The 142603-nt window shown below is 40.9% G+C and overlaps 17 protein-coding genes across 26 annotated transcripts; 7 read left to right on the top strand and 10 right to left on the bottom strand.

Annotated features, from left to right (window-relative positions):
- Window positions 1–29662: 29662 nt before the first annotated feature.
- RB195_015471 (uncharacterized protein) lies at window positions 29663–50168 on the bottom strand (the record flags this gene model as incomplete). 3 transcript variants are annotated; one of them, XM_064206202.1, is made up of 13 exons in its annotated part: window positions 33179–33223; window positions 33416–33511; window positions 35242–35381; window positions 35438–35576; window positions 38337–38486; window positions 38549–38710; window positions 38875–38988; window positions 41569–41718; window positions 43545–43655; window positions 43902–43958; window positions 45599–45776; window positions 46822–46834; window positions 50081–50168. In XM_064206202.1, the coding sequence occupies 13 exons, from the start codon at window positions 50166–50168 to the stop codon at window positions 33179–33181; spliced, it is 1443 nt and encodes a 480-aa protein (XP_064062083.1). The 3 variants fall into 3 exon arrangements, with proteins under 3 accessions (XP_064062084.1, XP_013308893.1, XP_064062083.1); XM_064206203.1 differs by lacking the exons at window positions 33179–33223; window positions 46822–46834; window positions 50081–50168 and adding exons at window positions 29663–29737; window positions 45945–46049 and having other exon boundaries at window positions 45599–45757; XM_013453439.2 differs by lacking the exons at window positions 33179–33223; window positions 45599–45776; window positions 46822–46834; window positions 50081–50168 and adding an exon at window positions 29663–29737 and having other exon boundaries at window positions 43902–43949.
- On the top strand, window positions 47213–58230 carry RB195_015470 (uncharacterized protein; the record flags this gene model as incomplete). 2 transcript variants are annotated; one of them, XM_064206200.1, is made up of 12 exons in its annotated part: window positions 47213–47276; window positions 48449–48516; window positions 49335–49514; window positions 49571–49633; window positions 50507–50602; window positions 50660–51142; window positions 52497–53681; window positions 55388–55537; window positions 55864–55972; window positions 57616–57731; window positions 57859–57974; window positions 58053–58230. In XM_064206200.1, 12 exons carry the CDS (start codon window positions 47213–47215, stop codon window positions 58228–58230), a joined length of 2808 nt encoding a protein of 935 aa, XP_064062081.1. The 2 variants fall into 2 exon arrangements, with proteins under 2 accessions (XP_064062081.1, XP_064062082.1); XM_064206201.1 differs by lacking the exons at window positions 47213–47276; window positions 48449–48516 and adding an exon at window positions 48825–48911.
- A 4324-nt stretch (window positions 58231–62554) lies between these two features.
- Window positions 62555–65227, bottom strand: RB195_015469 (uncharacterized protein; the record flags this gene model as incomplete). The annotated part of the gene is made up of 1 exon (XM_013453443.2): window positions 62555–65227. One exon carries the CDS (start codon window positions 65225–65227, stop codon window positions 62555–62557), a length of 2673 nt encoding a protein of 890 aa, XP_013308897.2.
- A 2697-nt stretch (window positions 65228–67924) lies between these two features.
- Window positions 67925–78682, bottom strand: RB195_015468 (uncharacterized protein; the record flags this gene model as incomplete). Of its 2 annotated transcripts, XM_064206199.1 has the most annotated exons (16): window positions 68037–68092; window positions 68159–68175; window positions 68241–68275; window positions 68447–68551; window positions 68611–68672; window positions 68724–68778; window positions 68831–68958; window positions 69018–69129; window positions 71942–72095; window positions 72197–72318; window positions 72391–72488; window positions 72853–72982; window positions 73115–73229; window positions 75430–75591; window positions 77161–77206; window positions 78508–78682. In XM_064206199.1, the coding sequence occupies 16 exons, from the start codon at window positions 78680–78682 to the stop codon at window positions 68037–68039; spliced, it is 1572 nt and encodes a 523-aa protein (XP_064062079.1). The 2 variants fall into 2 exon arrangements, with proteins under 2 accessions (XP_064062080.1, XP_064062079.1); XM_064206198.1 differs by lacking the exons at window positions 77161–77206; window positions 78508–78682 and adding exons at window positions 67925–67932; window positions 75654–75706 and having other exon boundaries at window positions 68020–68092; window positions 68165–68275.
- A 566-nt stretch (window positions 78683–79248) lies between these two features.
- RB195_015467 (uncharacterized protein) lies at window positions 79249–80517 on the top strand (the record flags this gene model as incomplete). The annotated part of the gene is made up of 1 exon (XM_064206197.1): window positions 79249–80517. The coding sequence occupies one exon, from the start codon at window positions 79249–79251 to the stop codon at window positions 80515–80517; it is 1269 nt and encodes a 422-aa protein (XP_064062078.1).
- Window positions 80518–80573: 56 nt separating this feature from the next.
- On the top strand, window positions 80574–82091 carry RB195_015466 (uncharacterized protein; the record flags this gene model as incomplete). The annotated part of the gene is made up of 1 exon (XM_064206196.1): window positions 80574–82091. One exon carries the CDS (start codon window positions 80574–80576, stop codon window positions 82089–82091), a length of 1518 nt encoding a protein of 505 aa, XP_064062077.1.
- Window positions 82092–82100: 9 nt separating this feature from the next.
- On the bottom strand, window positions 82101–84249 carry RB195_015465 (uncharacterized protein; the record flags this gene model as incomplete). 2 transcript variants are annotated; one of them, XM_064206195.1, is made up of 5 exons in its annotated part: window positions 82101–82190; window positions 82250–83167; window positions 83328–83548; window positions 83697–83886; window positions 84007–84249. In XM_064206195.1, the coding sequence occupies 5 exons, from the start codon at window positions 84247–84249 to the stop codon at window positions 82101–82103; spliced, it is 1662 nt and encodes a 553-aa protein (XP_064062075.1). The 2 variants fall into 2 exon arrangements, with proteins under 2 accessions (XP_064062075.1, XP_064062076.1); XM_064206194.1 differs by lacking the exons at window positions 83697–83886; window positions 84007–84249 and having other exon boundaries at window positions 82101–82152; window positions 82218–83167; window positions 83328–83531.
- A 5838-nt stretch (window positions 84250–90087) lies between these two features.
- On the bottom strand, window positions 90088–90624 carry RB195_015464 (uncharacterized protein; the record flags this gene model as incomplete). The annotated part of the gene is made up of 1 exon (XM_064206193.1): window positions 90088–90624. One exon carries the CDS (start codon window positions 90622–90624, stop codon window positions 90088–90090), a length of 537 nt encoding a protein of 178 aa, XP_064062074.1.
- Window positions 90625–90864: 240 nt separating this feature from the next.
- Window positions 90865–93121, bottom strand: RB195_015463 (uncharacterized protein; the record flags this gene model as incomplete). Of its 2 annotated transcripts, none has more annotated exons than XM_064206192.1 (3): window positions 90865–92251; window positions 92327–92963; window positions 93019–93121. In XM_064206192.1, the coding sequence occupies 3 exons, from the start codon at window positions 93119–93121 to the stop codon at window positions 90865–90867; spliced, it is 2127 nt and encodes a 708-aa protein (XP_064062072.1). The 2 variants fall into 2 exon arrangements, with proteins under 2 accessions (XP_064062072.1, XP_064062073.1); XM_064206191.1 differs by lacking the exon at window positions 93019–93121 and having other exon boundaries at window positions 92327–92848; window positions 92923–92933.
- Window positions 93122–94215: 1094 nt separating this feature from the next.
- On the top strand, window positions 94216–94536 carry RB195_015462 (uncharacterized protein; the record flags this gene model as incomplete). Its single annotated transcript, XM_064206190.1, has 1 exon — window positions 94216–94536. The coding sequence occupies one exon, from the start codon at window positions 94216–94218 to the stop codon at window positions 94534–94536; it is 321 nt and encodes a 106-aa protein (XP_064062071.1).
- Window positions 94537–95214: 678 nt separating this feature from the next.
- Window positions 95215–95448, bottom strand: RB195_015461 (uncharacterized protein; the record flags this gene model as incomplete). The annotated part of the gene is made up of 1 exon (XM_064206189.1): window positions 95215–95448. The coding sequence occupies one exon, from the start codon at window positions 95446–95448 to the stop codon at window positions 95215–95217; it is 234 nt and encodes a 77-aa protein (XP_064062070.1).
- Window positions 95449–96359: 911 nt separating this feature from the next.
- On the top strand, window positions 96360–96878 carry RB195_015460 (uncharacterized protein; the record flags this gene model as incomplete). Its single annotated transcript, XM_013436531.1, has 1 exon — window positions 96360–96878. One exon carries the CDS (start codon window positions 96360–96362, stop codon window positions 96876–96878), a length of 519 nt encoding a protein of 172 aa, XP_013291985.1.
- A 1428-nt stretch (window positions 96879–98306) lies between these two features.
- RB195_015459 (uncharacterized protein) lies at window positions 98307–98654 on the top strand (the record flags this gene model as incomplete). 2 transcript variants are annotated; one of them, XM_064206187.1, is made up of 1 exon in its annotated part: window positions 98307–98654. In XM_064206187.1, one exon carries the CDS (start codon window positions 98307–98309, stop codon window positions 98652–98654), a length of 348 nt encoding a protein of 115 aa, XP_064062068.1. The 2 variants fall into 2 exon arrangements, with proteins under 2 accessions (XP_064062068.1, XP_064062069.1); XM_064206188.1 differs by having other exon boundaries at window positions 98331–98654.
- Window positions 98655–99644: 990 nt separating this feature from the next.
- RB195_015458 (uncharacterized protein) lies at window positions 99645–99932 on the bottom strand (the record flags this gene model as incomplete). Its single annotated transcript, XM_064206186.1, has 1 exon — window positions 99645–99932. The coding sequence occupies one exon, from the start codon at window positions 99930–99932 to the stop codon at window positions 99645–99647; it is 288 nt and encodes a 95-aa protein (XP_064062067.1).
- Window positions 99933–102817: 2885 nt separating this feature from the next.
- On the bottom strand, window positions 102818–103784 carry RB195_015457 (uncharacterized protein; the record flags this gene model as incomplete). The annotated part of the gene is made up of 2 exons (XM_064206185.1): window positions 102818–102962; window positions 103651–103784. 2 exons carry the CDS (start codon window positions 103782–103784, stop codon window positions 102818–102820), a joined length of 279 nt encoding a protein of 92 aa, XP_064062066.1.
- A 1832-nt stretch (window positions 103785–105616) lies between these two features.
- RB195_015456 (uncharacterized protein) lies at window positions 105617–115211 on the top strand (the record flags this gene model as incomplete). The annotated part of the gene is made up of 20 exons (XM_064206184.1): window positions 105617–105806; window positions 106020–106142; window positions 106297–106375; window positions 106442–106520; window positions 106601–106718; window positions 107885–107969; window positions 108248–108382; window positions 108735–108836; window positions 108889–108960; window positions 109177–109294; window positions 110398–110473; window positions 110886–110968; window positions 111055–111181; window positions 112884–113006; window positions 113080–113202; window positions 113316–113410; window positions 113469–113542; window positions 113631–113750; window positions 114932–115057; window positions 115148–115211. 20 exons carry the CDS (start codon window positions 105617–105619, stop codon window positions 115209–115211), a joined length of 2112 nt encoding a protein of 703 aa, XP_064062065.1.
- Window positions 115212–118120: 2909 nt separating this feature from the next.
- Window positions 118121–132824, bottom strand: RB195_015455 (uncharacterized protein; the record flags this gene model as incomplete). 3 transcript variants are annotated; one of them, XM_064206183.1, is made up of 15 exons in its annotated part: window positions 118121–118703; window positions 118879–118921; window positions 121146–121260; window positions 122489–122542; window positions 122920–123030; window positions 124286–124375; window positions 124447–124495; window positions 124630–124713; window positions 125087–125220; window positions 125328–125405; window positions 125479–125589; window positions 125670–125747; window positions 125857–125992; window positions 126053–126241; window positions 126310–126419. In XM_064206183.1, the coding sequence occupies 15 exons, from the start codon at window positions 126417–126419 to the stop codon at window positions 118121–118123; spliced, it is 1965 nt and encodes a 654-aa protein (XP_064062063.1). The 3 variants fall into 3 exon arrangements, with proteins under 3 accessions (XP_064062063.1, XP_064062064.1, XP_064062062.1); XM_064206181.1 differs by lacking the exons at window positions 118121–118703; window positions 118879–118921 and adding exons at window positions 128019–128146; window positions 132699–132824 and having other exon boundaries at window positions 121102–121260; window positions 125857–126009; window positions 126109–126241; window positions 126310–126420; XM_064206182.1 differs by lacking the exons at window positions 118879–118921; window positions 121146–121260; window positions 122489–122542; ... (9 more) ...; window positions 126053–126241; window positions 126310–126419 and adding an exon at window positions 120585–120664.
- Window positions 132825–142603: the final 9779 nt, after the last annotated feature.

Here is a 142603-nt window from a genome sequence, read left to right as displayed (position 1 = left end):
GTCAGATAGGCGAGAAGAAAATCGGTGTCGAGCAGCACATTTTCCGCATGATTTTCTATCGAAACCATAGATATTCCGTACCATGGAGGCCATCCTGAGAGCCTTCACCTACAAATTTACGAAATTTCTGATGCAGCTCACACAATGTCAAACGTATCCGTCAACAGTGACGGAATTCTGATGTTCAGCAACTCTTGACTCTAAGGATAAAAATCTCAAAAAATTGCTTCAACGACTACAACGAAAAGAGTGATTAATGGTTATTTGAGAGCCCTCTCATGTCGCAAACTAGTTCGACCTTGGACAGGCCCAGTTGTGCTGATTTATAGCCTTTAGAGGAGCACTTGAAAAAGGGAAATGTGAAATTTCATCGAGTGAATACAAAACATCGAAAGTACGTCGAAAATAGAAACGATAAGAGTGGAAATTTGTCTAGAAAAATAATAAAATTTCAAAGAAAAAGGTCTTCAGAAGATGTTCTCGGTTGAAGTACTCCTGTTGCCACATTGCGGCAGTAGTCTGTCACGCCGTCTTACTAACCATAGTGTAGCTGATAGAACGAAAACGAAACTGACGAAAACTGGGCTTTCCGTGGCCGAACACTCAAGAATTCTGAAATATCGTGTGAAAAAAGGCATTTGTTCCTACGAGGTACGTCGGAACACCACCCTTGTGCACGCGCCGCATCCACAAGCGAGCGGTCGAGAATCAATGAAGTCTCATCAGCGACCCATCCAAGTAAAACCAACGAATAACCTGCTAAATGAACCGGATCGTGTACAGGGATGCCACGTTCTAAGGTGCCTCGTACGGACTAAAGCGGTTACCACGCCTTTTTTTTGGACGATTGGGAGAACGTGAGGCTAAGCATACTCCAACTCGTAATTTTCATTCCCAAGCCTCTGTAATCCAAAATAAGGAAATAAGTTAGGAGAAAATCATATTTATTTATTTCAAACACCTACAACTGTGCCATAAAACAAAAAACAAGAGTTTAGTGGAATTTCGCCTAAGTTTTACACAGCAAAGCTGGCCCTTCACAGCGTAATGTTTGGATGTCATTCAGATGACGAGGATGAACTCTTAGATTGCAACAAGCCAGGCCCGTTAATTTAATTGATCAAAAGAATTTAACATAGAACATCATATGACCATCATTTTATATAGCGTAGTCATCAGAACAAAGATATAGTGGGGTGACCATCATTCGTCTGTCATCCAGAAACGTAATAATTCGATAAATATGGTACGCGAAGTACTGTAGAGAGCTAAATTTCACGAGTTCGACTTCTTCCTGCCTCTAATTTCACGCAATATGAGTGGAGAAGTTCATGTGCTCGAAAATGTACTCTCCAGGATTGTGTGAGAGTTAAGGATATACCGCGTACAGCTCGTAAACCGCGTTGGTTCATAGTCGAATCTACGATCGCACTTTCTCAACTCCCAGTTGCTCCGTATGTCCATCCAGTAGGAGCCGAGATCGCATGACCTAATGCGTAATTTACCTTATCATTCGTCTTGGGAGCACTACTTCGGAGAAACCCTTGTGTATTCGGGAAAGGGCATTCATACGGCATGGCAAAATTTGGATGTTTTTCAAGAAACCCTATTTTCAAGAATTCGCGAGGAAAAGGTGGTTGGGGGTGCGGAGCAACTATTCATGGACGCTCTATCCTACTTTTTTCTCTTAATAACCTTGGCATACATGTCATAGATCCTCTAACACTAATGCTTCGGTCTTAGGGGACCGATTGATTTAGTTATTCACTTCCAGAAATAAGGACGCCGTTGAGTGAGCTCTGCATGGCTGTCTCGATTTCGTCGCGCGAAGCCGAAATCGTGGCTCGCGGAATGTTAGGAAACTTTTGGATAACTCCCAAAACCCTTAACATGAATAAAAAGCAAGACTGGTTCTCCAATATACTGACTCTCACATGCCTCTGGCAGGATCTGATCCACACGGGGTTTGATGTGAGTCAGATGCGGACATCACAATACTTTCCGCTAGCGGTACAATTCCATAGCGTTGCGGTCATTGCTTTACGACAAATGAGGCAACGTTTCGTTTTTCCCTAGTTCGGTTTTTAGCTTACTGCCTTTTTGAAAATGGTACAACAATTTATGTTCGATTGAAGTGTCTGGGACACATGTACCGTATACCAACATATACTGATATACATACAGCTGAGACCGTGCTCCGACCGCCATCGCAGTTATACACACATATACACATATGTGTGCATAGGTCGTCTTCGGCTTCCCATAGTCATATAGCCATACAGTCGCCTCAAAACGTCATGAAGCGCGGGTGCAGTTGCGTAAGCGGCTGCGCTCGAAGCCGTGTAGCGGAGAAGGGTTGGGATCGAGGTGGTTCGGATCGAGATCCCGAGATAGAGCGAAGAATAGTGCCTGCATCACGATCCACCACGATCCTAACGGCTACGCTTCACCGCGTCGCCTCGTCGCCCTAGTTGCTTATGTATGGTAGGCTCAAAACGACAGAAATACGATGCAGTTCTGGCTGCGCTCGAAGCGGTACGGCGGAGTTAAAATCTGAGGAGGACACTTATTGACACCATTCCTCGTTGTTGTCCGCAATGATCCCACCTCAATCCTAACCGCTACGCTCCTCCGCTCCGCTTCGAGCGCAACCGCTTACGTAACTGCACCGTGCTTCACGTCATTTTAACCCTACTACGAAGCATCGTTAACAGTCTTAATGTTATCCTCAACTTGACTCTGAAGTAGATCTGAAGGTTCAGATTTCTACGAGTGAAGAGCCAGAAGAGATCCACGAAACCATTGGTGGTAGAAATTATTATTTCCTCCCAAGCAAAAAGAACAAATAGGGGATATCAGTTCTGAAAGTGGGCGTGATGCCCTCATCTCAGGCTTGAAGTTAGGATGAGAATTAAAATCTATCGAGAAAGACTGAAGAATAATTATTCAAGCTATTCATCTTCACGAACGTAGCACCGATACTCAATGGAAAATAAAATGACGGTCGACGTCCTTGTGCGAAGCGAGGTGGCGACACTACAACACATTCGCTCTCAAAAACATCGTAGCTCCAGCAAGAACATAAATTTTTGATTTTAGTAAAGTAGAGATTAGGTCATTAAGAGACGCAGAGATTAAAAAGCGCTGTTTTATAAATGAGTCAAGGGAAGTGTAACGGACGAAAAACGAGAAAAAAACACCGTTAATAGTATCGTTGCAGTGAAACGGTGAAACAGTTCCCGAACTATCGTGCATTTGCACAACTTCACGGAAAAATAACGCTTTACGCCAAGTAATAATTCATGTACGATTTTCGTCCAGGTACCTGTTACAGGTCGTTCGTTGAAAGGCAAATGAAGATTGATTTGAGAACGTACAACATGTAGGCATCCATCCAATCGCGGCTGCTAAACAACGCAAATTTGCACTATCGTACAACCTTACGAAGTTTTTAAAGATTAGCGTGACAGTGAGTGGAACAGACACAAGTTTTTCCTTGTGTTTTGAAGTGAAGTGTTCCATGACAACGACATTTGCACACACCAGCAGAAAACCGATTGTACGAGAACAAGATAAACGGTCGGGGAAGATCAATCACTAGAGATGCCCATTCTGCGATTGGTCGACCGAGCAGAGGCTCCGCCCCACCCATTCTTGTTGCCATTTGTCAATTTTTGGTCTGCTTTTTTGCTTACACTGTCGGCAAATTTCAAAACTTTTTGGTTAACCATTGCTAATTTTTCTGCCTTTGCCATCTGCAAAAAAGCGAAACCTATCAAAATTTTACTAATACGATTATTACGCAAAGATGTGTAATTTCACAATTTTTTTTAAATCTTGACGTCTTTTTCAAACGAAAATGGAATAATAATCTAATATAATAGATTGAAAAAAGTTCAAAATATTTTCACGAACTTTAAAAGCAACTAAGTCCTCTAGTTAACTACGGGTTTCTTGTGCTACTGTCACCCTTTCTTCTTTTTTCTAAAGAAATTTTCTCAAACCTGATATCTCATTCAAAAAAAAAAAACAACGGCACCTTTATTTCGTATGCATAAAGTCTGCGAAATCTTGATTCCTCTGATTCTCTCTCTTTCTCTCTGTTTCTACTTCTTTTCTTTACTTCTCCCACCCCTTTCTATTTTTTTTTTCTGTTTTTCTTTTTATCACTCCTTATTGTTCCTCTAAATCTCCTTTCCTCCTTGATAGCTATGTCGATTTCTTCAAAACATCTTACCGCCTCAAATAGCACATTATTTCCTTCGTCTTACTCGTTTTCCATTCGTTCATTTCCTCCCTTTCCTCTTCCTCCCCTTTTTTTTTAATCATTCCTCTTTTTTCTCCCACATGCGCAGCAGCTGCAATTTCTTCATCTGTTAACATACCGATAATTTTCTACTTCCGCGTTCGTCAGTTCGGTTACATATGCGCTTATTTTCTCTTACTTGTAATTAATTATCCACCTCCTTTATCCACAGTATCTTAGGAACCTTAGTCTTTTGTGATCTTAGGGATCTCGAGGAGAAGGGAGAAGGCTACAACTGTTGTCCAATTGGCATGGCATGGCTTATTGTTAAGTTATTTAGAAGTAAATATATGACAAAAAAGTAGATTTACAATCGAGCCAGGGAAGATTTTTTGAAGAATTTGCAGAAAATTTTGGATTTTTTCCAGATATTTTTTCGATGGAGAAAAAATTTCGTCACAGTACCGGTTTTCTATCCAACAGTCTCCGAGTTCTCTCTTCCTCGAACTTCGGCATTACAAACAAGATTTATGCCTCTTTTGTTTTTTTTTCTTTGATTTCCAAGATTTTGGTGAAACTTTATGCATGGGCAGGAACAGGGCCAGTCTTACCGACTAGCGGGGCTCCTCGGATCGGTATTCGATAGTCGGTAAGAATACGGTAGTTCAGCAGCTCCGCTGGTCGGTGAGGCTCGATTTTAGTAAAGACGAAGTTTTACAACCGTCAGGATAATCCTTCACCAAAACCTCATTGCCAAAAATAAAAAAAAGATCCTGGATAATCCTTCACCAAAACCTCATTACCAAAAATAAAAAAATATATATATTAATTTAGCACCGGTACTTTCTTGAAGCCTCTACGCCTTTTCCGGCATTTCTGCAGCAATTAACATGCAATCCTGAATCAAATAACTTGGAACTACACAAAAACATTCAGATCACTACTCTACTTGTGCTTGTGTTTACTAGGCTAAATTAGGAAAATGGGACCCAGTGAAATCTGATTAACAATTGGTGAAAACGATTTTCCGCTCACCCAATTATGAACCGAGCAGACATTTTCTTGTACATGTGCATTTCGCCTGAGGAAAGAAAACATTTTTGTAATCGTTTGGAACATTTGTCGTTTTTCGTTCGTCATTTTGTGTCTCACTCACGTCAGTAATTTCTTATTGCTAAACGAACCAAAAAGGGAAACTCTGCTAACTACCAACCTACAAAAATTTTCCTTAGCTTGGAAAAATGAAGTTGTTTACAGCTCAATGACCACCATCGTTCGTTTCGTTAAGGAAAATCTGATAAAATCTTATCTGTGCAGCACTTTTTGTCGCTTCTTTCACTTACATCTCGAGAACGGATTTGCAAGTTCCTCGAAAATTTACATTATTTTCCGTGAACAAACTGCGAAAGCACAGTGACAGATTTCCAGTCCGTGCTTCTATATTTTTTCTCTTTTTTTTTTCTTTCTAGTCAGCTGCTATATTTAAATTTATTTCTCGTGCTGTTTATCCTCACACCACGCGCGACACCTTTTCTTTGATGACCCTGCTCTTTTTCCCCATAAAGAATACCACTGGCAAGAATTTCTGTGCCACCAACTTCATACGCGTAACCGTTTTAACCGTTGCGTCTTCCATAAAAGGCAGCGTATCACGAACTTCGCATAGCATGGAAACCTGTGGGAAAATATAGAGTTCGGAGTGAAGATTACAACTATGAGCGTGGCCCTGCTCAGTTCCCCCTTATCATCCTGAAATACGGCGTGGGAAACTGCATTTGTTTCTACAAGGTACGCCAAAACACACCACTTTCGTGCACGCGCCGCATCCATGAGCGAGCAGCCGAGAATCAATGAGGTTTCCTCGGCGGGCTATCCAAGTAGAACCATTGAATAGGCTGAAGGAGCGTGTACAAGGGTGGGCGTTCTAACGTAATTCGTTGGAACTGAAGCGGTTCCCCCGCCGTTTTTCAGGACGATCAGAGAAAATTGAACGTGGCAACGCTCATATTCGAAATCTCCACACTGTACTCTATATTTTCCCAAAGCTTTCCCAAATGCGTCATGTTACGCTGCCTCCAGGAGGATAAAGGAAAAAGTGGTTACTGTTAATCAATCCGTTTAGGACCCTCCAAAGCGTTTGATTTCAATTCAATTCAGATTCAGAATTGTTTGAGGTTTACGAACGTATATGCGTCCTAATGAATCCTAAATCTCACGAAGAGATGATACATTTGGGTGGCTTAGAGTGGTTTCGAACCGTCAGCAGCGGAACTTCTTACCGGTGCTCCACATCCGGCCACGTGAACCCAATTATATAAAGTTGATAAGAACGCCTTGTCAGTTTTGTAACTTTTTCTTCTTAATTTCTTTTCGCATACAACGGGTATCAAACAACAATATAATCGCCGTTGTGTCTCAATAACCACTACAACGCTCCACTTAGCAGGCAGGTCAGCGGTTCAATACTTCATTCAAAAGTGGGAAAGCTCGGAGTCGAAAAAATCGCAAACGCCTGTCTGATGTCAGCGGACGTGATGAAAGTTTTCTTAACCAAGAAAGTCTTAATAGGATGGAATAATCACAGGGGTCTACGTCAGAAAAACTGAGAGATGAGTTACTGTGTCTCAGCCTAGCTCTTCGATCTTAAGATGTTCTCTTTAGCTACATGGGATTTCGCGTTACTATGAAGGAGATACACCCAAGCCTGTCTCGACCGCTTTTCTCGGGTAGCTTACGCGAGTTTCTGGAGCTGAGCGACGTGAATGCGGCGGTGACCGTATGACATTGCTGGCACAGCTCGTAGGACAACGTTGGAGCGTTCCGATCGAGGCTTGGTGTCGAAGATCGCGCCTCCATTTGCAAAGCGAGCGAAGCAGCGCTGGATAATCCTGATGGCGGAGGCTCAGTCCTCCAATGTGCTGTTGATGTTGCGGACTGTTTTTATTGTTTTGGTGTTTTTATTCTTCCAGACGACTCTGTTACCAATTTATCGGCGCCGGAAGGGAGAAGTGCTTGGCTCCACTACCGTTCTGCCATTCATAGAAGATGATGACTCCAAGAGCTGCTCTGCTATCTACTCAAAGTTGAAGAAAGGTCTCTATATATACCTTTTTCGCGGAGAAGCGTCGCAAATGATAAACAAGTACCAGGTAAAACATTATGGGTATTGATCAAAAAGTTCTGGATTCTTCAAAGAACAATGACAGGAGTTTTTTTTTTATCAACCTAATAAAGGCTGAAGGAGAAAGTGTCTGGCTTTAATCAATCCGCTTGGGATCTCATGCGTCACCACGTTCACTTCAATTCAGAATCGTTTGAAGCTGACGAACGCATAACAACACTGTGCAATGAATTGTAAGGACTACCCAATGCATCAAGTCGGTGTTTTTATTCTTCCAGACAACTCTGTTACCAACTTATCGGCGCCGGAGGGAAGATGTGCTTGGTTGGCACTACGGCGGAATCGAACCTCCCATAGATCGTGTAGACACAGCGGAACCTCTTAGCGACTGCGCTGCACCGCCCAGTTAACTTAATAATTTTTATACTATCGCAGTTTTTTCTAGGTCTTAATTTCTTGAATCTAGTTCTATGTATGTAGCCATCTTTCTACGCAAACCGTGTAGCCAAAGTGGACGATGCTGTCTGGATTGTAAAGGAAATGTTATCCCTTTAGGCACCACCATGTCTGCCCCCACCTTCCCTCTAAGAGAACACCACGAAAATAGAGACATTGACAGGTGTGTGTGTGGGTGACAATCAAAGTCGTTACAACGGATGGCGAATAAAATGCATAGAATTCCAGAAATTTTTCGAGAAGCGATAACACTATAAGTGTGGCGACGGAAAAAAAGAAACGAAAAACAGTAGTAATTGACTTTGGTACGCATGTGAACAATTTTCGTGAATAAAACACGGCAATGGCACGCGTGGCACGTCGTGATAAAAATGATCGGAAAAAAAGAAAAGAAAAACCAATGAAAGCCGATTAGAAGCAGAATTCGATGCCGATGGTGATGATTCACACCTAAATGTGAGAAAATCAAATAAGCCTTCGATAAGAATGCGTTCAAATTGTTAGCTTTGATAGAAAATTCCCAGAAAAGCCGTCAAAAGTGTTTTTAAGAATTTAATTCTTCAAGAAACAACAAATCGATTCTTCTTCTTTTTCGAGAAAGGCAGAGGAATATTTGAGCGGATAATCTCGAACTGAAAAAATTATCTTCGCAAATTTCAAGGATTGTTCTCGTATTTGGAAAAAAATTTCAGCTTTGTCAATGTTGTTCCTTACTTAAGTGTCGTGGTTTTTCGACACTATCAATGAAAATTTTCTTAGAAATAGACGAAACTATTCACTCGTGCCCCAACTAGCGTAGGTGGATAATTTCTTTTTTTTTTTGGAAATATAAAAACCGATCAGTAGAAAACAAAAGTACTAGAGCGTAAGAAGTGAGCCACAAGACAGACTCTTCTCTATCAGTGCTTAAGAAGAAAACAACAAGATAAACAAAGACTACGGAGTAAACAAAGTACCGCTTGGAACCGAAACAATGATGCTTCGTAATAAAATACCTACAAAACTATTCCTCTAGCTCAATTTGAAATTTTAGTGAAGTAATTTTTGAGTAGAATCTAATGGTTATCTGTATGGAAGTTCTTAGAATTTGTCTAGTTTGTAATTTTTCATCTATTTTTTTTATTTTAGTGAAATTTTCTTATTAAAAACATTTTGTTCAACATTTGTTCTGAAATGAAGACGCATAGGTCAAGAAAATTCTCTTTTTTTTAGAAGCGAAATTTTCTCCTTTTTAAGAATTTGGAAGAAAACTGGCTTGTAAAAGAGAAACAATGAACTTCCACAATAAAACACCATTTCCAGAAAAGCGTCCGCAAGAAAAGAGAAAATGTGTGCAGAAAATGTGTGAAGGAATATTATGGAAAGTTCGGGAAAAACTTAGCTTCCGACTCAAAAATATGGTTCAGTACGTGTGAAGGAACCAAAACATCAAAAAAGTCAAAATAAAAAAAAATTCGTACCACTCATCTCTGTAGAAAAAAAAATGACTTAAGGAATGTTATCTATTACTAGAGAAATCAGTACAAAATTACCACGTACTGTAGCAAAATGATCACGAAGTTCGAACCTTACGGCTGAGTGTCAAATTCAAAACCGTTCCATCAGCTGATACGTCATCTGTGCGGTGCTTATTACATGCTGAGCAGGAGAAAAAAAAAGAGGAATCAATGAGGCCGACGATCGATCCTCAACAAAACTCATGAAATTGAACGCTGTGAAAAATAAATAACATTCGAAAAAAAATTTGGGATGAAAATTGCAAAATTGAACGAGTGTATGAATAATGGAATGGACAAAATGGAATCAGATCGCTAAGCAACCGCCTTTTATAGGAACACAGAAAAAACTATGCGGTTATTAGAATGTTTAGTGCCGTATATTTCGCTTTTCAATGGTGGTTGGTTGAAAGGGGTCGTGAACAGAAAATCCCGATCTAGAGGAGCAGTTAAATCGAGCAGGGAAAACTCAATCAACTTTTTCTCCGGGCTGTGTCGCCGTGTGCAGCAGCGGCAGCAGTCGCAGTCATTAACACTTATGACCAGCATCGTCGGCGATGCCAATTCCATCTTCAGGAGGTGTTCGCTGAACGCCGGAGCAACCGCTCGACAAAAATCAATACGCATCGGAAATATGTCGCCTTCACCCTAGCGGAGTATAGCTACAGGGCTGGATCCCAAACTACCTGAACGGTTCTCCAGCAATAAAGAACGGAAGAAAAAGCAGGAAGAGTTAAAACTGCGATAAATGGTGAAAAGAAAGAGAACAAGATATCGTCGAGAAAATATGTGAAAGCTACCAATGAAATTTCAAAAAAAAAAGTTTTTAGTGAACAACCATCCCGGAGACAAAGACATTCGGTGAAAAAAATCAAAAAATCAGAAATGTACAATGTGATTTAATTTTGTGCCTTTTTTTTCGTTCGGTACTGCGGCAGCAAAACGTGTCCAGGTTCTTCCCTCGAGCGCATCTGAATCTCCTGAATTGCTGTAGGTTTACGAGATTCAGATGTGCATAACACAGCGCTATAAGAGACCCCTTAGATTTCCTCCTTCAGCTTTATTCACTTCCTAAATCATACAGCAAGAAAGACGGAAAAATCCTAGTGTGCCCCTCCATTCCCCACCCTCGCTCCCTCTGCCGATTACTCTTCTGAATTAGAGCTCCTTGAATATAAGCTTTATTAATTGCAAAATTAATTAGAAATTAATTTTTCGCTAACTGTTGCGTGCTGCGGTCGCCTGTGTTCGGTACGGTACGTCGAACCATCATATGTACATCCGATTGAGGTACGCTAACTGCGTAGAACGAGTTGCGCCACCCGCGTCAACACAAGCACAGCCTGCGAATCGCGTTGGACGCGTCGCGATCCCGGGGACAACATAGGTGCAAACATCTATGCACTGAGATTCGCACGACTCGCACGACGTTTCGATAACAAAATAAATGAAATAAAATAAATAAGAAGCAAACTGACTAGAGTTTGTTCAGTTAGAGCTGAATAAATGCCTTTTCAGCTGATAGCTAAATTCAATGGAATATGAAGTTATACCCCGAAAGTGAGACTACACTCGCGACTTTTCTGATGGCGTTTATATTCGTGAAGGGTTAGGCAAGTACGGGTCTACAAAAACTCGCGGGAATTCAACATTACTTTGGTTTTCTACGCTCTAACTCCCAAATATTTAAAAGCGCCCCACTTCTTATTTATGTTTTTTTTTTTTGAAATGTAGAAGTGCAAGTAAAATGGAAAACAAACACTCGGAACTGATAGGTAGAGAGTCAGAGAACGAGAGTTGATCAATTCCACTTCGTCTCTACACCATTTCAAAGAAAAATAAGTTCATCGAGCTAGAAAATTTTGAATTTTTGGCTCAGTCTGCCAATGTGAAGAAATAACGCAGAAATAGTCGTTGGCTCGAGATGAGTACAGGCGATAATGCAAACTCGACGAGGATTTACACAATTAAAGGCATCAACCCACGAATCTGTGGTGGTACGGATTTCAGGTGGAGTATTCGTATACGGGATAGTAGATTATGGAGAGGGGGGTGATCCCGCCCATTTCTTCCAAATTGCCGTAAAAAACGGTCCAGAAGATGCGGCGCCGCACATGGCTGGCGTGCTCCAGTCGAACTCCCTGTAGAAAATAGTGCGCCAGAACGCCTGAAGAAGAACGCCTATCTTCCGCGCAGTTTTTTTACGGCAGTTAGAAAGAAATGAACGGAATTACCCTTCTCTCCATAGCCTTCTGTCCCGTATACGAATACTCCACCTGAAATCCGTACCCCCTCAGATTCGTGGATTGATGCCTTTAAAGAAAGCCATTTTTCTGTGTCATATACTGAATTTTTGAGAGGGATGTCATGTATGTCGAGTGTCTCCACTTCGGTACCCATTGGATATTGGAAGCTTACGAGCCAGATCTGCACAGTGTTGTTGTTTAAGTTTACGTATCGTTTGAATGATTGCTGTAGGGAGATGAGGCGCTTAGAGCATAAATCACGGATTGCTTTCATTTTTCCAGGCTCTCACGAAGATGAAATCGCCGAAACGTTAGCTGTTAATAAGGATCAATACTAATCTTAGTTGCAAGTCAAACAAATGAATAAAAGCTAAATATGTATCCAAAATCCCAAGATTCTAAGACAGCCGCTGGAAGCCGCGTCTTCCGGATCGTTTTCTACGACATTTAGGAAGAAATGGACGGAATCACCTTCCTCTCCTTAATCTTAATCTCTTAATCTTAATCCTTAATCTACGACCCGTATACGAATGCTCCACCTGAAATCCGTACCATCATTTGTAAGGTGATGCCTTTAGACGACGATGACCGCATATTTGAACATCTTTGACCTGATTGATCTGATATGCATACCGTAGCGCCTGCTGCGACACAGAATCTCATGAAATTTCCATCTTGAATGGTTCTAACCTTCCTATGACTCTCAAACGTATGGGCGTTTCCATCCAAGGTATGCAAATCACGTCACTATTTGCAGTGGGTGGTCGACATACACAATACGAAGTGAAATCCAACGTTGATGGTCAATGGGGCGGCACGAGAGAAGCGTAGACATACACATAAAAAAGTATCTTGACGGCTCAGAAAACTCGGGGAAAGAATTCTGGAGCTGCGAGCTAACCGGATCTGGGAAGGAAATGTTAGAAAATTTCTACCGTAGCTCGAAAAAATTCGCCTAGAACATGCCTGTTCACATTCCAAAAAAAGTACTCTTTTAGCAGAATTTAATCGCTCGTTTTTCAATTCTTTAGTCTGTTTACGAGCTTTTTTTTTTAAAAATGGAAATTTATTTACCTGACGTTTCGGTTATTCGCTGCCTTAAAATAAACAGATATATGCAGAGATTTCAGGATACAAAAAAGTTTGAAGTTTAATCGTTCGATTTGTTCTGATAGACGCTAAAAGAGGTCTTCAGATTTCAAGAACCGGTAAAATTACGGGTTTTGCATGAAAGCTGTAGCGATTAACTTCATCATTACTCCCTTTTCAACGTCTTCTTTCAATTTATGGAAATGACGCCTTGGTCAAGCCTGGAAACTCACATTTACTGGTTAAAATTGCTGGAAATTAAATGTAATTATCCGTAATAGGAATCCTAAAAAACCTGTTCGATTTCTGCAATTACAGGAAACAGGTGAAGCTAATGGATGATGGACTGATGACAGATGTGCCAGTTACCGAGATCTGCTCAGTATTACCGTGAATCTCCTAATAAATGTACATTAAGTAAGAAAAATCACGATAAATATCTATTGTGACATGACAATGCCTAAACCCGAATTCGGTCTAGAAAAGAAGGTGACCATGCCGCAGAAAGCGGGCGGAGCATGTGCAAAGCTGCGGCGCGGTTTGTACACAGCGCAAATCGTTGCCGAAAACAGCTCCGTAGATTGTTGCGACAGGAAAAAATCAGAAGGATGTGAGATGTAGATGAATGATATGAAGAGAGGCGAGCAGTTTTAATCGGTTTTGAAAACTTTCAGAGTTTTAGATGCACTGCGGCACTTATCAACAGCTTTTTGAGGCACAGAATTGGAAGGTGCGAAGCGTCAAAGAACACTCGAACAAAAACCACATATATAACCGGATTTGTGGACGATTCCGATCGAATTGCGATTGAAAACCGTGAAAACGATAACAAAGCATAATTAAGTGAAAATGCTCCAGATACCACACGTATTCGTGCTTTGCTCTACGACGAATCCAATTTCAAATTGTAATCGCAACTTTTATTCTTTGAATCCTTTCATAGAAGAAAAGAGAACTATAAAAATGACATAAAATCGCACAACTCGATTGAATACCTGCTCTCATTTTCTCATTGAGAAAAAGATGGAACAGAAGTTTTCAGTACAGAAGTGAAAGGAACTCTCCTAAAAAGTGTATGCTAGCCGGAGTTACTTCTTTTTCTCGACAATCTCCAGGAATAATTATGAGAAATCCCAAAAAAAAATCCACACCGCCCCCAAATATTCAAGCTAATATGCTAAGGGCATTCTAAAATCCGAAAAATACGGTATGCTGCCAGAATGAAAACCACAGGACCACGATTAAAAATCAATTTCAATCAACAACAATTAAAAATCCGAAAGGGACATCGTCTGTTGGAAAAAGAGCGTTTGGAAGTATTTTGAAGAGAAAATAACTACGAATAAAAAAAATAAACAACAACAAGAAATCGAGTGACTTCGTGAGCTTTCCTACTCTCTAACTATCTATTTTACTTGATATGAAAAAATTCCAAGGATGACTCCGGAATATCAAAGTATTTTCATTGTTTTTTTATAAATCAATTCTAAATAGGCATATCTAAATAAATAAGTTTTAACAATAACATAAACATCTAATCAATACTATGGAGATCACTAAACCATTTTTTTATGGATAGTGATCGTGTCCGGATTTTTAATGCAGCTCTTAATGAGAATTCAGTTCGTTGAATTTCTAAAGTTTCTCGAATCGTTAGAGTTAAGAAATAAAAATTTGTGTATCCTCTTTTTTAGTTTTTGCAAAAATCGCGAAAGAAAACACTTCCTCATTAGTCTGCGGATCATGACGAGGCTTCAGATAAATTCAGCGGAGCCAGAAATTACAGTATGCATTTGAAATAGCCAAACTGGCTACTGTAGCTTCTAGAAGAGGAGCAGGTACGATTGAATGCTACGGTTCGTGAGTATTCGCCGCCGGTACAGATGTACCTGGTCGTGATCTAGTAACAGAGATCGTTACTCATAAAATCACGCCACGCTAAAAGATGAAGAAGTGGGAAACCAGTTGGCTAATTGGAGAATCCGATAGGTTATGGGCTGTTTTAGAGCACGGTTCGTAGGCGTTTATACTTTTGTGTAGGTCGTAAAAACAGCGAACCACGCTGCTTGCAATTACGAGCTCGGGTTGCACGAAATCTCATAAGAGAATCTTTGTGAAAGTAAAAACGGTCATAAAATGCTGGTCGAAATACACTTTGAGACGTTTCGAGAAGACAAGGAAACGCACGGGGAATAATTTTTGGGAATTTCCCGTAAATGAACTCCGAAAAGAAGGTGGGGCGACGGATTCCAGCGCGCGAAAGGCAAGGAAACACGATCAACAGTTTGTGGAGCGCCCGTGCCGGTCGTATCATTGACTGGGAGGGGTTGTAACGACGATGAAAATGATATTTGGCCTTGCTTAGGAGCGAGATCGGAGCGAATCGCTGACGACTGTTTCGCTATGCAGCGTACGCATCTTTCCACACCCTATTCGTACTTCATCTGACGATTAGACGATTTACGATCGCTCAATCAGCTTCGTTAGCGGAGGATCAAAAGGTCTCAGAGGGTCGCAGTCGGATGAAGTCACAAAAAAATTGGTTACTGTAAGAAGGATAAAAAGGAAAAAAGGATAAGATCATTGGCGTTTCAATCCACTTGGGATGCACCAACGGGTTTTCGTGCAATTTATAGTCGTTGAGGTTTTGAAACGCGTGTTGTCCCATACCAAAAACTTAGTTTTTGAGTTACAGTAACCCGTAGAAAAACAACTCCAAGTAATTTACCTTAATAAAATTAATTACTTTTGAAAAAATAACGACTTATTAGGAATCGAGTAGCAGGATTGAAACATTGCAAAAGTATGTAATTACGCTAACAGTGCAAAAAGACAACATTACAGAACCACAGCAACAGTAATGTGAACGCCAGCTACCACAAGTATAATGCGTTCTTTTTTAATAATTTCTCCCAACACTTTTACCGTATCCTCTACGAACTACTAGAAACTTCCCTGGTTTATAGTGGTTTGTATTAAAATTATGACTTTAAAAATTGTATTTTCGGTGCCGAATACATAGAGCTAAGATGTGGGAAATGCATGGAGAGGTTATGCCCTTATAACTCTTAATCCTTGCCACACATCCCAAGAACACTATTAAATCTATTGAAAATACCTATAACGAAGTAACTACAGTAATTGTAGAGAGAAATTCTGAAATTTCAAAATAGGAAAGGAAAGAATTGATGAGAAATCGGAAAACAAATTGAATTTCATGTCTAACGATTACGAAGTTCAAGTGTAAACTTGCAGGAATAAAGAAAACGAAGTTGGTTTTATTTACATTTATTTTATTTATTATTTATTATATTATTATTCATTATATATTTTAGTTTATTGATTATTTATTCTATTGGAGATAACTTTTCCGTCAAATTTTTATTTGACGGATTTCTTGTTGAAAATAGTGACAAATTTTTTTAACGGTAAAAATTTCTGCTCCACCTTCTATCACTTTTTCCAAGAAATTTATGGTTTTCCCAAACTATTTAAAGGTTGACTCAAAAGTTTGTGTATTTTCGTCGCTTATAAATTTTACTACAAAGTCTTCTAATAGTTTCTAGTCATATGAAAAAAGATGAGAATTTCCTTTGAAAATTTTTTTTACTTACACAATGAAATAATGCTACAGTAAGTGGATAGAAAGAGAGAAATCAGCGAAAGGAAGTCTCTTACCGTAACTTCATCAAAAGATTTTTCTCGAAATTATTTGTACATGAAATTATGTACAGTGATTGCCAAAATGTTCTTATAGTTGCTAGTTCCTGAGCACTGGAATGTAGAGTAAATAAATTACTTTTCAAATTTTTCTAAACAATTTTATAAATACATTAAAGTACACTTTAGTGTTCGTTTTTTATAAATTATCTCTGAAGATCGATCTTAGTAGAATATAATGTTACATTATTATATTATTGGTGCAGTTACTATCCCTCATCCCTTATTATGTGTTTATTTTTATTTTGTCATTGTATTTTGTATATTTCACAAGTGATTTCAGTGAAAGTCTCGAACTAGTGACTCATAAAACAAATCAGGGCAATAAACCGCTCCAATATCGGTGGTCTCTCGTTTTTTTTTCCGCCGCCCTATGACAGCCGGAAACAAATCGCTCGCGACATCTTTGCATCTTCCTCGTCGGGAACAAAAAAAAAACACACACACCGACACTTTCCCGGAGATAAGCGGTACGAATTTCTTGCCGGAGAATTGGAGGCGTGTATAGTATAGGTTCCCCGGATCACAAAAAAAACTAGATAAAAATAAATGGAAAGAGAGAAGAAAATAAATAAGATGAAATACTCTCAGAACTTGGTTACCATACTATATCACATACATACAATTATTTACTTTTATTTTATAATTTTTGTTTACTGTAACTTCTAAACTGTTTATTTAGGAACGTGTAATTAGAACCGATACGCACAATTCTCACATTCTCAATAAGCGGTACAATTCAATTCAGACCTTTAGTTTTTCATTCACCTAATTTATCTCTTATTCTTACTTTTTATTTATATTATATTTTCTTTATTTTGTGATAGAGCCTTACTGGAATTCAAAATTAACACGTCTCATCCATCAATTTCAAAACCTAAATCTGCATTGGCGAGAATCTTTCATCTCTTTAGTGTACCTTCTTCGCTAGCAAGATAGTAAAAATAGTATAATATAGTATAAATAAAATGAATGAATGAATGAATGGATGAATGCTTCTCTCAATGCACCAACATAAATTAGTGCAAATTATAGCTTCTATTAACAAAGTACAAGTTGTTGACTAACATTTACCTCAAAGGCATCACCCCACGAATGGGATGGCACGGATTTTAGGAGGGTTATACTTGTGACGGGTCGTAGTTTGTGGAGAAGAGGGTGATTCTGCCTATCTCCCTGAGCATCACTGTGAACAGACAGCTTCGGAATGCGGTTCCTTACGATGTCTTCTATTTCAAAGGGTCACCTTTGCGTCCCGCCCCCGCCTGCGATTCGTCGAAAATCCGTTGTAACACCCGGATAGGTAATTAATTTCATTCGATGAACGGGACGCAAGGGTTGCGCGTCGCAATAGAAAAAGTCGTAAGAAACAGGGTTGCGGTGTCGTTCGTTTACACTGATACAGAGAGAAATACGACCCCGTATAAGTATAACTTGAAATCCGAACCACATCGATTTGGAGGTGGTGCTTTTAAGACGGAGGTAGTTATTTCTTGCCCTTGTCTTGAAATCACATCGAAAATTACAATATTTTAGAATTTTTCACTTTCTGTAGGAGAAGAATGACCTGTCAAACCATCACACCATGTGCAATGACGCGCCAACGTTTCTGTACAGAACTAGAACTTTGGCGAAATTCTGGCGAGCTCTGGAGTTTCTCGTTTCTGTTTTCTGTTTTGTGTCACACCTATGGGTGTTTTCAAATAAATAAATAAACAATATTACAGCCGCGCCATTTTTCCTAGTCACTAAGGTGCGCGTCCAAATTGGGTGCAACTGGTTTCCTACGATGGATTATAACCAGCAATACACGTTCAAGTGGGTTCGAATTGAATTCTAATTTTTTTTTTGCGAATTTAGGTTCTAAGTGGTGCGATTGCACGCTCCATTATCCTTTTTTGCAAAATTAAAAAAATGCAGATGAAAAATAGATTTAAAAAAAGATAGATAGATAATATAGATTAAAAAATAGTTTTAAAAAATAAAAAAGATAGATAACATAGATAGAAAAATTTCAAAAATATAGATAAAAAATATAGATGCAAAATAGTAAAACCCTCTTCTGTTTTAGGTTGTCACATTTCTCTTCGTAAAAAAAACGGAATCGTCATAGTATCACCGTAGGTTTTTGCGTGTGAGACGGTGAAATTGCTTAAAATCAAGTGCTTTTTTGTAGATCACAATAAGCAATTACCCATTTCTTGTGATTCACATCACTTGCATTATGATTTTTTAAAAATTACTTTCCATCGGATTTTTTCTTTGCCCCAATAGAAAACCCCTAGACGTTTTCGAATCTCAACGCACCTACATAAATGATAGGAAAGTGCACAAATTTCGATAGAATTCCAATGAAAAACTCGTTCATTCCCATCAATGAAACAATAACATCTCCATCGATTTCAGTAAAAATCAGTTGAACAGAAATTATTTTCTCTCCCTCTCTCTTTATGATGCGAAGAAATGTGAATGGAGTGATAGTTTCTTCATTGATCCAGACAATTCCAGGCAAGTGATTTCGATCGAAATCGGTCAAAAACAAAAAAAGATTTGTTTGTACGAGAAAGAAGTAAGTTTTCATTCAAGAAATGCGCTAGAATTTTCTAAAATTTGATCTCGTAAATTTCCTCAATTATTGATCGATGAAAAAGCTATGAAATTCTTCTTTTTCGTTAAAGAGGAACTCAAATCGAGGTACGTTTGTAAAAATAGATCTCTAACCATTAGACCTAAAAGTGATCGCAAGAGGAGTAAATTTTCACATTTCTCCGCGTCGAATATTTGGAATCCAGAAAATTTAAATTCACTTCTATTAGTAAAGAAGAAAACACTTTTGAACACATAACACAACTACAATTCCCATTTAAACATTGAGACATTTTAATACAGGAGTGGAGACGATCGATCGATAATCGATCAAAAAGTGTCGAGTGGTCGGGACCACCACTTTTGCGATTTATTCAGAATAAATCATCTCCGTACCAGCTTCTATTTGACATTTTGTCATTTGTCGGAGTAAATATGACATCACTTCTAATCTGTACATAAGCTGAAGCAACAAAGACTTCAGTTAAAAGATAGATGGGTGGGTCCTAGGAAGAAAAGGTATAACGCTCTGAGTTTCTCAGTCTCTTTTCCCTCTCAATCCGGCAGTTTCAATTAGTTGCTAAACTTACACTTACAGAAGTGTTTTAGATCATCTATGTACCTGCGTTGGCCTTATACACTTGGAAATTCAAAAAAAAAAGTTAAAAAGTCATATAAGTCCACGACAAAAATTTCTGCTAATCACTCAATGGTTAGAGAACCCAGAGGCAGAGAGAGGTTGACAGAAACGATGAGGAACTGAGGATTCATTACGCTGGCTATGTGTCTACGACAGAACATCAAAGAAAAGTAAAATATCGCGCAAAAATATCCACATGTCTTTTGTTCACTAATTTTAAATGTTTGTATTATATTGATCTAACAATTAACGCCAATTAAATTTTAAAAAGCAAAAAAGACACTGTCTTGTATAAAATGATAAAGACACTATCTTTTCCAAATAATATATATATATATTATATATTATATAGCGGTTCTTTCAGCTATGGGACCCACCCTATGGAGACAGAACAAGTGCGGCGAGCAGCTTTTGCGGCCTTCAAAGCTTGATCAAAAGCAAGAAGAAAGTGGTGTCGAATTTGACATTCCATTTTAGTGATCTGAGGGTTATTACAAATTAGCTCAAATAAAAAACAAAACATAGACTACGGTAGGTCAAAACATACTCTTTCGGATGATTTAAAACACTCTCCTTGAAAGTTTAATGGCATAAGGGAGGTGCAAATTTTAAAGAAATGGCGGGAAATTAGTTGCCAATCATACATAACGGTAAACTGTTTCTTTGTGGGGGAGTATAATTTAAAATTCTTCATCGCTTATGCATCAGCCTAATACTTCCGCCAACACGAATTCATCATGATGTTAGGAAATAGAACGGTTAGGAAACACAGCGGTTAGGAAAGAGAACTGATCACAAGCACGAATAGACATCTCAACAAAGCATTCCATGCACATTGTAGCCGATTTGAGAGAACGCCACTATCGGTCGTTGTCAAATTTAATAGCTCCACTTCACCGCTGTGCCCCGTTACGTTAAAGTGTGACTCTGCATATTTGCGTGCGTGTGTCTCTGGGTCTGTTTTGTGCAAGTCCATAAAAGATGCCGTCCGATCCAGACTATTTCGAAAAAGCGGCGAAAGATAAAAAGATTTATGGTTATTTTCGGCTTTTTTCTCGCGCATTTCATGTGCATTTCTTCGTATTCGCCGAATATCTGTCGTTGCATTCTTTTTCCTGCCTTTTTACCATCTATTTAATGTATTTATTATATTATATTATATTTATACACTATTACATTATAAATTATATATTATTACATACTTCTTATTTTTATTTTGTCCTTTTCACATTCTTTTTGGCAGTCCATAGAACCTAATAAATAAGTAAACAAATATATAAAATAAATGACAATATATAAAACAATAGTAAAGCAGTAGTAAATAATAATATAATAATATTTGATAAATAACAAATTCTTCAACATTTCGAAGCATTTCATACACCGTTTGCATAAACAGCCACATTAGAGACGCAGAGCAGAGAATTTTCGGGAATTTAAGAGCTTCTTCGATACTTAAGGCCGGTTTTTTCCGGTTTCAAGCACCTAGTGTTCCGTGTTTCCTAGCATATTTTCGTTGAATCCTCTGTTTGCAGAGTTTTTTCACTGCTAGAAGATCAGCAGGGACTTTTTCGTTGAGAAAAAAACTCGCCACCTAGGTAAGGATACCTGGATTTGAGCTTTCACCAGGAAGCAGGTCAGACCGGAGACGGCGAGAGTGGAACTAGGTTCAAAATAAATATTGAAAATTAGATTTAAATTAATTGTTTGAAGTTAATTATTATTGGTGATTATATATTATTATATTATTACATTTTTACTATTATATTGTTATATACTATTAATTATTATTAACTACTAAAGGTAATTACTGCAAAATCTATTTTTAAAAGTTTCAAATAAAATTAACCGGGGTAATATTTGTCCTGGAAAGATTCAAGGGGTTTCATCTCAGCAAATGATATTTTTGGAGATTTTTGGATATCCAACATCATTTATCCAACTGGATCACCGCGCTCTCTGGCGGATAAACCTTGGTCAGATGAAACCCCTGAACTTCTCCACGACAAATTTAACTGCGATTGAGGTATCGATGAGAGGCCCGTCTCTGAGGTCTCTCTGAAGTTTTTTTTTATTCAGGAGTCCAAGGAACACCCGGATCAAATACGTACCACACACTTTTTATTCACATTTACATTCCCAAAGATCTTCGGGAAGCTTTTCTGTACGATTCTGACTATTTATTTTTGTAGGGATCGCGGAGCAACATTGGAAATCATAGTAAGTATCACTTTGATCATCTTGACTCCCGTCATGTCGCAGTGACCCTGTAGTTTCTCGTTTCGCGTGTGGGACACAAAGAGCATCATATTTCTCTTTAGAGGACTAAGTAATAGGAGGTCTGGGACCCCGTAATTCTAGCTACATATTCCTCTGTGCAAACTTTTTAATGAAAGTCGATGACTCTTGGAAAGTGGTATTTTACGCGAGTAGTCGTAAATTACCTCTGTTGAGGCTTTCAACCAAGAAGTGGACGAGAATACTCGCTTTGGCGTCTGATTTCACCAACGACCGGCTTTCAGCTAACTTATCTACCAATAATTGCAACTGACAGTAAAATAACAATAAATACAAAAATAACAAATTAGGGCGGGTATGGTGCAGTCGGTTAGAGGTCCAGCCACACGGTCAATGGATCGAAACCGCCCTAGTGCCAGCTAAGCCTTTCATTGGAACGACAGTGACTTTGTCCTTTTATCCTTTCGACTACAAACTCAAGACTCGTCGAATGAAGTTATTACGGATGGGTTCCTAGAAAATATACATGCAACAGTGGATGGGCTAAGTCCTAGGTCTGCACTATGTACAAATAAAAGAACAGAAGAGGTAGGTACTCAGTTCAAATCATTTCCATCCTATTTATTCTCGCAAGGATAAATATTTTGGCTCCAAGCCCTGATTGGACTCAAATGGTAGGAATGGAACTGTACTCGCGTAGTATTGTCGAGTTTCTTATCACTCAAGGAAAACCACTGAGCCATGAGGGATTCCCGATACCCTTCGACCATATCCAGACTGTCCAAATAGAAATTCCCAGAATGCTTGATGAAAACAATGCTGCGAGGAAAGCAATCCAAAGAGATCACCAGGGAATTATAGGTGCAATGGAGATAGAAATTCCCAGTGTCAGCTGATCATTGATTCCTACGAACAGCTAAAATTACGAACGAACGCTTGCAAGTTCCTTCGAATTCCGAGGGCGGCGAAAGTGTACTTGCATATTTCCGGATGAAAATCCATCAAAGTGTACAGATCACACATAAGTTGAGAGCTCATCTGGTTATGTCTGCCTGCAGTGCATCACTGGTGAAAAAATCGAAAACATTACCCCATGGACATGGATTTCAGGAATGGCTGAGTGCAAGCAGTTGGCAACGAACAGCAGGACGTGTGTAGTATCGCAAGAAGAATGACTTAATTTTAACGATGTTCATGCATTGTAAAATTCAAAAAATGTTTAAAAAAACATAATAAATGCAGTAAATAGAATTGAATGACAAGTAAAAGGAGACATAAATCTTCTCGCCGCTTTCTCTACTGCTACTGCTTTTAATTACTCCCTGCTCTTCTCAGCAAGGCCCATGTAGCTGGTGACGGTCCTCGAACAGGTCAACTATGAGGTGAACGGCAGCACCACAAATTTCACTTTATTTTCAATTACTATTATTTATTTTTTCCACTAGTTTATTCCCACTAATTTAGAATTTAATTCTTGATTTAATTTAATTTATTTCCACTAATTTAGAATATCTTCACCTCATTTATTATATTATTATGCATGCTTATATATATATATATATATATATATATTTTATATGCATATATATTATTACGTTTATATATAAAAGTCACTGGCGTATCAATCCACTCAGGATGCGCCAACGCGTTTTTCTGGAATTCGTAATCGTTGAGGTTTTGGAACGCGTATTGGCCTTTACAATGACTTGCGGGGGCCAGCCGATGGTCAAGTCAGTGTTTTTATCCTCCCAGACAAGTCTGGTACCAATTTATCGACCCCGGAGGAATGAAAGGTTTGGTGAGCACTAAGCCGGATTCGAACCTCCGATCGATAGTGCAGGCAGCGGAACCTCTAACCGCTACACTACACTCGCCCCTATTTATTATTATATATTTATATTATGTAACAATTATATAACGTTTATTTCTTCCTTTTATCTACAGTAAAACCAGTATTCATTTTTGAGGAAAAATATGCGAGTAAATATGCAGAAAAGTAAAAAATACATCAACGCTGTCGAAAGGGCGTAACGATGGAGAAAATAGAAGGTATTTGAAAAAAAAAACTGAACTATATTTGAAATCCACAGAGTACGACAATTGAAAAAAATGAAAAATTGAGCAGGGAACAGTTCTCGTACAAGCACTGAACACAGAAATTAAATGTAAAAAAGAGCTGACATCGTAACTAGCATTTTCATCACTACAACAATATGCATTATTTCTCCAGAATAAAAGCGTCAAATAGCAAATAGCATCGTTCGTCGGAGATGAGCATCGTCGGTTAATATTCACAACAAAAGCCGTACATCAACAAAATGAAAGTGCAAGCGTCGAGAAAACTCAGCAATTTTTATTTAAGTGTTATTTGATAGCAATAGCTTGTTCAGCACGTTATTGACGCAGAACGTCGGGGGAAAAAAGCGGCGAAGGTAGTAAACTCAGTCGTGAATACGTTCGCCACTTTTAGAAGAAGAAAACGAAACACAAATGATTGGAGAAATCCATTAAAAATAAAATAAAGCTGTGTTCATTGCATCGTATCCGTTTAATAATAATAATAATAATAATAATAATAATAATAATAATAATAATAATAATAATAATAATAATAATAATAATAATAAGAAGAAGAAGAAGAAGAAGAAGAAGAAGAAGAAAAAGAAAAAGAAGAACCACAGTGATGAGTGTAGAAAAAATTAGAGAATTAGAAAAATACAAAAGTCAAAATTCTTCTCAACCTGTCTACGACTTATAGATCATAAATTTTGTCAAAAAAAAAAAACCTCAGAGCAACACGATGAGATCTTCTGGCAGAAAAAAAACAACTGAATATTCTCTCGTCAATACTTTAGAAACGCTTTCAAAGAACTAGTAAAAATGGAAATTTCCCGAAAAAAAAACTACTATATCCCTCAGCAAAGAGATTTAGTCCTCTTTGACTGAAAGAGGCCATTTTAGGAGATGAAAAAAATTCGTCCAAGACGCAGAAACGAAAAGCAATAATGTCGGAAAGCAGATCTTTATAAGATTGCCACGACACGTAGTCGTTGAATTAAAAGTTGGAGCGTAGATAATTCTAATCGTTTAAATATTGTCAGAAGTTTGGAAAAATCCTCAAAAAAAACCACAAGCGACAATCTGTGCAGAGAACTAGGCATAGGTACAGTAACGAGTAACACTTTCGCCTTGATTAGCGAACGTGCGAATAAAGTGACCATCGGCGATTGAGATGCGAACTAATTTAACGAGACACAACCCGGAACGGAATTTCAAGTTTTGCAGTGAACGATAGAGAGAATGTGGAAAAACAGAGTAAAGGAGCGGTATGCTATCTTCCGAAACGACGATTCCATTACTCTAAGATAGACAGGGAACAGGAAAGGGCATTTCTCGATGCACACCATCGCAAAAAAAACGGACGTCGAGTGAAATGAGGATTGGCACTATCGGACCTCCTCACCTCCCTCTCACGTCGTCGCCTTTAAGGTCGCTTCCAGAGAAAAAAAGCGGAGAGAAACGGAAAATTCTAGGAATAAGCAGCACATAGTTGCCAAATCCAGGAAAGTTTTGATATTAGCTGGTCGGTTAGGATTTTTTGAGCTTTTTTGAAAGTTTTCAAGCGCTTCAAATGATTTCAAAAACAAAAACAGATGTTTTATAAATAAACAGATAAAAATTCGTTGAACCCTATTTTCACTTATTTATCCATTCATCACTTTTATTTGATTTTATTTTTTTATGGTCCGAAAATGGCGAAAATAACATCCACGATGTCGGCTTCAAAAAAAATCTGATTTCTGACCTTGTCTACTTTACTGCGTCTTTGTTGTACAACCGTAATTTACGAACTAAGGATTTATGCTTCACACTAGGGATGAAGGTAACCATCTCTACAAAACAAATCCAGTGCAGCGCGGAAAAATCTGAAAAGTCATATTTTTTTTCCTCAAAAACAAAGTTTCTCATTTGTGTTGCGATCTGAGCGCATAACAACGCTTTTGGTTGCCTACATTCTTATTTTTGGATGCTGAAGCGAAATTTTGTGGACCTTTGCACAATCCAAGAAAAACACAGGGCATAACGAAATCTCGCAAATCTCGTGAAGGAAATTGTAGGAAATCAGATCCAGAAGTTTTTAGTACTCTCTCATCCTTTTTTGCCCTGAATTGATTTCCTTTGTTTATTTTTCCTCCACCAAGACCTCGAATTTTATCCAACCCCTCCTTCTCCAGCGACCAAACTGGGCCCAACTTCGTCTTCACCCGCCTCTCTTCCGCCACCGTCATCCCGGTGGTTCTCAGTTTCCCTAAGTGACACTGACGAGGTGTCCAGATCTTTGGGGTATCTTTGGGATGAATTCAGCTGAACTCGAAACTTACCCTTACAGCTTGCGAACAAATTATGTCAGCTCGTTGCCGTATTTTGAAATAATCCATGAAACTGAACGGCAAAACAGTAAAAATACAATAAATAATACGAAATAGTAATAAAATAATAATAATAAAATACAAGAGTATTCAGAACTGAGTACAATACTACTGTCACTTGGCGCAGCGATTTCAAGTTTGAAACAAATCCTGTAATGAAAGTAAACAAAAATTTCTCTAGGTATTATAGTTGTTAAAAGTTGTAACCACCAAAAGTAACGCGGTAGAGTTTGGGCCTTGGGACCTAGAACATTAAAAATCGTCCACCTCTTAGCATAAGCACAGTCGTGAACGTACGTTCCACTCAATTCTAACTTCTTTCGCTTACTCCTACTGTTATTGTAATCCTAATGTTTTCACTAATTTATGGATTATATATACATATATATCTTATCTCAAAATACCTTATTTTTCTCTCTTTCCGCACAATAAATTAATAATCCAAACTTCGCCGCCATTTTTCAAGTGCAGCATGAGTTGTTCTCTTTTTCGTGTGCAGAAAAAACAAGGTCCGCTGATTTTTTCTTCACTGCGTCCCATGCTCGACCTAATGGCAATGCCACACTCTTCGATGATTTGGAGGATCAAATCGAACTCGACCTCAAGGACGCGACAGGCTACGTTGTGAATTCACGTCAAGTAGGTGGGCGTGGTCGTCCCTTCTCATGGGATGGTGTCCTTTTCTCATTTATTGTGTTAGCATCCTGTTTCTTTCACAAATACACTAAATGAGAATAGAACAACATCATACGAGGGAAATGGCACTTCAGTCGTAAGTAATTAACTCATCCCCCTCCACATCTCCTTGAGGACGAGTTCTAGAAGGTCGCACTACCAGAATGACTCCCGGAACCGAATGTGAAACTGTATGAGCAAAATAAAATTTTTAGTAAACCCAAACAAACTGTTCCATACCAAAAAAGTACGATTTAGTTACTTATAGCGCAAACATCATTAAATTATTCCGCTATAATTTTTATTTTTTTAATTTGAAATAGCAGATTGAAACACAACCATCGAAACACATTTCTCTTTCCTCCTAACCGACTCAAGCACATAGTTAGCGTTGTTTCACACCATCTTTTCCTCTTAGGACCCACCCATCTATCCTTTTAAAGGCATCACCCCACGAATCTGAGGTGGTGCAGATTTCAGGTGGAGTATTCGTATACGAGATGGGAGACTATGGAGAGGGGGTGGGGTTGTTCCGTCCATTTCTTCCTAATTCCCGTAAAAAACGGCCCGGAAGATGCGCGTGCACAAGCCTGGCGCGCTCCAGTCGAACTCGTTGTGGAAAATAGTGCGCCGGAACGCTCAGAGCCGTATCTTCCGGGCCGTTTTCTGCGGCAATTAGGAAGAAATGGACGGAATCACCCTTCTCCCTATAATCTACGACCCCGTAAACGAATACTCCACCTGAAATCCGTACCACCTCAGATTCGTGGAGTGATGCCTTTAAGGTGAAGAGGCGGTTGAGAGCTTCATAAATCACTGATGGCATTTAATTTTTCCAGGCTCCGGCGAAGGCGTAACGCCGAAACGTAACCTGTCAATGAAGATCAGCACCATTTTTGGCTACAGCTCGAGCGAACAAACATAAAGGATCGTGTTACGATTTGCGATCATTTCGAAAAATTACGTCTACATCTTCGTCTCACCGAATCACCATTGAAATTCATAAGTTCCAGGTATTAGACTGTAATAATCACTCAATGTGGAAATGCGATCATCGTAAAAATGACCTATTACTTAAATAAATCGTCTTCATAATTCATGCAGGAAGAGAAAAAGCTGGAGCTTATTTCCCAGACTGTAATGTCCTATGGGTGGATAGAATTTTTTTGATTTATAAATCTCACGAAAACCATAAATTAGCGAATCCTATGACAACAAGAAATAGTAATTCAATTTAATTTAATTTATTATTATTTTAAATTTCAATTAGTTGTTGGAGAGGTTCTCAAGCCTCATGCGACACATTACATAAATATGCAACAGTAGAACTTGGGATCATTAAGAATCAGTGCAGAAATTACCGAAAAAAAAAGAAACTTTCGATCCAAGCATAAAACAAAGGAAGAAAAAGTACTGCGTTGAAGTGAATAATCCAAATTCATCAGATTAATCAAAGAAAACCGTGGATCAGAGGCAAGTGAAATCATGACAGTGGTCACGATCGTTCTTGAAACATTCCACTTTACCAGAGAAATCCCTCATTGAACAATTTTTTTAATCGAAGAGAAGAATTTCCTGTACTTCATCGTCGAATAAGCAATACTGCGTAAATCCACAACATGCTTCGTAAAGTTAGGATGGAAGGCGACCTTAAAACGCACCAGCAATAAATCCAGGGTTTTAAATTAATGGCGCCATTCCCGAAAATGAGAGGGGAATTTGCCTGCCTATGCTTTATTCAGCTGAATAGGTGCCATAGCAGTATATCGCCTTGGATACCTCTTATTCTTATGGTAACCATTATTCAAAGAGAATTCAAGTAAGACGATCAAGCGATTGATTTTACAAGGATCGTAGCCATTTCTAAACTTTCCTTCAAGACTCGAACTCAGCTCTGACCCCAAAAAATAAAAGCAGAAATCTCCCAAGGTTTGAGTTTTTTTTTTTCTTTGCAAACAAAGAGCAAGTCCAGATTGAGAGAGGACATTTATAGAAATGGGCCATGAAAAGAGTCGAACGGTGGATAGAAGTGGGCGTGGCTTCCCGGCACGTTCTCAACGGCACGCGTGGGAACGAACTCGTAAGGTTCTCCGGCGTGTGCCTGACTGACATATTCAGAATTTCCGGTTCATTGCACAACTCTACACTTTACTATTCGAAAAAAAAAACTTTTTCCATTCTCACATACATAGAAAAATGAACTAATAAAGAACTTACTAAAGGGGAACAGTATAAAAATAAATATGTATGTATATCAAACATAAAAGCAAATTCTACTTTACCTTTAACACGCAATACACACGAAAATGGTGGACAAGTGCAGACAGACAGACAGACATACTGTCTGACTGAATAACTGACTGACAGACAAACAAACAGGCAGACAGACAGATAGAGACATTAAAAAATGTACACGCGAGTGTCGACCGAGTTCATCGTAAGAGCTTCGGAGTGAGCAGTAGAGCATATACATATATAGGAAAAAAAGTGACCGATAACAACACACATACGGCGCATATTAACAAGACGAGCATTATTAGCCTTATAATAACTATCACATTTGGGACAAAAAAAATCAATAATTTAAATATTAGAAAACCGTCCTACAAAAGTCAAACAAAACACCTTCAATATATAACTGAACATGCAGCACTGGAACGAGAAAATGAGTTGAGTTTCAGAACAACCTCCTTGACTGACGAATTATCGTACAACGAACTTATTTAATGCCCAATTTCACTAAGCATCGCTGCAGACCACCTTCCTCGTACTCACGTTTCGAGATCCAAAAGTCCTAGAAAGATTTATAATTAATTTTTCTACAAAATGTTGAAAATAAGAAAAATAAGAAATAGAAATAATAAATAAATAAATAAATAAATAAATAAATAAATAAATAAATAAATAGAAATAAGTATATGAGTCATCACTCGAATTCTGCAACTTCTCAAGCGGTCTCGTGAGAACCTGTCGGAGATGAATACGTGTAAAAATTACGAAGCAGATGCCCTTACTACGGTCATGGGAAAGAGAGCGAATAATGGAAATCAGGAAGAAACCCATGTTCCTGCTATCGTAGGAATTTTTCTCTTTCTTTTTTCAAGCGGTTTTTAAAAGTACGGTCAATTCGTAGTTGCTCAAACTGTTATCGGTTATCGTTAGACGATGGAAGCGAGAAAAAAAATTATTTTCCATATTATTGACATGATAATGAAATTAGTGCAAAAATATGCAGAACAAGACAAATACAAAAGAAAAAAAACAGTTCTTACACTGGTGGAAAAATGCGAAATGATTGCTAAAAAATTTTTAACATGTCTATGTGAAGACCAACGTGATAGTGACCACATTAGGCGCGCTCCATGAGTTCTTCTACGTAAATTCAAATAGAAACGTCTCGGCGAACACTTTTTGTACATATTTATCCATGAATAATTCTAGGTACGTTTTTACAACCACTGCAGAATATTTGTACGCTTGCAATTCGAAAAAAAGGAATGAAGATATTCAGCCTTTGTCCGAATTACAAAAGCTTATTATTTAGAGTTGTCAACACCTATTCAAAAGATGTAAAACACGAATAGAAAACGGTTGAAGATCACATAATTAGTTGATTGATAATTTATTTTAATTAATAATTAGTGCTGAATCATTAACCACAAGTGGATGCGATTTCTCCAGCTTTCTGCTATGCGTGGATGCTGGTTTTACATTTACCACCAAAATTTGATTGTTTTTGAAGCCCTGAAATCTATCCATAAGCTATTCCTCCATCCTAACAATTTTAGAAGAGGCATACTAAAGAACTTGAAGTGGTAATAAAATAAAATCGTTCCCAAAGATTTTTCGATTAAAAAAAATGAAAAATTCATTTGTTCTTTAAACGTAGTGTTCTAGAACTTTGCTGCACATGCATTTTGTTGGTACTAGAAATCAAAAATTCTTGAAATCACTCAGAAATCGAAAAAATTAGATGGACCTATACATCTTCAACAACCCGATATTGGACCCCGATAAGTTAAAAATTAAGAATTTAATATGGGAAGAACAGAGGATTTCAAAGATGAAATAGAGATATCTTAGCATATAATCTTACTGAAACCCAAAATTTGATAAAACATCCAACGTGACCAGAAATGCTTAAAATTACACATTTTCAATGTTATATATTCCCTTTTCCTATTTCCTGTGCGTTCAGCTCTCTCGCCAGGCAATATTCTGAATAAAAACTTTGCACCGATCTATATAAACTAGTTTCATACAGGATATTCCAGACTGTGCTCCCAAAAGTGGGCAACATTTTTGTGAATACTGCAAATCGAAAAGTAAAATTACTTTTTGATCATCTGCATCAAATTTTATGGGGACAATGCAGAATCGTACACCTATTACATAGATAAAGATTTTTCGCCAAACAAAATTCTTTGATCTGAGAGCTTGATTCAATTTTCTCCCGCCAAAAGAAAAACTATACTTTCCTCCTCACACCACAGAGGATTAAAAAGTCTTCATGTCTGACGGCTGAGGGAAAAGAAGAGTCATCACAATTATTATGAGTAGTCGTGAAGGTAAGCTATTTTATCTTATTATCTATCTTATTCTATGGTTAAATATTGAAAATCATGTATATGACCAAAAGAGCAACGGAAATACAAGTTCAATTATGAAATTTCTCTTTTGCTCCCCAAAAAGTGTTCTGTCAAAGAATTATGCTTTAGTCGTGACTTTGCCCTCAAGCAAGTATGAAGATTTTTTTAATCTAAAACATTTCTGGCAAAAAATAGTGCAGGGGTATGAACATGGTGATAGATCGATGAAAAAAAAAAGAATTTCGATAGTTTTCATGGGTTCAAGTTCACAAAGTACGGATTAAATCACACGGTCAAATGCTAACTGGCATGGCATCTGATCCTGACCGCACTAACAACAAACACACCCGGAAAAGAACGATCTTAACCCAGTCGAAAAAAGAAGAGCACCGTAAAAAAGGATTATTCTATAGGATTTGGAAGTTCCACAAACTTCTAAACTAGGAACTCTTATCCAGAGCTATGATAGTGAATGTTAGGGTAAACATTTGCCTTATCCCACCAAACCAGTGCTGTTGTCAAGAAAAAGCAATCAGACCTCAAAGAAAAGAAATTCAGGTGGCATAAATTTTCTTTGTAAAGGACGCGTCCATCGTGCTCGTTATAGATTGGTCTCTGTGCCACCGTCTGACCAAAAGACCTACATGGGTAGCATTTTGCAAACATTGGTAAGGACGAATCAAAGGCGAACCAATTCTTTAAATCACAAATGTTCTGAAAAAGAAAATACAACTTTTGCTTGACGGTTAACAAAAACTTAGACGTCTAAGGGAGTAAACAACCCTCCATTTCTGTAATTTCCCAATAATTTATGACTGAAGAAGCACCAAAGAAGGAATAAGTTTTCCAAATGATTCCCCAATTGTACTGGGATCTAGCTTAGCAAAAACTTCTTTATAGTGCAATGGTAATGATTACTGATCCAGCTGAAAAACTATCCCAAGAATCCCAATAATGTTAAGAAAATAGGCTGTTGCACGTGTATCTACACAAAGAATCCGCAATGAAGCGTAGAAACGCAATGTTCCATGTTAACACAGCAGACAAAATACAGAAAGGGCCTTTCTTATAACCTTGATAACTGAAATCACCTGTTTCAAAAAATTTCAACAGTGTTGATTTAAGAAAGCTCTCAGACATATGCAAAAAGAACATTTAGCTCTTTTAGATAGACCTAAGGCGGACTTTCGTCAGCTGCTTCCAGCAATTTTGTTTATCAACCAAAAATCAAGTTTCCATGCACTTTTCTATGAGGCTACAACACTTTTTGACCACACCTGACAATAAGGGAATAAGGGAACTACTATCCTTTCAGAGGAAAAACTTCTTTTTGGAGGAATCATTATTTCATTTGAGCCCCATCCAATGTAAATCTAGCAATGTTGCAAAGAAACTCAACAAATCTTTGGCATTTCTGAAGTTTGCTGCAAACAAATAGCAAGAACATAACAAAATTAGCCACTTGACCAGCACGTCACTCTTCAAACATCAGCAAAAACATCACGCAAAAAAAAAAAACTCGTCGGCGAGTACTAAAGCTATTCATCGCGCACTTCCCGGTCAGTAAAAGAAATAATACATTTTTGGGACTAGGTCGTTTCTTGCTTTGAAAAGAAACAAAATGGAATTTCAAGGAAAACGACATTCTACATAAGTACACAAAGAGACAACCGCCTCCGCGGAAGAACAAACTAAAAAGACAAGAGGAAAAAAACGCTAGAAAAACGTTCAAGTACATAGAATGACTGCAGCTCTACAATAAGACATAAATGGAAGGGGTAAAATACACTATGACAATGTAATAACCGTAGTCCTTCCATAAAAATCATCTTGCATAAATAGGTACGAATATCAAATACAAAAGTATGAGGAAAATTACTTACTTGGTCCCTATCCCTCATAATATTCGCTAACACAGCGCCACCAAGAAAAACCATATGTTTTCGGAAAGGTGTCGCCTCGATACGTACTTTAAACTTCTGTAAAGAGAATAAATTTGTAACTACAGCTGTAACTGTAAAAATAGCAGAATTTTAGCACAATACTTGCGGCTATAGAGAAAAAGATTGGTATTCAATGATGGCACAGCAAAAAAAAATAACCAGAACAGCAGAATATTGTATCCCAATATAATATACTAACTGCGAATGAAGAAACACTAAAACTGCATCCCAATAAACAGGTTGACAGTTTTCCTTGATGGATTTCTACCCAACATCATTCAATTACACGGACACTCATTAGAGATAGGATCTCCTCTGTTCAAATATGCCCATCACACTTTTAAACTGAAGTTCCACACTAACAACTTGCGGCATTTATTGGATTGGAGTTGAACCAAGAACACAAGTGTTATTTCATTCCATACCAAAGGTCTCATAGTTAAAGAATACCAAGGGTTCATCGAAAAACTTTTAAAGAAAAACAAAACAATACAACACTAATGAAAAACAATACTTGAAATTCCTCAATCCCGGAAAATTTACCCATGGCTGCACTAGAACTGTGCAAGAACTGTGTCATGAATTGTGAATTTCATCTTAAGGTACTCAAATTTTATTCAAATTTTATCTAGAATGTCCATTACAAAATAAAACAGTAACATACGTGAGTATTTTGCTGAAAGCTCGTAAACTAAATACTTATGAACTGCATTTCTCATGTCGAAATTGACAAATTGGAGAACTTTCATACGACTTGCGTACACCTGGGTCAAACCCAATCCATCAAAAGCGTGAAATCATCTACTAGAGTTACAGTGAACAATACCCTTGAAATAAACAAACTCTACAACTGCTATACTCTTTATCAGTGCTAATTTTCAATCAAACTGAGTCCCCTGTGCTACGGAAAACACTTTTTTTTTTCAGAGGAGATCCATATAAGGGCCGCTTCTGTCTTACTCAAAGATGTCATTATTAACTAAATGTTTATATACTGACTTCTCTTGAAAATTTCAAATGAAAATTCTCACAAGACACTTCATACTTTATCTTCATCGTAAATGTGTGTACATGACCCATCAACAAGTCCCTCAGTTGTGTACGGCAAATGTCTATTTGAATATGTTAAGCCGGAACATGCGGCCACAGTCGATCTGCTCGTAGAACAAGCAGAATACATGCGAAAACATTACCATAATATGCACTGCAAAAAGACGACGCGGACAAAACTCGTTCAAATCGTGATGAGCGTTTCAAGCGAAAAACTGCTCGGACCACATGAGGGTTTGATTAGATTCCCATGACTTGAAGAAAAGCCACGAGTGACGTCTTTAACTTTCCAGCAAACATGCACGGGGACATGCGTGACCAATTTGTCGTTTGTCATACACCAACAGCAGTGAGGGATCGGAGATCAAAAACTAATCAAAAGAATGAAGAAGCGACTTTTGATTTCTCTCGTTTGAGAGCTTCAACGAATTTGCTTAAATCTAAGCTACAAAAAGTACCGCAGAAAGACAATTGATCCACTCATCAGTAGATTTCAATAGCCATCGATCGATTTCATCACCCACAACTCCTGGGAATAAGATTCAATTAATCGATATTCGATTATTAAATCACCAAGATTGGGCCTAATCGGCAACCCCGCTACCACCTCATTCACACTAATACAAATACTTATTTGAAAAGGAGAATATGGAAAAAAAGATTCCAATGCTAGTGAATGAGACAAACGTAGGAAAAATCAGAGTAAAAAACCCAACCTGAAAGAGATCTGTATTTCCCTTTAAAACACGATCTAGATATAACTGCTTCATTTCTTTCTCCAGTCTACTTGGAAGACCAGGATACATCGTTGATCCACCGGACAGCACAATATGTTTGTAGAAATCGAGCCGAGTATCTGCACATCTCATTCAAGTGCTTATTTTCCACGAAATGTGTTCGTATTTAGCTCACCAATATCGCTAGATTGAATGCATCCGAACAATGTCTCTGATAGTCCCGGTTTTTCCACATTTATGAGATGAGGTTGGAAAAGCACTTCTGGGGCTTCGAACCTCTCTCCTCCAAGTCGAATCGTACGGCCATCTGGCAACTGGAATAGAATTAATAGAGGAAAAGGTATAAAGATAGCATGTGAAATGATTTGCAGAACCCTCAAAAAGTACTAACTCAGAGTAAATATCTATGAAATTTCAACCTCAACATGTGTCCTCTAAAACCCTATCGCGTAACTCCATGATCTCAGCTAAAAACGAAAAAAAAAAACTCAGAAGTACCCGTCAAGAAAAAAATAAGCATACAATGACCATTTTAAACTAAAATATAAAATTTTGGTTATAAGTTGATAGTATCTTCAAAAAAAGAATTAAGAAAACTGCAAATCGATTAAAAAAATTGACTTAACGACCACCTAGATGATGTGACTTAGCCTTCAACTAAGAAAAATTGAACATAAATGGCTGGGGCGGATATAAATAATCAAGAATGTAGGAATGAGATCAGTGAACCATATAGATCAAAACTTGGCAATTTCTGTGACAGGCCCCAAGCGAGTTTTCAAAAAATTAAAGTGTCGGCTCCACCAGAATATTTTTGATTTTCATGCAAATACAACGATATATCAATATCAATGCCGTCCCTCTTTAATATCCATAATCTGACCTTAGTTTTTGTTTTATATCGTAAGTGCTCGAAAACCACACGCTTCGTTTGAAGGATCACGCCCACCTCTGGACTGAACCACATTCAATTACAACCGTTCAAAGAGATCGCCTCTCCCTCTACACCATAACTATTCTATAATCGGGTAAAACGACATGAATTACGGTATAGTTGCGGTGCATTTGCGTACGCGACGCGGTAGAGGCAGCAGTTGGGACCGAGTAGGGACCGTCGCAAACTGCAGCGATGGTGCCAGCAAGGGTTTCACCGCTCTCCTAGCCGCTACGCTCCACCGAGGCGCCTCGAGAGAACCCGCGCAAGCAGCTCCGTACGTGCTTCATGCCGTTTTGACCCTACTCTTCTCTTATTAGTCCTCTGCAATCTATAAGAAGGAACTACAATGATGTATAAGCTTCGGAGCGTTACACGGAACAAAAAAAAAATAACATCGCTACTGCATCGACAATTACCTTTAGACAAATGAGTACATGCGTATAGCTTGATATTCTTGTCATTAATTTAGCGGCCATGCCAGCTCATAGAAAGAAAAGAACCGAACAAAAGGAAAAAGATAGCTTCAAAAGGCAAATTCAACATATACATACTATACACTTCAGGTGCAAGCTCAATATGAAAAAAAAAACTCAGCTGCAGAACGATAGAGATACTTTCAGCTCTGAGAAAACGACATTTAAAATTTCTAAAGAAATAGTGAAAAAATTGTCTCTAAAAATAAAGTCAGTTAGACGAAGAGCTCTGGTTTTTCCGCTAACCAAAAATTGAGAGCAAATCCCATGGTTCCAACACTACAAAAAGTATAGATTCTTAAGTTCTATTGTGATAAAATGAAAAAAAAAACTTTTAAAAAAGATTAGAGTAAGGAAAAAAGGAGAAAGAAAAAGCTAAGAAAAGGTTAGACTCCTAAATGACATCCCACTCCAGCAATCCGCAACTAATAAGTTCTTCTTGCTTTCAAATGTTTATTTCCTCAATATTTTGAACTATTACCTGCAGTACATGAAAATTTGTAGTCCTGGTCATATCCGAACGAAATGATATACCTCAAAAGCAATGAAGTTATGCCTATGTAAGTCCGGATAATAATACTATTATTCGTTCGTGTGAATTCGAACCAATTGAAGCAATGCACCCGACTATAATACTGGCGCCAGTTCGGCAAAAAATACATGCGCAGAACTTCCAACACATAAACGAGGTTCCAGCAATTAGCACAGTGCGACACATTATTATGACATTCCAAAGTCGAACTTACAAAAAGTTCGGGTTTACTCGACTAGAGGGATCTTTTTTTCCATAAGTTTGCGACCGGAAGTACCAAACTATTTGCATAATATTTCACGAATTTTTGAGTTTTAAAACAGGCAGAAAGGCACAGAACTAGAACATTTCAACAAAATAGTAGAATAAAAATAAGATAAGACCGAAGATCAGAGATTTTAAAAAAATGTGCAACAGTCGAAATACTGCTTGTGAATAGATATTTTCAAAGATCAAATGGCTCAGTGAAAAATAGCAGCGGCGGGCACAAAACGACAAAAAGGAGGAAAAAATGTTGTCTCTTGGTGGCAATTATTCGTTACAAAAATTTGAAAGATTCATCAGATTTAATTCGAGAAACTACCCTCCTACGAAAAATGAAGAGAATAATCTTGGAGATACCATATAACGACTTTGTTACCTCATAGAAACCCTAGACCACTATTTTTGCTTGGGACAGGTGCATCAGAGATTTCTTGAAATAGTAAATAAGACAACGAAAACAAAAATTCTACTTCTTTTGGCACTATTTTCAGGAAATTGAGCACAGTGCAATAAAAATGATTCTACTAGGTGTAACATGAAATAGGAACAAACTGAGCAGTTATTTCGATGAAATAGCTGCAGGGAAGTAACAACCTGTGCAATTGAAGTTGCTTCTAGAAAAGACAAGCAAAAACACTTCTTCAGAAGCTTCGTTATGTTTTCAGAGAAACAGGAGAGAGATCCTAGTCAACAATCGGATCAGTATGATAAAATCGATTGGATAATGCTAAAAAAATTCTCATGTCAATACATACTTTGGAAAATAATTGTGACATGGAAGCGAAAGCAAAAACGGCAAATCCGCTGCTACAAAAGAGAAAAAACTAAATTGAAAGCAATGAAAAATAAAACGGTAGGAAAAGTTTACCGTATACGTCTGAGACAATACTGTGGTCTCCAACGCCAACTTCTGTTCCTGCTCCACATCATAGGCCACGTAGCACAGCTTCTCTTTCATTAACCGTACTGTTTCGAAATCAGCTGAGTGATTGAAGTTGTATCCACGAAGCAGAAGCAGCTAGATCGATCAGTATATAGACATCATAAAGACCAGGAAAGGTCTAGCAAGAATTTTCCAACCTTGATCAAATAACGGGTGATGTCGCGTCCAGCGATATCTAGTCGTCGTGTCAGATGATGCAAAGCATAGCCTTGGTATACTGGGCAAATATGTGTAACTCCATCGCCCGAATCCACCACCACACCAGTCAGCAACCCTTGGGCATATAGAGTCAAAACTGCCTAAAAAAATCATTTTCCAATTAGAGAAAAAAAAACTAGAAGATTGCAATTAAGCGAAAACTGAAAAGCTTTTTGAGACTACTCCCGCTATACGGTGTTGGTATATGCAGAAGTGTCTACTTGTTTATTGATTGCTGGACTAAGCTTTGAAAAAAAAATCCTACCTGGACGGCCACATGTATCGAATGGAAACCATACTGCTCAAACATCACTTGGAAGAGACGCTCACGATTACTGCTTGGATTCAGCGGAGGTTCCGTCAACAGCAATTTGCATTCCTTTAAAAATTTATACACTCAACACTGAACTATAAAGGCACGAACAGTCGCTACGATCTTAAAGTCTCGCAGGTAAATGATAGGACCTCTTTGGAAGGCTCATTTAGATAATGGTGCTAGGCTAAGATTTACTAAAGCTGGGGGTTTGAAAAAATCTGAAACACTGCTACCAGATTTCTGCAACGGTTGATGAAGGATCTACCTTTATTGTGCAAGTTCGCGAACAAAAAAAAAAAACGCTAGTTTTGCCAAAAGACGCGGAATACGGAAGCCCACTGTATCTCTTTGGCGGCCGACATTCAATACATTTAGATGTACGCTGTTCTCGAGTGTACTGCTGAAGATGCCAATTAAATCTGGCGAGAAAACAACGTCGATTTGGATCCAAGCCTATCAAGGGTTTTCACTTTCCGTGAGGAGGATATATATTATTATGAATCATAGTTCCTATTCTTGCGTTAAGTGTTTTCCCGCACGAATTCTGAGAAAATCAGATCAGAAAATAGCATATTTGTTATCGCATACGAAGTAATTCTACTGGACAAAGTCCCATAAGATTCCGAAAAAGGAAAAAGATCCTACAGTACACCTATAACATAACTTCAAAACTTCGCTGTAACGAGTTCTGGGTAAAAAAAAAATGCACGTCACGACTATGATCAGCATATCACATATATGAGGAATAAAACTAAAAACCAAGAAAGTAACCAAAAAAATTATTCTGACCTCACATGAAGTGGGGAAATGTAAACAAGGCCAATGAAAAAAGTGATTTGTCACCGTCCGGGACAACTTATCTTAGAAACAGTTACCCTCACTACTACCCATCCTGGTTTACTACACAAAAGCGCTCTTCACCTGCCTGTATCATTCTGGTGACGAATGCGTGCTGACTAATGTTCCAAGCGCGAACTACCCGATTTTACAAATTGCACGTTTCAGTTATTATTTTAAAGGATCAGTAACGTGTAGAAATCCAAACTCATAAACAGAAAGACGAAAAAAACTTGAAATAAGACAAAACGTTTACACACAGAATATTTTTGGAAAATTTTGGGTAATGGGTAAATTTTGGGTTTATCTCGCCACGTTCTAACCATTTTGCTGAAAGAAATCAACTTGAGGGTCAATCGTCTCCTTATTACACTTCTTCCCTTATTGAGCGGACCAGATCCAATAACGTCTTCTTCAAATTCATAGCGCATGACTAACCTACCCGTTAGACCATAACTGAGTCACTCAGATTAACCATGCGCCTGCACAAATACTGATTCAAATCATAATTGTCTGCCCGAGTCATCGGCTTGAATCACCCCAATTTGTGTGTTTTGGGAACAAACTCCATGCTCAAGCAGATGCAAATAATTCTTAGGGACATTTCCAAAACAAAAAAATAATAATATCTAATAAAGCGAAAGGTTGGTTATGTGTATGAGTTCATTTTATTTCGAAAAGGCAAAGTACGTATTCGTATTTTGCAGCCTTTCCACGTTCAAGGAAGCCTTATAAATTGTTATCCTTTACCATATGAGAGTTGACTAATATTTGACAACACCTCTTTTTAAGGATGAAAATCTTGATGGAACAAATTTCTTACGTTCTTACGCAGCATACCTTTCTCTTAGCATGAAGAAGAAAGAAACGAAAAAGATCATAAAACAAAAAGCCTTACTTAAGAACCTAAAAACCCAATTCAACATTCAAGGCATATTGTTACGAAGCAGCTTTCTATTTGTACTCAATTGACAATACATTTAAGAACTTGAAATTAAAAAAAAAGTCTGTTTACACTCCGTAATGATTCAAATTTTGGAAGACACCAAAAAGTTGGAAATTCCTCTCGAAAAATGATTAGCATCGTTTTCATAAGAGCTTTCAGTGCTCTTATTCTAAAGACTCCCATGATTTAACTAGTTTGCTTAGATTTACGCGGCTACCTTATTGATAAAATCTCTCTTGTGCTGATCTTTCAACTCTTGAAACACTGCTACGAGCAAAGGGAATGACGTTCGAGTTGTTCATGATTATGATCGTCGCGATGAGGGTTTCTTGTTGTTTTTCGCGAAATGTGACCAAATGCTGACGTCTAAGTTGTTGTGCAAAGTCATGTATAACAGCCATACACTGCGAGATCTACGAGGAAACTCTCGGATAGCAGAATTGAAAGAATTCCACAAAAATGGTGATCATTTTGTACAAATTCGAACTTGGTCTCGGTCTCCGGTACAGATGTGTCAACAAGTAACCATAAGAGGCAAGAATCCTTTCTTCATCTATAAGGAATCCCAACGAATTTCCATCGACACAAATTTCTGCACAAATACAACGAATTCGCGCCGTAGCCACCATCATCACCCCTTTTGAGAACTCTCAAGATTCGCACTCAGCCAAAACGAGGCCACACAAAGAAGACTGCGATGCACTAATACCATAATAGCTGCAGCGATTTCATCACAAAAGGCGCAGGCAATGGGAAACAACAACAACTTTTCTACGTTTTCAAAGCAGAAGGTTGAATAAGAAATAAAATAAAGTCCAAAAGAATCTTGATCAAAAAACTTCGGGACGAGAGCTACTCACTTTCGGATCGATATCCAATTTATCCGGCCCGAATGTATGATCCCATACGTGAGCCATGTCCTCCCAATTACGTACAATGCCATTGTCCATTGGGTACGATATATCAAGCATTTGTCGAAGTTGTGAGCATTCCTCGCCCACCATAAGGTCCTAAATAATATTGCGCGATGAAATGATAACCATTAATATCCGGTGCACTACAACACAAGTTTCCTCATAAAAATTTCAAAATCAAGAGTAAAATCCAGAATTAAAACACCAATTTTGCTATTCTAGTTTTCACAACTAGAATTGCAAAGCACAACAAACCTATAACATCTTGATGTTAACTTCGTACTTCCCTCTAAGATACCATTAAAACTGGGAAATTCTAGTTATCAAAATGAAAAAGAATAATAATGGAAATACCGCCGAATACATCGAATATGAAGACATCGCTAGCGGACGCAAAGAAGAAAAACTACTGAAGATCAGTTAAAAATTCATCGGCAAAGCCTTCACACACAATACAGTTAACCGATAAACTGAGGACAAGAGAACGCTTAGCTCTATCCTTAGTGCTCTGAAATGTTGGAACTACACTCATAAATATAGGGAAAGTAACCAGCTCAAAAAAATCGATATGATCAGTTTTGAAGATTTTGAAGATACGATAAGCACGAGAATACGCCTATTCAAGCAACGGAAAGAATAACCTTTCAAAAACTGGACTAAGATAAATGGGTCAGATAAGCCTGATTTGAAGAAAATACGCAATTTCCGTAATATCGAAAGAAACGTCAAATAATTCGAAGAAATGTCAATGCGACTAATTTAAGCGCCTTTTCAATCAATTGTTCGATTTAGGCTTGATCTGTTAATCATAATTTATTAGTAATTTTAATGATTGGTTTAATTTTAATAATTTAATAGTTTAAATATAACGACACTTAAACCTCGGAGACTCTTTGCACAACTAAGGTGAAGAAATTTATTCCGTTTCCATCAACAAAATATAAAATCACTAAGGCTGCTTGAAATGCTTAAAATCTTTATGATGTTCACGTCATTCTCTTATCAGTGAGAGTCCAAGGCAGGCACAGCATTTTCAAGCTTATTGGGAAGGGATAAAATCAGAAGTTGTGGACTTACTGCCAAACTACTCAAAACAATACGAAACTGATTAAAATATTTTCTATCGAATAGACAGTTGACAGAATTGTACTAGTTAATCTCAGGCTTCCTCATAATTTAATATTCCTCATAACTTCAGCAAATAATTTGATTTGCCGTTGTTGTGAGAAGAGTAGGAATTCAGCAAAGAAAACTACCATCACCTTTTTCGCACTGCTGAATGAAGTTAACACGATTTTTGCATGGAGCAAAAGAAAAACCATGGCTTTACAAATAATTCCAAGCAACGCTAAGCCAGTCACAACACTAAGTACTAGAAAAATTAAACATAAAAAACAATTAGAATGATGAAATGTTTGGGTACTCCCTACAATATCATTTATAATGTAGTAATAGCATTACAAAGTACACCACTTAGTATATCTTTGTGGGCATTTCGAAATAAGCCGGTATGAACATGAAACAGGAAAAATTGGATCTCGAGTGGACGGAACCTCACATGTGTTTAGCAAAAACCATAACTTCGACAGCTTCCAACAAATTACTGAGAATAAAGTACCTCTGCTGAGAATAGTTTTATAGAAAATTGGGGTTACTCTTCGTTTAAAACAGGCGGAAAGGAAAAAATATCCATCAAACTTGACTTTTAAACAGAGAAGTCGGAATAAAAATGGTCTAATAAGCAGAACACTAACAAGTTCCCTTATCATAGAAAAGTGAAATCAAGAAACAAGGAACCCTTCAATGCTGCGAATGTGATGGAAAAAATAGAACCAGTTATGAGCGGCAGAGTGGATAAGGCAAACAACTTCATGATGTCCAGCAAAAGAAAAGTATAAAAAAATGGATAGGCAAAAACGAACCTTGATTTCTATATTTCCGACTTTCTGAGACGATCGCACTAGCGGTCGACCAACAAGCGATGGAAAAATATGGGTTGGAAAATTTGTGCCCGCATAGCCACATTTTACAAACTGAAAGAGAAGTAAACAATGCAGAAGATTAGAAGAAGCAATACTGAGAACGCAAAATGCTACGTCATTTATTTTGCAAAAAAATAGACAGAGATTGTTGCAAAACAAGTTTTCATATGGAAAAACTATGTCAGAAACGTTGTGAAATTTAAATTAACTTTAGAAGGAAAGCGAGACCGAATGAGATTGAACTAAAAGACATTTTTCTTTCCATAAGTAACAAAGAAAGTATTAAGAAAGACTCACCCCAGACCCGTTGTCGACAACAATAATCTTCCTTCCTTGTGAATCCATTCTTGTTGCCTAAAATAACGTCTAAAAGCATGGAGAAATCCAGAAAAGAGGAACAGCTGTGCGCATCGAAATATTGAAGTCAATCAGACTTTTTCCTATAGAAAAACGATAATCACAAAACAATTAAACTACTCAGATAAACCCTAAATACATAAAAATACACAAAACAGCCAAAAAGTTACGGGAACATGTCCATCAGCAATCACTCAGATAGAAAAAGCAGACTCCAAAATCATTACAACGAAGAATCCCAACCATCAGAAGCGGTGACGCACAATGGGTCGCACCCAGCATGTCGTATGATGTGTTGTTTTGTGTGCCTAAGAAATGCATACTTTTGATGGTACAGTAAGCAGAAAACGTCTGGACTGGGGAACTTTCCATTTCGAGAAGTGGATCGTTAGTATATTCGTGCGAAATGTCGTTTAATAGAGCGTTAACTGTTACGTTTAAGGCATTTGAATTCGATACTCAGCTAAGAGATGTGGAACCTCAAATCGTTGGCAGTATCTGACATGGTTGGTGCTTATTTATCCCTATCTATCTATGTATGTATTTGTATGTATCTATGTATCCTTATCGGATCGCCCCACAAATATACGCTTCTTTTATTTCTCTAAATTGAGGAGCGGAAGTCTCTTCGCACGATCGGTCGACGGTCCAACCAAGCCTCTTGTCCCTCCGGGGTCGATAAATTGGTACCAGATTTGTCTGGAAGGATAAAAACACTGACCTGACACATCGGCTAGCCACCGCAAGTCATTGCATAGGCCAGTTACACGTTCGTGAACCTAAAACGTCCCCGAATTGAAGTGGACGTGGAGGCGCATCCCAAGCGGATTGATTAACGCCAGACACATTATCCTTTACTTTAGTCAGTAAGTGTGTCACTGATAAGGTTTCCGAGTAAAGAGCACTGTCGGCACAGGAAGTGTTCAGTCGGGTGAGCGCAACGCGTCTGCTGTGGCAGGTTCGGATCGAATCATCTTGATGAGACCCTGATTATCTGCACAAGGTCTGGTCCGCTAAAAATCAGGAAGTATATCCGAACTTGAAGATAGCTGGTTTGTCCTTCGATGATTTCTTCCCGGAAAACCACTTAAAAATTGGTTTTCGTCCTCTTCTGTTGCTGAAAGGAAGAAAAGAACTTGGCATAGAAGACATATTAGATGGGTATTTCCAATAAGACGATCAGGTTGCCTGAGAAAATTTGGAGTATGTAACGCTGGGGCCACGTCTACAACTCTGATTGCCTGCTCCTGGTGGCTCTGCTTTATCTGAATGAAATCAGGCACTCGAGTTCGAGAGAGAGACGCATTGGGAACGTACGAGCTATACAACCTGCACTGTTACATGGCGCCAGATTCCCATACGTTGCAAAAAGCTGCTGTCATCCGACACATCGCCAGAGCCCGTAACCTGGAGGGCGAACTGCCCGAAGCGAGCATAGGATCCCTGGCAACAACCCTTCGTTTTGCCCCCACTGATGTACGGATCTGAAACTTGGGTAGCAGCTTGATTGCACAGGAAGAATGCCGTGCAATCAAGCCTCTCCACCCAGGCAATGAATGCCTGCTTAGGTGGCTGCTTAACTTTTGCCATAGGGTACCCCTAATGAAGATCTTTACGTGGAAATCGACGTGGTATACCGGAGGATGACCAGCAGAAGGTATCAAAATCTTACATCGCCATCGGAAACGGATGCAGAAGATCGTCTCGCTTCTTTGCTCATATACCGAGAAGACGAGCAGATCCCCTTCTTTAACGAGTTCTGAGGAGCTTGTCGGGTTCAAGTTGGGAAAGGCCTCCTGGACGAAAATGGGAGTTCTGGACTGAGGTAGTGAAAGAGGATCCGAGGACGCTCGGCGTAGACAGGCAGTTCAGGCGGTACGTAAGATTTCGCAGGATATGGGACAGCGGTAAATTGATTGATTTTTGCGAGCTTTCGCAAAATTTCGAGAAGGTTGGGAACAGCTATGTTCAAGAACAAGACACCGCAACAATGCTGGTAGTCCCGTCAGACGATAATATCAGCTCGCCGATTAAAGGCATCACCCCACGAATCTGAGGTGGTGCGGGTTTCAGGTAGGTTTTGCCCATACAGAGTCGTAGATTATGGAGAGAAGGGTCATTCCGTTCATTTCTTCCTAACTGCCGTAGAAAACGGCCCGGAAGATACGGCTTCGAGCGTTCCGGCGCACTATCTTCTACAATGAGTTCGATTGGAGCGCCCCAGCTTTGTGCGCGCCGCATCTTGCGGGCCGTTTTTTACAGCAGTTAGGAAGAAATAGACAGACACCCTCCTCTCCATAATCTACGGCCAAATATAGGCATAACCAACCTGAAACCTGCACCACCCCAGATTCGTGGGGTGATGCCTTTAATTCAGGTAAGTGGAGTTACGCTACGAAAAATTACAACGTTAATTTTTTGTACTCGATTAGGACATAATTCCCTTATGTTCTACTCACCGTTCGCTTATAAGAAGAACAATTGTAAGAGCTTTTTTTCGAATAGAAATCTGTCGTTTTTTTCGGTTTTCTATGGAAATACGAAATTTCCGTGACAACTGTGGTCGAAGTAATTCTCAGAATGTATAGATTAACGACTCAGGAATAAAATGGTGTTTGAATTGCACTACAATCCCTCATCAAAATTTATTTATTTATCACATGATTACAGTTAAGCGTATAAACAACTAACAGCAATAGTATGAGTAAATGAACTACAAGCTAAAAAATAGTTAAATGGAAGAGTGATGAAAACAACTGTTATGTAAAGAAAAAGGTGGCAGCTACAAAAGAAAATCTGGGATAAAACCGTCGACTTTTCAGTTGTAAATCACTCCAGAATTTGTCCATTCCTCGCTCACCTTCGCTCAGGACCTGGAAGATTAGAATGAGGGTATAGAGATGTTTCACTGATCTCTTCCTCAGGAAATTCTTCCAAGAATTCACCCGAATATTAATGAAACATTTCAAGATGGATCCCTAGCGTGCGAACTGGACGTCAGGGAGAATTATCGTCGATCCTTTCACTTGCTTATGCATTCTATACCACAGATACAACGAAAGTGACCCGTGCATGTATGTATGTGTGTGTATGTGTTACAGGTTTCTCGCGATTGTTTTCCGCAACGGGGACGTCCTCGAGCCGCCCCTCCCGGCTGTTTATCCGGCCTCCGAAGCGGCTTCTGATGATAATTTGATTACTGATAGGCGAGCTGATAGTTCGCGATAGTTTTATATCGTTACACATATCGTATGCGGTTACTTCTACTTCTTTTGTTACTGTTCCCTACTATCGCTCTACCTCAATGTGTACCTGGTAAGTTGCGCAGATTATTTCGATTCTAGTTCTTAATTTCCGAACGAATTGTGGATTTCAAAATCGTATCACAATTTATTGCCGTTTTCACGTTATTTGCGATTTTTCCTTCCATTGAGGAATAAATTTCGTTGAAGATTTAGAACTTTGACTGATCTTCAAAGAACATATATTCGAAAATATTCTGGGAAATCAAGGATTTTCATCAGCATGATACCGGAAATTAATCATTCCTGATTCTGCATTCTCTTCGAAGGGAACGGTGGAGCATAAAATAAAATTTCATTATCTATGATGAACTCAGGCCCCGAAGAGTCTCAAAAGAGCTCAAAATCTGGGAGAAATAAGAAATCCTGTAGAGAAACCGCTAGAAAACTTCTGGCAACCTTCTCTCTTTTTCAGCCTAATGTTCCCCGAAGGATTTTTTGTGCTGCTAATGCAGGCAACAATTTGAGAATTTTTCGATTTTTTTTTTCTGCGAGGCAGGAGAAAATTAATTGCTGTACCTCATAGTTGATCCACCACTGAATGAGTGATCTCCAGACTCATTTTGGCGACAAAGCAAAAATTGAAATCAAACAATTTCAACTAACTACGAATTCGTTCATTCTAGTACTATAGTCACTTTGGTACCTAGTTCTGTAGCTTGAAAATACAAATAAAATTCGTTGACAATAACGATTACTCGGAAAGAGCTTCTACGCACGTTCACAGTTCACGGTGATTATAGAATTTTCTCAACCATGATTAAGTGTTTAATTAACTTAGCTAGTTAAAATTATAAACAACGTCTCTTTGACAAATTCCAATTTGTTGTAGAAAACTCTTAGCACGAGGTTTTAGAGGCGGTTTTGTACCCAAAATACTCACAATCCCAGGCCACTCACCACAGTCAAAAAAGTATCGAAAAATCGAGAGCGACATGTATTTTTCAGGGCCAAGATGTGGTTTGAGTTTTTTTTTTTTTTCTGAAACTCCGCATAAAACCAAACGAAAGGAAAATAGTGGAAAATTTTGTACGTAAAAAGAACTTGTAGAAAGAAGGAAAAAAATGCTCACATCTATCTTTATTTTACATAAGTTTCATTTTTATATTTATTATTTGTTGTTGTTCATATTTTTTATATCTTTTTATATTTCAATTATTAGGAGTTCAGAACTTCTCATTTCAGACGATGTGAACGGGCCGTGCGACAGGATAAATTCTAATCAACTACGCGGCGTTCGAGTCAAACCTTATGTATGTAAAATTATTAGATTAATACAAAAAATGCAAGTTTTCCTCGATCAGCTTCAAAACTGCTTTATAGCAAGAAAATATGAGTTTTGGGCGATCTACTTATAATACATTTTTTAAGAGCCTATTTGATGACGTCTCTAAATATTTATATGAAATTTTATCGCTTTTTCTAGGATAACTCGATCTTTATTTTCAGATGCCGATCAGAATTTCCTGTCAAATGTACTTTTATGACTTCAAACTTGGCTGAACTACCGTTCAGATCGCTCAAACCGCTCGAAACATCAACATAGCATGGGGCCGGGGAAATGTCAACGAATGCACAGTACAACGCCTTCAGCTTATCGTTATCGAGTATTGGAGAGCGTCTACCATGTGGTTCTCCTTCGAAACTGGTATTGCCGGCACGGAATTTCTGGAACCATCGTTGTACTGTGCAATCACCGGCGCTTCTCTGGGCCAATACTGTGTGGACACTTCAAGCGCATTGAGCAACTTGTAGAAGTAGATCAGACGAGAATTGTGACCAGAAATTTGAAGATAAAAACCAAACTATTCTAGAAAAAGCGCCTTGGATTAAATCCCATATATATCTATAGAAAGGGCATGAAATGAACATTCCAAGAATATAATAACAGTATAATACTTCGTACAAAATTCTTAACTCCTTGCTATAAAATATTTTTGAAATATTAGTTTTGAAAGAATTGAATTTATATTAGTTTTGAAACTGATGGAACAAAAAATCTGCATTTCTTTTATATGAACCTAAACGTCGTTGTCTGACAAAGTTAGAAAATCCTACGAGAGAAATTCAGTGGACTCATGTCATTTACGGTGGACGTGATATCCGACGACGGCAAAGTTCCAATGCTAGACATGTTTTCGAAAAGCCGGCAATAGAATTTAACCTACGTCCGTCATTGTCGACGTATCCAACGCAGCAACTTCCACAAACAATGGAACGATTTCTACACCTTAGACAACCACAACGATCGGTGGGCAGCAATCGATTGATGATATAAAATCAATATATTGATGATTTCAGTTCCAGATCAGTGGCGCTGTTCATCATCAGGCAAATGTGAAAAGACGTACGCACGGTGTGAAAAGTTTGGTACGATAATTTAATTAATTTGGAACTGGAATTTCATTCGCGATTTTGAGAGCTCATTTCTTGTGTAGTGTTCACTAGGCATAGTTTTCTCATTTCATTCTATATTTTCATCTTTTATTTCTTTTCACAACTTTCCACAAATTTTCATTTCCTCAGTTGAAAATGGAGAAATCTTAGTTTTCATTTCTACGACCATAACGAAACTTTTCGTGTCCTAGCGTCAAAGTCTGCTCTGATTTCATCAGTGATAAAACGAAGACAGTTAAGGCCAATGCCTTATATTAGGTTGGTCAAGTTCAGGTTTCTACAAAAATAAACAAGAAATCGACAGCAATAATGTATTCTCTGTTGTTGTTTACAACTTCCTTCCTCGTAATCGTGGCTCGTTGATTTTGTTGCTGTCGTTCAAAGAATGAGGAACCTATGCGCCCAACTTTTAACGCTTACCCTTCGAGTGAAGGTAGCCTTCTATTGTACAGTGGGAGCAATCCACTATCTCCGCCTGTTTTCTCGTAGTTTGGTGTGGATCCATCATTTAAAAAAACTGGTTCAGTCGCTCTTCCTCGACCTAAACGGAGCATCCAGTGTGGTACATGTCTTTGAGGTCGAAATTGCCGTCTTTGAATTACTGGGACCGATTTGGAGCGGTCCTCAGAAGCATCCGTTTCTTCGCAAACACTTCAAAAATTTTTAAAGCAACTTTTGTGGTCTTGGCTCGTCAATTAAACGCAAACAGCAGAAAGTACTTTTATTTCTGTCGATTTTTCAAAATTTTCACTAAAAAAAACGCCAGGACTTATGGACCAACTCAATAGTTCCATGAAAGTCTCAATTCAACAAATTTCGATAGAACCAATTCTCTTTTCTTTCAAGGCTCTAAACAAGGACCCTATTGACTCGTTCGAAAGAGCACTTGGTGGGGATGAGTTTGATGATCGGACTCCAATAGGGCCAATCCGCGTGATCAAGGTGAGTGGAACAAAAGAGTGGGGTTGTTATCAAAAATTCAGATCAACTATGCTTCAGATAGAGAGTGCTGAAGTGGTGGAACCACGAAAAATTGGCAGCCACCCATCGAGGACCAGTCAGATCATCCGAAGCCTTACGAGACATTTGAATGGAGTCAGAAAGCCAAAAGTGATACCGTTCTCCAAAAGAGATGAAGTCGTCAACGGTCAGATCGTCTCTCAGCCGGATGTGAAGGTCGCCAAAGTGGAGTCGACAAGAGCATCCAGGGAGATGTCCGACGACGGCGTTAGCAGTTCGGAAATAGCAAACGGAATCCTAGCGAATATCCTCAGCGAGAATTCCTTCGCTAAAAATGCTTCGGATTTGCTCAAAGTATTGACTGAACCAGAACAGACTACAATAGGGATAGATCAGGCGAATCTGCAAAACTCCACCGACACCGCTGACACGGATATCGAGGTTGCGGTTGAGACAACAAACAACGGCACCGACTCCTCGTTCGTAAATTTCAACAAGGTTGACGAGAAGATAAACGAAATTGTGAGTAACCTACATTTTAATTGAAAAATCAGCTAAATTAAGCCACTGCAGCTTCTTTTCGACGAATTATGCGTAAAATTCGTGGATGTTCATTGATCTCGAAATCACCCGCCCGCAAAATCGAAGACACCCTCTAAATAGCAGAAGAATAGGAACGCAAACACAACAGAATGGTATATTGTTTGGAAAAAGAGAGAAAAAGAGAAAAAAAGAGAGGGTTTAAAAGAGCCTGTTTGCTCTGTCACGCATTATTAAATAAAACTTCTGGAACAAAAATGTATATCGAAGTAAACTGTAGCATTTTTTTATATGCACATTGATGACACATTCATTGATAGCTGAAAGCGAAGAATGAAGTTTAAAAGGAGCGTGTAATGAAAATGGTGTAGTACGGAAACCTGATAGAAAGCACAGAGGGCGGGGTGTTGATTACCAATATAATTGTGGCTCCGCTCAACTCCCCTTAATGGTCCTAAAAAAACGGCGTGGGAAATGCGTTTATTCCTGCGAGGTAACTTGGGACGTAGCACCCTTGTGCACGCACCGCATTCGGAAGCGAGCGGTCCAGAATCTGTGAGGTCTCCTCAGCAGCCTACACATATAAATGTATAGGCTACTGAGAGAACCGATGAGTGTAGAACGGTGCCGCGTTCTAACGTAACTCGTAGGAACAAACGCTGTTCCCACGCAGCTTTTTTCTTAGGAAAAGGGAGCGGATTAATATTCGTAATCTACACCTTGAATTCTTGTGTCTTCCAGTAGGTTTCCACACTAAGCGAGGAGAAACGCAGAGCCTGAACTCATTTCACGCGGTTGTTTTCTATTATTTGCTAAATTTTTTGGAGTTTTATTTTTTAATGGTTTTATTTTCTTACAAAAGAATACAACATATAGCTCGTACACGTCAGTCGCACTGTTGTCAATGGCTCAAAAAGATCATAACACCAGTAGGAAGGGACCTATTCCCATGCATTGTTTTTTAAAGAGAAGAAAGATGTGAAGTTGTTTTTGTTCCATTGTATAAAATGGATATAAAAACGAAGACTCGGATAGAAGAGAAACCTAGAAAGCGCAGATAACTTCTAATCATATTAATCTTTAATGTTAACTTTTAAAAAATGAGGACTATATTCTGCAAAACAATCTCGGTATGTGTTCGGTAAAAAAGACCTTTTGCCGTGATTAAAGTTTAAAAAAATATATTTTATTCTATTATATTTTATTCCTAAGTTTTATATTTTATTTTAAAATATATATATATATATAAAATAAAATATAAATATATATATGAAAATATATTTTATTTTATTTAAAAAAAAATATATTTTATTCTTAATTTGATTGCTATTTTCAGGGATCCGAGATAGACGACTACAGTGTCGACGAAGAATGGGAAGATTTCGCGGATGCTAAGGATGGCACAGCGGTCTCAGCGCGGTCACGCCAACCGGGACAGAATTCCAGAAGACGTACTTCACAGAAAACAACGCCTACTCCAGAGACGATCACAAAAGCAACTATAACCAGTACTGACGTCACTTCATCGGCAACAAATGCTCTTCAAAGTAAGGAGTCGCTTTCCGACCTACTGGACATTTTGGGTGAGGACGGGAATGAACGAAAGGATGAAGAAAGTACGACTATAGCCGATGCTGTTCCAAGCAGTACTACGATCTCTTCTGGAAACAGTGCTGAGAAAAGTAAGTCGAGCGATTCGTCTGAGGAATCCTCTGAAAAGCAAAAAACTACAGTTACAAAAGCAACTTCTGTCACTATCGCGACAACAACTTCACGTTTCGACGACGACTTTAGAACTGCCGTGAAGGAAGAACGAGCTGAAGTGATAAGAATCAGGATGCGAGAAAAAGACGCAAAGAAAAGTGCAATTTCCAAGAAGAAAACTTCCAAGAAGAAAGAAAGTAAATCAAAAGATGCTGTTGATCCCAACACCGACATTACACCATCCATTGAAAAAGAGAAGAGAATAAACACACGCCCAAAGAAAATGAGTCAAGAAGAAGAAAAATTGGATGTTGAGGGCGAGGAAACGAAAAGGAGAGGGAAGAAAACGGAAAATAGCGTAGATGAAGACGGCGATGAAGACGCAGAGGAGCATTCGCGAGAAAATAACAAAAATAAGGATGAGGACTCTGCAAAAGAGGAAAACGATGACGACGACAGTGAACCTAATACTAAGGCAAAAAAGAAAGGAAAGAAAATGGAAGAGAAACAAATGAGAACTGTAGAACAAGCAGATGTTGATGCAGAATCGACCACTGAGGCTCCCGAGGACGATGAGGAAGAAACAACTGATGCGGAAATCAAACACGGTTCCAAAAAGTCACGAAAAGGAAAAATAATGAAAGAGGGAAAAGAGAGTGCAAGCGATGAGGAAAACGAAGGAGAGGATGACAAAGGAAAGAATGAAGAAGATGATGAGGATGATGGGGATGAGGAGAAAGACGATACAATGGAAGCCACATCGCAAACGCCTGAAAATGACGATCAAACCGCTGAAGAAATAAAGAAAAACGGAAAGGTTAGAAAATTCAACAATTATGAAACGTATTTTATGATCCGAAGCCATAACGTTTAAGAATTTCCTCCAATTCACAAAAAATGTGTTGACGAGCTCAGAGGAATGAATAATTGTGCATAGTCGGGTCAAGATGACATGAAGCACGATCCAGTTGCGTCAGCTCCTCGAAGCACCGCGGCGGAGCGTCGCGGTTGGAATCGAGGTGGAACCATGGTGAACTGCAGAGATGGGTGGCGGTAGTGAGGATCCCTCACATGACACCAACCGCTACGCTCCTGCGCGCCGCTTCGGGCGCAACCGCTTACGCATCTGTCCGTTATGCCAAACTATAACTGAACCTCGCATGCGGCGCCTTTAAAATGATATGAAACAAATAAAAGAAGAAGTTGCAAAGCTTATCCTGGTCTCGATGAAGACGATTGACTCATACGATTGACAGCAGTCGAAAACGAATCGATTAAAGGCAGCATATCACGGAATTGACGATTGTGGAGTCTCTGTTGGAGAATACAGAGGTCGGATTGTAGATTACTAGGGTATGAGTATGAGTAAGAGCGTGACCACGCTCAATTTCCCCTGATTGTCCTGTAAAATGGCATGAAAACCCTTTAGTTCCTACGAGTTAGGTCAAAATGAGCCACTCTTGTACACGGTGCGGTACAACTGCTGGGGAGACCTCATCGATTTTCGCCCGCTCGCTCGTGGACGCGGCGGGGCGTGTCCGAAGATGACGCGTTTTCGTGCGGAAGAAGGCTGGTTTCTTGCCGCTTTTTCAAGAGGAGTAGAGGGAATTGAGGGTGGGCAACTCTACTCTACTCACTTATTAAAAACTAAACTGACCCACAGAGATCCCGGCATCGTCAATTTTGTGACATGGTCCCTTTAAGCACGCGACGCATTTCAAGCACATGTGCATCGCAGTAACCGCAGTAATATAGCTTAGTCGGAAATTTGTGGACCCTGCGCTACATTCCATTGTGCTTTCGACAAAGCTGCAGTAGAAGTCGGCGCTTACTGTTCCTCACCCTAGAAGCCAACCACTAGTTGCGCTTCAATGTTGCTCTCGCAGTCTGCGAGCAGTTGTGAATCGCTCCGCTACGTGCGTAGACGTTTACGCTTTGCTGCGCTATAAATTAAAATATTTCGACGTTGTTCTAAATGAGCATTAAGATGCATGTACCTACAAGTACGTCTACGCAGTATTCCGTATTCCGATTTCCTGGGGGTGATGCCTTTAACTACTCCCGCAGCAGTTAAAGGCATCACCCCCAGGAAACTGAGGTGGTACGGATTTCAGGTAGAGTTTCCGTATACGTGACTATGGAGAGGTGGGTGATTCCGTCCATTTCTTGCTAATTGGCGTAAAAGACGGCCCGGATGAGGCGTGTGCACACGGCTGGCGCGCTCCAATCGAAGTCGTCGTAGAAAATAGCGCGCCGGAGCCGTGTCTTCCGGGGCGTTTTTTACGGCAATTAGGAAGAAATGAACGGAATCACCCCCCCCCTCCTTGATCTACGATCCCGCATACGGAAACTCCACCTGAAATCCGTACCACCTCAGTTTCCTGGGGATGACGCCTTTAAGCGACCTGAGTTCACAGAAACGCTACTTTCTAAAGAAGGAAAATCTACACAACTTTGGATTTTCTTTTATCAGTAAAATTTCGTAGCATTACTTTTTCCCATTGTAAGCAGCTTCTACTTAAGAAAAGAAAAGAGAAGAAAATGAGAGTAAAAATTGGTGAGGAGGAGGGAGAAGAAGACAAACAAGAGGAGAAGAAAGACGGAGAAGAAGAGGGAAATGATGACACAACAACAACGGATCAGCCAACAAAAGGTGGAGGCGAAAGTACAAATGTGGGTATCGGTACTATTTATTTCATTTTAATTAAGTACATACCAGTCCATGAACGAAAGAATCCCCGTATCTTTTCTAAATTAAATAAACCGGCAAACCAAATTTTTCATTTGAGCATTTGAGCGAAATAATTTTAAAAAATTTGATCTACTTCAAATATTTCCTGTCGATATTCTGCCTTCTTTATGGCTATTCTTCCATACCTGTCTTTAAATACTAGTTTTGTTCCTAACTTTACAATTTTTTCACAGGGGACTCTACAGTAACTCCAGAAAGTGTTACTGAAAAAGCTATCTTTACACACTAATCAACGTATCAATCCCAGATTCGAACGGACATGATTATGGCAAGCTTGAAAGATGCTCCAAACGCAAAGTACTACTATCCTCCGAAAATAACGGTCCCATTACCGTCGTGTTTCTATAATCCCTCAGGTACGGTACTCATATGCTTGATGGAACTCAGCAACCATGACTTCTTCTTTCCTATAAGAAGGCTTCGTAGTTAAAAAAAAGTTGAAGTTAAATTTTACAAAGGTCAAAACGACTTGATTTGTGGTGTAAATGCGTAACATTTTGCAGTTGCGGTGGGGCTTCTGCTGGTTCTAATCGAGCAAGTGAGCTGAATGAGGATCCTGTCCCCGTTCAAGTCCACATTAGGGTTTTAGCAAGTGAAGAAAGGAAGAAAGAGAAAGGAGAGGGAGAGACAGAAGAGAATAGATAGCTAAAAAACCAAAAACAGAAAACATTCGCGAGTTCGAAACCCGGTCCCCGCTGGACCGAAATACCCGCAAAAAAAAACTTTTAAAAAAATTAGAGGGCACTTAAGAAGTTAATGACTCAACTTCACTATTTAGACGAATGATTCGTTGTCAGCTCTTCAAAATTGAAGGTATCACCCCACGAACCTGGGTGGTACGGATTTCAGGTGGAGTATTCGTATATGGGATCGTAAGTTATGGAGAGGAGGTGATTCCGTCGATTTCTCCCCGTATCAGTGGGAACGGACAACCCCGGAACGCTGTTTCTTACGAAGTCATCAATTGCAGTGCGCCACCCTAGCGCCGCTCCCTCCTGTGATTCGTTCGACTGGGTTTTCGACGAATCACAGACGGGGCGGGGTTGGGCGGAGCGCAAACGCTGCACATTGCAACATAATCCGTCATAAGAAACAACATTCCGGATCGTCCGTTTCCAATGATACAGGGAGAAACGGACGGAATCACCTCCTCTCCATAATCTACGATCCCATATACGAATACTCCAGTTGAAATCCGTACCACCTCAGGTTCGTGGGGTGATACCTTTAATTTCATTATTAATTGCTTTTTGCTTTTCCGCTTTTTTCATCTAATCGAGTGCTGAAAGGCCCGAAACTGTTTGCGAAATTTGTGCTGTGTATGGAGGTCCTTGAATGAACATGCCAAAATTTACAAGAGGTCCTCTACCCAAGTATGGGGATAATTTATCGAAACACGGCATAGTTCAATTGGAATGTAAAAACCTGATAAAATTGAGATTTTTGCACGAGTGTGAAAAAGTGTTTGATCTTGGACATCGACCTGGTCGTCGTTACACTTGATGAAAAGCTGTCCGATTCTAACTATATTGTAGGCGAAGATTTTTTTCTATCAAATTTCAAGTTTCTGCTTCCTATGCTTTCCCTTTTTCCATTATTTAGTTGAGACGCATTTGCTAAAAATGGCAATTTTTCATGTGGGTCCCATCCCACCAAAAAGAGACTCGGAGATGCCAGAAAACAGTAATTTAATCTTCTCGCAGACGGCCCTTCTTCAAAGCCTTCACTCACGAAAGCACTCCCCAAATGCTTTTGTCACGAATTCATCGGTTACCTTCCAAACTTAAACAGCAGTTTCTACCAGTGGGAGTTAGAAAATTTAATAGCAAAAAAAAATTGGAAACAGCGTAGTCCTGAGTCAGTTATTTTGTTTTTAAATGGGTCATCTCCCATCACGACCACTAATTCCGCCCATCTCAAGTACAATAGCTTACGTAACTGCACCACAAGTTAGTCCGTTTTGATCGGACCGTATTGCTTGCAAAATCTATTATTTTAGGTTATGTGTGTTGCAATTTGCAGCTGAACAATCTTATTGAGGACACTTTTCAAGAGATCAAAAATATCCAAGAATATAGTGGTTGCAATATTGCCAAAATGGCTAATACTATACAGGTCGGTAAAGTGCCTTTACGCTCAAATTTCTAAGCATAATGACGTATATGGGATCTACTGCGACATGTTTAATAAAAATCAATAGATATGACTTTGATGAGAATCAATAAGCACGCTCCGGTTCCAGAAAAAAAGCGAAGAAATGTTCGGACATCCATTCGAAAGCATCGTTGCACTTTCTGACTTTGCTCAAAATGTGCACTTTGCCGGAGATTTGGTTTGTAAGGTGGAGATCGATGGGAAGTAAGTGCACTAACCAATATGAAATTAGCGAAATCATTTGAAGTCCCAATGTTTTCGCTCAAACTTTCCAAACTTCAGGTATATGCTCACCTATGCAACGCCCTACGACGCTGACCATGCAGTCGAGCCGGTTGCTGCACCTGAACATGCATCGGAGCACGAAGACGATAAGAAAGGAAAAGATGGCAAAAAGAGAAGAAAGAAATTGAACCATACCAAGAAGAAGCCATTGCCAATACATAACTTTAGAATGTAACCATCATCTGACCACAACACAAAACATTAAAGGCATCACCCCACGAATCTGAGGTGGTACGGATTTCAGATGGAGTATTCTTATACGGGATACTAGATTATGGAGAGAGGTGTGATTCCGTCCATTTCTTCCTAATTCCCGTAAAAAAAAAACTGCCCGGAAGATGCGGCGCGCACAAGGCTGGGGCGCTCCAATCGAACTCATTGTAGAAGATAGTGCGCCGGAACGCTCGAAGTCGTATCTTCCGGGCCGTTTTCTACGGCAGTTAGGAAAAAAAGAACGGAATCACCGTTCTCTTAATAATCTACAATCCCGTAAACGAATACTCCACCAGAAATCCGCACCACCCCAGATTCCCAGTGATGCCTTTAAATTAACAGTTGCTTGCAAAGTAATTTAATAATAAGAATATAATAAAGCTTTCGTGATTTCTAGCAGAATTATGATGCCGCTTACGTTGCTTATATGTAAGTGTTTCCACTCACTAATCAGTCATACACTACCCTCATGACTACTCTGCTACCATCCGAGTTATACATTATCTCCTCGAGATCGGATCTCCAGTTCTCAAAGGGAATATAGCCCTCAACATTGTTTCGTAAAATAGTTATCTGGTTTCCTCTTAAGTTTGTATTAGCTTCCGCTGTTCTGTGCTGGATGTACTGTTTCTCAGATAAGAGTAAAATGTAGTTGGGAGGGGGAGGCGCCGCTAACCACTGCTCTAATCGAATTTTACATTGGCGCACAAAAAAAAAGCCAATAGATCGCAAAAACAGTTCTTCAAGGCAGTTCACCCCACGAGTCTGGCTGGTGCGGGTTTCATGTGGGTTGTGCCTATACGGGGTCGTAGATTATGGGGATTATTTTCCACGACGAGTTCGATTGGAGCGCGCCAACCTTGTGCACACGGTGCATCTTCCGGGCCGTTTTTTACGGCAATTAGGAAGAAATAGATTGAATCCCTCTCCTCCTCATAATCTACGACCCCATTTAGGCATAACCCATCTGAAACCCGCACCACCCCAGATTCGTGGTGTGATGCCTTTAACTGTGAAATGTGGATAGTGGAGAAGCCTCACGTGAGGCCATTTTCAATTTCGTTGAATGTACTATATGATATGACTTAGCTATTCACTTCCAGTAGGACTGCTTGAAGAGTAAGTACAGTTTTTCAAGTTCTATCTTCTTCTTCTCTTACATTTAATGGATTCTCAAAGACCAACGCTTAGGTTTTAGGACCCTGACTAACACAGCTATTCACTTTCAGTGATGACTTGTCGATTCATGAACTATCGCCTTCTCAAATGCTTCTTAAATAAATGAACGGGAAAGATATATAATACTTAAGAACGGTCATTTGTATTCTTAGTAACTTTTTTAAACAAGCTGATTAGAGCTCTCTGCACAACCACACTTTAAACCTCAGATAGTATTGATTCTTCATCGCAATGTAATGTTGAGGACAACGTGGTGGATGGTCAATATTTTTGCCGGAAAGTATATTTATAGTCGACGTAAAATGCGTTGCATGGGGAAGACGCATCGCATTCCACGATGTGCACTACTCTTTCGCTTCAGAGCGCAACAAACTCATCGAAGCTTCTTTCCTTCTTTATAGTTTCCTTTTTGTATAGATTTAAGAATATTCATCTAAAATATTTTGTTTGTTTCACTCGAACGGTCTTCTAAGGTCTTAGTTTGTGTAGGTTTAATATCTGACTCTTTTTTTGTGTAATTATGCATGATTACCTTTCTTCTTACTCGTATTACTAAGCAAGTTCTTTTTTTTTTCTTTTTTTGAGCTCTTTCCTTTTTCTTAATAGTTCTTCTTTTCCATGCAATAGTCCATGAAAAGGACTACAGTATAGTCGGGTCAAAACGACATGAAGCAGGGTCCAAGCAGTTGCGCTCGAAGCGGTGCGATGGAGCGCAGCCGCTTACGCAACTGCACGATACTTGATGTCATTTTGACTCGATTATATGATTTTTGTATGTGCATAGCCCGCCCAAAACGACAGGAAGCACGGTGCAGTTACGTAAGCGTAGCAGTTAGAATCAAGCAGGGACCCTTACTAGCACTGCTCATCGCTGTGAGTCGCGATGGTCCCACCTTGATTCCTACCACTAGCTCCATCATGCCGCTTCGAGCGCAGCCGCTTACGTAATTGCACCATGCTTCACGTCGTTTTGACCCGACTATATGTGTGAGCGTTAGGTACCAGGATATCATTCCTCCTCATATACTCTTCAGTTCAACAGAAAGGCGTCTATACTACTACTCGTTACGAAGTCTAACACCTAACAACCACTGATAATAGCAGAACCAAAAAGGGATTTGTTGGAGGAATCATCATCTGAGCACTGCTAACCATTTCCAATAAATCTCAAGGAAGTGCAGCATTCGCAGTCTTCACTTCAGCTCTTCCATCCATGATTGTGCCCTGTTAAATAGGAAAAAGAATTATTCACCTCGAGCACATTACCCAATCTGATGAGCTTCTATGATTACCTCATTACTGTAGCACAACCAAAAAGTTTCTCTCGGGCTGCCATTTGCGATTTTCTCAGCTTTGTAAGCCATTGCAGCCATGCATGCCATTAGAACATGCTCATTCTCCAATCTGTTTCAGTCTACAAGCTTTTCAAGTACCTAAGTTACCATACTAATTCCATATCTACCAAACAATGTTTGATGGGGCAGAAGATACTTTCTGCGTCGACTTCTCATTGAAGTTTTGCAACACTGCGCAGCATGGATTAAATGTTTCGCTGAGAGCAGTTGATATATCGCGAAGACCTCAATGGATAAAATTTCATCAAACCTAAACAAATATTAAAAAAAACGAAAAATAAACCCAACGAAGTCGGTAAAGTGGTTATCATATCCGCAATCAGCATACATCCAAACCCGAAGTTTTATAATCGGATCAAAACGACATGAAAAAACGACGTAGAGAAGGCTTGCTAGCACCATTCATCGGTACAGCTCGCGCTGATCCCTCCTCGATCCAAACCGCTAGCCAGGTTCTTCGCCACTTCGAGCGCAACCGCTTACGCAACTGCACCGAACTTCATGTCGCTTTAATGCCACTATGCCAAAAATAGGCAAGAAATGCATAAAACTCAATGGATATCTTATATCAGAATGGTTGTCATACTCTCACTATGCAATCCCTGTGCAAAAGCTTACGAGTCAATCAAAGTTTTACTACAAGAGCAAAGATTCGGTTGAACCAACGAAATCGATGTAGTTGATGAACGGATCAATATCTCCTCTATTATGTTATAACCGCGCAGTTGTGTTGGTGATTTATTTAAAACCAGAATATATTTGAACTGGATTCAAACAAAAGCACGAGCATTCGAGAAAGTGTTGCATAGACTGCCTGAGTAGCACAACAGTCCACGGGGGACGATGCTTTCAGAACATTCAGATCAGTTTACGACCTACTGTACACACATATTTGTCTACCCTACAACAGACTATGTACACTTAGATACCTGTATGGCTTATTTCACTTGTCTTGTTGTCCCCAGTGTCGTTTCCTTTCGTCTTTCTCTTGCGATCATTTAAAAGGTCCATAAGCTTCGCAATGGTCAATGGCACTTTTCAAAAAGGGGAAAATGTCGCACACACAACAGTGATTTGAGAGAATTCCTTCATCAACGTATATAGTTGGGTCAAAACGAAATGAAGTACGGTGCAGTTGCATGATGATTGTGGTGGGCTTTGTCAACACCACCAATTGCGCCGCCGCTTACGCAGTTGTACATTGGTTTATGTCGTTATGATCTGATTATATATTAAATTTTTCCCAAGTGAGCGCTCTCATTATCTGTTGTTAGTTAGAGATCACCTTGCATTGACCTAACAAATTCTAAAAAAAAACAAACGGTAGGGGATCTTGGCACTGGTTTACTCTTGGCTAGGCTTCGATCTGCGATGGAAACAAATAAAGTCGCCCCTTGAGGTCAGAAGAACTCGAGAAAGAGCACACGTCGCGTCGTCGGTTGTCCATCGCAGTTCGACGCCCAGAGTCACCTCCACGCCACGATGAGGCGGTAAACCATCGTGGAGGAGTTGTTTTGTTTTGTTTATTAACTTTCAGCACTTTATTAGTTGATTAGATAAGATTGATAATATAATAACCGTACGGCTTATGAAAAGATGATACGAATATGTTTGCATTCGGAACAATGTTGAAGTACAGGCTCTGGTTACAACATATATAGCAAATGGAAAATTGAATTCCAGAAACACACAACTGCAAATGGAGATGATCAGAAATGTGGCACAAAAAGAATCTGAACGACCGTAGAGACATCAAGAAAGTGTTACGTCACTCGTAGCTTCACTACATGCAGGGCATGTCCCTGGTTCTAACAACATCTTCGGTCCCGCTTCCAAACAACAGGATGAATGTGCGACATGCCCGCAACCGAAGATTCGAAGATCCGTGCCGCGTGTGTCTGATGACAAGAACAAAGATCTTCCACATATCGAACAACGAGCCTCCGATGTAACAGTAACGGAGAGAGCTTGAATTTGGAGATGGAGCGTCAAGAGGTCCCGAACGTCCCCTCGCGTTGCTTCTTGACAACCACGTTGTAGTTCAACCCGAGCCGCATAGTCACGGAGCAGTTTGACAAGAGCATTACGTAGTCCAGGAATGGACATTGCAGATGGGATCTTTTCAATGACGCGAAGAGGATCAATACTACTTCCTGCATGGTTCAGTAAATGTGCGACATGAGCAGGTGTCTGGATGACTTCGTCTATTAGACGAGACCACAGATCTATGTCGTCGTGTTCTTTGCAGTACTCAATTGCCTTATCCAACTGGTTGCACTTTCTAATCATCAGATCCAAGGCGTCAACATGACTTCCGCTTTTTCCGAATAACAAAATCATCTCCTCCACAAAGTTTTTCTGACGACATAATTCGAGCGCCTTCCGAATGTGATAGTTCTCATTTTTACGCAAAAAAGGTATTAGTTTCTTTCTGTCGTACTCTGCATAAAGGCGAACGGCTTGATCGGCGAACTCAGCTCCTTCGTTTTTGCTGAGAAGTTTTGATAAGTAAACCAACTGCAGCTTAGGCTGACCTGCAATCTTAGACATAACCAGCGAGGCTGGCACGTTATCTTCGTTGTCAAGAAGAAGGCGCAGAGCTCGATTCGTATTTATACGCATCAACTCGGACACTTGATCCTTAACGTGCTCAAATAATTGATACTTGTCAATTACAGCGAATATCTGGGGATCCTTCAAGCTGATATAAATCTTTAATGCTGAGTCAAATTTTCTTTCGTGAAGATATAGATGCGCCAGAGCGTGGTACAACCGAATCTCTTCATTTTGATTCGATTCTGATTGATTGGACACAATATCCTGTATACGTTTCAAAGTCATTCCTGTCACAAACCCAGTTCGATACAAATTCGGAGACCACTGCTGCACCAAACGTTTGAAGAGGTCAACATCGTTATAGAGTGCGGCTTGGAGCACAGTTTCGTAGCATTCAGGTTCAAGTTGTGGATCGAAAGTTGGAAGAAACTCCGCGATAAGGGTACAAAGACAGGAACGCTCGAATTCGCCAATAGCCCACATCCACTCCGAAACCGCTTTGCCACATACCTCTGACATCCTAGCTGCAGCTTGACGTGCCTTTCCACTTGCAATCAAGTGTTCAATCATGATACGACCGACAGCTCGACTGTTCCACTCGGTATCTTCAAGATCCGCTTGTTTTTCGCAGGCTAACTCCCATGCCTCTTCTAGTAGACCATTTTCGACTCGCCAACGAACAGTGTCCTTCGCACAGTATGGGGTTGCTATAACCAAGTCCGATGCACTAGCAAGAAAATACGACTCGCACGATGGCAATCCTGCCATCGAAAATTGCCATGGCTGTGAGCAATTTTTCGCTGATAAACTAAGCTGATCTTCGGCCAGAAGGCGGTAAGTCGAATATGTTTTTGGGGCTAGAAGAGAAAGTTGTACAGGTGACGTAGTTGTCGCAATAGATTCGTACGACACCACGGGCGTTGTCTCACACAAAGTGTCCGCATCATCACAGCCAAGTTTCAAGCCAAAAATAACGATATCGGGACGTTCACCAGAAGTTCCGTTCATGTAAGAAACCCCAGAACAAAACATGTTGAGATGCCACATGAAGTGAATTTCAGCCCTTCTTCGAGGCGATCCTTCACTCGCTGTCACTTTAACTATAGTGAGAGTATCGGCCCATGCAACAGCAAGTAGAACATCATCGAGCCAGCAGTGAGTTGGAGGAAAATGTGAAGAGCGCGCTCGATCGACGTCGTGTGATGGTGGTATAAGGGATATTAGTTGATCGGTTACCTTATCGAAAATCCTCGTTCCTCCATCGTTGGTGAATGCTATGAGAGATTGTTGCCAAGAACACTGAGAAATGAATCCGTCTTTCTCTCCACCACGAAATATGACCGTCTCTTTGTATGAAAAGAACTTTTTCTCGTAAATCGTCAAGTTTCTCTCACCAACAACGAACATAGGAAAGAGAGTTGGTTTGGAGAATAATGGGCTTATTGCAATAGAACGAGGCATCACAGAAAGACTTACTACATGATTGAGGTTATCACAACCTATGCCCGAAACGGCAACCCGTCCATCATTTCCGCAACTCATTACGTAGTTTCCTTGCTCATCGATAGATAATTTTGTTACAGCACTTCTATGCGGCCGGAGAACCGGAATATGTTCATGATCTACATGTCCAAAGTGATCCATGATCCAAAGGTAGCCCATTTGAGTGCCAACCACAATAAGCTTGAGATGAGCAGCCATGGTACTTATGATTTGAGAAGTCAGCATCTGCTTAGCATCAGGTCCTTCAATCCTTTGATATTTGAAACGGGGCTCCAAGAGTTTGTCCTCCTCATCTGACGAATAATCAGAGTTCGCTTCTGCAGCAGCGTCGAAGTCATGTGAAACGGTGACTGCGCCATCACACATAGTAGCTGCTCCAAAAGCCGCAGAACCGGCGGTTGTTGGGCACCTCAACAATAAAAGGATAATTACATGCGGATTAATTATCTTCAAAAACACAAACAATGACAGCTGTATCGTCTTATTCTAAAGAATTGCTGTATTCTAAAGAAAATAAGATGTCGAGTCGAGCAAACACAGGCTTTTTGCCTACGCGTCAGACAAGCAAAACGTCCCCAACCAGCAATGACTTAACAGTTTCCATGTAGCTGAAAGTCCCGGGTAAGGTGTCGTTAGGGGGTGGGGGGCACTCAGCGGCGCCCTTATTTCTCGAAGTGAATAATCAAATCAATCGGGTCCCTAAGGCCTAAGCATTGGTCGTAGAGGATCTATGACATGTAAACTTCAGTTACTAGAAGAAAAGAGTAAGTCAGAGCATCGGGAAATAAGGGCGCCACTGAGTACCAGATATCCCAACGCGTCCAACTTGAATTCAGAGTCTTCTTAGTTCATGAACGTGCATGAAGTGTATCCTTTGAAAAAAAAAAACTTGAAGTGGGGTAATCAGTTTATGAATTTACGATAGGAATCATGAATCTTCGCCTCGTGAATTTTCTGAAATCCCAGCACCACGGCGTCTTCATTTTAAACAACCGCTCATCCTCAGTCCATAACTGGAGGGTGAACTACTAGCTTCTAGTTTCTCGATAATGCAGAACAATGCGAATTGTGACAAAGCTTGGAGACGAACGTGTAATGTTCTTGGGCTTGTACATTGGGATATTGGAACGGGATCCGTATACACTATCTCTGGATAGATAAACCCAATCCCATGAATCTATGTGCGTCTGAAAGTCCGTTAGCTACATGAACACAGATATAAAACCAAGAAATTCCAAACAGGGACCAGAACCGATAATTTTGGAAACCACTAAAACTACATTAGTTTAGCTACGCTGATGATGTGAGCCAATATTCCGGACACCCGCGCATTCCTGCCGAGATACCCCACGCTTTTTGCAACGGTCAATTTAAAATCACTTTTTTACAACTACATATTTTCGAGGAATCCCTGAAAATACGTGAAACAACAATAGTATCACAAAGCACACCACTAAACAGTTCTCAAAGTGAAATAAATAGTCATTCACTGAATATATCATGCAGTATTATTGCAAAATTCCACTAAGATTTATAGGTAAATCAAACAATCCTCAAAATCTTTATTGATCTGCAGAGACAACAATATAAGGCCTATCAAAGCAGATAAGCAGTATGAACAGAAGCTTCGTATCATACGATAAATTGAGTCGTTTTGACCGCACTGTACAAAATCATGAACAAACAATTCATAGCTGTGCATTTGGTGACCTATTTCATTGACACTGCAAATTATCTGATAGAAGAATGGAACTAGACCTCCTTTCCTATAGAAAAAGCACGAAAAAGAAAAAGAAAAGAAAAAAAAGCAAGAAAAAGCATCACCAATAAGTAGCACGTAGTATAATGCATAATCACGACTACCTCTCTTTAACACGTAAAAGCATACATGACTAATGTTAGTTCCATTGCAAAGCAATCGAACAAGATAAAAAGAGTTCCTTTCTTTTTAAAATCAGAATATATGAATCACAAAACTAACGATAACAAATACCCAACAACAGCTTTAAAAACTGCAAATTAAGAAGAAACAACCATAACAGAAGAGAAAAAAATCTAGAAAAATGAGATAAAGGATAAAGTTAAAGGATAAAGTTTCTGGCGTTAATCAATCCGCTTGGGATGCGCCCCATCGTTCACTTCAATTCAGAATCGTTTGAGGTTTAAGAACGTGTATCTAGCCTATACAATGACTTGCAGTGGCTAGCCGATGTGTCAAGTCAGTATTTTTATCCTCCCAGACAAGTCTGGTACCAATTTATCGACCCCGGAGGGATGAAAGGCTTGGTGAGCACTAGGGCGGATTTGAACCGATTGTGTAGTAAGCGGAACCCCTAACCGCTACACTACACCCGCCCCACGATTGCACAAAAAGTGGGGCATAAATCAAATTCCTACAAACAGATATCTTTGAGGGCCTTGGAATCAGAAGAAACTGAAGAACTAGCGAAAAATGGATTCCTTAGTATTACGAATACACAAGATGAAAACTGTGCACAGCTACACAAAAAAAATGGGACAGAAAGTAAATGCCTAAGAAGTAAGAATTTAGAAGTGTCGAATGAAATGAATTGAAACGAATGGATTTGGATCCAGGACGGAACGGGAGCAGGCACAGGACTCCTTGCGCTGCGTAGTAATATCAGCAAAGATATCAATACTATAGCTGCGCTATGAAAGTTCAATAATACGGTTGGAAAAACACATGAAACGCTTGATGCTGACATTCGCCGACGCAACCATATCGCTTGCCTGAGTATAAAAGGATGTTCCACAACCGTGCGAGCAGCTTTCTCATTCGACGGCCAACAAGGCAACAAGCATCGCAATACCCGCACAGCTTCAATAAACAATACCAACAAGCAGTGATCTGGTACTGGCAATACTGTATAAACCTTTACTGTAAATAAAGTGTATCCTTCAGTCTTGGTCGACAACTAGACCGCGTGGCAATACGGATAAGATAAATCTATCCGTATCTTTGGCGAGCAAGAAAACCCTTCACAATTCCACACATACATCAATCACAGCAATCAAAACTACAGTTCTTGTTAGTTGACAAATTCAAAGCCCTGACATTTCAGAATATTAATAAAATCCTCCAGTAAATTCTAAGGAACAAAATGAAGATGCCTGAACGACGAAAAAAATGCAGGCACCTGCTGGCGACACACAATCAGAATGGCAGAAGAAATGAACGGAACTTAAAATTGAGCCAGTCCCAGAAATTCGCTGCAAAGAAATACTTTTAAAAAAACCAACGGTAACGAGAATTGCAGGAAAACGTGAGAAACATACCTAAACACGCATTAAAGCTTTAACTAGCTTTTCAAATAACTCTGGATTCGCTTCTTTCATTGCTGCTCTAACTTTAAGTGACATCAAACATTTGTGCATATACATGCGAAGTTCATTCTGAACCATAAAATATCATCATGGATAAACAAACTCAATGAAGACTAATACGAAGCATTCGTTCTCCACTCAGCTCCTCAACTCGATACTTTTTAAGTTAAGTTTTTATTGCTTTTGAGCAAATACTTATAGATGTTTCAACAAGATATATTAGTTCATGCTAACTTTTACCTCTGTTTCTTCATCAGTACTACTACGGTACTTGCTGTCACTATAAGTGTTTTCTAGATATATCTGATCACTAGTTCTACTTGATGTTCTTGACGTTAAATTGTCCTGTAATATAGCTCAAACATTAAAATTGAAAACTGCCACCATATTAGAAAGCCACCAACATCTAACTCTTCCAGCTGTATTCCAGAGTCACTATTCTTCTCATTAAATGTACTCCTTTCACCTAGAACAATATTTGTCGAATTTATCAAGTATACATGGAGCTAGCTCATACCTTCCCTTTTCAGATATTCAGTGTTCCGAGTTCTTCTGTATTGCAGAGCTGCTTGCTGCAACTTCCAAGATACATAACACCCATGCTTATTGACAAAGTTAACTTACGGAATTAAGGATGTCATTCTTTCCACTCTTATAGATCTTTACAACATTAAGTATCTTTTTAACCTTCCATCGCGGAAACTCATCAGGCTTGAATTGCCTAATAGCTTCAACCCTGTAGATGCCGTAATCTGTAAAATATAAGTTTTGATAAGCATTCTAAAATTACTTGCAACTAGACCGGTCTCACCACGATTTCCGAAAAGATCGTACTCGTCCCTGATGAACTCCCATTGTTCACTCCATACAATCTTACTCCCATGTTCATCAGTACATCCAATGTGTTCCACCAGTAGTTTCAACTTAAAATAAAAAAGATAGCTCGACGCAGGGTCATCTGTTCTTAGCTTTACCAGTTCTTCTGACCATTAACTAGTATTGGAAAGGAAACAAAGTTAGGAAACAAAGTTTAGCAGGGTCTAATTTCCTTTGTTCCCTGAGTCCGAAATGACCATTATCAGTAAATAGATAGGTTCAAATCCCTACCACTTCGAAATCTACCAAATTTCTATGACGCTGGAGGTTACCCCGAATCCTGCAGCTAAGATTACTAAATAGGTCTTATTGGGTACAGAATTAAAAATACAAGACAAGTCACTAAACTGTTGATATCAACAAGAAATAGCCTCACGTAACAGAACACATAATATGAAAGTTGTTTAAAGTACCACTTTTCATAGCTGTAATTCATAAAACAAGAAAAACGTTCCATTAAAAGGAGAACCATCCACAAAGGTTTACAGCTTCATAGTGGCGTAGAAGTGACTCTGAGAGTCGAACTGCGATGCACAGTGGAAGTTCGCCCTCCGGGTCTTCCAAGCTGAGAAGGAGTTCGACACACATCCGATATTCCGACTTCTCGGAGTCGGAAGCCTAGCTAAGAGCAAAACAGCTCCTAGTATTCACCACCGTCTTAGCAAAATGTCGCAAAGTGGCTCCCTGATCCATATAGGTTGGGCGTGAAAGCTAAGCTAGCCGTGGCAGGGCAGCTTAGTTTGGGGAAAAGTCTTTTTGCCACGCCAACATATTCACTTCCTCAGTACTCTGTACAATGGGCCCTGCCGTCTCAGACGTTGTGGCGACCGGTGAGAGGCGATCAAATCTCAGGTTGCTTAGGACGTCTTTGATTCTGGACCAAGGCGACATACTCACAACTCACTATGGAGACTGTCTCAGACTGTGTACTTGGAGAACGCGAAAACAGTGTCCACAGACGCTGACCTGCATGTCCTTCTCGGAGCTGCAGAGCGTATCAAATTTCATGTAATCTCTGCAGGAGACCAAGTGCAGAAGGAGCGACGTACGACAGATGAATGACGGTACACTCGTCATTCGTGGAAAGAAGGTTCCGTCACAAGATGTAGGTGGTGCTGGTTTTGTTGTGCACCCATCCGTTGTCCATCCTGTCGATTCTCATGAGATCCTGTCACCTCGTCTGGCCATTCTTCGCCTCCCCCCTCTGCGCCAAAAACCCACCAACATCAACAAGTGCTACTCACCAACGTCAGCAGCCGATGAATCAGAATTGGACGCGTTTTAAGAAGAGCTGGAGGAAGTGGTTCGCAACGAGAAGTCCTCCTACAAGTTCGTTGTCTGAGACTTCAACGCAAAACTAGGAAGGGCTACAGAAGAGGAAAACAGGATAAGAAGATTTGGACTAAGGGACCGGAATGAAAACGGCAACCGTCTCTCCGGGCTGTTGTCAGCCGCTCGCCTCTTTCATGAGAACTCTCTTTTCATTAAGAACTATCATCGTCGGTGGACATGGGAATCGCTCAATGCGGAGATCGACCACATACTCACCAACCGGAAGTGGTGTCTACTTGACATCTCAGTAGTACCATCTTTTTGTAGTGGTTCTGATCACCGTCTCCTTAAAGCGAAAATACGACTTAGCCACGCGATGGAAAAGAACATCTGCTATCGGTAACGAAGGAGAAAAGAAGTCGTCTACGATGATAGCGTACTCAAGGACTCCTTGTCCCAAGGTGACTGGCACATCGAGGAGGACCCAAACGACGACTACGAGATGCTGCTCAGAGGATTAGGATTAGACCCTGTGCCGAACGTTCTTCGAAGCCGCGCGCGACAAAGATGGATCGAATTTCGAAGACCAACAAGGAATTGTTGTAAAGAAAAAGGACTTTGAGGCTTGATCTGAATGCATCGCACATTTAGCACAACTTGAAGGCTCCCATGTAGTGATAACTTCGTCATACGTATACCTCGGACGTGCTATGAATAGGGAAAACGACTTGAAGGAAGAACTGAATGGAAGGATGAGAGCAGCATGGGCAGCATTCGCACCCGTTAGAGAAGCTACGGACCAAGATCTCCGTGCTCATCTGTTTGACTCGACAGTTCTTCCAGCGTTCTGTTACGCAGCGGAGACGACAGCGCGGCCACGTCTAGGAAACTCACAAAAAACAACTAGTCAGTACCCACAGAGCCCTTGAGAGATGTATTCTGAAGTTTAACCGGCGCACACAACACCTAGCCGGGCTTCGCTGCTCCGACTTAAGAGCAACGTCTCGTCTTCGCGAACTAGTGCAATATATATCGAAAGCAAAACATAGATGGGTCGGTCACATCATGAGAAGAATCGACGATAGATGGACTAAAAGAGCGCTGGACTGGTTCCCAAGAGATGGTAAACGTCTTCGAGGGAGACCGCCAACGAGATGGGCTGATGTGTTCGCTACACGGATGGACCAACTGAGAGCTCAGCTGGATGCGGCTTAAGGACCTCGTCAACGTCACCCACAAATCTTGACGACATCTTGGATGACAATGGCGAGGGAACGAAACGACTGGAAGAGATGCTGGGGCACGCACGTCCAGTGAAGACGGGCCATTTAAGTAAGTATCTAAGTAAGTAAAGGGATAAGGGTAATAACGTTTTGTCCTATGACGCAGAAAAAACGGCTTACATCGATGAAGATAGCGCTAGCAACATTTGCGCGTACATGAATGAATACACACCATCGCAAGAGATTACTCACAAACAAAACTTCGCAGCTGCAATATCTTCGAAGAGCTACTAATTTTTAATTAACCCTTGAATAACCAACTTCCGGTCTCAACCATAATACCCTATTTCAAAGAAAAGCCTACCGCAAAATATCTGTCATAAATGATGACAGGTGACCTGTTTTCAGTAGTCTCAACTTTTCCAAGCACGTAAAAGCTTTGACCAAAACCAGGGTCTCCTTTACGAACGTTGAACAGCACCTCGCGTCCAAGCAAACTATCTGCCTCGTTCCTTCCTCTAAAATACTGCAAAAAAAATATTGTTCTCAAATGATTTCAAGTTTTTGCTTTTGTTAGACTGAAACTAGGCTTTACATCAACCACAAGGAGGAAACGTACACGTCTCTTCCAGTGAAAAACCGAACATCGTGAGGGAAATCCCGCGAAGTAATGTAGTTAGCAATCCTTCTTGGGCCTTCGTTTACTGCGCCAACTATTCCTTTGTAAGGAAACTTATTTTCCTGGAGATCAAAAGTTAAATCCTTCCTACAGTCCAAAATCCAATGAACATACGTAAAACAACTGGAACTCACATAGTCAGAAGTCTCCCCCATGTACTTGTCTACAAAACACAGAATCCACGACGCTCCAAATGGAAAGTCAGAATACATAACAGTGGCCCATAACTTCCCTAAATTTCACTTACAATCAAGAGCAAGAATTATGAATAAAAATTAAGCTTCACTAGAATCCTTTTCTGAATCTAAAGGTTGGAGGGAATGTCAAGGAAAACTGAGATTAGAGAAGGGTCTCTCATTAGAACTCTAAAGGATACGTAGAATAATGTAATAACTCCTATTTTTGTTCATTGGCAAGACTTACAAATAAAAAGCATGACAATGGTTACAACAAAAAATAAGATCAATTTTTTCGGCATGAAATAAGTGTCTAGTTTTAAAAAAAAGGCTCATAGCACACCGCTAATGCCGAATTTAAACTTACAGACATATCTACATAACTTAAGCATCGTATAAATAATAAATAAGTTAAAATACCTATGTATTTCCTCTCTAGAACGCCGCGACTGTCATCAACCACTCCAATAACGTCATTGAAAATTGCTGGGTTTGTTAACGGAACCTCCTTGTAGCGAATACATCCGCAAGTGTAGAAGCTCCCAATGAACTAAAAATTGTTAAGTTGTCATTGCGAAAATTCTCCGCAGAAAAACGAAAAATACGAGATTAAAAATCACGTAACACTTAATTTTAAAAATAAATTCTCCTTAGAAACTGTAAGGAACAGTAAAAATAAAACCTTGGGGTAAGGGTCCGTTGTTTCGCTTGCTAAGCGTAAAGCCATTGTGTTATAACCATTATATGGGTTCCAGTTAATAATATCTATCCTATTTATACATTCGTTCGATGAAAAGCTAAAAATACAATACACAGGACCATATGCACTAATTTTTGGCTTAACAGTTACTAATACATGGTACGTTCAATGAAATTTGAAGTAAATTCTATTTTATAAAACAGCGACTGTGTGCATGTCTACCTAACTGGCTCAAATCCCTGCATACAAACACAAAGGATGCGAACAAGTAGTAGAAATATGGATAATTGAACCAGTATCACTGTTCGCAAGCTGCATGAAATAACAAATCAACTACTAATGACATCAAAGTTGAACAACTTAACCGCAGCACCCATCCACGCCCCAACAAAGGTTTGGCGTAGAGCGAATACGAGCAGTCACTACCGTAGCCCGAAAACCCACCCGAGCAGTTTCGACTTTATTCTTTTTTAAGTTATTATTTTCACTCTCAGTTTCACTCAACTGATTCACCCTTGAGGACTGCTGGCATATGTACTATCATATGGCGATACCTCACCAAGCGGCGCGATTAGCTCGGCCAAGCATTAGCAGTGCTAGAGCGCGCAATTGCCGCACGTATGAATGAGAATTCCACTTCGATTATTCAAGTGGCGTTAGCTCTAATATAATAAGAATGTTTATATTATTGTTATTGCTACCATTACCTCTACGCAGATGTCCACCACTAGGAACCTTTACAAGCGTAAACACGTAAGTAAGAGCAGTAACTACGAAAGTAAGCAGTATATAAGTAAGCAGGTAAGGAAGCTTAAGTAACAGCATCCAATACATAACTATCTTGGTTGATGAGAAACATATAAGATGATATGACCAAAGGAATAATATTAGAAAATGTAACTGGATTGCGTCGAACATATGGGTTAGTAAAATACTGATGAGATTCCAATTTCCAAGAAAACAACAAGTAGTCCTGTCAAGCTAATGGTACCTGTGCAACTGGGCAAGCAGGTGCGCTCGAAGAGCTGCGGTGGAGATAGAAGTGGGAATATAGCGAACTGCAGCGATGAGTGGTACTGACAAGGATCCCTCCTCGTTCCTAATCGTTAGCTCTACCGCCCAACTCCGAGCGCAGTTGCACTGAGCTTCATGTCGCTCTTCACCCGACTATAGTATGACATCAATCCGTGGTGAAATCGTGAAGTTTGGTAGTGAAAAAAGTAGAAAAAAGTCCTCGCTATGAGTAACGTGTGTATTTCGAGGAATGACAGATGTAATAGTATTGTTCAACATTCTGGTTTAATAAGGAATGTAATATTTAGCTATACAGGGTCAGGATCTTGATATTGCTACAAAATGAAAAGTGTTAAAGCACCTCTCCATGAGCTAGTAAAACCTAGTTGCAGAAACCCATAGAACTAAAAGCAAAAACAAAAGAGGGCAAAATTGTGCAGGTAACATCAAAACAAGACTTCCGTTTGACGTCTGAACTCGTCACAAACTTTGATATCGATAGGACTAAAGACAACATATGGTAAATGGAGAATATCAAGCATCTCAACAATGTTTAGCGTCTTTTGACAACAAACAGTAGCAAATAACAATTCAGATAACATAACAAACTTGGAACGCAAACCTCCCACTGAACATGAAAATGAACCAAAATATCATCACAAAGGTGTTTAAAAGCACGTATTATATTGGCGGATAGCGCTCTAACCCTACTATTCCCTTGCCGAGCCAGCTGCGCCGCGTCGCGTCTGAAGATCAAGGTCTTCGCTTCAGATGATAAGACTAGGTGTGATGTGTGCAATGAGGCTTAATGCTAAAAGACCAGAAGTGTTTCAAACTTCCCTTAAGAATTCATGGGCATCTTCTGCGATTTGACTGTCACTTGTTTTATAACCACCCATCGCCTTTTCACAACAATACGTATGCACATGGTTAGAAAAAAGTCACATGCAACCTATGAATAGTTTGCAGAAACGTTCGATCTACTCTAAGGTTGGTGATAAGGGCCTCTTGCCTCCAAAACTCCTAGAGTGGTGCATATCACAGAATTTGTGGGAGTATTTCTTCGGTTCGGGTAGAGGTTGTGCATTTCGTGTGAAATAAGGCATAAAATCTTCAACTTGAGCAACCTCGACTAAACGGAGCGTTCATAAATCGGTACCTTCCACTCTGGATGTCGTTATTATTGGATCAATAATTGCACTTTTTTTTTCCTCTACGCTCGGAGCTACCAAAAAAGTACGACGAGCGCTTCTATAAAGTTCGCTGAGAAATATAACACTTACCTCCACTCAATTACAATGACTGCACCTATTTGAGGGGCACGAAGTGAAGGAGCAAAATTGCCAATCAGGCATGTTTTATTGACGACCAACACAAATGATGCCGCTGACGCATTCTTCACAACAAATGCCTTATCCGTATTTAAAGCAGCCATTATCACATTGCTGAAAAGAAATTTCACAACGAAGCCGGAAAGCTGGAATGAGAAGGAGTGTGAGTGAGTCACCGTTTAGCGGATGACTCACGGTTCTCCGTAAGCTTTATGTACGACAGCTCCATCGTAGCAATGAAAAAACGCATCTTACAAAATAAAAGAGAACTCATCTCTCCCCCTCCCCCTTCACTAACATTACCGCTGGTAAATTCCCCGAGAGGAAGATCTTTCACCGATGGCAGCGATGAACTTCGATGATAGCATTCATGGTGGACAGTGTCTATGAAGAAATGATTCGAAGGTTAGCACTTCCTTCTCTTCCCCACAATTAATATTTATCAGTAACGAAGCTGCCGTCAACCACTGTTAGTGTCATTGGAAACAGTTCACTCTGCCCTCGGAATGGGCTGTTTGGACGTGACAACGCGTATGGCGTACACGAGTCCGGTAGACATAAGCATCATAATACGGTCAAAGAAAAAGTTCTTATACCTGGAGAAGAGATCACTAGGTGAACGACACCTGAGTGTATTTCTAACAAAAACTAAACCGACAGTTCAGCAGTAGTAACCATTCACTTCAGTAGGATTGGTCGAATGTATCTGTTTCTGAATGCATCTTGAATCTTTGGCTCGTCTTTGTTATGAGATCACATAAAGAACATGGCTGGCGTTGACCACTTTCTCTGGAGTAAGTCAATCAGACTGAAGTATATGTTGAGCGTTCTTCAGGTCAGAATTGTGAAAATTTATGAACGTATATGCAGTTCGGTGACTTACGGACGCCAGCTGATACCTTAAATCGGTGTTCTTATCCACTCACACAAGTCTAATTACTACTCACTTCGGACGGATGAAAAGGTAGATCGGGGGATGATCGAACTATTTTCCACGAACATGATGTGTCCTATTAAAATTGCTCTAGACCAGTTATTATTCAGACCATCCTCGACGTTGGGTACACGTAAGGCAAGCATGATGCACCACTCAACTACTTGCCATACGTTCCTTATTTTATTTTACGGATTGAGGGCACGTAAGAAGAACAGGAAGCACATTACCACGACGCGACCGTAACGTTACTAGGAGCTCTTTCGCCCCACCAGTTTGATTAGTAGCTAGTGTAAACTATGTTTAACAACAAATACCAGAAACGTTCGCATGTCATGTTGTTTGTGTTCAGCTCATAAGGTTTACGAATCCAGTGCACGATGGGTAAGTCTACTAGGGGGAAAATGTGGTTAGTAGAGGGTAGGGGGCACTCAGTGGCACCCTTATTTCTGGACGCTCTATCTTACTTTTCTCTCTTAGTAACTCAAGTTTACACGTCATAGACTTAAGCATTAGTCTTAAACGTCATAGACGTTTAAGACTAATGCTTAAGTCTGAGGCCACGACTGATTTAGTCATTTACTTCGAGAAATAAAGGCGCCAGTGATTGCACCAGGGTTTCGGACGCCCTTTCATCGATCGGTCGATCGTGCTGACACAACAACTGACTGCACTGCAACCGCCCACGCATATGTGAACAATAGAAAAGCAATCTTCTTGGAAATAATCTGAAGCGCAAGAAGACTCACCTAAACCCACCGCCTCCTCCACATACAATTTCGTAATCGACAGCAACTCAAACGAAAAGTGCGCCGTGCGCGTTGGCTTCGTACATTACGCACCTATTACGCACAAAACGCAACCCCAAGGCATTCTAGCCAAAGGAACATTTGGAATAGGGATCTTTTCATTAAATTCTAATCGATTAGTGGAAAGAGAAATTAGGGAGGAGGAGGTGAAAAAAAATTCAGCTTGGAATCTCACGAGAAGAGTCGTGTTAATTATCAGTTGATTCAACAACGAAACATTACCGTAGAACCTAATGCTGTCTTTGGGATGCTTTGAAAAGTTGAAAAGATGGATTAAAAACAGTTAGAAACGCTGAAAAAGCGTGATTTCATGCTTTTTTGGTTTTTGCTTTTTTTCCAATCTACTTGATACGTCTGAGGAAGTCGACTCACTGAACTGTTACCGTACACCATTAGGAAAGAACCTAATGTTTTGTATGTTATGTAAAGACATAGAAAGAGTATGAAATCTTCCACAATAAATAAGACAAGGATTGAAATCTTCAACCTGAAGAAATTGAATTGCATTATAGCTAAGACTAAACAAGCGCATAACTGCAATAATTAACTTCAACAACCAAATGAATTGAATGAGATACGCTGATTGTACGGATACGGATACCAATGTCATGACAGGCTATCAAATGTAAAGCAATAAGCTGTAAAGAATGCGAGGCGTTTGTATACATGACGTTTTTTATGTCAACATCTTTGTCATTAGTCATATCGAACATCTGCACAACGACGATAGCGAATATTTCAGCAGTGATAGCCAACAGTTCCAATGATCAGTAAGAAATAATTGTTGCGTATGACTCGATGATACGAAAAACAACCAATATTCACACTGTACCCGTATCAATCAGTAGAAACGTTTACAGTAGAAGTAAAAACATTCAGGGCGGCCCTATAGCTGTAATCATCTTAACAAAGCTATATAATGACTTCTTTTAATTCTTATCCAACGCAATTTCTTGTCTTTCAGATTTATAGTCGGTTCAGAACGAAACGAAACGGCGTAGCAATTGGGGTCGCGATGGGACCTTTGCTAACATCATTCATTCTTGTAGTTCGTGATGATCCCACCTTCTAACCACTATGCCCCACCCTGTCGCTACGAGTGCAGCCGCATACGCAAATGTACCGAAAATCTTGCCATTTTGATCCCACTACATCCAGAGATGTACTGTTTCAAGCTACGCTCTTAGACATACATAGTTTTATGCCCTATATAAAACTTCCGAATCCGCTACCTTTCATATAGGTGCATGCCGTCTCAAGAAAGATCATAGCGCGAAGAAATGATACTTAGATGGCCCGTCTTTACTGGACGTGCGGACCCCAGCATCTCTTCCAGTCGTTTCGTTCCCTCGCCATTGTCATCCATGATGCTCTCAAGTTTCGTGAGTGACGTTGACGGGGTCCTTGAGCGGTATCCAGCTGAGCTCACAGCTGGTCCATCCGTGTAGCGAACACAACCCATCTCGTTTGCGGTCTCCCTCGAGGGCGTTTAGCGTCTCTTGGGATCCACTCTAGCGCTCTTTTAGTCCATGTATCGTCGATTCCACGGATCTCCCTCACTAGAGGGATCACAGCCGGTTAGTCGCGAGGCTACGTGGCGCGTCCCCGGGTGGCGGATAGGGGGCTAATCGCGGACCAAAAGCGACCTTGCGCTTGCCCAGAGACGCAGGTGGATTCAGGGGATGGACTCCCTGTTTCTGCTGAGCCAGGACTGACTCATGACATCCTTGTATCCCGCACGTCGGTCCGGCCAAAAGCCTGCAATCAAGTGACTGGGAGGTGCAAGGGAGGCGGTTTGGAGTCGCCTCCAACAAATAAGCTCCACATGTCCACACCGGGAGAACGAAAGTTCTCCCAGAAACTCATGGGACTAGAGGCTTGCAACCTGCCCATGGGTTTTAAAATTTTTAAGCAAAACACAGTAATAGAAAAGAGTCTCCTGATTCTGGAGGAAAGCCTGGTACGGTAGCGCCAGGTAGGACGGGGTTGCAGGAGTCATGTAGGCTACCAAAACGGAAAAGGACTAGGATGGCGATCTGTACTTACAACGCACGTACGCTTGCATCGGAAGCGGCCATCGAAGATCTGATGATGCAAGCCAAGAAGATCAAGTACGACGTCATCGGACTGACCGAGACGAGACGACGTCACCCTCTCAACGCCGTATATGAAACTGGAGAAGAACTGTTCTTAGGAACATGCGACAGTAGAGGTGTTGGTGGAGTTGGCGTCCTCGTCAACACGAGTATGGCAAAGAACATCGACTCTTTTGAACAACTTACGACCCGAATCGGACGTCTGCGGATGAGAAGATGTGGCCCAATACCAGCTTTGACTATCTTCGTCGTTTACGCTCCAACATCAAGCTACGAAGAAGAAGAAGTCGAAGCTTTCTATATGGACCTGGAGAAGTTCTACCAAGAAGATCATGCCTTCTACAAGGTCATAGTTGGCGATTTCAACGCTAAGGTTGGCCCAAGAAGAACGCCGGAGGAACTTCACATCGGGACCCACGGCCTACAATGGAATGACCAGGGAGAGAGGCTCTCCGAGTTCATCATGACGACTAAGACCATCCATGGGAACTCGCAATTTCAGAAGCCCTCTTCTTTACGCTGGACGTGGGAGTCACCCGGTGGAGGGTACCGTAATGAAATAGACCACATCATCGTCAATAAAAGGTTCTGCCTGACGGACGTCGGTGTTGTACCAAAGTTCTATACGGGATCGGACCATCGCCTCCTCCGAGGAAGATTTTCCTTCACAAGGAGAGCAGAGAAAGCCGCCAAGTTCAGAGAGAGAAATCCCAGGACTACCATCAACTGGGATCTCTTCGCTACGCTAGCCGGCTTTTGGGAAGATTCTGCAATGGACAACATCGACGAGGAATATGACCGGCTTGTCGAACACCTTCACGACTGCGCGAAGAAGGCTGAGAGTTTTAAAACCACCAGGAGGCGCCTGTCTCTTGAAACTCTTGAGCTAATACGCCAGCGTGGAGCAGCACGAGCCGCAGGGAACCAAGAACTCACGTCCGAGCTCGCAAGGCTTTGCCGAGAGGCGATAAAGGAAGACCTTAAAGAGAGAAGAGCAGAAGTGCTGGCTGAAGCTGCAGAGGCGGGGAAAAGCATCCGCTATGCCCGCCGAGACTTCGCCAGTCGCAAGACGAGGATGACTGCTCTCCGGAACCCAAAGGGAACAGCCATTGCATCGAGAAGGGGGATGGAGAAAATCATCTACGACTTCTACTCTGATCTCTCTTCGACAGCCATGTCCACTTGCCTCCTCACCATCTGAGGGAAGATGGACAAGTCATTCCAGAGGTTCTCCCGTCCGAAATACGACATGCTATCATGTCGGTAAGAAATCGTACGGCACCCGGTCCCGACAGAATAAGACCAGAACACCTGAAGAGCCTTCCGCCAGTACTCATCAACACCCTGGCGAGGCTCTTTACACGTTATCTGTCGGAATGCAAGGTTCCTAAACAGTGGAAGACCAGCAAGACCGTGTTGTTGTATAAAAAGGGAGATCCACATGACATCGGCAACTATCGCCCAATCTGCCTACTGTCCGTCATCTACAAGCTCTTTACAAGAGTAATCCTTAATAGGATTGAAAAAGTCTTGGATGAAGGACAGCCATGCGAGCAAGCAGGGTTTCGAAAAGGATTCAGCACGATTGACCACATTCACACTGTTTCGAAACTCATCGAGGTATCACGAGAGTACAAGATGATGCTCTGTCTCACCTTCATCGATTTAAAGAAGGCTTTCGACTCGGTTGAGACGGAAGCGGTCGTGGAAGCCTTGGACAACCAAGGCGTCCCTACTCAGTATATAAAGGTACTTCGAGAGTTGTACAGTAACTTCACGACCGGAATTTCGCCATTCTACAAGAACATCATCATTGACGTGAAGAGGGGGGTCCGACAGGGTGATACAATTTCACCCAAAATATTCACAGCCACCCTCGAGAACGCAATGCGAAAATTGGAATGGGACGACATGGGAGTGAAGGTTGATGGTCGGCAGCTACACCATTTGCGCTTTGCTGATGACATCGTACTGGTAACACCTAGCATCAGCCAAGCGGAACGAATGCTGACCGAATTCGACGAAACATGTGGATGCATCGGTCTTCAGCTGAACCTACAAAAGACGATGTTCATGCGGAACGGATGGGTCTCGGATGCCCCATTCACGCTCAACGGAACGAACATATCCGAATGCACCAGCTACGTTTATCTGGGTCGGGAACTGAACATGATGAACGACCTGACCCCCGAGCTGGGCAGGAGGAGACGAGCGGCTTGGGGAGCGTACAAGAGCATCGAGGATGTAGTGAAGAAGACCAGGAACACCCGGCTCCGTGCTCACCTCTTCAACACCACCGTACTTCCTGCTTTGACCTATGCTTCGGAAACCTGGGCATTTCGCAAGCAGGAAGAAAACGCGGTGAGCGTCATTGAACGCGCAATTGAGAGAGTGATGCTAGGAGTATCCCGTTTCACGCAAGTGAGGGACGGGATTCGAAGTTCCCTCCTACGTCAGCGATCGAAGATTAGAGACGCCGCCGCGTTTGCCAAGGAAAGTAAAATAAGGTGGGCCGGACACGTGATGCGCTTTGATGACAACCGTTGGACCAGAGCCGTGAGCGACTGGGTTCCCCGCGATATTAAGCGCACTACAGGAAGACCGCCGACCCGATGGTCAGATTTCTTCACGAAGTCCTTGAAAGAAAAATATGATGCTCTTCGTGTCCCACGCGAAAGGAGGAACCACTGGGCTACTCTGGCACGCGATCGGGACAAATGGAAGAATTACTGGCGCCCGCTCGACCAGTTCGAAGATCAACGGGAGTCAAGGTGATCAAGGTGATCAAGGTGATCGTCGATTATTCTCATGATGTGACCGGCCCATCTCTGTTTTGCTTTCGATACACATTCCATAGTAGTAGTAAGTAGCTTCCTAGACGTAGCGACGGTGACTGCCCACCTCTGCGCTGCGTAACAGAGCGCTGGAAGAACTGTCGAGTCGAACAGATGGGCACGAAGGTCTTGGTCCGTCAGTTGGTCCGTAGCATCCCTGGCTGCGAATGCTGCCCATGCTGCTCTCATTCTTCTATTCAGTTCTTCCTTCAAGTCGTTTTCCATGTTCATAGAACGTCCGAGGTATACGTATGACGAAGTTTCCACGATTTGGGAGCCTTCAAGTTGTACTCCTCCATCCTCGCAGTAGGCGTTCTTCATGAACTGTGTCTTCTTTTTCTTTATTCGCAGTCCTATTCTCTTCTCTGCTTCGTCCAATTCGTGAAGCACCGTTTCTGCTTCATTGGTACTGCTCGAAAAGAGAACGATGTCGTCCGCGAAACGAAGGTTCGAGAGAAATCTTCTATCAACACGTATGTCCCTTTCCTCCCAGGAAAGTGATTCCATTATCCATTGCAATGCAGTCGTGAATAGCTTCGGCGATATAGTATCGCCTTGTCGTACCTCCTTTCCCATGGGTATGGTGAAAGGGCGGTGGATGCGCTGTATCCTAGTGGTGCATCGATCGTAGTAATTGGCTAATGTCCTCGCATACGAAGTGTACACACCTTGATCGACCAGCGCTGACAGTATTGCATTCGTTTCTACGCTGTCGAAGGCTTTCTCATAGTCGACGAAGGTTAGAACAAGGGGCAGGCGGTATTCCTGGCAAACCTCTATGACCCTCGACACGGTCTGGATGTGGTCCAAGCAGCTGAACCTCTGGCGGAATCCAGCTTGTTCTTGAGGCTGGGCTTCATCCAGCGTCCTAGACATACGCGTGAGGGTGATCTTGGTGAATACTTTGTATAACACGCTCAACAAGCATGTCAGACGGTAGTTCCGAAGGTTTTCTCGGTCGATCTCCGCACGAGTCGCGCCATTGGACGATTCCCATGTCCACCAACGATGATCTTTCTTAATGAAAAGAGAGTTCTCATGAAAGAGACGAGCGGCTGACAACAGCCTGGAGAGACGATTGCCGTTTTCATTCCGGTCCCTTAGTCCAAATCTTCTTATCCTGTTTTCCTCTTCTGTAGCCCTTCCTAGTTTTGCGTTGAAGTCTCAGACAACGAACTTGTAGAAGGACTTCTCGTTGCGAACCACTTCCTCCATACTTTTCGTAAAACGCATCCAATTCGCATTCATCAGCTGCTGATGTTGGTGAGTAGCAGTTGATGATACTGACGGGTTTTTGGCGCAGAGGGCGGAGACGAAGAATGGCCAGACGAGGAGACAGGATCTCGTGAGAATCGATAACATGGACGACAGATGGGTGCATAACAAAACCAACGCCGCCTACATTTCGCGACGGAACTTTCTCTCCACGGATGACGAGTGTATCGTATCGTCATTCATCTGTCGTACGTCGCTCCTTCTGCACTTAGTCTCCTGCAGAGCAATTACATGAAATTTGATACGCTCTGCAGCTCCGAGAAGGACATACAGGTCAGCGTCTGTGGACACTGTTCTCGCGTTCTCGAAGTACACAGTCTGAGACAGTCTCCATGGCGAGTCCTGCGTGTGCCGCCTTGGTCCAGAATCAATGGCGTCCTGAGCAAGCTGAGATTTGATCGCCTCTCAACGGTCGCCATACCGTCCGACGTCTGAGACTCCAGGGCCCAATGTGCAGGGTACTAAAGCAGTGCATATGCTAGAGGGGCAAAAAATTTTTTTCCCAAACTAAGTAGCCTTGCCACAGCGAGCTTAGCTTTCACCACAGGTTGTCACCCAACCTATATGTATCAGGGCGCCACCTTGCGACATTTTGCCAAGACGGTGGCGAATCTTAGCAGTGGTTTAATCTTAGTTAGGCGTCCGATTCCAAGAATCGGATTTGTCGAACTCCTTCTCAGCTTGGGAGACCCTGCCGAAAGACGAACCTCGACTGTGCATCGCAGTTCGACGCCCAGAGTCACCTCCACGCCGTCTCGAGGCGGTAAACCGTTGTGGAGGGAGTCCACGACATGTGCACTAATACGCCAAAGACGCGATGGCATATGTATGATCATGTACGTTTGATCCGTTGTGCAAGAAGATAGAGGAAGGATTATCAATGAAGTGCAGAATACTTATGCCACTCATGTATTCAAAGTTTCTTCCAATAAGTTGATGGGCGGCGCACCTAGCTACACCAGACAGTCCTGCTGCCTGAGCCCACATTGTTTTCACAGATGAATAGTTTCGAGGTGTAGAATTTCCGAAAAACGATTGGAAAATACATGTCTGTGCGGAGGAACACTTTTTGTTATAATGGTAGATGGTCAATTAATTGGATGGTTTTCATGCTACTTGTCTTGAAGGTCCAATGCCTTCAAAATTCCAGATGTCTTCTCAAACCCATCCCTGTTCGATAGAAACTCGAAGAGAGGTTTTGTTGGTTGGTTTTGGTTCTGTACAGTTTTTTTTTGTCATTTTACTCTTAAAGTGAACGTCCACGAATTAGTAAAGGATCTTGCTTACTTTTGTCAGACTTTAGTGGCACGCTGCGTCATCCGAACACTCATCGCAAGTAACTTCAGTTACAGTGAGACGGAGAAGAGAATCCTTATCGGCATCGGATTTGCAGAGTTGCAGGGTTACGGCATTGACGTCAACTGTCATCCTGTATGTTTCTAAAACGTGTATTAATGTTCCGCATCTATTCAAGTACAACAGGCGGTGCAGTGAGTCCTGCAACGATTTCGAGTGTTTTGCATCTGTTGGCATCATTTGCGAGGCTACGGGCAGTAGCAGGATAGTTAGTAGAGAGTGCTCCTTTCCAAAGATACGGAACAACTGATTCTGCTGCAGTATATTTCAAGGCAAGGATGAGTTGGCGTTCAGTTCTAAATCCCCATGCACCTCTACGGTAGTTCTATATTCACTGCCACAGGTAAAACTCATCACGTCGCTACAAAAAAGTGCGGAAGGCGTGATGCAGCTCATTTCGTTTTGACTTTATGTCTTGAAAACACAAGAACAAAAAATTATTCATTCGCTTTTTCTGTACGTCTCTCTATCCGGATATCTTTGCTCCTGGTGGAGTGGCCCCAAAAATTGGAGATGGCCTGCAATGTGAAATTCTTAGTTAACAAGTTATCTTCTTTTCCTCAGATATGGTGGAAACTCAGAACATTAAAATGCTAATTAGAGTAAAATTGTGAGCTGTTCGAAGGTCCTTAGTTAACCCGACTTTTTTTACAATGAAAAAATTAGGAAATTCTCGTACTTTCCACTGACGGCGACGAGCACAAACAGCAGCAAAAATGACACAACGTTGTAGAACTTCATCTAAAACTAACAGGTAACCTTGAATTAGTTTTCTTTTATCTTCACCTCGGACAAAATAAACGTGGAAAAAGAATAGTTATCTGAGGACACCACCTTCTATTCTATTTTACCAGTACAGAAATATGCGAGGTACAACTCATAATTTCTAAAGCATCGGCAACAACTGCTAACGGCCAAGATCACAAGTCCTCGGTGCTGAGAGGTTTCAGCTCCCGGAGAGATTGCGATAGTCACAGATGATCCTTTTTGTATGAACGAATCATTAATATTTTCTATTTTTTCCCAGCGATAAAAGGATCCACTGTTGGAGTGCGAAGTAAGCAAAAATCGTTTTAATCAGTGTGGTGTGATTTGCAAAGTAACGCGGACAAGGCACAGCATCGAAAGAGATCGAAAAACTTAAAGTTTTACGGGTATCACAGTAGTCTGTGAATTATAGAATTTCCCACCTGGTACAACTAGGAGAAACGAATGCACAGTTATCTAATGCTAGTCGCTGTTTTATACTCGCCTCTACTATGCTAAAAGGACCACTAATGCATATTCAATGAAGCTTTTATCGTGCTAAACGCTTCTGAAGTGTGTGTGTCAACGTTTTGAATCTAATGAAATACAACAGACGGTGCAACGATCCCACACTGACGATTTTGAGTTCTGTTTGTGTCTGTTTGAACCATTTGCGAGAATAAAGGCATTAGCAGAGAAACAAAGAGCACTCTTTTTTTCGGAAGATACATCAACTTTGTTAGAGTATATTTCAACCAAGGATGAGTTGGCGTTGGGGTCAGACACCCATGCAACTCTACAGTTGTTTCTATGTTTGTTGCTAGAAGTAGAAATCATTACCTCACTATAAAGATAAACACTGTAAAAAGGAGGAGGGTATTCTTTACCCTATTTCCCAAGATTTTTCTAATTTTCAAAGCAACCATGGAGCTGAAGGTTAGGTCAAAATCTCTGGGCACCCTCTACATATGTTTTACTTTCACTAATACCTGTAATACACATCCTTTCACGATAAAGATAGACATATTCCCACAACCACCGTCTCTTTAAAGGCATCACCCCACGAATCTGAGGTGGTGCAGATTTCAGGTGGAGTATTCGTATACGGGATGGGAGACTACGGAGAGGGAGGTGATCCCGTCCATTTCTTGCTAATTGCCGTAAAAAACGGCCCGGAAGATGCGGCGCCACACAAGACTGGCGCACTCCAATCGAACCTCTCGTACAAAATGGTGCGCCAAAACGAATGAAGCCGTATCTTCCGGGCCGTTTTTTACGGCAATTAGGAAGAAATGGACGGAATCACTCCCCTCTTCGTAGTCTCCCATCCTGTATACGAATACTCCACCTGAAATCCCCACCTCAGATTCGTGGGGTGATGCCTTTAACTGAACGACAGCAGGTAAATGTTTCATAAAAAATCTCCTCATCTGAACGAAGAAAAGTCCGTTCTTCTTGACCCGACCCTATTCGCAAGGTGTTAGTGTCTCGATGATTGTCTTAGGTTTTGTTATGTTATGGAGAAAATTTCCTTGATCGTAGTACGTTTACTGTTTCTTTTACACTGAACGCTTCAGAAAGATATTCGCAGGCATCAGTGAGAACACCTGTCAATGACTACATCCTGAAATCTCACACAACATTACAGGTGGCAGTCCTAGTCTGCGTACCTATTTTCTGCTAGAGAAACGCAATTTTGTTGACTTCAAAATTTAACAACAACAAAATGAAAGGAAATATTTAACTCTCTTCTGATTGTGTGTTTGAAGATATGAACTAAAGCCGAAATGAGTTGTAGTATGTGTCCAGAACTAGTTGAAATTAATACCGTAGTCCTGGGTAGTCTGTCATTTCAGAAATTTCAGCATAACTATCATTCACTACATTAAAATTATTTAACAAATTCTTTTATCCCCGTCCACTGCTGATTAAACGTGAATGTAATGATTAAGCCGGGGGTTTGTATGATCGTACATGGAACTGACATTGCATCCCAAAGTGGATTTGGTAATGATTTCCCATCCACCCAAATTCCCAGACCTCATCTCGTGTAACAGCCCGTTGTGAAGGAACACCTTCAAGTCTTCGACTGACCTCAGATTCGCTGTTAAGCTCTTCTTTGAGTCTCTGCTTCCCTTCCCCTTCCTCCCTTCCAGTCCCGGAAATTGCAACTCTCCCAAGAAGAAGGAACACTGCTACAGACACTTATGGAGGATACATCGAATTAGGGGAAGTGGAGCGGAGGCATACTGGGTTCCGTAATCTACGATCCGAACTGTACGGGTTCCCTGAGGTTTCAGTACCATATCAATATCGTGATTCCAGTGGACGTATCTGATCCTTCAAAACAGTTTAGCAGCTCGTGGACTATATTTTAGGGGCTGATGCGACGTATGATTAGTGGTAGGTAAACATAGTCAGCTATTTAGGTAGCAGCAAAGATGAATCTCTTTGAGATACACGCCATCGCTAACTGCCTGCCTAGGCGTGATTGGGGCGCGCTAGAAAATCCGTTGGGACCCTCTTTGAACGCATCCGAAGAGCACAGACAGCAGCAGTAAAGACACATCGTTATGGAACATCATCTGAAAGTAGCACATTCAAATTAACACTTTCGAGGTCTCAGTTTTTGCTTCCCTTCATCTTTATTTCGGAGAAGATGAATATAAACAATAAAAATAAGGGGCTCTTTAAAAATATTGCGCCACATTGTACTTACATATAATGTATGAGGTACAACTCTTAATTTACTGACAACTGTTGAGAACGCGAGGTAACAAGTTTCCGGCGTAGAGAGATTTCAGCTACTCGCAGAGAAAACAGTTGTCACAGATGATCCTTTCTGTGAAAAACTAGAAATGCACAGCGCTCAAAATCGTCACAAGCGGTAGAATCGTTGTACCATCTGTTGTATTTCATTAGATTCGAAACGCTAACACACACTTTAGAAGCGCTTAGCACGATAAAAGCTTCATTGAATATGCATTAGTGGTCCTTTTAGCATAGTAGAGGCGAGTATAAAACAGCGACTAGCATTAGATAACAGTGCATTCGTTTCTCCTAGTTGTACCAGGTGGGAAATTCTATAATTCACAGACTACTGTGAAACCCGTAAAACTTTAAGTTTTTCGATCTCTTTCGATGCTGTGCCTTGTCCGCGTTACTTTGCAAATCACACCACACTGATTAAAACGATTTTTGCTTACTTCGCACTCCAACAGTGGATCCTTTTATCGCTGGGAAAAAATAGAAAATATTAATGATCTGTTTGTACAAAAAGGATCATCTTTGACTATCGCAATCTCTCCGGGAGCTGAAACCTCTCAGCCGAAGACTTGTGATCATAGCGGTTAACGATTGTTGGCGATGCTTTAGAAATTATGAGTTGTACCTCGCATATTTCTGTACTGGTAAAATAGAATAGAAGGTGGTGTCCTCAGATAACTATTCTTTTTCCACGTTTATTTTGTCCGAGGTGAAGATAAAAGAAAACTAATTCAAGGTTACCTGTTAGTTTTAGATGAAGTTCTACAACGTTGTGTCATTTTTGCTGCTGTTTGTGCTCGTCGCCGTCAGTGGAAAGTACGAGAATTTCCTAATTTTTTCATTGTAAAAAAAGTCGGGTTAACTAAGGACCTTCGAACAGCTCACAATTTTACTCTAATTAGCATTTTAATGTTCTGAGTTTCCACCATATCTGAGGAAAAGAAGATAACTTGTTAACTAAGAATTTCACATTGCAGGCCATCTCCAATTTTTGGGGCCACTCCACCAGGAGCAAAGATATCCGGATAGAGAGACGTACAGAAAAAGCGAATGAATAATTTTTTGTTCTTGTGTTTTCAAGACGTAAAGGTGAAACGAAATGAGCTGCATCATGCCTTCCGCACTTTTTTGTAGCGACGTGATGAGTTTTACCTGTGGCAGTGAATATAGAACTACCGTAGAGGTGCATGGGGATTTAGACCTGAACGCCAACTCATCCTTGCCTTGAAATATACTGCAACAAAATTAATTGTTCTGTATCTTTGGAAAGGAGCACTCTCTACTAACTATCCTGCTACTGCCAGTAGCCTCGCAAATGATGCAAACAGATGCAAAACACTCGAAATCGTTGCAGGACTCACTGCACCGCCTGTTGTACTTCATTGGATGCAAAACATTAACACACATTTTAGAAGCATATAGCATGACAGTTGACGTTAATACCGTAATCCTGCGACTCTGCAAATCTGATGCCAATCATAATTCTTTTTTCTATCTCATTGTAACTGAAGTTACTTGCGAAGGATGACGCACCGTGCCACTAAAGTCTGAAAAAAGTGATGTGTTCTTTCTGCATTTAAAAGTGAGTGCACTGCCAGAAAGCAGCACATATGCGTTGTATGGAGCCGTTTATACAAGTCTGATTGCGACCTGCTCGTGGTGGCTCTGCTCCATTAAACGCAATCAGGCGTTCGAGTGTATGCATTGGGAACGTACGAGCCATATAACCTGCAGTGTTATGTGGCGAAAGGTTCCCATGACTTGACTTACTTGACTTAATCGGCGGGCTGATGTCATCGCCTGACGCGATTACCCGCATCTTCGCCGAGGTGTGCCGTCCTTGAACACAGCTCTGCCCAACCTTCTCGATCTTCTGCGAGAGCTTGCACAGAATCAATCCATTCGTCGCTGTTCCATATTCTGCGAAACCTTACGTCTCGCCTGAACTGCCTACCCACGCCGAGTGTCCTCAGGTCCTCTTTCACCACCTCAGTCCAGAACTTCATTTTTCGGCCAGGTGGCTTCTTCCAGCCCGAACCCGACGAACTCTTCAGAACTCGTTGAACAAGGCGATCTGCCGGTCTCCTTAATATATGACCAAAGAAGCGAAGACGATTTACTTTAACCACTTTCGATGGCGGTGCAAGATGTTGATGTCTTCCACGTGTCATCCGCCGGTATACCACATCAATTTCAGAGTAAAGATCTTCATTGTGACATACCCTAGGCCATAAGTAGCCAAGTAGCCACCTAAGCAGCTTTCGTTCCGTGCAGTCAAGCCTCTCCATAACCGTTGATGGTGCTGCCCAAGTCTCCGATCCGTACATCATGATGGGGCGAATTGCGGATAGGTAGACCCGCAGCTTGACTTCGTTGGTGATGGGGGTCGACCACAGGCATTTCGTTAAGGAGTTAAATGCAGAAGTGGCCTTAGCGCATCTTTGCTGAACATCTCTCTCGTAGCTGCCATTGTTCTTCAGCGTACAGCCTAGGTAATAGAACTCATCGACGAGTTCTATCGGTTGTCCGTCCACCCTGATTCCCGTTCGTGGTCTCGAAGAGATCCACATCTACTTGCATTTATCAGGGTGTAGGAGTAGTCCGTAAGCTGCAGCCAGCTTCGATACAAGGTTGACAACATGTTGAAATGTCGTACTGCTTTTCGCGAATATAACAACATCGTCGGCGTACTCGAGGTCAGTCAAGGGGCACCCAAATGGTGTTAAGACAATGTCGGCAGGACACTGGTCGACTGTTCTTCGCAAAATGTCGTCGATTGCGAAACTGAACAGGAAAGGTCCTGCCACTGCCCCTTGTCTTACTCCAGTTACCACTTCAAACGGTATTGTACATCCGGCTGGTGTTCGAACTGCAGCAGTTGTTCGTTGATTCATGTCATCAAGCAAGCGAACGAACTTTCCTGGTACTCCAGCGGCGCTCAGCGCGTTGAGAAGACGGCCTCGGTGAGGAGAATCGAACGCGGCTTCAAAGTCCAGAAACGCTAGTTGCATTGGCTTCGAATACCGCCGCCAGATTTCGATCACTCTCCTGATGATGAACACCTGGTCAGTCGTAGATCGGCCGGGACGAAAGCCAGCTTGCCCGTCGCGCGTTGTTTTTTCGCGATGTTTAATGAGTCGGTCCGGGATAATGCGCTCCAATACCTTGTACATAACACGCAGCAAAGAGATTCCTCGATAATTCCTGGGGTCCGTGACGGATAACTTCTTGTGGAGGGGAATTATGATAGCGTGTCTCCACGAATCAGGTATCCTTTCGTCTATCCATATTGAACGGATGATCTTTGTCATCTCAAGAATCCCAGACGGAGGAAGATATTTTAGCATTTCTACGCTAATACCGTCGTCTCCGCCAGATTTTCCATTCTTCATTTTTTGAATACAGACCAGGACCTCCGACACGGTCGGTGGGTCCTCGTTAACCGCGTATGTCGGTCTATGAACGTGTTCGAGTTCAGGGACTGACGGTGCTAGCAGGTTCAGCAAGGTATTGAAGTATTCCTTCCAAATTGGAAGGGTTGCTTCACCGACAGCTACCCCATTGGCAGTGTTGAGGACAGGGGAACATCTTTTCATTTTGCCGCTATACTGTTTTAGTAGAGCATAGGCTTTCCGCCGGTTCCTGTCCTCCCACGCCTTCTCAAACTCCATCGCTCTTGACGTCCACTCATTATCGCGGTTTTGTTGCAGTTGACGACGCAGCTTCCTTCTAAGACGCTTTTCCTGATTGAAGTCACCAGCGCTGCGCGCGACACATACAGAATTGTATGTGGATTTTGTTTCCGCAGATGCAAAGGCAAACTTCTTTCGCGGCAATAGAAACGGGAGAGTTTCCCTTGCAGCGTCCTGGATGCACTCTGCGAAGGAATCTGCATCGCTAAGCTTCTTCCTGGTCCGTACTCCAGCATGAATAGACACACGTTGGCGGAATTTTGTTCTTCATTCATCGTCTTTCAGACCTGCTGCGTCAATTTTTGGTTGAAGAGGAACCCTTCGGTTTCTCTTGCGGTACCGTATCTTGAAGCTGAGAAGAACTGGACGGTGGTCAGAGTCGAACGCGACGTCCCAAACAGCTCTAGATTTCCGGATATCTGACTGAGGAATGTTCCTCGCCAAAACGTAGTCGAGCTGAAGTTTATAAGTCCTCATCTTCCGCTTGCGCTGCTCTTCAGGCGTTGAAAGGGTTGACCCCTGCCACGTGAGCTGATGGCGTCGATGATTCCTCTTAAACGTGGAAGCGATGATGAGGCCCGTCTGTTCGCACAAGTCGACCAGACGGTCACCGTTGTCCGACGTGCGCTCCGCTGCATAGTACCATTTTCCTAGCACATCGGATTGCTGTTCGAGTCCCATCTTCACATTTGCGTCGATTCCGACAATGACCACCTGCTGGCCTGGTATTTTAGACATCAACGCATTGAGTTCATCATAGAAGGCGTCCTTACTGTTGTCCTCAGCGGTTTCTGTAGGTGCGTGAGCACTTACGATCCAGAGTTTACGTCCTCCGCGGTCCCGCAGTCGTAAAAAGGCGCATCTAGACGACGTTGAGCCAAATTCCTCCACCAGGTTCTTGTAATCGTTCCTCACAGCTATCGCACAGCCACCTACTTTGTTCTCATCGCCAGCAGTATATGGTGTAATTTTCGATGCTGATGACGGGCCGATCTCTCATGCGTGTTTCCTGCAGTGCAGCAAAAGGCACACAGAGATATCGCAGAAGTCTGGATAGAGCGGCTTGTTGAAGTTCACTCGATAATGTTCGGCAGTTCAGCGTCACGAAACGAATGGTTGTTGCCAAAGATTCCATGCTCCTTTCAGGCAGTTGACCTTTCAGGTTTTGGGCTTTGGCGGTGTGCTGGACGACAGCACCTTTTTGCAATGTATGGGAAGCTTTCGCCATATAACAGTGCAGGTTATATAGCTCGTACGTTCCCAATGCGTACACTCGAACGCCTGATTGCGTTTAGTTAAAGCAGGGCCACCACGTGCAGGTAGCAATCAGACTCGTATACGCGGCCCCTAAGGTTCCCATACACTGCGAAAAGGTGCTGTAGTCCAGCATATCGCCAAAGCCCACAACCTGCCTGTTTCTGTAACGCTACAGAATAGCAAAGAATTGCAAGTCCACATCTTTCGAAACTTTTGTGCCTTTCTAGCCGAGTCATTGAAAATATATGTGCTTTTCCTCAATAATGCTTATTCATCGAGCTTCTATATGTAGAATCAAATTCTCTGTCACTGAATCAGATGATCGATCAACGAGATATTGTGTCATGTATGGAGAGTACATCAAGTTTGGTTCCTATATAACCCCCTTCTTGGATCTTATTGTTGCTTCCGTAGCCCATGACTAAGCAGCCGAATGAACGCCTCATACGCCACCTCTTTCTTGGAGCAGAACAACTGTTTCCCAGCTTGGACAGTTGAAGAAGGTGTATATAGTAGAGCTAGTCAGCACTGCGTAAAGACGATGAAAAAAGCAGCCTGGCTGGCAGAAAAAGCAACCTTCACATGTGATGCATCCACAACTTTGCGAACAAAAGGTATACCCAGGGCTGTCATTTGCTGTATATGAGAATTCTTTCAATTTGTCGTCGGGTAAACTGTTTTCATACGCATTTTCCACACAGCTACCGGCAAGGTAGCACCGGTGAATGGATTCCGACGCTATTTTGTGGTCTCTTGTGAAGAATTCGACATTCTGGCATCGGAACTGGATGTTGTCCACTTTCAGAGAAATTAATGCGACGATTTTGTTGCTGCAATCTCTGAAGGCGAGACAAGTTTCTTGCGCGAGAGATTGGAGTGTAATTATTGTTGCTTCGTCATATGTGCATGATCAGTGATAAAGCATAATTCTTCGTGGGTGTTGATCGAAATGACGTGTGAACATTCTTCGGTATGTTGAAGAAGTGCTATAAGAGAGATAACGCAAAAGTTGAAGAATCTACTGAATCTGCGAGCTCGTCTTCGGCGATTGATGTACTTCCTTGGGTTTTGTGGTTGTCGTCTTCTCAAGGAATTTCTCAACTTGTTGATTGGATTCAATGTCGAAGTGGCTACACAAAACAGCCGAATGAAAATGCGGAGGATTTTGCTAAAGAAGCAGAGCCATGGCAGAGAAAAGAAGATGATGATGACGAAACATATGAGGGATATGTCTTGCAGCATTGTCCAACACTGTGTATTGTATATTCTTTCCCAGCAAAAGATACAATGTAGTGTCTCACATATTGGGTGTACTTTGCAAGAAAGTCGCGTTTCTTGGATAAGTTTTCCATTTGCCCACGCTTTGATTGAAGCGCTGTGGTCATACATGATGATCGAGTTCAGAAAGATGAAAGGCTGGCTGCTGACATTCTGTGCAAATGCGCAGTACTGACTGATACATGCTTCGATAACGTCAAATGTGATTTGACTTGATATAGAGAGTCCGCCTTGAATGCATTCTAGTGATAAAAGAAGCGTTCCATCTAGTAGTCCTGCTGAAGAGGAGTTTTGCAGCCATGAGCCCTTCACAGCGTGTTTGTTCATTTCCTCATATGTTTCCTTTGTGAGGGAAATTATTGGATATCTATCTGAATTGGGAATTGTAGTAAGGTTTCATTACTGATCCCCATGCCTTGATTGGTATCGATCCCATCGTTGCGGCTTTTGATTCATCGATGACTAAAAGAGCGAGGGGGCTGTTGTACGTACAGAATAGGCGCGCTATTGGGTGGGAGTCATGTTTCGCGCAAAAATGCGATATTCCTGTAATATTTCTGTTTGGACGTCTTCGCCATCCTTTTCGGTCCACACAGACAAAGTCGTACTTGTCCAAGTAGTCTTTTATGCTCACAATAAGTCTTTCAATGACTAGGATATTGTCGCCAAAAAGCTGTATTTGGTTAAAGATTCCTATCTCCTTAGTTGAGTCACAGGTGGAGGAGAAGTTGAATGTGCACAAATAGGAAGGTCGATATTCACGAAGATTCCAAGGTAACATTTCAAGTTCTGACATCGTTGTACTCGAGCCAATGTGGAAGGAACATGAGGTTGCCCATTGTGGGCACTTGCATGATTCGCCGCACAATGTTGTACTTGTGTGTAGAATGGATTGTTCAAAGCGTATGTGTCCCATTGTTCAGACATTGGGTTTCTGTAACGGTACAGAATAGAAAAGAATTGCAAATTCACATCCTTCGAAACTTTTGTGCCTTTCTAGCCGAGTAATTGAAAATATATGTGCTTTTCCTCAATAATGTTTATTCATCGAGCTTCTATATGTAATATCAAATTCTCTGTCACTGGATCAGATGATCGATCAACGAGATATTGTATCATGTATGGAGAGTACATCAGGTTTGGTTCCTATATACCCCCTTCTTGGATCTTATTGTTGCTTCCGTAGCCCATGACTTAGCAGCCGAATAAACGCCTCATACGCCACCTTTCTTGGAGCTGAACAATTGGCGACCACGGCAACCCACGACCAATCAACCTGCACCGTCTGCAACGCAGTGCCAACTCGACTGCTACGCCAGTTCAGTCAACCGCATTCGACGCCTCTCCACCTTCAGTAAACTGCAACGATGTCACGCCCCGACCGCATCGTCCTTCGCCGTCAAATCGAGTTCTTCAAAAAACAACTCCAGCGGTACTGCTCCTCCTCCGCCGTCCCCTCTCACCGACTACCACGTTCAATCTGACAAGTGCAACTTTGAACACCTCGACGAAGAAGAACTCGAATCCCTCCGTCTTGAACGGAACTGCACCAGGTCAAGTCTCCTCACAGCCTACAGCAAAATAACCAAACTGCACGACGAGTGGACGCACCTACAGCTGTCCGAAGCAGGCGAGCAGAAAATTTTCGAAGATTGTGTCAGTAAATATGGTGTCTACCGCGAATCAATGAACGCCGTGAACTAACTGGAACAGCTCGATTACCTACTGAATGCAGTTGATCAAGAATATATCTACCGTCCGACTCCTCCGATACCGCCTCGCGAGATGCGGATGCAATTTGGCATCGACACAAGGAAATATCAGCCAACTTTCCTCCAATGTCAACCTTACTCAACTCTGCACCTCTTCATTTCCCGTCGGACTCAGGTTTGCTCATGAAGCTGGAACTTCTCACATTTGACGGCAACATTATTGACGAGTTTTCCGCTCGATTCGCTACACTCGTCGGCGACAAGTCTCAACTTGATAACACAACGAAATTCTCATTACTGATATCATGTTTACGTGGACGTGCTTTACAGTCGGTTCGAGGACTTTCAAAGACAGCTGGAAACCACAGCATAGCAATGGACATACTGAAGACCCACTATGACGACAAGGTCACTATGAGGCACATACTGTGCACCAAATTGGCGCAATTACTAGTTTGCGATCCAGAGGGCAGTCAACTTCCTACACTGTATAATCGCATGTTCTCGCTAGTGAGACAGTTCTGCGACGGTGCCGATGATTCTAAACAAACAGCGTTGGGAGCACTTCTTCTCAACAAACTTCCTGCTCGAGTCCGAAGCCAAATCTACGACAAAAACGTCCAACAGCCACAACGTCACTCCTAGCGAACTTCTGCATCTTTTGACGGATGTCGTGCGCAAAGATTCTACCCTCTTCGAAATAAAATATCACTCACGACAGCAAACGAATCAGGGTAATCCCACCACGTGTTTCAGGTCAACCTCACGATTGCTTCACGCTCAGCTCACACTAGAAGGGTTCAAAAGAAATCAACAAGAAAGTGCTCTTTCTGCAGTTCTCGAAATCACATTGCGACAGATTGCGACACCTTCACTAGTACGAATCAAAGGAATGAACAAGTAGGAACTCGACGACTATGTTACAACTGTCTCTCTTCACGTCATGTCATCAAGGAATGCCCGTCAAAGTTCACTTGTAAATTCTGCTCGAAGAAGCACCATCCTTATGTTACCGAAACACTCAGAAAACCTATCAGACTCCACAGCCGCAAGTCGCATCAACTCGCGTCCAACAAAAAACGAGCTCTACAACAAATCGACCACTGAGGCTTCAAAACCATCCGATACACGTTACTGAACTGTGTTCAGATATCGCTATAGCAGAACCAGTAACTGGACAACCAGTAGAAAACTCTGAGGACGCTGCAACCTTTGCGTGTTCTTCGAATCAGCAATTCATATCAACTATTCGTCAATCTTCACAAGCTCACTCAAGTGCACAAATCTGTTTAATCCTTTCGACACCTCCAGAAAAGTTACTGCAACGGCGTTCTTCGATTCCAACTCAAGCAAATCATAAATAACGCAAGAACTCGCAGCTACACTTAACCTACCCGTGCTTGCAACAGAGTACATCAACGTAACTACTTTTGGAACGGACGAAGCTCTACCTTTACGCTGCCAAAATCATACGATCGACGTAATTACCGAAAAAGCACCGCAACATTTGGAGGTGAAATCAGTTCCCACTCTCACAGGACATCTCCAACACATTTTGACTACTCAAGGAGCTCCCCATGAAATATTCACACATTCCACTTGCAAACCATCAATCCTAATCGGAAACGATTACTTCTGGGATTTAGTACTCTCCAAAGACTTCCATTATCGCTTGCTTCCCGATGGATATCGACTACTTCACACCGCAGTAGGTGACATCATTATTAAAGAGTCCCTCAACATGAAAAACTCACTTGTATGTACTCCCATAATGGTGAACGACAACGTGACAAATCCAACTCACCATGACGATTTAGCCGAGCTTGTAACTAAAATCTGGAAAATTTCTGGAAAATTCTGGAGACTGTTGGGATCATCGACGACCCAAGCAAACGAGATGATGAAGAATGTCTAAACTTCTCCAACAGCACCATTTTCTACAACCTAGAAGAGAAACGGTATGTCGTGAAATTGCCTTTCAAAATCGATCCATCACAACTACCTAACAACTTTTCACTTGCTTTCTCAAGACTCTGTACTCAGCTCAAGTCTCTACGACAGAACCAACAATATATGGAAAAATATCACGCTGTTATTATGGATCAGCTCGAAAGAAGCATAATTGAAGAAGTCCCTCATGAAGACATTCCTAAACCGGCGCACTACCTATCTCACCACGGAGTGCTCAAAAAAGAAGGCAACGACATCAAAATCAGATGCGTTTATGACGGTTCTGCTAAAATGAAAGGAAACCTTAGTCTCAGCGATAGCCTATATCGTGGACCCCTGCTGCTACCCGATCTTACAGAATTCCTTCTCCGAATCCGCTTTGACAAGATCTTGATTTCTAGCGATATTGAAAAAGCCTTTCTTATGGTTGGCCTAAACTCTGACAGTCGCGACTACTCTCGTTTCCTTTAGCTGAAAGATCCAGTTCGCCCGCTGACGCACGAGAATGTCGTTACGTATAGTTTCACACGAGTACCTTTTCGCGATCATCATCCTCGCGTTCTTAATAGAACAGCTGGACATTCAGACAACTCGGAAGTTCCTGTGAACTGATAGCAGCGTTGCCCTAGCACGGACCAGATGCATCAAAGACCTCCCAGTATTCGATCGTAACTGCGTCAAAATAATTCTTAAAAAAACACCAGATGTTAATGTGAGAAACATTCACGGCAATCTCAATCCAGCAATTCAATTCACGGCAATCTGTGATATTCTGTCTTTAAGGGTTTCTATGCTGTCATCCACGGTAATAGAAATAGATCCCGATTGAATTCCTACCAGGAACAAGTAGTTCACCAAAAACCCTCTGTAGGCTTGTTGTATTCCGTTGTTGCAATGATCACCGGTTTAATTTCAGTGTAATCTCCGCATCAGGAGTGAATACTACAAATCCACAATTTTCAGACTTGTTGTCTCCGGTTATTGCAATAACGATGGGTTTGACTCAGCTGCGATGGTGATTTTCGTTGAACGCAACATGTTCTCAAAATCTCTATGATTCCGTTGCAACAACAAGATCCAAGAAACAGAGTCAAGGAACCTTAGCGACCAGTAGCTCTCGCTTCTCTACACATTTCAAAGTTTATTAGTGGAAACCACATATTTTGTGATATCCTCTTTATTCAAGAAAAAATAACCGAGCGAAACTATACCGGTTTTCTCTTTCCTTGTCAACTTGCAGCATTGGTATTATGACGTTTCTGACTACTTTTTCTGCTGGAACCACCGTCGGACCAAAACGATCTGAAGCCCAGGTATTGAGTGTACGGTTGTGCTCAGAGCGACACTTCAAGTTGCGGTCATGTTGAGATTTCCGCTAGCTCAACATATCTCTGCAATCCGAGTGAAGCTACCGGGCTATTGAGGGTGTTGGGACCTCATCATGAATATCTGGGGTCAGGGTCAAGCATGCATAGTTGCGTCAAAACGACATGAGGCACGAACAGTTGCGAAAGCGGCTGCGCTCGAAGCTTCGCGGTGGAGCGTAGCGGTTGGGATCGTGCAGGGATCCTCCCTACCGCCACCCATCTCTGCAGTTCGCCATGATCCCACCTCGATTCCAGCCGCTGTCTCCACCTCACCGTTTCGAGCGTAGCCGCGTACAGAACTGTCCGTGTTTGATGTCGTTTTGACGCAACTGTAGCTGGCGACGATTTCTCCAAGAGCAAACCACCGGCAACCCCTTTCCATTTTCTCTTACATATTCACTCTTTTAGCTATTCAAAACTGAATGTATTTTGACGAATGAAAATTTAAAATATAGAAAATAAATGTACATCAGGGTGATGCAATATAATAAATAATCAGTAAAATAAGTAATAAATGGAAATTGCAGCGTTTACGCATGATCTGGATATGATTGTAGCATCGAATACAGGTTGCTGTTTGGGAACGGGTGCAGAAGTGATACGAATCCCGATTAGCTGAAATAAACATAAAGGAAAGGTAAATGCTACAACATTTACTTGCATTGAATGCTTTTTGTTCTGATTTTCTACCTTTTCTATCACTTACTTTTATACGACACTTTTGCTACGTGAGGGACAAATTTTGAGATGTCATGAACTCGAGAGAATACCAGCGGAAAGTTGCAGCGGTTTCGAGAAGTTCGAACGCAAATCAGCCTACACAAACGGATCCGAAATAAAGAGCTTTCAATAAGGAGAAAAAAGATTCACGTTTTAAACTACCTAAAATAAGGTTATATGTTGAAGCAGATGTAATAGAAAGAAAAAATAGATGTAGTGAGACGTGAACGAAGCGTTGCATTAGGTAATCATAGATTTCCCTCCGGGGAGAAATGGAAAGATTTCTGAACGGCTGATAGTACAGCGAAACAGAATCTCCAAGGTACAGAGATATAGTTCAGCTGGAATGTGTTCTCATTCGGAAGCAACTGTAAATACCTGCAATCTTCAATAAAATTAACTAAGCAGAAAAGGTGGCGCCAGCCGTGAATTGCAGAAGTCACAAATCATTAAAGTTCCTGGCAAAAGCAACTCCAAACTAGTACATTTCAATTTATTCAAGAAACAAAAAAAAATCAAAACTTTAAATACACATCCAACAACACCCTAATTAGGTAGTTTGTTGAAGCTTGTAGAATCTCAGCAGTGTCAGCAAAAAGAGGGATTTGGGATGGATTAGAAGAAATGAATGAGCATCGAATAATTGGTAGAGGAGTGCTCATCACCGTCGATGTGAGCAGCCTTTTTTATCACATGGGGAATTAGGGAAGTCTACTTTAGACTCTCTTTAGAGTTAGGAAGAATTGCTGCGAGTACCGTTTACATTGGATTCGCCATTCGCCTGTGGAAGGGCCTCCGACGTGGCCTTCCACGCAGTCGTTTAAGTAGATTTCGATGGGATCGATGATGGCACTGTTACGTGCTGAGCCCGCTGTTGTAAACGAAATTAACTCTTCTTGCGTCACTCCCTTTCATACTTATTGAAACATTTCGTCGAAGAGGACTCCAGATCTATTCTGTATAAAACATAACTAATCCCTGTGATAATTCACTCACGAATCGTCTACGAAATATTCCCAGTCTTCTTCGCTTATTTCCGCTTTATTTGAAAGAAACTTCAGATGGCTACTTTTATTACGAAAGTGAAAGTAACGATCACATGTCTCTTTGCTTGGAGCCTGCTGTACTTCCTGGGATATATTCCATTTGGCAGAACGAAACCGCCTGTCGACGCCGACACCTATGAAAACCCTGAACAGAGAATAAGCAGCTTTTTCTGGAGAGTACGGTGAGCCGTTCAAAAGCGTGTTTTAAGACGAAACCGCGTGCTCAGGAAAAAGCTCGACGACAGCTTCTTCCTAGTTGTCAGCAACCAAATCGATGAAAAGGGAGTTCGGGGAGGGTTAGAGGATATCCAAAAAAGTGGTCATAATGTCTACGTAAGCAGCTTTCTTGAGTTCTGAGCTACTAAGTATTCATTTTGTTGGTTGATCTAGTAACTGCGTTATTAGCATAATTACGAGTTGTCGTGTTGTTGGCGTAATTACCTTAGTTGAACAAAATATTATTTTTGTCAGAATTTGTCGTAATTGTTTCCCAAGCATCTGTCCAGAAGATTAACAGCTGAAAAAGTTCAAAATCAGCGGCGGCTTCCTCTTAGTTGGATGTTGGATGCGAGATGCCCTCGAGTGAAAACGACAAGAAGCGTGGTGCGGTTGCGTCAGTGGCTGCGCTACAAGCGACGCGGTGAAGAAAGGGTTGTGATCGACCATTTCGGACTGCAGCAATGAGAGGTGCTAGCACAGGCCCCCACTCGATCATAACTGCTACGGTCCTCCGCACCGCTAAGAGCGCAGCCGCGTACGCAACTGCACCGTCATTCACGTCGTTTTGACCGTGCTATATTTTCGAAAATCGCCGTGTTCTCACATATCATATGGCCGGTGCTTGTACCGAAGCCCAATGAAAAGTTCGACGAATGGAAAAAAAGGAGTCCGATCTTATTATACACTTACATCCATTTTTTCAAATGTTCCTTTCTAAATTCTTCACCTTTCCATATACATTACTTAAAACAGCTCTTCTCCTATCTCCAGTGGTTGTATCCCCAAATTAGTTAATTTCAGGAGTTCGTTCGCTGAACCAAATTCCTCAAAGTGGATAGTCTCAACGGCATCAGATTACTCTTATGAAGATTTGCAGGTGATCCTAGACATAGGTCCCAGCACTTATGTTTCCAGAGACGAACGTCCGACTGTGATTAGAAGAGCATTAGATAAAGTGTGTTAACGCTTCACCTGTTCTTTAAGCGTTGCTCAGGCAAGCAAAGTGCCGAGGAGCTTGTACGTTTTGCTTCGGATTTTTTTTTCAAACGAATGATGAAGAAAACTCCTTTGCTTCTTTTTCTAAAGGAAAGATTACTTGAGCACATGAGTTAGTCGACTTAATCGGTAGCCTGATGTTATCACCTGACACGATTGCCTGCATATTCGCCGGGCCTTGAAAATAGCTCTACCAAACCTTCTCAATTTTAAGTAAGACCATGCACAGACCCAATCCGTTATTCTATTCCATATCCTGCGAAACCTCACCTCCTGCCTGAACTACCTATCCACGCCGAATGTCCTTAGGTCCTCTTTCACCACCAGAGTGCAGAAATCCGTTTGCGGCCAAGTGTCCTTCCAGCTCGAATCCAACAAGCTCCTCAGAACTCGTTGAAGAAAGAAATCTGCTCGTCTCCTCGGCATATGACCTAAGAAGCGAAGACGACCAAAGCAACTTTCGATGGCGGTGCAAGATGTTGATATCTTCCACGTGTCATCCGCCGGCACATTAATTTCCGCGTAAAAATCTTCATTGTGGCATACCCTAGGCCAAAAGGCAAACAGGTGTCTAGCTAGCCTCCTTTTCGTGCAATCAAGCCTCTCCATCATAGAAGGTAGAAGGTTCTGCCAAGTCTCCGATCATGCATCCGATGCATCATGACGGGAACATGATAGACTCGCTCTTTCCTGAACATTTTCATCGTGGTTACAGTCTTTCTTCAGCATGCAGGGCAGGTAATAGAAGTCATCGACGAGTTCGATCGGTTGTCCGTCCACCCTGATTCCCGTTTGGGGTCTTGAATAGACCCACATCTGGTTGCATTTATCAGCGCGTAGACGTAGTCTATAGGCTGCAGCTAGCTTCGATACAAACTTGACAAGATTTTGAAGTATCGTACTGCTTTCTGCGAATATAACAACATTGGTTCATGTTCGAAATCCGTCAAAGGTGTCCGGTGATGGTGCTAAGAAAATGTCGGAAAGATGAGATGATCGAGTGTTCTTCGCATAATGTTATCGCGATCGCGAACAGAAAGGCTACTGCATTTTGCCTTATTAAAGTTATCACATCAAACGATGTTGTACGTAGGGTTGTTGTTTAACGCCTTTTCAAACCTTCTTGCCTTTGACTTCGATTCGTTATTGCGGTCTTGTTGTTGTCGACGACTTAGCTCCCATCTCAATCCTTTTTTATAGCTGAAATTGTCTGTGCTGTGGGCAGAACATACAGTGGTTATACGTGGCGGCATCAGAACCGGGAGAGTTTTCTTTACAGCGTCTTGTATTTCCTTTGTGCAGCAATCCTCAAAGCAAAGCCGTCCGTGCTCCAAAGTAAATAGACACACTTTGGCGGAATTTCATGCTGCTTTCTTCGTCTTTCAGACCTGCTATGCCAGCCTTAGGTCGAGAAGCAGCGCCTCTTTTTCTTTAGTGAAAGCGTATCCTGAAGCTGAGTGGAGTCCCACACAGCTCTAGGTTTAAGGATATCTGACTGAGGAATGTTCGTCGTCAGAACGTAGTCAAGCTGACGTTTGGGAGTCCTCATCTTTTGCTGGTGGTCCTTTTTAGGCGTTAAAACTGTTGACCCCTGCCACGTGAACCGATGGCATCGATGATTCCTCTTAACGTGGATGCAATGGTGAGGCACCACTGTTCACATAATTCGAGCAGATGGTTGACGTTATCCGACGTGCCGTCTGCCTGATAATACCATCTTTCCAGCGAATGAGATTATTGCTCAAGTTCCAGCTCCGCATTTGCATCGATTCTGCAATAACCACCTGCTAGTTGGGTATTTTAGACATCAACGCATTGCATTCATCATAGAAGTTAATGCGTTAATGTTGTCCTCAGCGGTTGCCGTAGCACTTGCGATCCAGAGTTCATGTCTGCGACTCCGCAGCCGTACGAAAGTCCACTTAGACGACGGTGAGTAAAATTCCGCCACCAGGTTGCTGTGGTTGTCACTCATAACTATCACGCAAGCCCCTCATCTTCTTTTCGTCATAATCGCAGCAGTAGATAGTATAGTCTCCGACACCGATGACGGGCGATCTCTGATGCGAATTTTTGGCAGCGCTGTAAACAGCACACATATAGTGTAGAAACCTAGACGGGACAGTTTGTTGGAGTTCACTCGACGAGGTTACGACTTCAGGGATGTACTGGACAACATCACTTTTTTGCAATGTATAGGAGTCTCGTGTCATATAACTGTGCACGTTATATAACTCTTACCTTCCCAGTGCGTACACTAGAATGTCTGACTCTATTTAATGAAAGCAGGCCTACCACGACCAATAAACTAAGCAAGTAACCTTGTAGTAAAAATTGTTCTAGTCGGCTCCTAGTTAGTTGAAAAATGGAACTTGGCTTAGTTCTTCCGAGTGATGAAATAACAACAGGCTGATTCGTAATGACCACTTTCCCTTGAAGGATCCTAAGAAAGAGTTTTGTGAATTCAAGACAAGGAGAGATGTCTTCAATCGTGCGACTGTCAGCATCTGTCGTCTAGGAGCGATTCGACTGGCTGGGACTGCGGAACTGGGATTCACTCGTCGTAACATTCCAGTTAATCCACGTTTACAGGGTTTCGCACATCTGTTCTTGCTGTTCTAGTTTTCATTGGTTTTTATTTTGTTTACTGCGTCACAGAGCGCTCAACTGAAGGTGTTGTGCTAGGAGTATCCTGCTTTACGCAACTGGAAGAGGAGATTCTAAGTTCAATCTTGCGCCAACCATCAAAGATCATAGACGCTGCCGGAAAGGAGGAATAGGTGGGGCGGACATGCGTATAATGCGTTTCATTAGGAACCGTTTTATTAGAGAGCGTGGGCGACTGGATTCCACGCAATATCAAAACACTGCTGGAGGACTGCCGACCCGATAATCAGACTTTTGCCAAATTCCCTGATGAAAAAGCTGGTGATCTTCGTGTCCCTCGCACAAGGAGAAGCCACTGCGGAACTCTTACCATGGTCAGACCTCTTCATGAAATCCTTTAAAAATAATGATATGAGACTCTTCGAGTCACTCGCAAGAAGAGAAGTCACTGGGCAACGTTTGTGCGCGGTCTGAACAAATGGAGGTATTACTGGTGCCCGTTGAATCAAATCGGCGGACAAAAGGAGCACAGGTGGTGTCATATGGAGGTGTGGACGTCTTCATAGATGGAAGAGAACGACCATTCTGTCATGCGTATCTGTATTCATCATACTTGGAAATATGGAGACATACAAAAACCCGCGTTCGCCATTGGAATCTTATGATAGGTGAAAGGGATTTGTATTAAAAATAGAATTTACAGCAAATCTCACTGCTAGAAGGTTGGCAGTTTGCCGTCGTCAACGAATCAGAAATCTCCCATACCTTACAGAAGCAAAATGTGCACTATTTAAGCAAGGAACACTACAAAATGTTAGGTGAAATTTCCAAAAGAAAAGTCTCCTCGCATATCAGCGATCTTCCTAAAATTAATGCTTCAGGTTTTAACGCAGAAGCAAGCGTGCTAAGCTACTCATCTACCAGGAAGAATATCGGATACTTATACGCTATCATGAATGGAGCAGAATGGATTTACGATGTCGACGAAAGCGTGATTCCATCAAGTTTGTAAAACTGTATTTCCATCGGTCCTTTTTTGTTCCTTAGTTCTAGAATTATTCCACTATTTTACATTCACATAATTTTTGGTGGGAAAAATACCTCTTAAAAAATTAAAAATAATGCTATGAATTAAATCGTTTTCAGTGGACTTTTCAGATATTTCGCTCTCGATGTTTGACTATGGAGGGGGACACAGCGGGCTTCAGTATTTAGCCGTGGAATGTACACCTGTAAAGTAATTATAGCATCAACGTATAAGATTGGAATGGATAAAATGCAAATTCTCGTCACATAACTTCAGAGAAAGGATTTTCAACCCATATATCTTTTTTGGAGGCCATCAACACTGTCCACATGGATTTTTAGGGGAACATTGTCGGGTAACAACTTGTTTTAAATACATATTTCAACAAATTTTCCATTCCTACAGTTCTTAAAGCTCTAGAATTTTCTATTCTAGAGCTTTAAGAACTGTAGGAAATGTGTACGATCTTGCCGTTACATGAGGACAGCCACGATTCAGCACGGAGTACCAGCGAGGGGATTGAGCAAGTTCGCTCCACCTATAATTTTAAAAGGTATCAAAGTTGCTTGCACACACCAATTTAGTTTTATTTTAACGATGAAGTGTTACTTTGAACGACCTCGCTGCAAAGTTAGGAATGTCGTACGATTTCTTATGTTGAACTAACCTTCACGTTAGGATCACATCGTAATCTAAAAAATGGAGCGTTTCTTTCCAAACACTTTTTTTTGCCGCGTTAGTAAAGTTTGTTCTTAAATAAGGATTAGATATTGGAATGATAACATTCGAAGTGAAATGCACGAGTTTTCATGCGATCGTCAGCAATTGAATATGGATACCATTCTGATACAGTATCGAGTTTGATAAGCTGTACTCGAGGTTGTTAAATAAATTTATTTGCTAACGTTTCGGCTATATCGCCTTCTTCAGAGCCTGAAAAGGGCGATTCAATCTACAATTCAAACGACCAACCTCTCCACAACTAAACTGATAAACTCCATACCTACTTTTAGTTCATCAGTTTAGTTGTGGAGAGATTGGTCGTTTAAATTGTAGATTGAATCGCCCTTTTCAGGCTCTGAAGGAGGCGATATAGCCGAAACGTTAGCCAATAAATTTATTTAACAACCTCGTGTACAGCTTATCAAACTCGATACTACATTCAACTATGCCGAGGTTCATTGGAAGTCGAACTTTTCAACCCATTCCGATACACTCAAAAATCGAGGGATTTCGATGTGAAAAGTTTCGGTCGTGTTTCGACACCTCAGGCAATGCGAAAACGGCCTCAGCAGTACTACTCCATCGTTCTATTTTAATGGTTGGCACTTTCAGTGTGCCAGCATCAGCGAGGTACCAGCCGCGTCTATAAACACATTGTGTAGACCCGTATTAGTAAGGGTGCGTATCGTTAGGTACTCACAGCTCACGCGTCAGCTTATCTTAGGAGAAATGAAATGGCAACGACGATCGTTAATTGCGCTACGCAGCAGTTAGCAGCGTTTGCAGACCATTGCGCTGCGTGTACCTCATGCCCCGCCCGTCAGCCTCATCGTCTAGGGGTGCGTGTAAAGAAGGTCCCTGCAGATTTTCGAGCATGCCCCGATCATGCCTCGGCAGAGTAATTAGCGATAGTGCGTACCCTAAAGAAACTCATTTTTACCCCAAATTCAAGGATGCGATTTATTTCCTCTGATTTTTGAAACATTGAACATTCAGATACATTCTCACCATGGTACTCCTTTAACACGTTATTCCATAGAAGAGCATTTTTTGTCTTATTTCTTTCAACACTTGGAGGGCGGTAGGTTATATCAGATGATTCTTTTTTTTTCGTTCATATTTCATTCTAAATTCCTCTCCATTCCGCTCTTTTCTTAATCCTATTCCCATCATTATGTGCTTATAATTAAAATGATAGGGTTGTTTTCATTTTATAACTATTTTGTTTGCCAGTGAATAAAATACTTCGGACCTGATTTTTGATAATTTTTTTGGGAGGGGTGGGGGAGGGGGCTGGGATAATATGTCTCTAGTGTTTAACTCTTCTTTCCTCTACATTTCAAGCTCCATTTTTTTCAGAGCATCCATTGTGCTGCGGTCTTTCTTTGCACAAAAGCTTTTGCACATTCTTGGAGACACTACCGCTATTAATCCATTTCACGACATTCAACAAAGAACCCTGACAACATTTTCGGAAAACGAAACCTCTGAGAAGTAATATATTTTTTCTCGTTTTCCTATTCCTTCCCTTCTTTTCCTTTTCTCTTTCTTTCTTTTTCCGTTCTTCCTCTTGTCATTTCACCACCTTCCTCTTCTTTCTTATTCTCGACAAACACTTTCTCCAATTTCCCTCTTTTTTTTTCTTTTTCCCTCTTTCTTCTGTTCCAACCTCCTCCCTTTTCTTTTCAGCTTAGATGTGTGCAAATAAGTTTTATAACGTTGGGATCTGACTATGCCCAAGACAAATAAGTAATTTAAGAGTTCATCAGATTATTTAAGGATCAAAAGGAGCTTAAGCACGGCGTAAAGTTTCTAACGTACTTTGGCGCTTATGAGGTTTATTTAGAGCATTCCAACCGGATCCAAACTTCATTAAATTCTTAGTCTCATGGGAATGTCAAAACGTTAACATATCGGAGTGTGCGCTTGCTCTAGCAGGGGAGTTCAGGTAATTTGGATACGAATGTGTCAACATTTTCGCCAGAATTTGGTGGTTGCAGGGATCGAAGCTACTGGAAAAATGAAGATTATTCGATTTTCGAGAAGTGGATAGACAGTCTTCGTTTTCTAAGGTTGTCATACCTATTTTAGCTGAATAATGCCCGTCATGATAAGCATAACGGCGCTTGTCTTAGCCATATTGGCATAATACAGACACCTTCAGTGCACTGAGCGATATTCGCCAATTAGTGGATTGGTATTTGACACATTAATATCACGTAAACAAAATTTTAATACTTAGGGTTTTTTACAATGTGAAGTTTTTTAACGCTTACGAAAACATTCAGATACAAATTTCCATCAGCGGTAGATGATGAACCCGATTCGCCTCAGCCACCATATCGGAATTGCAGGTCCGCCTACGTCAATTTTACTTCAACAACGATGTTAAACACATCGCAACCGGTACCATTTTATCTTCATTTTTATTTTTTCTTTCTAAATTTTGTAGTGACTGCCATGTACATATCTATTTAAGCAGAACATTGATCGTTACACTATGCAACAATAATTCGCTTAAAGCATAAAACTGTTTCTGACAATTTTCCAAGAATTCCTACATGCAAATACAGAAGGGAAACAAGTAGGTTAAAGGCATCACCCCATGAATCTGGGGTGGGACGCGTTTCAGGTGGGTCATGCCTGAACGTAGTCGAAGATTGTGTGGAAGAGAGTGATTCCGTCCGTTTCTCTCTGTATCAGTTTAAACGGACGACCCGGGAATGCGGTTTCCTATGACGGCTCATGCTGCAATGCATAACGTTCGCGCTCCGCCCAATCCCGCCCCGCCTGCGATTCGTCGAAAACCCCATTCGGACGAGTCGCAGGCGGAAGCGGCGCAAAGGTGGCGCGCTGCAAATGAGGACGTCGTAAGAATCAGTGTTCCGGGATTGTCCGTCCCTACTGATATAGGGAGAAATGGATGGAAATTTCTTCGTAATCTACACTCCCGATTACAAATACTCCACTTGAAATCCGCACCATCTCAGATTCGTGGGGTGATGCCTTTAAGTGTATTGAGAGGTGCCTCGTGAAAACTATTTACTTTCTCCTGTAGATACTCGCAACCGAAGCGTTTCCACGTCCATATCATTTTGAAAGAACCTAAAAGAGCGTGAAAGCAGGCTGTAAGAAAATTTCTTCAGATTATCTCCCTTCTAATGATGACCAACTTTTACCAATATGCTCTTGCATCTGAGTCGTACAAACCACTACTGTTTACCTTCTGCTAAATTAATGGCACGGATTCACTGGAAGAGAAGAGAGAAAATCGTCAGTTTGGCTTTGGAGCAAAACTAAGGACTGAAACATAGGAATTTGTTCAGAAAACCCACTTTTTTTATCGCCAAGCGATAGCTGTGAGGTATACACGTGAGCAATCTTATTCTGTGGGAGAAATAGGTGGAAATGCTTCGGAGCTACTTGATTCGACTTTTTAGAGCATTAGATCATGATTGAGTTGTGCGTAATTTAGTTACATTCAATTTCCATAGCAAAGTAATATTCAGGATGTTGAACTAGCACGAAGAAAATTGAATTTCCTCAAGGATTTGAGCGTATGGTGCGGAAAAGCACTTCGTTCAGGTAAGTTTTTGCTGAACTTTTGGTTTTAAGAAGTGTTCTCGCTTAGCCCATCACTCATCAAAAACAATCATCGCTTTCGAGAGGCATTTTTCCATATTGAAGGAGAGAGTCGTCAATTTCACTTATGGAAACTGCGCGGCTTAAAAAAATCTCCTATTTAAGGACATCTTTACAGAAATTCTGCGCTACAAATTCATAATTTACCGAATTGGATGGTGTTGTCCAGTTGGTTGAGCTCCGAAATATTAGCTTCTAATTTTTGCAAAATTCCTCGTTACTATGGAAAAGATACGTTGAATCCGTTACAGATATTCCACCAGAAGTAACGTACCGTTGACACTAATATTGTTCATGCATTACAGATCCCTTTTTGTTTTTTTCGATTTTTTTCGCTTTCACAGAATTCATTAAGGTAAAAAGTTACGCTCTGTATCTGCGAAAGAACTGGCGATACTCCACAGCAAGAACGTTGCATTATCAGAGAAACTAGATACGGTAAGAAGAATCACGTTTTAACATCTTTTCTTTCCTTTTTTTTTTGGTTTCGCTTGAACCTTAGGATTTATATTACAAATATTTAGGTTTTGGTGATCATCAATAATTATCCATGGCACATGAGTTTCGGGATTTTACAGCGCATCCATCTACCGTATTTTGGTCTTGTTATATTTTGTGGAACATTTGATGGAAGAGTGCTGAAAAAAAGAGGTAAACTATTTCGTGGTTATGGGCAAAACTGATCGTATTCTTGGTTAGAAACTATCCTGTTTTGTACAGATTAACGCTTGGATTCTAAAGCAAGGTATTAAGCGGTGGGAGAAATTATCGAAATACCATACCCCTAATCTTCATGGGTTTAGGAATCCTTTATAAGAAAATTCTATGCTTGCCGATTACCTTAGGTTCAAGCAAATGTTGGAGAAGGATTCATTTTTTGCGGTCTGAGTATGTCAAGTACTCACATAAGTGGAAATGTTTCCAATTGTTCCTACCGTTTCCGAAAAGAGTTGAGAAAATAGAGAAAGAGATGAGGTAATAGAACTTCTTTTCGTTCAGTGTTTCCATGCTCACATTATTTGAATTATATCTTACAGTGGAGGATGAGATAATAAAAACGTTCCGATTCACGTTTTCATACTTTTCAAACATGTCCACGGAGGCAAAGATTTTATACTATCGCTCTAGAGGATATAAATTTCCGCGATTCCTATAGGTTATCCTGTCGCAGCTTTGAATAGGTATTCGTACTCGAAGCACAACCCTACTTTCTTCTATTACGTCGTTCTTTTCTGCAGCAGAAATCAGATCGCTTCAACAGAAAGACGTAACAGTTACATAAAAAGGATAGAAGGACAAAGTCACTGGTGTATCAGTCCACTTGGGATGCGCCAACGCGTTTTTCTGGAATTCGTAATCGTTGAGGTTTTGGAACGCGTGTTGGCCTATACAATGGCTTGCGGGGGCCTGCCGATGCTCAAGTCAGTGTTTTTATCCCCCCAGACAAGTCTGGTACCAATTTATCGACCCCGATGGGGATGAAAGGCTTGGTTTGCACTAGGGGGTTTCGAACTCTCGACCGTGTGGCTACAACGGACCTCTAACCGACTGCGCCACACCCGCCCTACGATTACATAAATAATATGAATTTACTTACTTGTATTGAAAAGAGGGTATTTGCAGTAAATGTGTTCGTACACTCTCTATGACCATACATTTTGGATTCTAAGTCCAAAATGAATTTCTAAGAATCAAGTGACCTTTTTTTTAAATAGCGATCCTTGTTGTGTTCCTGAAGTGCGTTAAAGGCAACATGCCACGAGTCTGGCGTAGTGAGGGAATCCACTGCAAAAGCATAGAGAGATGGATGGGGATGTAGATTGCGGGATCAGAGATGGTTCCACTCACCTCTCTCTTATCGTCTCTAAAAACGGCGTGGGAACCATTTAGTTACTACGAGAAACGTTAGAATGCTCCTCCATGTGTACGTTTTTGTCCTCTCAGCAACCTACTCAGAGGTTTAACTTGAATATGCAGTCGAGGGGAACCCACTGACTCTCGACTGCTGCGCAGCTGGACGCGGCGCGTGTGCAAGGGTGGCGCGCTCAAGCTGAAACCGTCGTGAAAAACAGAGTCTTCCACGTCGTTTTTTACTACGATTAGGGAGAGATGAGCGGAACCACCCCCGATCCCACAATCTACAACCCCGTATAGAGTTTGTCCATCGGAAATCCATACAACTTCAGATTCGTGTGGTGATGCCTTTAAGCTTCAGAGGATCTGTTTTATATACCGTAGAGAGAGGTAACAATCGTAAAATAGCAAGGTAGCAAGATTAATTTCAAACAAGCGCATAAAATTATTCATCAAGCAGAGTTTCACGGACATGTAGAAAATTTAGAGCCCTATTAAGGATTTCCGCCAACTATGGATGCTTTTTCTTTCGTTGATGTGAGTAAGGAAGAAATAGTAAGAGGTATTTATCTATACTATTGCTTGCTGAAGGTTGCAGAAATGAAACTACGCAATATTAGAGGTTCTATTTTTTTCTACAACTGGTTTTATAAGTGATTCTCAAATCTGAATAAACTACAAATTTCACATTTCAGGATATTTTGTTACAGCTGATGATCTAGTTTTTAATTTCTGGCACAAAATCGATTTAGATGTTACGTATCATCCTCTGGGAATAATACCTAAAAGCGTTCCTGGATGGTACAATGGAACGGCTGGTTCGTTCACAGTGATTTTATCTTTGGATGAATTTTACTGCAAAATATGGATATATTGAAGGCTTCGAAAACTATCTATTACCAGGACTGGAACTCACAAATCTGTTTTCCAGGTACTCCGGCTTTACAAAGAGCTGTGACACTCTTCACGAAAACTTATAAGGATTATCCTGCTGTGCAAGCGGTATGGAAAAAATATGAAGAAGGGGTGAGAAGTGGGAAAGAATTCTGCAACAGTTCTTTTCTACTGCAATACACACTTTAAGGTGCTAAAATACAAGAAAGTAAAAAATGCTTCTGATTATCTCATTGCAACTAACGGTTTCGCTGCTAGCGATTTGTAGGTTTCGTTCAATTTTTTTCTGGGTTTCGTATATTTTCAGGATTGGATCTTGTGTCTTGAAAAATAAGACGTCGATCTAATTTAGCTTTTACGTTCCGTCAACAGAAATCACATTCTTTTGCGATTTTATGGAAATTCTATTCGAAGCCGGAGTCTTCAAAGGAATTGCCGTTCTCAAATTTCTTGCCAGTGTTAAACATAATGTGTGAGTTGTTACGCTACGATACTAGACAGAGATTTCGGTAATTCCATTAAACGTTAATGTTTTTCGACGAAGAAAAAAACAGATAGGTATTTCGGAATATATTTGAAAAATAAGATATTTGAAGAATAAGGATTATGGTATTATAGCAAATTGTGGTAACAGTTGAAAATTTCTCAAATGAATTTGAAAAAAAAAGTGTAGACGACAGTAGCCGAGGGAATTTAGAAGTAATAATACTAAAAGTTTTAAACGAATTTGTTTTTTTACGTATGTTAAACAATGTCAGCGTACTTTCTCCCCTTGGACAAAGAAGAAACACTTCAGGAAGATTTTAAATCGCCCGGGCACTTCCAAACAAATTTTCAATCGACAGCCTATCCTTTTGTGCGAAGTATTGCCTTCATAATAATTGTCTCTTGCATCTTTACAATATTTAGCAGCGGACGGTTTTAAAATCTCTGAGAAAAAAAAAACTGTGCAAAAAAAATGCCAAAATATGAAATTACCAAATTTTTGGCATTTTTTGAACGGTCTGATTGAGTTATCTTATCGCAACCAAAATTATTAATACCAACTTTGGCTTTGTGATGAGGAGTATTACACTTCGGTTCAGTCTATTAGTTGCTGGGGGAGCTTATTTACTTATTCAATCATTTATTCATTTATTTACTCATTCATAACAACAACAACAACAACAAATTTCGAATCGCTTGCGTTAAAACATCGCCAGCTCACGAGCAATCCGAGCAACAATATCTTTTTGGCTGCTTTTTCTCTTTTTTAGGAGTTCATTCTATTTATTCTCCTCCTTTCACTGTGCTCTTCTTGCAGCTCAAAATTTGGCGGATGGCGAATTTTAGTTCTTCACCGCATTTTTCATCTAAAACTCAATTAACTCTTGTGTGATAGTGAAAATATTTCATTATTTCAACAGTCAGCGGAAATTCCCTGGCGCGGTTTTTGTTCCGCTTTGTACTTTGCGAGCACCATATAGCTACGCTCTACCATCGGCAGCATGAAGCGACGTCGTGACCGTAGCCTCGGTTATACCGCTCATCAATCGCGACCATTTGATCGATATAATCGCAATTTGATGACAAACAATTACTAGCGATGGATCTAATCAACCCAGTATTTAATCACATTTGAACATGTACGATTAAATGTCAAGTAGCATTTAGACCACCGCAGTGCAAAGTAGCAAACCGTATGACTCGAGAACGCTGGCCAAACTTCTACACTGGCGATTTGATAATGCTACATCCACTAAAACCCAGCACTCTCAGAAGGCGATCCGAAAAACAAAGGTATTCTTAAAAAAGATTAGGATTTTTGAAAAATTGATGAAAATCCACACACCGGAAATTTAAGAGCGTAATTCTTCTCCTTGTTTTCAGATACTGCTCTGTGGTCATAAGTACATTCGTGGAAGCGCTGCTCAATCCTGACACATTTTTCTGATGTTTTTGTTATCAATAACAATTCTCAAGATTTTTCCTGTTTGGGTTAGCGTTAAGTGTACGCCTTCGTATTTTTGCTGATTCATTTCTATCGCTAGTACTGAAGTGCGATTAGAGGCAATGCTTACAACCTAACTGGAACGTAGGTGAAACTTCTGCAGGGACTCGCACGACGAAAATGCGGTGAGCGACATAAAACTCTCAATTCAAAGGGAGATGCTAGGGGTATCCCGCTTTACGCGAGTGAAAGAGGCGATTCGAAATTTAAAGGCCTAACCCCACGAATCTGAGCTGGTACGGATTTCAGGTGGAGTATTCGTAAACGGGATCATAGATTATGGGGAGAGGGGTGATCCCGTCCATTTCTTCCTAATTGCCGCAAAAAACGGCCCGAAAGATACGTCCCGTCGTCCGGCGCGGTATTTTCTACAACGAGTTCGATTGGAGCGCGCCGGCCTTGTGCAGGCGCCGCATCTTCCGGGCCATTTTTTACGGCAATTAGGAAGAAATGGACGGAATTACCCCCCTCTCCATAATCTATGAACCCGTATACGAATACTCAACCTGAAATCCGTGCCACCTCATATTCGTGGGTTGGTGTCTTTAATCCAGTGTCAATGATCGAACATCAGAGGCTGGTCTCTCGAATCGAACATCATCGAACATCTCAAAACAGCCCAGAACTTACTGCGCGAGAACTTGGGGGGAAAACCAGCTGATGTTTGTGATAATAGCCATAAAAAGTTTGTACAAATGACAATTTTAACCGGAGATCTACTAGTATCAACAAAAATGGAAAGAGTACCACCACAGAAAACTGTTTGTTATTATATTTCGACCAGTGAGAAATTTTGCTCATCAACATCCACAAGTACGAAATATAAGACGGAGGTACCTGTTGCCAATTAATGAATGTTGTTTGAGGAGAAAAATCAACGCTTCGTTTGAATGGTCACATAATAGCGTAGAATTACAATGTTTTCGCATTGACAGGATGGGTAGATTTCGACCACAGCAAAGCTCCTCTTCCTTGCGCCACCGCACAATGGACCACATAGAGGTGCCCAGCGGCGACGGTCATTTTTTCTTTTTTTTATTTTTTTTGGGAGGGGTGAGGGATTCCTCGATTGCAGTTTTACCACACGGAAAAACCATGCTTTCGCATTTGCAGGACAAATAGCCTTTGACTAATAACAATAAGCATACTTGCTCTTCCAACTCCTTCCGTATTTTCACGGAACCATACCAGCAACAAAAGAAGATGCAATAATCAAAATTGTAACTTATTTCTTAATGTGTAAGGTATGATCTGACTGCTTTTCTCAATTGGTCTTTGCGTCTTGACATGCGCTACTTTGATTCTTTGCCTGAAAACCCACAACTAGGAGAATCTACCAGAAATTCTAGTTTTTCTTCTCGTTTCTGCTGGGCCGTGCTCCTACCTCTAGTATATCCTTCGCTCGTTGTTTTCTTTTGCACGCTACATCTCACAAATCAAAACTAGTGCGCCTACCGCAGTATTCTATATTTTATTTGCAACAAATCCAATATCTAACTACATCAGCAATGCTTTAACACCAATTATTGTCCCAGAAGTGAACTGTAGAATTCAAAAACAGTTAAAGTTCCTGCCAAAAGCAACTCCAAGTTAGCGCATGTCACAGAAGCTAATCATGAAGCAAGAAGTTGCAAGACTGAAGAGGCATTCTAGAACAATTCACCTTAGACAGTTTGTAGAAGGTTCCAGATTTGATAGTCTCAGTACACAGAAAAATGGAGTTGAAGGGAATCAGGAAGAATTGATGTACGCTTAATAATTATGGCTGGTACTCCTGCCAAAATTGGATTTAATGGATTTGCAGCGAACTGTTGTAGAAAAGTACAACAAAAAGTAATGGAGAATTCATTGTTGGCGACATAGTGAGTGCAGCGAATAGCCAGTAGTAGAATATACATCAATAATTTATCAGAAATGTAACAGCATGAAAAAAGAAATGAACCAACAAAAAATATGCTAGAGATACAAAATAGCAAAACGAGAAGATAAGCAAAATAAACTTTCTGTGCCAGGCTGTTTTGCTTGAGCAAGGAATCAAAGCTACGTTCTTCTCAAAAACAACTCTTAGCTGGCACATTTCAGAAACGAATACCATTTAAATGTGAAAAGCAGTCACAACATTGAATACATATTTAAAATTAACTTACCTCAGTTTGTAGACGTTTAGAAGGAAGACTAGAGAATATAGATAGCAACAGTTCCTTTTATGGGGAGACGCAGGTACAAACTATCGAATGGGCTCCGAACTATCGACCACTCATCAGGAGTCAGGTCAAATAGCCGCGAGTATCTGCTAACACTACAGTCCCTCACGTCTACCCTGTCTTTACGTATGATAATCTTTTAGGACGGTGAAATTCCGGTCGTGCAGTTACTGGACTCGAATTACCTTGGTGTACTGAGTTGGAGCGACTTGGTTGTCTGATGCTTCCATGGTCGTTTCCGTTTCAACTGAGTAGAACGTTCTCTTCAAGTGGACGAAAGTGATCCACAGTAGCATCTTGTGCTCTACCTCCATCAGCTTCGAATCTATGTGAATGCAACCAACCATTATTGCTGTTACCAACCTGAACTTTATTCGAAACCCTGCTTTCTCGCAAATCTGTCATTCGTCTAGAACTTTTTCGATCCAGTCAAAGTCCAAGTCACTCCTGTAAAGAGCATGTGGATAACAAATAGTAAACAGATTGGGTGATAGCTTCCGATGTCACGTGGATCTCTCTTCTTATACAACAATACGGTCTCGCTAGTTTTCCACTGTTTAGGAGCTTTCCATTCCGACAAGTAGCGTGTAAAGAGTCCCATCAGAGTGTTGTTAAGGACTGGCGGAAGATTCTTCAGGTGTTCAGACCTTATCCTGCTGGGGCCGAGTGCAGTAGAATTTCACATTGACATAACACTTCGGAAAGGAGAACATCTGGATTGGCAGGTTCATCTTCCTTTTGGTGGTGGGGTGGCAAGGCTGTCGAAGAGATCAGAGTACAAGTCGTGGATTCTTTTCCCTTTTCCATCCCTCTTCTCGATGCAATTTTTGTTTCGGTTGCTCCCTTCGGGTTCCGGAGAGCAGTCATCTTCGCCTTGCGATTGGCGAAGTCTCGACGGGCATAGTGAATGCTCTTCCCCGCTTTTGCTACTTCAGCCAATACTGCTCTTCTTCTCTCTTCGAGAACTTCTTGTATCGCTTCTCTCCATCGCTTTGTGAGCTCGAACGTGAGTTCTTTGTTGCCCGCGCCTCGTTCTGCTTCACGCTGCGTTATTAGCTCAAGGAGTTCTGGAGAAATGCGTCTCTTGGTCACTTTAAAACTCTCGGCTCTTCTTTTACAGTCGTGAAGGTGTCCACGAACCGATCGTATTCGTCGTCGATGTTGTCCATTGCGGAGCTCATTTGTTGGAGGTAACTCCAAACAGCCTCCCGTGCACTTCCCAGTCTCTTGGCTGCAGGCCCCACGTGAGGTACACAAGAAAGTTATGAGTTAGTTCTGCCACAGCAGAAGTTCAGAAACCTCTCTTGAATCCATACGCTTGTCAGCGTAAGCACAAGAACGCTTTTGGCCCGCAGTTAGCTCCCTATCCACCACGTGCCGACGCGCCATGTAGTCTCGCGACTAACCGGCTATGATAATCGTAGTGAGGGAGAGCCGTGGTAACCTGGCCTAAAAATGTGGAAAGAGTTAAAGGATATGAGGTCATCTGCATGCATGGGACAGTTCGTTAAAGGTGGTGGCTTCATATCAAATTTCCGTTTTTGTTTGTAAACAGTTTAGACAATCAATATTCGACAAAATCTCGGTGCATAGTGATGCCGTACTGAAGTGAGCACCGATTCATCTGGAATGTATTCTATCAGGAAATTTCCAGTGAAAGCGGTCTTTTTTCAGCGTAATGAACTCCAGTTCTTCATGCTACTTTACTATTTCCCATCCTTTTTACGCACACCACCAGCAATTGGCAACAATTGCATTGAGTACCTATAGTCGGGTCAAAACGACATGAAGTTCGGTCCAGTTGTGTAGGCGGCTGTGCTCATAGGGGTGCGCTGTAGCTACTGGCTGGGATCGAAGGTGCGAATCCATCGCACCGCTTAGGATGCGTCCCCTACGCAACTGCGCCGAGCTTCATGTCGTTTTGACCCGATAATACCCCTCAACACTAATTCAAGAAAGCAAACGGCATGACAACGCCAATCAGTCGTCAGATGTACACAAACAATCCATTGTCAAAGTTTTCCTTTCACTTTATTCCAAAGAATTTAAGTGTGTTAACTGCAGGCTTCTCTGCAGTTAACACCAAAACAAACTTAGACTTCACTTTATGAGCCTCCAAAAATTGTGGGACGAGAGGATTATGGACCACCTGGAAGAACTCACTCTCGTGCACGAAGTAAACGTATCCGAAAACAATATAAACAACAGTTTAGGTTTTATTATTTGCATATTACAAAATTTCTATCGACATAATCAATCATACAGAAGATACCCGTACTACAGTACAACTGAAGTAACCACATATAAAATATGTCATCAAATTCCAAAAATGGTTATTATGTTATCACTGGATGTTTGGCAGAGCGCCTCCATAACTTATTAAAAGAAACCGGCCGCTATTAACATGACGAATGTAATAAAACAATTACAAGAACATATTATAACGTAATGAATAAATTAGCGTAACGAAACAGACAAATTTAGATTAGATGTACAACATTTTACAAATGACATGAAAGAATGGGTGTGCTGGGTAAAAATGCTATCTGCGAATTCAGAAGTCGCTACAAGAGATGGATTATAGTTGGGTCAAAACTACATGAATCACGAGTGTGGTTTTGGTGCATTTGCATACGCGCTTGAAACGGCGCAGTGGAGTCAGCAGTTGGAACCGAGGTGGGATAGTCGCAAACTGCAGCGATGGATGGTTCCAGCAAAGGTCCCACTATGCTCCTAACCGCTACACTCCACCGCACCGCCTCCGAGAGAAGCCGCGTACGCAGCTGCGTAAGTGCTTCACGTCGTTTTGATCCTACCGTACACTTTCCTCAGCAACGCTGGTTTCAAACACTTTCGACCTTGCAGCTAACCCATTAGGATTGATTATGTACAAATTAAAAAGGAAGTACGTGTTGGTACCAGCACAACAGATGAAGCCTTTCAGTTGAGAAACAAATAATCTTTGGGACGTTACCAGACAAAAACACTTCCGTGTCAACAGAACCGATAATACAATAACCACCTGCTTCCTTTTTTGCAACATAGTAATTTTATGAATCGGTGCTGAAATTACTTAATTCGCGGTCAGCCTTATTCTAAAACTCTTGCAGACCATTTTTCGACTTCGACGCTGCACACTTCATGAACACGAGACTTCTCTACGCGCAAGGGTGGCGGCACTTGGTCGTACATAGTTTAGATAAAGATGCTCCTCCACTATTACCATCACACTAATCTGTTACCCTAGATCCACGAATTGAGGCGAAAATCAGAAGAACTGGATTTTGCATCAGGACCATCAAAATCCGAAACGTGTGAATGATTTGAAGAATTCTAACAAATACAACAACGTTATTGAGCCAAGAGTGATAAATCGTTTTTAGCTGCTGTTAGAACCTACAGTAACAGCCCTAGAACTAGAAGAAAATGATGCGCCAATACCGAAGTTCCTAACAGGACCAATAAAACTATGATTCCCAACGAAAACACGACCCGTATCCACAAATGTGACATGAAAACACCAAACACGCCTCTGTACGGGTGTCTTACCATCAATAAAGCTTACCGAGAATAACGCTAAGAGGACGTACCGGTAGGATTGCTAACTTCCCACCTGATCCCTGGGCAGTCTAATTCGGTTTCACATTATTATTAATAAGATGAGCAATACAACTAGGATGTTGAGCTTTACTAAGGAAGGGATGACGTAGTAGCTCCGATGCTGTAGCTCGCCTCGTTGAATCCTTCACAACACATCGGCTCAACATGTGCGCCAATTCAGCAGAAACCTTAAAGAAGAAAATAGAAAAGAAACTCGCTAACGTATAAATATAAAAAGTCTTCAAAAACACACGCTAATTTATGAATTCAAAGCATTAAAAACATGAAATTCCAAAGAAAATATCTTAGAAATTTGAGTCGTTTCAAACACGCCTTCGTTATCCTTGAACTCTTTAACAAACTAAACTACTAGACTTTGCTGGCAAAAGATCAAACTTTCTTCTGCTACTCTGTCGTAGAAAATTAGCGCAATAACAAAAACGAAGGTTCGGAGCATATTTCATAAAAGTTTGACAGAAGCATACAATGCGCTTGAGATTGGAACTTCACTAAGAACGTAGTTGTAGATACGTAGTTTACTAACATAAGCGCGATAACGCACAATTCCTCTTAATTATCTAGCAGAGCGGCTTAGCAAAGGGTCCTGTCGCGCCGTATCTAACCTACGAGGTACCTAGTAACACGCGACAACTGCGAGCACAGGTGGGCAATCGACAGCCCTTTGACACTCTCCCCCGCTCGCCGCCAGACGCGATACGGAGGCCTGCGCTCGCAGATCTGATGAGTTACTAGGTGCTTCGTGGGGAAATTCGGCGCGACAAGCCTGTTTCCCACGCCGTTTTCCTGGATAATTAAAAGGAATTGAGCGTGATCAAGCTCATGCTGATGAACTACCTTGTCCAATCCTGAAGAAACCTAAACTTCTACAATTTCGTAGTATGCTACGAATCTGAGGTGGTGCCGATTTCAGGTGGAGTATTCGTATACGGGATAGTAGATTATGGAGATGGCGTGATTCCGTCCATTTCTTCCTAATTGCCGTAAAAACGGCCCGGAAGATGCGGCGCGTGCACTGCGCGCTCCAATCATCCGAGCTTCTTGTAGAAAATAGCGCGCCGGAACGCCCGAAGCCGTATTTTCCGAGCCATTTTCTTACGGCAATTAGGAAGAAATGGATGGAATCACCCCCTCTCCATAATCTACCATCCCGTGTACGAATCACCTGAAATCCGTACCTCAGATTCGTGGAGTGGTGCCTTTAAGGACTTTTGGCCTCTGATGGCTAGTCATCTTTTTTCTTTTGGAGCAATGGATTACTTGAGCCCCGCAAATGATTGATGACACTTATAGTAAGTGGACGAAGAGAATGAGTGTTTAGGTGAATGAATCATTAATGAAACAATGCAAAACAAAACATTTTCCTATAAAAGAAATCCTTAGATAAAATTAACTTACGTTAGCGGTTGGATTGAATACAGGTGGAGGCTCGTCACGGATCATTTTCATCGCCTAAAACGTGATATTAAGTTCGAACAGTTTTGTATTTGTGCCTCCTTTCTTTTCTGTAGTTTTGTAGAAAATACTATTAATTCGATGCAATAAAAATTGAGTGTGTGGAACTTTTTATATAGATTAGGTGGCTCGGAGCCAACTTTCGTTTCTCAGAGTCCATATGATGGAACTACACAAAGATGAAATGAAAATAAGGAAGAGTCCGAACACGAATTTTCCAATCGATATTCGATCAAATTGCATACAATTTCAAGAGATCAACTTCAAGATCGGAAATGACTGTTACTGGAAAACGAGAGAAGTTATTAAAACCCGCAAAAAAGAACCGATAACCATAACCGTAAATAAACCAGTCCAATATAAAAATTATTCACCTGAAACGGCTGCTCGTTAAAAAGTGGTGGTTCTCCTTCAACCATTTCAATCAGCATGATACCAAACGACCAAATGTCAGCGCCTGTATCATAGGGTTGCCTGGCAATGACCTAAAAAAACTGAGTTTACAAGGGACATTGAAGAACTCTCTACATCGAATCCAAGCGCTGAACACCTTCAACCAAGTTAGCTGTTTGCATGGCAGGTGTATCCAGAGATGAAATCTACCCGAACAAACCGTTACGCTTTCGGGCAAACAGAGTAAGCTTTTGGAAAAAAAAACAATAATGGGAGAAATGGGAGAAAAACTGCCAGAACTGAGTATTCAAACGAGAGTAATAAAGTTCATAAAAACAGGAGAACAGAAAAAAGTTTTTCTTTAAATTCTAAACTATAAATGAAGGGAAGTTGAGAGGAAAGAACAAATGAAAAAATAAAATCAAATATGAAGAAAGTTATTATCCAAAGAAAATAGAAAACAAGGAAGGAGAAAAGAATTTATTAGCAAACAATGCTGAGTAGGTGAGAACGAAAAGTAAATTGATGACGTTTTTTAACAAAGTCTTTTAAACTGGATGAAAAGACAGATTTCTCCAGTTCAACCTTTCGTCTTCTTTCCGTTCACGGACGATTTCAAACCTATTTCTCTTTTTGATGTCGAATACATAACACAGTGAAAAAAGCAAAATCCCAAATGCTGACCCCGATTCTTTCACATTTTTCTCTCTTCAAAAGTAACCGGAAATGGAGATGGAGTTGCCTTCTCTTCTGAAACGCCGAGAATTTTGGAAATACTAAGCTTAACGCGAACGAATTGTTCGGCGATAATAAACTTCATGTCACTCGTTTTATATACAGATCTGATAGTTGTCATTTTATCTCCTTATAACCTTTGAGTAGCGAATTTGCCCAAAGGCAGCTTCCATTACCCTTTAGAACTACTTTAAAAAATCCTTTAGGAGTAAAAAAGAGCAAATTTTTCCGTTCTCCCCCCCCCCAATTTCATGAACCTCGTAGTGCACACACTTTATTTTACTGCTAACTCTGGCCATTTTTCTCTCTTATAGCATCGTTTTTAGCAGTAACGTAGCGGTTTGCCCGGTCAGGCTCCTCCGCTGTTGTAAACGCCTACTGGACGGGCACAGAGCTCAACCGGGTGTCACCGAAGTGTCCCGTAAATGCACTTTTACTGGCAGACACTCCCTGTCCCTCTGTTCCGCCTTAGTCCAAAGCGCATCGCTACCACTCGGTTGAGTGTATTCGGCTTTGACTATCTATCATTCATGCAGGTGCATGACAATTGCTTGAACAACAGCGAGCGGCAGTTAAATAATATAATAATGACAACTGCACTGCAGTATTCACCTCAGCAGCTGTCCAGTACGGTGTCCCGACCAGAGATCTTCGTCGAGGAAATTCGTCGGATAACTGTCCACAAAAACCAAAGTCAGAAACCTACAATAATCACTTTCAGCAATTACTTTAGACTATCGTTTAGATTGGGGAAAATGCAAAAGTGGTCGAACCTTCACGATTCCGTCGCGTTTTAGAAGAATGGAATCGCTCTTTATATCCCTGAAAGTACACATAATAAAAAAATCAGACAGAAAAGGAGTATAAGAGTGGCTTCATTTTTACTAATAAGTCACCTTCTAATCTTTTAAACCAACCACACATAAATATGAACCATTAGAGACAACTCCACTCACCTATGAATAACACGTCGTGTGTGAAGAAATTCGAGAGCCCTCAGTACTTGCAGGGAAACGGTAGCAATTTGTGTTTCAGTCATCCTATAACAATCGAATTCATCAGTAAAATTCGTTAACACTATGGAGCCTCCCCACACCCAATATGATATCACATTCAACAGACATGCAGGTCCCGCTAATTCACTAAATACAAATAAAAACAAAGCATCATGAATATTTGAATAAACTAATAGCTATTTGAATAAACTACTTGCTTTTTTGGTATCTATCTATAACAACCCGACTGCATATCTCTTCAAAACAAACTTTGAGCGAACCCAAATACAGCGACCAATACTTTCACCTTTAAGAGAAGGTCGTAAAATAATGAATAATCGCACACTTTCTCACAAAAAAAAAAAAACAACAAATACAGTGAGAAATAAAATATAGAGATAAAACCACAAGAACAAACCTGGTTTGAGTGACAATGTCAGTTAATGACCCTCCTTCCATGTACTCCATTACCACCCACAGCTCATCACCAACCAGATGTGATGAGAACATGCGAACGATATTCGAGTGTTGATAATCTCGCATTATTGAGACCTTGAAATATTGAGGAGCTACATAAATGGCTGATAAATTTAAGAACAACAGAAATGATCCAGTATTAAAAAGTGAAAAAAAAAATCAATGAAAAATCAGCATAATACCTCGTTGAAAAGCAATTCGCGTCGTTGCTGTTTTTTCAGATTCATCCGCTTCACAGCCACAAGTTGCTTCAAAGAAGCCTAAACGAATTTAAGACTCAACTCAAACCAAAACAGAAGCTTAAAACACAAACCAATCTCCAGAGCAACGTACTTTGTAAGCCGATAATACAATACCCGTTGAACCTTCGCCAACAAGTTTAAAGTCGGTGAGATCTACACGCGGATCAGCCCGGTCAACTACACTCGACAACGCCGCACGAAACTGAAGCGAATCAAACTTAAGGAAACCCGGAGAAAAAAAAATAGAGTTCAATGATAAAGAAGAAAAGAATCGCAATTCACCTCCTCGTAGCCAACACCATCATCTGGCGTCTTCTGAGGAGAAGTGACTAAGGATGGCGCAGATGTTGTTGGAGATATCTAAAATTCAGTGCGTCCGGGAATGTTGTTACAGAGTTGAATGAAACGTGCATAAAGCATGGATATTTCGAAAAAAAAATGGAAAAAAATACATCTACTAAACACTAACCACTCCCGAATGAACGTTATAAGCAGCCCCATTCGTATGACGAGAAGTAACAGCTTTCACGTTATCATACCGTGGAGGTGTGGTGTTCTCGGAATGTGACATTACCGGAGACATTATGCGAGCTGTACTCTGCTGGCTGTATGGAGCGTCAGTCTAAAATACTACTGCTAGGTCAGGGTTAGCGAAAAACGGTCACCTGGATAGAAGACCAAAAATAAACCCAGTGACTTGAGCTAAAGGAATAGCCTTAACCTTATCACATCCAAACGTAGTCACAGTAGGTGGTCGCATCGGAAGTGGAGCATAATTGGGATCATTAAAAGGATATCCACGACTTTTTGACGACGGCTGCACAGAGGGTGGTCGTATTACGGCATTAGATGGACTAAATTAAGCATTTAATTGCCAGAAGGTTATGAACTAGAACACTGTTTGATCGCTAATAAAAATCACCAAGGACTAGGAAGCAGATCGTTATTCATTTTCACTATCGCTTTCATCGTAGGCATACGAAGACTATTACTACGAGCAACAGTAACAGCATGGGGTATGGGAGTGTTCATCCTGAAAGTCCTGATTTATAGTCACGTTTAATCGAAATAACAAGGAAAAATGCACCAATAGACAACACGTAAATGAAGCAAAACGCCATAGATGATGGCACTGACAACAATAAACAATAAAAAAATTCGTCACTGGGCACACTAACAAGAAGAAATTACGGAAAACTGATTAGATCTTCTAAGGTAAGAGTCATTACTTCTTTCTACAAGAAACAAGAAAAGACAAAATAAAAGTTGAATCTTAATCTAGTCACTTTGTTCATTTTAATTTTAATTTTTCTACTATCACGAGTGAAGCAGGGAAGTCTGCAATCTGAGTCCACATCAATATGATTTTTGCTTTTTCCCCGTCCGAACAAACAAACTGATCAGACCAAATTCGAGGCACATCTCATCGAATAAAGGTTGCTTCTTAACAATCGCTTCTAACGTAATTGTTCATCAATCGATTCAAAAGAAAAAGAAAAAGAAACGTTTACGAAAATAGCTCAAACGTTGGTGCGATGGAGATAAATTGCGCATTTTGATGGAAAAAGACGTCTATTAGACCAACTAGTTTAAGAATTCATTCATCTGTACTGCATTCAGTGTAGAGAATTCATCCCATTCTATTTACTGAAGCTCCATGTTTGTGGGAGCCATTTCATGAAAGTTACCAAAAGTTAAAATGTAAAGAAATTTAATTTCCACCCTAATCCACCTATTTAAGCTTGTCACTCCACGTTGTTAAAAGGTGCTACATATCATTCAATAATGTGTCCTACGCACTTCCTGGCACTCGGTACAGAAAAACTGCCACAACATCTATTTCCTTCCGTTTTTCTAGAAGTCTCTTTATGTTGGTTCAGCATTTCATTCGTATTTTTAATTGTTGTATTTTTTATTTCATTCTGCTAGGCAAACAAAGCATAACCTCGAATCCAGCTCAAAATTAAGGAAAGTTCGAAAGATTTGTGAAAGTAAAGACGGAGAACATCATAAACATGCACAGCTGAAAAACGAAAAGTTAAGATAACTGAACTGTTTGCGATTCTTATCTCATTTCACTCTTTGAGTTGCTGAAAAAGTAAATAAACACTTAATAATAGATATGATGAGGACTACAGCAAGGATACGTACAAAATCAGGGGAAATAAATAATGCTCGTTTAACAGTAAGTTCAACAAAAAAAAATAAGTTCAGAAACAAATGAGCCACAACGGCCCCAAAACACATAAAGAATCTCAATTATTCAACTGGACTACGACTCACAGCAGCCTCGTCTTTTCTCCACAAAAAAAAAACAGATAAATGCCTGTTAGAAGTTCTGTAGAACTTCAGTTGCACAGATTAAGCACTTCAACCTGCCGTGTTTACGCTTTTTCACATCACTTATCGTTTAAAGTCTCTCACGTTAAGTTCTATGTTTTGCTTAAGTCTGAGCCAGTTCTAGGCATCACCCCACTATTTGACTTGGGAAAAGATCCCTGTTGCAATGCGCTAATCCAAGAAAGCTGTTGTTTCCGTTACAGCTCAGTCATGCGTGGGTAGATCTGCATCATTGCGACAGAATATAAGTACGTTAATATTTAAAATCGAAAAAATAATGGCAAATTTCACCTTGATCCTGGACCTCTAATTACAGTCTTCAATTCTGCTATATCTACAGGAGTGATGCAAGAAGGGTCCACAATTGGCCTCGGACGACCGTTAAGAGCTCGAGGTGGTCCAAGAAGTGCTTGCCACTGCTAAAAATAGAAAACATATTTCTTCCAAATGAACGACGAGATTCAAATACATGACATCGTACAGTCACTTTTCAGAAAAAAAAAACATTACGGTAACCAAAAATGGCAGCTGAGAATCCTTCTAGTTTTCGACGTCATGTTCTTTCGAACATCTGTTGCAGCTGGATACGAAAAAGAAAGATGAAGGAATAAACCCAGAAATAAGCGCAGAAGTAGTCATTAATCATGACCGCACGAATTCAGCAGCAGCAACTATTCACATAAGGATGGTTTGTTCGAAAATTTATGAACAAGTTAAATTTTTCTGTGTAATTAACAGTACAGTATGGTATAGTAACAGTATGGAGTGGCATACAGTCAGTTCACAAAGCGAAATGTACGCAAAGTTAAATTTCTAACTAATAAAATGAAAGAAAGCGATAACGCCGAAACGTTAGCTGTTGTTTAATAAAGGAAAAACAAGCAAACATATTTGCGAAACAAAGAGCCAGCATTAAGCATTCATTTAACCTCCAAAGACTCTCCGCACTAAACTTGTTCTTGAGCAAATGCACTTGCAGTGTTGCCCTGTTGTGACATATCTTGCCCGATTTCTACTTCCTCGAATCAAAGAGAAATACGAGTAAGAAGTATGGAAATGTGACTCTAGTTTTAATATTCAAATAATGGGATTAATAACACAACTCTTTCAACACATCTTCTGATCCTTTCAGTAATCAATGTAATCAATGTTCCGTTTTAAAAATAAAAGAAAAAATATCGCAATATGTTCTTCTATTATGGGAATCAATATTGTCACAATTTTCAAAACTCATTCGACGCATCTTATGCTGAAGAAAAAATAGCAACTGAAGAAATGCAAACGTTCAGCTTTCATACATTGCAGTGCTACGATTTGAACTCATTGTTTGCACTATCGGGATCATTGAAACGAAGAGCGATGATTAAGTCCATAACTACAATAGTAAATATTCTAAGGCTATCTCTATGCAAACTTGCCTCTCACCAAGAATGCTCTTACATCTTCCGCGGTACAATAGAACGAGCAAAACACTCAGAAAAAGAAGACGCCCAAGTTGAATCACTTACATAGATGCGATAGTCGGACCAGGTGCCCCGATCCCTTTCACTTTTGTACGGTTTTCAAAGGAACCCCTTCACTTTACAACGGTTAGCGAAGGGACCTCCTTCACCTTTGTACGGTTTGCGAAGGGACCCTCTTCACTTTTGGACGATTGGCGAAGGGATCCTCATCATTTAAGTGCGCCCCATGAGCTGGACCCCCTTCACCAGAAGAGGATCAGGCTCCTCCCTATCGCACCCATGATCACTTAGAAAGCAGCATATTGCAAAATTGACGGCATTGAGATCTCATGACAAACAGATATGAATAGATGTATAGTTAACAAATATGAGTGCAGTCACACTCAATTCTGCCTCGTAATCCCGAAAAAGGCGTGAGAGATCGCCTGAGTTTCACCGGTCATTTCCACCATGCAACTTGTTACAAGTACAATAGTAGAACGGTGGCAATGCGCGATGTCTCTGCGACTGTGAAAATTGGGGAACTCTGCGGCTTATTTGAGTTATATAAGTTGCATCGTGGACGATGGATGGCCGAGGAAATTGCTCGTGCTTTACCGCATAACAGGTTGCATCGTGGGGGGAACCAGTGAAACAAAGACATTTCTCACGCTTTTTTTTCTTGATTACCAGCGAGAATTGGCAGTCAATGTATCAAATAAGTGTTTTTACTGTGTTACTCAGTGTCGAAAACACCTTTACTTTCACCTATTCGTGAAAAGATTCATACACCGTTAATTCACGAAATGCTGCCTACGGAAAAAAAGTCGTAAGAGCAAATTTGAACCTCCTGCCAACGCATAGTGAGGAAGTAAAAAAAAAATAAACGCACTACCAACAAGTACATTCAAAAATAATTCGAACAATAAGACCGAAAAGGTTCGTTTTCTGTACATAGTCAGCGCTAGATCTGTTCAACCAGGTCTACCCAACTCGTCCGCGAGTAAAGCGAGCAGAAGAACTCCCAAGAGATCATTACCGAAACCACATAATCGACAAGCGAGTCAGCCAAAAGAGCGTATGCTACCGTAAACCTGTGGCGTAGGCCTAGCCTAATACATTCAGGACCGACTGGGCATGTGAATTCCTAATTTTGGAAACAAAGCATGCTTGGACGGCGGCAATTTGCATGTTTGCCATTGCGACGAATCCTGCAGAGCTGTTTAAATAGGATGTATCGTTCTAAGCCGTTGTACTTCAACTGTACTCATAACTTCTGCAGTATCTTAATCGCCGTGTCGTTTCGGATTTGGTTTCGAATTGAGTGAAAACTATGCTGCAGCATTTTAGAGATGTCAAACCACAGACAAAAGCGAAGATCAACTTTAAAAAAAAAACTCAAAACTCTTCAAAATACATTAGAACATGAAAAAATAAATTGTTTGACGCATAATGCAACTAATACACAGAGTTCTCGAAATAATTATATTACACAGAGGCTTCCGCATCTGGCATTAATCATAGTAAAATCGTTACAGTGAACGATTACGGAAATTTACACTACGCGACAAAGGCTCTCAATATCGATCCCACAAGAGTACCTATGGAAATGAAAGTAAATAGACTTTGTCATGTTTTGGAAATGCTACGAATTCAAGCAGAACGTCCTTTTTTCATCCGCTCAATCCTATTCGCAGTGAACAATCATTTTTCCGACAAGAGCTTAGTTTTTACAATACATTTGCCTCGAAAGTACATCCATTTGTTTCTATGTTATCTGGGAAACGCTACTTGAGCACACCCTGGAGACCAGACTTCGAAACATCTAACACATGGATATAGAAGAACTTAGCAAAAAACAACGCTTAACGTAAGGATATCACTGCAGTGACGTGTTGTGTCCCACAGTTGTCTAGTAGACAACTTCATCTATCAATCAACGTGTTACGAGCTTCTTATCTGAGCTCACTTTATCACTATGCTGAAAAAAATCAAAATAAGATTGCAGCTTGTATTAAAGAAAGTGTCCGACGTCCAGATTTTTCTGATTTGCACTAGAGGAAAAGAAGGTTACATAAACCCTTGGATCCCTTGGATAAGATGAACCGTGCATCCCTTGGATGTCGGTCTTTTCAGATTTTCAGGGCATCGAAGAAACAACGAAGTATCGTACCCCGCGGGGATTAGCTTCTGCGTTATCATACTGGTACTGCAAAAGTAGTGTCCCTTTTTCATCTACAATTTTGAATTCGTCGCTCTCAACTAAGTCTTCACTCCTATTGATATATCAATGATGTAGGCTGTAATTAAAGGCGCAGCAAGCACACGATGAGCATAATGAAGAGACAACGAATCTTTAACCTTTAACATCTTTAACTCTCTAATCTTTAACATATAACAATCCCCTTGGGTGATGCTCACTTCGTCTAGAATAACTAGCGCTTTTAACCAGAACTGGTATTATAACGTAGCAAGAAAGAAATGGGAACGTGTGGGCTGGCAGCACGCCTTTGAGGGCATTTAGAAGAGCCCGGTACCTACGTTGGCCAGCAGAGGCTAGATAGACAACTTTCATAGTTCTAGCGTACCACGCCATAAGATGAAGAATAGAGGATCGGCGCCGTGTTCAGTGGCAATGCAGCACCCAATTTGTTGTTGTTGTTGTTGTTGTTGTTTTCCTCCTTTTCTTTTTGTAGACATTCATCGTCTTCAAAATAAATCTTCTTCTTAATCGTGAGTCTGTTCCAGGCGTTAGAATTAATTATAACCCGAGACCTTCGAAGAGAACTCCGAGTATGGAAAAATTAGGACTGTGTACGAGTTTGGGCGCGTTCTATTTTATGGTATATAGTACATGTGCTACAAAACACACTAATGTTACTTAAAACGCTTCGCTGATTTCTACTGCGAAAGATTTTCAAACAGATGTGTGACTCATGCAATTTGAATTTCGGATAGGTTTTTTTGTACATGAGCAACAATCCTAAGTTCAGAACGTAAATTAGCACAAATATATAAAATAATATACACGTACACTATCTGGAACCATCCCAGGTTGCGCACACTCCATAGAGGAGAAATTTTCTAAGCTAATTGAACAAGAGAATTTCTTTAATACACTTCAGAAGAAGATGATATATCAAACGTCATTATATTATTAATAAGTGTATAATATCTAAAGTAAAACTAGTTGGAGAAGACGTGCAAACGAAATATTCACAGAAAAAAAATTTCGCAGAAGTTCGCCCAGTGGAACGACAGCAACAAAACCTAACTGATACTAATCACGACGCCACTAATGATCGAAAATATCTGTGAATTAGAGAGGTCAACTTGTTTGTGATGTTGTTGGAGTGACATAAAAATAGATTGAGTGTTCAGACTAATAATTATCCTAGGAATCCAGTTTTCGCAATGATGAGATAAAAATAGAGTTGTAACCACGTAAAAATGAATGTAACATAATAAAATAAAACAAAGATAAAAGAACATTAGAAAATCAAAGATAGAATCACCACATTAGAATCACCTTTGGCAATCCGGTATACATCCCTGTCCTTGCGTCATATCCAGCGTGTATTCGATGCTCGAAATTAGATGGAGTCGAGATTTCCGACTTTTTCAGTTTCTTTCGCATAGAAAATGTGCGATTCATGATGTGATGCTATCGTCGACGACGACACATGAAAACTCGTCTGCAAATGACACTTAATCGATCATGTCAGCTGCACTTAATCTTCGAAACACGTTAACAACTGAGAAATGGCGACAAATTGAAGTGCATGAATGATTGTAATCTTCATGGAATCTGGGTTAACGTGGCAAAGTTGTTTCGGATGACGCTTTTCAAAGAAAAATCCGGTGAAGTAAATATATTTTGTGATGTGAATAAGATGAACTAAGATAACCTTAGATAGAGTAAATACCTAGAGACAATAGATCCGAATAAGGTATAACAACAAAAATAATATAATATGTAACAATAACCGAATTTGAATAAGATAAACTTAGATAAACGTAAGATAAACTTAGACATACATCTGGATACAACAGAACCGTATCTGGCCGCCTAGAACAGGAATAAGAACTATTTCATATCACGGTTATGGTTCGATCATCGTTCGATGGATAGATAAGTGGTCATGTAACGGTTCCAGTACGAGGTCGATGCGGGTTTTTTGGCAGCAGTAATGGAAATACAAAATGAATGTGGAGGACAAAAATTCGACCCATTTTCGGTGTTCATCATACTGAACTTGTGGAGTATGTAATGGAGATTGACTCCACCACATACTTCAAGAAAAAAAAAAGCAACATATTTAGCAATAGATCAATATTTGTTTCGTCAACCGAGCCCGCAGAAATACTGCAAACATCCATTCAACCAAATCTGCCTAAGTTTACTTTGCAGTCTTCTATTTAAAAAAGACAAAACCATAAGCGTATCCGTTACACTCGATGGTTTATTTTTAATCAGAATACGGCGAATACTTGATGAGTTTTTATTTTATGCGCTGTAATGTAGTCGAACTAATTTCATCTACAAAGAGTTGTTACTGCTTTTGTTTCTACTAATCAGGGATCATAAATCCTGTTTACAGAGAACAACTTTGGTTGTGCACTCATTATCGCCAAACAACATGGAACTTTTGTTGAAATCCTACAAAAGGAACAGTTTAGTAATATAAACAACTTATTATTGTAGGTTTTGCACTGAAAACATGTGCAAGCACATACACTCGGATAGGAAGCTGTTAACAATGGCGTAAACGCTTGCATTGGAGGTGGGACCTTCACTTCAGTGAAACCGAAGCAACGAGTTAGGTCCCCACTGCGAAAACGTTTACGCAATAGAACGTAGGCTTCTGGTCGTTTTGACCCAACTGCACGTACGATCAGCGCCGCATGTATTCAGAAGGTTGAGCACCTTCGATAGGAGTAAAACAGAGGAAAGAGAGAACTTCGCAGATGTGTTGCGATCAACAGATTGAATGTATTGGACGCCAAATATAGTAGAATTTTTAATTGTGAGTACTAGTTGTGAAAGGAGAAGCATGTACATATTTCCTTGAAAATATTGTTTATTTTCCTAAAGATTCCCAAATTTGATAAGGGAACTTTCCAATTTCTTTATCAATGAGGTAGAATAAATTAGTGGAAATGATCTCGCATTCGGTAGACTTCTTTTCCACGACAAAACCTCTGAATCCAATAGTAATGAAGGTGGTCAAAACGGTTATGTCTGACAAATGAGCGAATGAGGAACCAACTACCGAAGTTCACAATATGTGCAATTTCGCTAAAATGTCTGTCAATTGCACTGTCATTGATATTTTCGTTTCCGCTCCTAATTATAGTCGGGTGAAAACAACACAAAGCACTGCGCAGTTGCGTAAGCGGCTGCGCTCGAAGCGCTACGCCGGCGCGCAGCGGTTAGGATCGAAAGTTGATCCTTGCTAGCACCAATCCTCCCTGTAGTTCGCGATGGTCCCGCCTCGATCCTAGCCGCTATCTCTACCCCGGTGCTTCAAGCGCAGTCGTTTACGTAATAGCACGGTGGTTCGAGCATAATATCCTTCTATACATTGAATCTAGTTGAAACTTTGTTACAGATTCTTTGATAAATATTATCAACGATGATGTCAATCACTGAATTAAAGAATTTCGATACAGAAATTTAAGAAGAAACAAACAAGTTTCAAGACAATCGTACTCGTGCTACTAAAGAAAAATGTAACCAGTGATGATGATAGTAATATTCAAATCCAAGGTGATCGGATAAACAGAGAAATGAAACAAAAATAGTGGGCGCTATCCATTCATGATCATAAGCGAAGAAATAGTTAAATTAATGAGAAGCAAATAGCTTCTGAAGAAGCTTCAGATGCTAGTTTCTGTCGATCCAAAAAAAACCATCTGATCCCCTCGCCTGATAAATAAAACCAATAATTGCCATTTCAGACAATATAGCGAGGCTCTCAGGAAATTTTCGGCCACTGAATCATCTGAAATTGGCGAACACCAGAATAAGAAAATTGTAGCAGAGAAAGTATGAAATGCATCACTCACGGAAAGTATAGAAGAATAGAAACCGGTTTCGGGAATTCAGTGTATCCAGCAATAATATTGAACGTTTTATATGTGGACATCATTCACAAAAAGAATACAAAAAAGCTGAGAAATTAAGAAATTTTCACTGTTTTGTTCGAGTTCGAACAGAAACTATTGAAATAACCTTCGAACACTATGAAAAACAATTTGTTCGCTGAAGTACAAGAAACAACGAAAAACAACAAATATGCACGTTCTGTCTATCCAGAAAAAAGGTGATTGATGAGTGCAAAAGTTGAATTGAGAGGAGCACGTGGGCAGAAAATGAGCAGGGATGGAACTCAGCAAATTTTCATAATTTGTTGATGTATGAACTCAGAAATCTGCACTATCAGCGGCTATTTTTCCCTTCTAGCAACGATAAGGAGCATGGTAGGATCGTTTACCCATTAGGACAATATTATGGTAACTGTATCGACAAAACTGTACTTTATAGGACATTTCCTCAGTGGAGCACAAATCAAATACTACCCGTCGATGATGAAAATGCATAGATTTTCGTCATTTCTAGCGTTGGACGATTCTAGCGATTGATTATTTGAAAGTGCGTTTACGAAACGGAGGAAACTTTTCGCTGTTCGAAGAAAAAAAAGCAGAGAAATACGTCTTGGCGAGGAAATATGATCCATTATGTTGTAGGATGATATCGCGTTACATGTTGAATTAATGAGATTTGCTGAGAAAGCAAGATCGCAGCAAAACGAACGAAAGATTCTGACGACTGTACGCAAATTAAAGCTGAAAAAGCTGGTTAAACCAATCAATACTGATCGTAGTGACCAGTGTGGCGGTTGTAAACCGGTGAGTTTGAACTGGGCGGTACTAGCGCTGGCTGACAGCCAGCCAGCAAGTCAACCACCACCCACCCAAACGCACCGTTGCGACCCTCAACGCTGACCCTCTCGTCAGCTCAATACGGAGGCGCGATCGTTACGGAGGTCTACCGTGTATCGATCGATTCGATGTAGCCAACTGTCTGTGGTCATCATCGAGCGAAGCACATTTGCGCGTAATCTGTCCTTTGAACTTCAACTACGATGAAAAGCGAAACCTGTTGAAAAATGTAAATTTTGAACAAGCGATGGTGGAGTAAAAGCGTGTTGAAAAACTGCACCAAATACATTTAAGAACTCCGAATACTTTTAAGTTTTCTTCTTTGCTTTTCTCCTGACATCGTTGAATTCCACTAATATCCTATATTCATCTACTGTCCACTAATTATACTTTTCTTTTTGAAGCTTATAGTTGCCGGCAGTTATGTTTGTCTGCGTGACGGTGATGCGCTTGACGCCACGGTCTCCTTTTTTTTTCTTCCAACTTACTCAGTTGATCACATTATAGACGGACTATAAAGACACATGCACACTTATCCACTTTCCTCATAAAAGCTGTTTTCCTGGTTCTTTTCACGGAGGGGGCAAATAGCGGTTTGGAGTCAAGATGGGATCATCGCGAACTGCAGCGATAAATTGTGACCAACTCAGTTGCATCGAGTTTCATTTTATTTTGACCTTACTGTAGCTCCTATAGATTATTTTGGTTTTTAAAAGGGCCAATTTTTCTGGCGGAGGAACGATCGCTCGAATGATATCAAACTCAAAGAGAAATTTGCATTGTTCAAAAACTTTTCTCGATTACGCCCATACGTTTATAGTCGGGTCAAAATAAATTAAAGCACGGTGCAATCGGGCAAAGGGTTGCGCTCGAAGTGTTGCGAGGAAGTAACGGTTGCAACCGGGGCGGGTACAGTGGATGTTGTGCGTTACGGAACCACCGCTTATTACGCTTACCGAACTCCAGATAGAGGGTACGCAACGCTTTTACGAGGAAATAGCGGTTGGGATCGAGGTGGGAACACTGCTGACGTCACTGAGTGTAGCGATAATTGAGGCTAGCAAAGGTCCCCGCATGATCCCAACCGCTACACTCCACCGTGCCGCATCGAACGCAGCCGCTTACGCAACAGCACCGAACTTCAGGTTGTTCTGACTCGACTCTACTCGTAGTCACCTGCAAGCGATTGTAGTCCGCGCATTCATTCACCCAACCGTTTGCAGTGTTCCACTATAAATCAAAAAGTTTCAAAAGGAGCTTATGTACAGTACATGGAGCATGCCGTACTGTAACTGATGTCTTTGAATAAATGTTTAAAGCAGCATAAAGTGCTTGAAGGCATCACCCCACGAATCTGAGGTGGTACGGATTTCAAGTGGAGTATTAGTATGGTATGAGTATGAGTATACGGCATTGTAGATTATGGAGAGGGGATGATTCCGTCCATTTCTTCCTAATTGCCGTAAAAAGGGTGTAGCGGCGCGTGCACAAGGTTGGCGCGCTCCAATCGAACACGTTGCAGAAAGTAGCTCGCCGGACGCTCGAATCCGTGTCTTCCGGGCCGTTTCTCACGGCAATTAGGAAGAAATGGACGGAATCACCCTGCTCTCCATAATTTGATATGCAGTATACGAATACTCCACCTGAAATCCGTACCACCTCAGATTCGTGGGGTGATGCCTTTAAAGTGAATGTTTCTCGTGAAGAATGGAGAGAGGTGTTTTTTTTAATTTTTCGAAACTTTTCGGAGTGAGGAAGATTGTTGCTCAAATAAATGTGTTTAGTGAACTTCTACAAACACCAGTTGCAACTAGTCACACTTCCAATCTTCTTGTAACAATATGAAAAGAATGAACGCATGAACATTATCTGGATGGCGATAACGGGTGGATTACAGAATTAAAGTGACAGCTACAGTTACGTTTCTTAAGCGCAGCCCCTCAAAAATGTGAGCTTAAGAAATGAACTCTGTCTTCTAAGATATTTCATGCTATTCGCTTGCGTTACGCGCAGATGCCGAGGAATTGTCACCGAGCTTCACGAGTGCGTCGTAAAAGAAAGAATACTTCCTTACGCTGTCTCTGCTTGGCTTATGACGAACAACGATAGTTAACGACAGCGATTTGATCTTTTGTACGTGTTGATTGCAGACGAAGGGAATCACCATAATTGAAACGATTTAGCCAACGCAACCAATACTTATTGAAATCGTAACTGTCAATGTTTCAAGCTTCACCACGTCGTCGCTTCTAAGCACACTAAAGAAAGCTAACAGAAAAGAAACAAGGGCCGGGAACGAAGAACAGCGCATATAATGCAATTTGTAGCAGCAATGTCGCTTTTTCCGTCAAGCAAGAAGAAAATTACCATGCCATTGTACTGTCGTTCTACATGAAATTGCAGAAATTTCCTCGCTGGCATGCACACCTAGCGAGGGAGTGCGGGCACGGTACAGGGCTAAGGCGGCAAGAGAAATGCGAATAAGTGTGCAGTCACAGGACAGTTCTACCCTCAGTACCGAAAACAGGTCAGAAAATTAGCAACTGGTCATAAATAAAGAACAGAAAAGCTCTCTCTTCTGAAAAAAAAAACATTCAAATGACTAATTCCCATATTAAGGTAACGATAGAGTGCTGATGGGTTCAATTGGACTGAGCGTTTTCGGTTCAAAGCAGTTCAGAAGAAATTAGAAGTGAGACAGAATGAAATATTGTGTGACAAGAGCGGACATATGCTCAAAAGAAAAAAAAAACCCAAAAAGATGACAGGACTTTCTTTTTGTGCGATATGTTATTTTCCACCACATCGTGTGCATGCACTAGACATATGGACGTTTTTTCACGAATGTTAGCTGGTAAATGTTAAAAACACATGTCCGACATGTGCGAGAAATGGCGATAAAATGTTAGATGTGTTGGGTGTGAAACATATTGCAAGACGTTAGCGCTTTACAAAACCCATGAAAACACCGCAGGCGCTTGAAAGTTGCTGGAAAGCCATCGAATGTCCAACTTTTCGGCATAGGTGCGATAGGGAGAAGGCGGTTTCGCAAACTGTTTAAAACTGAAGGAGGTCCCTTCAAAGGTGACGGGGGTCAGAGCACCAGCTCCGACTATCGCATCTATGCTTTTCGGAATAAATTCACAGAATAGGGGGTGACGTCTTCGATTACTCAAATTTCCGAATGATCTATAAAATGTGTCACACTAAGAATGGTCTAGCATTTACACGTTTCAATACTCATAACAAAGAATGAGCCAACTATACAGTATATAACACAAAAGGGAATTTTAGAGATCATCAACTAATGAAATTAACATTGCACTAGAGTACAAAAAAAATTTTCCAGTCGTTATCTTGAAATTAACAGTGTAGATAGGAATAGATGTGCAACCCACAAGAATATGAGTCACGCTTAATTTCGTCTAGTTATCCGGAAAAAAGGCAAAACAATCTTGGTTGCACCGCTTTTCCCAACGATGCAACTTGTTACGCGATAGAATGCGAGCAATTCTGTCGTCCTCCAACATCCGCAGTGCAACTAATGCAGCTCAAATAGGCAGCAGAAGCTGCACAATCGTGATTGTATCTATAGGTGGTGAGATCCCAACACCGCGTGGTACGCTACCTTTGACGTAATTCCCGCTTCTTGCACTATTATAGCTTGAAGTCGTATGCGCACCTTCTTTGACCTACGTCAATGTCCAGTGATCAACGCAAAGAAAACACTATCTCTTATGCCACTCAGCTTCTCCACGGCTTTTTTCCCCACACTGCATACTCAAATATGTCTTTTTTTTTTGCTAATTTCAGTTTTTAAGAACTACTTACCTGCACAGCACTGGTCAGGTATGTGATGTAGGTTTTTCGGCCACCAACTGTGGCATCATTTTGTGCGATTAGAGCAATTTCTTGGGAACGTATAGTCGAGTCGGAACAACTTGAAGCTGAGCCCATTTGCGCAAGCGGCTGCGCTCGAAGCGGTGGAGCGTGGCGGTTAGGATCAACGGGAGAACCACTCATCGCAGCAGTTCGCGACGGTCCCACATCGTTTCCAACCGCTAGGTTCGCCGCGCCGCTGCGAGCGCAACCGCTTACAGAACTGCACCGAGGGGTCTAAACGTATGCGTAAACAAGTTTCTTGAAGTCTGCGTCTCTAAATAGGATTGGTTGACTAAGTTACTATGGCAGCTTACCATAGTTACTATGGTTAATTACCTTAATCGACCAATTATCACATTTTTTCGGAATTAATTTTTCTTTGGGTTAAGTGAGTGTAGCCTTAATAAAGGCTGTTGGGCTATGAAATTCGTCAACAAATTGGATACTTTGCGGCAATCTGTTTCCAGGGCTTGAAGATAAGATGCTTGGGGTGGAACTGCCATTACTGAATGACATAGTAGAAATTTTTTGAAAGTGGTAATCCAGTAACGGGTTACATAGCAATTCCCGATCAGCCACCCATCGTCAAATTCTTCCCTGGACTTCGATGCAAACTCTGACCAGATATTGTAATCAGAGTGAAATCACGAAGAGTCACCTAGCTGGCAGCACCCTTTTTTGCTGTTATGCAAATGAGTAACGGATTCTCGTTAATTCCGCCTAGTATGCGGCGACATTCAAGAATATTATGAAAGCGAAAAATCCCAGAGCAGTAAGAAACAGGAGCGAATTTTGAATCATGTTTAGCTGTTAAACGTGAGACAGAGGCTTAGAATGATTAGGAGGAATTTCGGCAGAAGAAAGAGGTAATTCGCCAATTAAGATAGTTTTGCTAACTAACGCATGTAATAGCTAAATCGACCAACCAAGCTTAGTAGTTCAGACCTCTAGAAACCTGTTTAGTGAGCGATTAGAGCACTTTTTGGGGTCCACCAACTCTCTTTTTGCCCCATCCTTTCAGAACGATTTGATTTGTGGTGTAACATGGCATAAACGGTTTCCTCCGATGCGGCGCAGCTTTGTACGGCTCGTAGTCGAATGTGACCGTATCACTACATCGCCTTTGGCTTTCAAACCAGGCAAAGGGTTGAATGAAAGTATTTACAACGCAGATATTCACTCTGTGTCCGCAGAATCGAAGGAGACCCAGCACGCAGCTCGCGGATTTTTCGCCGGAGTTTAGTATGGAAACAAAGTTAGAGAAGCGACATGAGACCAAATAATTCAGAGTGTTCTATATCTCACGAAACAATTTCATTATTGATATGTGGTGTTTTAAATAAGCCTAAACCTGCTAAGAATTCTAGTAGTCAGAAAGTAGCGTTCATGCTTCATTCGTCAGTCTATCTGGGCCAAAGTCTCAAAATTGGCCTTACTAAGGCGCTTTTGACTGCTAACATTGATGAATAAAATAGACGAAATGAAAATTTGAATTCTTGCCATTTTCTGTTCTTTTTTTTAAAAGTAGTTTGCATCTTTCAAATACATTCTTAATTAACCAGACTTATTTATAAATTTATACACCTAGATGTTTCTCCACTGCATAAGTATGTACATAAACAAAAATAGACAACGAGGATAATACATAGAATGTTTAATTCTTTAGACAAATGTATAGAATGTGCAACTTACGGTGACGACTTTAATCTCTCTTATAAACCTATTATTTCTTGATATTGCAATTGAAACAGTGCGCTAATCATGGGGTCCAGATCTATGTTTCCGGGCACGCATTGACCTCGGACCCAATGTGATACGATAGTGGTTAATAATATGAATAAGAAAAAAATTATAAGAAGAGGAGATGATGTTCTTTCATTGAAAAATTTACCTTTCTGAAGGGATTACTGGAAAACAAAGCTTTGTGAAGAATCAGCTGTGCTATTTGGTTGGATCTCTGAACAGGAAGATGAAGTGAGCGCAGAGTTGTCGGGCGACCGCCTTGATGGCGCCATATCGCATAAATTATAGTGGTCTAGTGTGATCAGAAAAAGTAAAGCAAACGACGAATAGCATATGATCGAATTGCTGTATCAGTGGCCTGAAGATGCGTAAAAACAAGGCGGATCAGCTGCAGCTCAGTATGCAAGGAAAACACGATTCTAAACTAGTCATACATCCGACCCGGTTGTCCGACACGTTTTGGTGCCATTTTTTTTTTTTTGTATGTCTGTAATTCTACATAATGGTAGGCATCACGAAGAGAATTAGGTGGACAAGGACGAGTGAGCACGTACGACCTCTTCACGTTCAAGGGTCGCCTTTCATAAACAACTTTTTGTTGTTTATATTCGTGAGTACGGAAGACTCTTATTAGTCCTTTATGCCCCTACATTAGCGAAGACTGGAGATAAGAAGGTTTTGGTGGAGAGGTCAATGAGGGTTAGGTTATTTCGGCATGAATAGGAAGCAGTCGAACCGTTAAGGAAGCCGTGCAATCAATAAACGTAAGAAAATAGAAAACAAACTTTAAAAAACAGAAAAAAAACAAGAAAAACATAAGAGAAAATAGAACATACGAATGAATCTTCGTTTGCTGAGAGTTCT

Source organism: Necator americanus, chromosome V, assembly GCF_031761385.1.
Source record: "Necator americanus strain Aroian chromosome V, whole genome shotgun sequence".
Classification (NCBI taxonomy): domain Eukaryota; kingdom Metazoa; phylum Nematoda; class Chromadorea; order Rhabditida; family Ancylostomatidae; genus Necator; species Necator americanus.
This window is presented reverse-complemented; position numbering and strand designations above follow the sequence as displayed.